Source organism: Bactrocera tryoni, chromosome 2 (assembly GCF_016617805.1).
Source record: "Bactrocera tryoni isolate S06 chromosome 2, CSIRO_BtryS06_freeze2, whole genome shotgun sequence".
Classification (NCBI taxonomy): Eukaryota; Metazoa; Arthropoda; class Insecta; order Diptera; family Tephritidae; genus Bactrocera; species Bactrocera tryoni.
This window is the reverse complement of record NC_052500.1, coordinates 52,786,753-52,930,931: the sequence shown is the minus strand read 5'-3', so window position 1 is coordinate 52,930,931 and position 144,179 is coordinate 52,786,753. Positions and strand designations below refer to the sequence as shown.

General features: G+C 34.0%; 11 protein-coding genes and 2 long non-coding RNA genes across 21 annotated transcripts in view; 6 read left to right on the top strand and 7 right to left on the bottom strand.

Annotated features, from left to right (window-relative positions):
* LOC120769127 (LIM/homeobox protein Lhx3) overlaps positions 1-37,341 on the bottom strand; it is a 97,044-nt gene extending 59,703 nt beyond the window's left edge. For 2 of the 4 annotated variants that reach the window (XM_040095988.1, XM_040095991.1), the window contains exon 1: positions 29,653-30,551. In XM_040095988.1, coding sequence (XP_039951922.1) covers positions 29,653-30,160 — 508 coding nt within the window. In that variant the 5' untranslated portion in view covers positions 30,161-30,551. Of the gene's footprint in view, positions 1-29,652; positions 30,552-31,106; positions 31,125-37,126 lie in introns of those variants that run through there. The other 2 variants (XM_040095990.1, XM_040095989.1) reach the window with 2 other exon arrangements.
* A 22,181-nt stretch (positions 37,342-59,522) lies between these two features.
* LOC120768754 (3,4-dihydroxyphenylacetaldehyde synthase 2) lies at positions 59,523-60,882 on the top strand. Its single transcript, XM_040095526.1, is given in 4 exon segments — positions 59,523-59,600; positions 59,664-60,105; positions 60,108-60,239; positions 60,242-60,882. Coding segments are annotated over 4 exon segments (1,293 nt in total).
* Positions 60,883-61,324: 442 nt separating this feature from the next.
* Positions 61,325-63,156, top strand: LOC120767971 (protein anon-37Cs). The gene is made up of 2 exons (XM_040094381.1): positions 61,325-61,547; positions 61,624-63,156. Exons 1-2 carry the CDS (start codon positions 61,540-61,542, stop codon positions 63,113-63,115), a joined length of 1,500 nt encoding a protein of 499 aa, XP_039950315.1. The 5' UTR covers positions 61,325-61,539; the 3' UTR covers positions 63,116-63,156.
* Positions 63,131-71,158, bottom strand: LOC120767970 (aromatic-L-amino-acid decarboxylase). 3 transcript variants are annotated; one of them, XM_040094378.1, is made up of 6 exons: positions 70,943-71,158; positions 68,302-68,415; positions 68,103-68,188; positions 65,142-65,376; positions 64,680-65,078; positions 63,131-64,178 (listed from the first exon to the last, which is right to left on the bottom strand). In XM_040094378.1, exons 2-6 carry the CDS (start codon positions 68,374-68,376, stop codon positions 63,465-63,467), a joined length of 1,509 nt encoding a protein of 502 aa, XP_039950312.1. In that variant the 5' UTR covers positions 68,377-68,415; positions 70,943-71,158; the 3' UTR covers positions 63,131-63,464. The 3 variants fall into 3 exon arrangements, with proteins under 3 accessions (XP_039950312.1, XP_039950313.1, XP_039950314.1); XM_040094379.1 differs by having other exon boundaries at positions 68,302-68,412; XM_040094380.1 differs by lacking the exon at positions 68,302-68,415.
* Positions 71,159-82,766: 11,608 nt separating this feature from the next.
* On the bottom strand, positions 82,767-84,129 carry LOC120769402 (protein l(2)37Cc). 2 transcript variants are annotated; one of them, XM_040096378.1, is made up of 3 exons: positions 84,034-84,129; positions 83,387-83,838; positions 82,767-83,323 (listed from the first exon to the last, which is right to left on the bottom strand). In XM_040096378.1, exons 2-3 carry the CDS (start codon positions 83,816-83,818, stop codon positions 82,925-82,927), a joined length of 831 nt encoding a protein of 276 aa, XP_039952312.1. In that variant the 5' UTR covers positions 83,819-83,838; positions 84,034-84,129; the 3' UTR covers positions 82,767-82,924. The 2 variants fall into 2 exon arrangements, with proteins under 2 accessions (XP_039952312.1, XP_039952313.1); XM_040096379.1 differs by having other exon boundaries at positions 83,387-83,855; positions 84,034-84,122.
* Positions 84,130-84,626: 497 nt separating this feature from the next.
* LOC120768624 (pre-mRNA-splicing factor ATP-dependent RNA helicase DHX16) lies at positions 84,627-88,046 on the bottom strand. Its single transcript, XM_040095391.1, has 7 exons — positions 87,555-88,046; positions 87,358-87,494; positions 86,982-87,298; positions 86,698-86,914; positions 86,351-86,619; positions 85,521-86,284; positions 84,627-85,458 (listed from the first exon to the last, which is right to left on the bottom strand). The coding sequence occupies exons 1-7, from the start codon at positions 87,893-87,895 to the stop codon at positions 84,834-84,836; spliced, it is 2,670 nt and encodes an 889-aa protein (XP_039951325.1). The 5' UTR covers positions 87,896-88,046; the 3' UTR covers positions 84,627-84,833.
* A 472-nt stretch (positions 88,047-88,518) lies between these two features.
* Positions 88,519-90,739, top strand: LOC120768082 (asparagine--tRNA ligase, cytoplasmic). Its single transcript, XM_040094611.1, has 5 exons — positions 88,519-88,628; positions 88,688-89,262; positions 89,318-89,610; positions 89,819-90,197; positions 90,269-90,739. Exons 1-5 carry the CDS (start codon positions 88,595-88,597, stop codon positions 90,662-90,664), a joined length of 1,677 nt encoding a protein of 558 aa, XP_039950545.1. The 5' UTR covers positions 88,519-88,594; the 3' UTR covers positions 90,665-90,739.
* LOC120768083 (general transcription factor 3C polypeptide 5) lies at positions 90,708-93,438 on the bottom strand. Its single transcript, XM_040094612.1, has 8 exons — positions 93,281-93,438; positions 92,969-93,170; positions 92,680-92,791; positions 92,358-92,616; positions 91,406-91,633; positions 91,201-91,332; positions 90,918-91,130; positions 90,708-90,857 (listed from the first exon to the last, which is right to left on the bottom strand). Exons 1-8 carry the CDS (start codon positions 93,401-93,403, stop codon positions 90,780-90,782), a joined length of 1,347 nt encoding a protein of 448 aa, XP_039950546.1. The 5' UTR covers positions 93,404-93,438; the 3' UTR covers positions 90,708-90,779.
* Positions 93,439-93,877: 439 nt separating this feature from the next.
* Positions 93,878-96,527, top strand: LOC120768432. Of its 3 annotated transcripts, none has more exons than XR_005704759.1 (4): positions 93,878-93,912; positions 93,981-94,188; positions 95,317-95,716; positions 95,770-96,527. It is a non-coding gene; the product is annotated as an uncharacterized LOC120768432 (long non-coding RNA). The 3 variants fall into 3 exon arrangements; XR_005704760.1 differs by having other exon boundaries at positions 93,885-93,912; positions 93,987-94,188; XR_005704761.1 differs by lacking the exons at positions 93,878-93,912; positions 93,981-94,188 and adding an exon at positions 95,122-95,260.
* A 99-nt stretch (positions 96,528-96,626) lies between these two features.
* LOC120768431 lies at positions 96,627-97,712 on the bottom strand. Its single transcript, XR_005704758.1, has 3 exons — positions 97,403-97,712; positions 97,216-97,346; positions 96,627-97,156 (listed from the first exon to the last, which is right to left on the bottom strand). It is a non-coding gene; the product is annotated as an uncharacterized LOC120768431 (long non-coding RNA).
* Positions 97,713-98,382: 670 nt separating this feature from the next.
* LOC120768430 (probable DNA-directed RNA polymerases I and III subunit RPAC2) lies at positions 98,383-99,007 on the top strand. Its single transcript, XM_040095114.1, has 2 exons — positions 98,383-98,642; positions 98,697-99,007. Exons 1-2 carry the CDS (start codon positions 98,625-98,627, stop codon positions 99,003-99,005), a joined length of 327 nt encoding a protein of 108 aa, XP_039951048.1. The 5' UTR covers positions 98,383-98,624; the 3' UTR covers positions 99,006-99,007.
* Positions 99,008-99,016: 9 nt separating this feature from the next.
* LOC120768429 (dynactin subunit 6) lies at positions 99,017-99,974 on the bottom strand. The gene is made up of 3 exons (XM_040095113.1): positions 99,862-99,974; positions 99,356-99,803; positions 99,017-99,171 (listed from the first exon to the last, which is right to left on the bottom strand). The coding sequence occupies exons 1-3, from the start codon at positions 99,882-99,884 to the stop codon at positions 99,070-99,072; spliced, it is 573 nt and encodes a 190-aa protein (XP_039951047.1). The 5' UTR covers positions 99,885-99,974; the 3' UTR covers positions 99,017-99,069.
* A 2,064-nt stretch (positions 99,975-102,038) lies between these two features.
* LOC120768481 (brain tumor protein) lies at positions 102,039-136,093 on the top strand. Its single transcript, XM_040095195.1, has 3 exons — positions 102,039-102,512; positions 132,388-132,573; positions 132,648-136,093. Exon 3 carries the CDS (start codon positions 132,681-132,683, stop codon positions 135,711-135,713), a length of 3,033 nt encoding a protein of 1,010 aa, XP_039951129.1. The 5' UTR covers positions 102,039-102,512; positions 132,388-132,573; positions 132,648-132,680; the 3' UTR covers positions 135,714-136,093.
* Positions 136,094-144,179: the final 8,086 nt, after the last annotated feature.

Here is a 144,179-nt window from a genome sequence, read left to right as displayed (position 1 = left end):
ATTTGGCACAAAGGATCGCATTGGGGAGGGGCATATTTGGACGTAATTTTTTTGGAAAAGTGGGCGTGGCCCCGCCCCCTACTAAGTTTTTTGTATACATCTCGGAAACTACCAAACTCTTTACAGTCGTTTCCTTCAGGCATTTCCATATACAGTCCAAAAATAGAAGAAATCGGATAATAACCACGCCCACCTCCCATACAAAGGTTATCTTGAAAATCACTAAAAGTGCGTTAACCGACTAACAAAAAACGTCAAAAACACTAAATTTTACGGAAGAAATTGCAGAAGGAAGCTGCACCCAGGCTTTTTTTTAAATTGAAAATGGGCGTGGCCTCGCCCACTTATGGAAGAAAACCAAAAACCATATCCCATTTCAATGAAATTCGGTATATAATATTTTTTCTTAACACCCTGATGACATGTACGAAATATGGGTGAAATCGGTTCACAAGCACGCCTTCTTCCAATATAAAGCTATTTTGAATTCCATCTGATGCCTTTTCTGTATAATACATACGAGTATATACATACATTAGGAACCAATGATGATAGCGGAATAAAACTTTACAAAAATACGGTATTTGAAAAATATGTAAATGACGTATAATGAAATCTCGATTATCACTTTATCATGCGAGAGTATAAAATGTTCGGTGACACCCGTACTTAGGCCTGCCTTACTTGGTTGACATTTGTGTAGTAAATACATGCGAAATACACGTAAATAAAAAATGGTACGCTACACTGCGTGCCAAAACCGATATGCTGACGAATGCATTTCCCGGGCGCCTAATCTCCCGTTTTGGCGATTTGCACTGGCCAGCAAGATCGCCTGATTTTACCGCTCCAGACTTCTTTTTGTGGGGCTTTTTGAAGTCGCAGGTTTATGTCAACAAGCCTCAGACTCTTGCAGCTCTTAAAGAGAATATCCGTCAAGAATGTGAGGACCTATCGTCGGAAGTTCTGGCCAAAGTGATTGAATAATGCCATAAAAAGGGCTCAAATGACAATCAACTGTGGCGGAGGCCATTTACAAGATGTCATATTCTCGACTTGATGTAAAAAAGTTTAAAAAACCAAATAAAAATAATCCAAAAGCAGACTCAAAGTTTTTCAGTTTTTAAAAAAGTTTTTCATTTTCCAAAAAACATCGGAAGGTAATTTTTGCGCCACCTGTTATATTTTAAAGGGTTTCCGACGTTTCCCTTTATGATATAAAACGCACCTGTGAATGATGTTATATATAGCGTTGGTGCAGGCGAAGCTAACCTTTTTTCTTATTTTCTTTATGATAGATAAGTAGAAAGGTCTCACGCCTTAGCATCATGCTACTAACGGAATAAGTTAGTTTATGTACATATCTCTTCAAGCTAAAAGTTTTCGATGCACCTCCCTTTATATGATTTTTCTTAATCCAAAATCCAATACATGAATGTTCGCTACTAACAGTAATAAAAATACCAACCAACTTGGAAAACTGTAAATTCAAACAAAATATGTACATATGTACATATGTATGTATTTACTATGTTCATAAAAGAAGTATGAAATGTGCACTCATTGCAAGAGATTTGTCATGCTCGTATTTGAAAATTTTCGCACGTACTTCTGCATATATCGTAAAAATTCTGACATTTTTTGCTGGAAATGCAACCGAATCTTCTTCTTTAGTTATTGGCTTTTATTAATAAAGATTGCAACATGTACAAGTCATAATCAGTACATATTTATATTACTTTCTCTCCTTATTACCAACATGCAGACGTTTGATGCACTCACGTACTAAATACCGTAATTTTTTGTCAAACAGATTTGATGTTATGATCCTTATTCGTTGTTCGAGTACGTACGAGTCACGTTTTTGAAATTTAAGGCAAATTGCGCTTTTGTGTGAAAGTATAAAAAAAATTTACAAATAATATATGGAGTAGAATGTTCTAGCTGATATTTTACACAAAAAAAATATCCAAAAATTGCAATAAGATAAAATAAAATGCAAAATTTTTAATATTCATCAATATTGCCAACGATTTTCCCTGTCCTCGAAACACTTTTCATAAGTACTTTTTGGGATGGCCTTTAGCTCCTTCAGATGGATTTTGTTTTATCTCTTCGACTGACCGCAAACGGGTTCCATGAAGCGGCAATTACAATTTGGGGAACCCTCAAAAATCACCCCGAGTCTGCTGAGTAGGGTGGTTGATCTGATATTCATTGCGTTTTTGGCTTTAAATTCGTAAAATCCATGAACTGTTTTTCCAGAATTCGGGCCAATTATAAATCCTTATTGACCGTCCGTCCCTTCGAAACAAATTCATGATGCACAAAACCGGGAATATCAAAAAAAGCAATGAGCGTCATCTTGATTTTTGAACGACTGTGGCGTGGTTTTTTGGTTTCGGCTTGTTTTTTTCCATTCCGATGGTTGTTGACTTGTTTGCATGTCAAACTCATAAACCTATCTACAACCGGCAGTTATGATGCTCTCCATGAATGTGAGATCAGAATTCGCACGACCAAGAGACTATTTACGGTACTCTCTTTGAAAAAAAAATCAGCTTTATCGGGAAGAGTTGAGCAAGAACGCATTTCATACCCAAAATCATTCGAACGGACGCGCGAGAGATGAGCTCGACATACTTAGTATCTCTAACACTTGCCTGACGATTTTAAAGCACCGTATACTATACTTCACTTTCTTAATATTTTCATCAGTTGAAGAGGTCGAAGGTCTTCTAGAATAAGTCATGCCTTTAACGATCTCTCGTCTGTCTATGAAGGCTTTTTACCACCTTTCGGCTTATGTTTTTGATAAAACTGAATCACTAAAAGCCTTTTCAAACATTCGCAACGATTCCGCTCGCGAAATTTGGTTATAAATAAAAAATTTTAGACAAACTCTGGCTAATGGCCACGCCAACTTGCCATCAATCGTTATATTCAAAACAACCAACAGTGCATAACTCTCGAACGAAAAAAGTCTAAAGCATTAAATTTAACAGTAAGGATATATTCCTTTTTGTTAAGCCTTTTTACTTTATACCCCTCACCTCATGTTCGTATTTTCAGCATAACATATTTGCTTTTTTCTGCGTTTGTTTTCACTTTTAACTTAGACCAATAATTTGTGCTTCCACTTGCCACCATTCATCCGTCTATCGTCCATCACTCATCGTATGTTTTATCTGCTTCGATCATTTTACGCTCGGCTGTGTCCATTGTTTAGATCGGATTTAAACAGGTGGTCTCAGCGTGCGTTTGTTCAAACCCTTCATTTGGTTGTGTTTCAGTAAAATCACACAAAAGTCAACATTGTACATATGTATGTATGTAAGTATGCTTTGTATGATTTACTGTTTGCATTGTGCAAGTTTTAGTTCAAAAAAGTGTTTTCAATCGGCAGTGTGTTTTTTGCACTCATTAAAAAAAGAACTGCTTTTTGTTGTACATATGTTTAATGTTTTTTGCGAAAGCGATGACTTCCAAACTAAACGGGAGCAACAAACTTTTTTATACATATGTATGTATGTATGTGTGTATATGTTTTTTTGTCGGAGAATTTGTCGACTTGTTTTTAGAAGCATTCAGAAATTTTACTGCACTCGTGATTGGCCTGGTGTGTGAAGTGTGGGAGGTTTATACCAGAAGTGTTCAGTGCTGGAGTCCTTAAAAAAGATCGCAAAGCTATATAGTTTTACATCTGATATACTTTTGGTCAACTCAGTATCAGTTTAAAGAAGCTCTCGCAATTTGAGTATTATTTTTTACCGCGAAACATGTTGCACAGAGTAGTTGGCTCGAAAACGGTTTCAGACCCAAAGTCTCTCAGAATAATCCGTAAAATCCGTAGAACATTTCTCGAATACGCGATTTTATAGAAAAAAATCGACTCGCACTAATATACATAAACATAAATTTGAGTATGACGAGAGGAAGACGTGAAGATGATAATACATATAATGCCTTTCCAAAAAAGTAAAAATCGGGCTATGTATTTTCTAGTCTACAGATAACGAATAGGGATAGTTCCTATACTGGCTGACATTAATCGAAAGCATTACGATGAATTTAAATAAATTTAAGTGAAAACCTGTTTTTTTATAATAAGGTGCCTTGGTGAGGTTACGTTAGATGGCTGATCTAGAGAGACCGCACGTGGACTGCTATATGTAGTCCTTTATGAAATTGTATATGTTTAATTTCCATTCCCGCTAATTCTGTGGGATGTCTGAAGGTATGCGGCCTCAAGTGCTTAAGCCTTGACCTTCCACACGCGGGACAGTCAAGAAGGAAGTGTTGAGTTGTTCTCAACTCATCTTCTTCCATACATCTTCGGCAGTTGGCGTTTGGTAAGATTCCCAGCCTTACAGCATAGACGTCAATAAGCCAATGGCCTGTTAAAAACCCACAACTAGGGATAGGCTAGCCTGACTAAAGCCAAATAAATCACTAGATCTCTTGATCGATCTTGGGCCAAAAGGATTTTGCGGCAGCACATTTATCGCTGGTGGCCCAGCGCTGCCCAAGATCCCGCGGAGCCCAACTATCCAATAGTGGAACACAATGGGATACGGGAGCACCGAGCCGCCCCCGCTTCGAATGATAGCGGTTCTACGATGCCTTTCCTTACTAGCTCATCAGCTTTGGATTTGCCTGCGATTCTGCTGTGGTCTGGCACCCATACCACTCTTATCACAAAGAGACTCGATGTTATTTATAACTAGGTTAGGCACTCCTTGACCACCTTGAACGCATTGTTAATGAGTTCAAGACTAGTATCGCCACTCTGAAATCTAAGGATGGTCGCTTCTCTATTAAATCAATTGCTACCTTAATGGCTGCAACCTCGGCTTAGAAAACACTGCAATAGTCAGGAAGTCTGAAGCTGGAGCTGATAGCGAACTACCAACAGTAAACACCTTCACTTACCTTCCCCCCAAGCTTTGACCTATCCGTAAGGAAGCTCACTATCATTCTTTCTCCAAATGGGCAGAGAAGGGCCGCTAGAGTTCGTTTTGATGACTTCATGATCCAAGTGATCCGCTATGAAGTCAAAGTGTGCTAGGATTTCCGAGTGTTCAGACATGTGTTCTTTTACGAATTCAAATTCTTTGAATCTGATAGCAACTTTCGCATCCATACACCTTCCGCGTGCAAAATAGCGTTAAGTGCCATGGTTGGAGTGAACATTAGTGCACCACACATGCTGATGAACGCCATCCGTTGAACGCTCTATAGTTTTTTTGCAATTGTGGTATTTTCTAAAGCCTCCACCACATAAAGATTCCATAGAACATAATGGGCTTGACTATGGTGTCAAAGACCTGGAGGACCACTTTCGATGAAAGACCCCACCTTTTGCCAATGGGTTCTCTACACCAGTATAGAGCAATCGTTGCCTCTTCAATATTCGGCTGCCATGAAAGACTCCTATCCAGGATGAGCCCTGGATACTTCTCTGTACCCGCCGGTTGCCGAGGTATGTCTTTCATTTGCGGCATCGGTGCCTTCGGGATCTTGTATCTTGCACCAATAAATAGTTAAAAAAATTTCGCGAAACCGAGACAAACGCTTTCGTGAAAGTATTTCAATTTATTTTTTGAATTAAAATTTGCAATTTAAATTGTCTACTGAAATTTTTAATTTTGTACCAAATAGCCTTACGCAAAATTTTAGATACTTAATATTTAAGATTTACTCATACATAAAAATGGTGTAAATGCATATATATTTTTTATGTATCTTACCATAACTGTTTACCCACGCTTCCTATTCGACGGCGTACTCGTTACCTTATCAGAAAGTAAATACGAGTACGAAATACATACGTATGTATGTAGGTATGTACATATTTAGAATAAGGCGGCAAATGGTAAGTGCTTTTAGATGTCCAACGTTTCTTTGCAAAGCAATAAAAACTGTCTTATTTTCGTAACACAGCATAACACTTGAATATTTTCAAAAAGCTAACTGAAATGTCGTTATCAGTTGAATATACGCTGATAATCACAAAAGTAAAGAGGAAACCCATGAAAAAGAGAGATTATAAACAGTTTTGGTTGAATTCAACTTGCCGAAGGTGAAGTAAAATTATACACATATCTACAAACTTAAAAATATTATACATACATATATATTATATCAAAACAAACAAATAATTAAAAAAAAACGAAAACAGAGAACTTGATTTTCTGACTGGGTTATATTCCATTAGGGCAAACTGTCATATCGTAACCGTGCGATAAGACAAATAATCACCTTTATTGCTATTAATATTGACATATCGAATACTCTATTGCTTTATAATGATGATCCCTTTATTGTTCGGTGGCACTGATTTTTTATTAGCTTTATTTAATATCAAGTTATAAAGTCATAAAGATATTTGTGTTTACCTTTGAAATCGTGAAATCTCGGTTTCTTAAATTTTCCATTAAATGGTAAGAAATTTTAGATATGTACTTATGTACGAATACCTATTCCAACTACTTTCATATATTTTTCTACGCTGTTTGGTTTTGAAATCGTAAAAATCGAACTTACAGCGCTGGAACGGGGTCGAAAAAATGTCTGACCAAAGGCTGTAACCTTAGCACTTGTCAAAACATATTGTTTATTGATGCTTAACAATACATTCTAGCATCATTATTATTCAGTAATTCCATTATTACTCTGTAATTCCTATATACATACTCGAATCAGAATATCTTGACACATTTCCCTGCATATGGTTTGTAGTCAGACCTAAACTTTGAGGGATACTTGTAGAAATTTCAAAGCTACATATCAGACAATTTTTTCATGAAATAAATAATTTTAATGACGCAAGCTTTAGTGCTTTTAATAAAAGGCTTTGCCCAGACAAAGCAACGATTGAATTGTTTTCCGAATTCCCTGCAGGCCATATGAGCGCTGATAATTATTGATCCAGTGGAAGCTCAATGAAGGCTGTTATGAACGAAAACCTTAAATATTTACAGAGTTAGCTATCAGAGTAAAGACATCAAGAGAATGGGTTGAACATATTTTTTATTAAATTTGGTTATCCGAAAGCCCGGTGCAAAGTAGACACCTCCCAAGCTCAAATTGGCTGAATAGCATTCGCCAAAACTGCGGGTTATTTTAAGGCAAAATACCAATTGTTCTACAAAAATAATATATACAAGTTGTAAGATCCCTATAAACGTATTTGTATTGTAGTTGTATTGTCATCGGGCTACCTTTGTAATGTAATCAAAAAAAGGAGTCTTAAGAACAGCTGAAATAATATTTTCCTAGCAAATATAAATGGGTCGAATAAGTAACTACCTAACGACCAAAATAAATAAACCCGAAAGTGAGTTTCTTCTATGCCAATCCCTATACAGAAAGTAGCTTCGATATTAATTAAAAAATTAATTGTAGAAAAACCTCAAGTTTTAGACAAATTAATACGGCGATCTATACAGAGAGAGAGTGTGACCTACACCATGATACTCGAAGAAAATAGTGGGGAAAACTTGATAATTGATTTAACTTAATGTGTTTATTCACTTCTAGTTTCTTATAGTACTTCTGAACTCTTTTATTACTTAGAATTAATCGTTGTGATCTTTTGTCTTTTTCAGGATGTGATTTAATCAATAACAAAATTAATTACTCGTGCCCAAGTTCTTCTGATCGAAACTAAATACTTTTGAATCGAATTCCATGGGCTCACTTTTTGTATTAAAAATTTTAAAACAAGAAAAATCATTAACTTTAGCTATAGCGAGACTAAAACATTCTTCACAGATGCATTTCTTATATAATATAATGGAAAAAAGTTAACTTTTGATTACAACTTACAAGAACTTGATTCCGATTTCTTAGGAAATTGCATTATTACCTTAGACTAACACCCTTGCCGAAGAGAGATCAGATCTCTGGTTAAATAAAATATTTTACCATACAAGCACTTGATTCCGATCCTTCAGTTTGTATGATAGATATGTATATGCTATGCTGGTCCGACATCGGCGGTTTCGACAAATGAGAAGGCTCTTGGGGAGGAAAGGTTATGTACAAAATATCAAATCGATGTACAAACAGACAGACGGGCATGGCCGCCATCGGGTATCCGATGCACCTTTCTGGGCGTTACAACGATTCTATTATAAACATTGTTTGAATTGATCTCTATCTTAATTTTGATAGGTTAGTTTGTATAGCAGTGTATTCTATAGTGGTCCAATGTAAAGAATATGTTCGGAGATTGTTCGGACTACAACTATGCCCACTTCCCATATAGCACAATTTTAAATTCAAGAGTTAATTAAAAAAAGCGGGATAAAACTTTATACGAATAATGTCTTTACAGTATGCCACCTTATGACCAAAAATTGTCCAAAACCAACCCAAAACTGTTCCAGCTCCTAGGTACCGAATATGTGGACCCCAGTATCTATAGTTGACTTTTGATCGAAATCATCGGTGAATGTATGGGATATACAATTAAAATTCAGAAAGAATCCTTTCCTAATAATAGTATGTGTATCAAAAATGGGTTCAATCGGGTTAATACTTCCTTGAGCCCCATATACCTGATATAAAGATCTTCTAACTTCCGGGTGACCTCATACCCCCTATATCAACCAATATTTGAGTTATCTCAATGAAAATTACATAGCGTGTTGTACTCAAAACAGTGTATTTCTGTTCCTAATGTGAATAAAATTGAGCGAAAACTTGATCTAACCCCTACATAACTAATATCAGGATTTTCGAACATCCGGGTGATTTTACTCCATATGATTAATGATTGTATGTGAGGTACTTTGAATATGAAATTCAGGGAACATTTTTTTAGTATATAGCATATTACTTGTATGTGGTATTGGCAAAATTAGAGAAAACTGGGTTAATACTAAATATAAAGTTTAGTCAGCACCTGGAGGAATTTTGTGGTCCTTTGAATTTTACAAGTTGCAAGTGTATAAAATGTTCGGTTACGCCCGAACTTAGCCCTTTCTTACTTGTTTTTACTTCTTATTAGTGGATCCGGCCACGCATTGCTGTGGTATACATTTTATACTATTATTCATATAATACACCATGAGATATGACTACTACTCAATACAGTGAAAATTTTATTTACGAATAAAGGCGAAAACGTTTTTGTCGGTATAAGAATCCAGGGGATTGTACTTGAGGTTCAATTTTGAATATGTTCATACAAATAAATTTCATTGGAAAAAAGACAAATTTAAGGCTACTTTCTCAATGTCTGATTACCAGCCTTTCTGTCCCGTTAATAGAGTTATCCTTTTAATAGATTGTACTTAATAAACATAAAAAAATTGTGAGACCGGCCAATGTGCATGGTAAATGGAGATGTCCACTACTTTAAAAATGATTCTACGTTTTCTCAATAACATTTCCTTCACTTCACTTCCTTTAAAGTGTTAAGCAGTTCTTGGCAGGGTGGTGTGTCGCCTCAATGAATTCTTCTCGGTCTTCTTGAAATAGTCAACATTTTAAGGGATTTTGTGTTTGCTACAAGCCATTCTGTCGCCAAATTTCAGAAGAATCATCTAACCGAGCTAACAAAAACCATCTGACGACTTTGACGTGTTCGATGTGAATACCCATAATGTTATGCATCGATAGTTGCTTGTTATGTTTAAAAATATGCCTCGGTCAGGAGACTTGTACATTGTTGCGGCGATGTAGATAGGAGTTTCAATGCTGCTGCGGGTGCTTCTTACGATAAAAAGTACAAGACTGCACTAATTGTTAAAAGATAACGGTGAATATTGTCAAATGTCAGAAGAGTTTTAGTAACTCACGCGCACAATGTTTTAAATACAAAATTTACACCTTCAGAAGATAGTAAAACATGGAATCGATATATATATGTACAATATATGGTATACGCAATGTGTTGCATAACGATGACTTTTGAAGAACAAGTTAAAAAAGTTGATGGTGCTTTCTGTAAGAGTTGTAGGTTTCAACAAAAAAAAAACTAATCGTAACAACAATGTTGAGATAATGTGAAACAATTTCTCCGACGTTTGTTTTACAGAAAAAGTGTTTCAATGCGAACATAGCAAAATTTTTGTGTTCATATCAGAAACATTCCAATCAAAATGTGTCAATAATAATGCAACTGCTTTTGCTACCGAATGAATTCGTTGGCAGATTTTTTTTTTATTTTTTCCGATTGCATTAGTCAAAAAGATGAGGGGAAAATTTTTTTAAGTTAATGAGTATACATATGCACCATATGATGATTATTTAAATATTTCATAACCTTATATAATTAATTTTTCGTGTCCACATCGACAGTCTGGAGAGACCGGAGTTGTTGTGATGATACTCTTTGGAAAACACTTTAAAGAAACTATGACATAGTTGGTTGTTTTTTGGAATTTGTTTTGAAATTATTACATGTAATCCGAACAAACGAAAAAGGGATTCCAATTCGATCAATCACACGAATAATTTTGTAAAGTTTTTGTGACAACGCAGCTAAATTGTCTTTATTAAAACTAATAGTACATTAAAGTGTGACATTCGAAGAAGGATTGACTGCATTAATTTGGACATTGCTCAGGTATACTCGCGAACATATTTTGTAGTAATTTTTTATATAAATAATACTCACTGACCGACAGATTCGGCAAAAAACTAGCTGGAAAATTGAAAATCATTATAAATAGTATACGGGAGTTTGGGTTGTATTAAATGTTCCCGGAAAGTATGCGTGATTGTAGTCCCATTTTGCTAATTTTTACTCGTCACGTACCAAATTTGGTTGAAATTGGTAGATCGCGTCTCACTAAAACCGGGCGGTGCCACGCCCCACGCCCCTCGTCCTCTGTTTCTTGTCAAGGAACACGTGTACCAATTTTCCTTACGATACCTCAATTTTCACTCAAGTTACAGCTTGCACAGTCAGACCGACGAACGAACAGAAAGACATACTGGTTTCAACTCGTCTCGTCATCCTAATCATTTATATACAAGATGTGTTCCAAAGTAAACGGACTTCTTGAAACACATTTTAACCATTAACTACTCCCCGTATTTACCTGATATGGCACCTTGCGACTTCTTCCTTTTCGGAAAAATGCGCTTGCCCATGAAAGCGTTATGCAGACGTAGAGGCCATTCAAAATGCTTGCACCGGCATACTGGCGGCCACACCGGCCAACGAGCTAAAACACTCGTTCGACATGCTTTTGGACCGTGCAAAAAGCAGTAGTGAAGCAGAAGGAGACTATTTTGAATAAAATGAATTGATTTTGCCGAAAAAAACATTTGTTCTGTTTTTTTTTTTTTTTAAGTCCTGTTTACTTTGGAATGCATCTTGTATTTATAACCTTATATCTACCTCGTTTAGTTTTAGGTGATACAAGCAACCGTTAAGTGAACAAAGCTATTATGCTCTGTAGCAACATGTTGCAGGAGTATCAAAATAAACAAAAGCAAATCTTACAAAATCAGTAAATTTTCATGATTTGTGTTTAAAAATATATCAAAAATCGATCTTATATCCAGCCCAACAAAACCACACTACCTATATACCAGTGTTATTATCCAAAGCAATACTACAATATCCGAATCATTTTTTTAAATCTGAACAATATAGCATATCGCTGCGATACAAACTGAACCATCAGAACTAAGTTTTTGTAAGGTTTGTTTTTTTACTTGACAAGATATTTTCATGAAATTTCACAAGGCTTATTGCCGAAGTCAACGGTACAATATCAGAGCAAAATTTTCGGGTCGGATGACTATAGCATATAGCTGCCATAAACATTAACAGATGAAAATCAAGTTCTTTTATGGAAACATTTTTGTGAAAGGGTATTCTAGCTTCGGTGCAACCGCAAGTTAACGTTTTCTTGTTTCTAGTTGTCTTTAACTTATGAAATTTAACCTGTGAATACTTAAAAAAAAGTTTAAATAAAATTCATTGAAATTTAACAAGGGATAATTCCAGCTTAGCGCATATTTTTCAGTGGCATTATAGTACAACAAGTATGCACATGCCTAAGTATGTATGTATGATTTTCGTTTGCACAATTCCCCAAAAGGATTTGTAACGATGCCAAACAATACTTCCAGCGCACAGCATTAACATTTGTTGAAATATTTCGGATTTATGTGTTTTCCTACGTTACTAAGCCTTTTTAGATCTTTGGCTGCAGGGGAGGCATGTAAGATAAACAGAATAATTTATAACAGTTACATATAATAAATAAATGGCGTACAAGAAAATGAACGTCAAAATAAAATAATTTAATAAAGTTCGCCGCGGGATGCTGCCTCTTCACCCTTATAACTGGTGCGGGTATCACACTCATGCTCGCATTTGTGGAACGTACTGTAAATATTCGGTTGGATATGCGCCGCCATACTTTCCAGCTAATCCATATGGCTGTGTAATACCATGTTGTTGCTAAAGGCCGCTGAAGTAGACTAAATTGTACAAAAAAAGTTACGGCACAAGTATTAAGTCGCATCAATGCTGAATTCTGCTACTGTGAATGGTGGTAATATGATTTAAATACGGAGAATATTCAGAAAAAATCATAGCTGTGAAATAAGACTTGCTTTGATGTCCTTATACATAAGTATGTAGGTATTTGAATAAGGATTTAATTTTCCGGTTTCGTGCTTTAAGAATATAATTATTTTATTAGAAGAAAAGCTAATTCGGCTGATAATTTTTCAATTGTAAGAACTCAGTGCTGCCACTTCTTTACTTGTTTGGGCGAACTCCTCTATTAAAATCGCATCTCGGGCATACAAGCCGACCTCTTTACCGAAAATTGAAGATACAAATCTGAAATTTGGCACAACCAATCACATCAAGGAGGGGCACTTTTGCTTTGTATATACATACTCCAAATATGCACAGGGCAAGTTGTTAAAAGCTACTAAGTATGATAAATCATTAAGCAAATACCTCAGAGACATTACATTTTACATCCATGATGACAATGAGGGCTTTAAAGGAGCCGATTTCAAAATTGCATAATGTGTGTGGAACTGCCGTGGACTTGCTGGACTGGTTTGAACCAAATTCGCTACATAACATTCATTATATTCTTATAGTACCGTTCGAAAATGGGGAAAATCGGATTACAACCTCCCCTACTTTTCATACAACCAATTCTAAATTCCACCTGTTCCTTTCACATTCCAATATAAAAATAAAGTTCCAATTAATTAGCGGGATACAAATTTTCACGAATAATGCCTGCTACCTTATGACCAAAATTTATCCAAATCGAACCGAAATTGTCCAATCCCAATGTACCGGATATGTGGACCTCAATGCCTATAGTTGACTTTTTACCAAAAAAATCGGTCAATGTGTGAAATATAAAATACAAATTTGAAGAGAATCTGAGTCTGAGTGTCAAAAATTACTTGAATCGGATCAATAATTCCCTTAGTTTCCACACACCTAATATACAATTTTCGGGTGACTTTATATCGCGTATATCGCCAAAAAGTGAGTTATCTCAATGAAAGGAGAGCGTGTCTTACTCATAACAGTGTATATGGCTGACTTTACTCCATACTCTGTTGAAGGTATGTGAGGTAGAGTAGAATTTTGGGGGGAGAACTTTATCATTTTGTAACTGATTTTAGAAATGTTTAACTTTAAACAATAAACTCGCTATTTTACTAAATCTTTCTATTCTGCTTCCACTGAAATTTCGTAGTTTATGTTGAGGAGTGCTAAGCCGTTCAATCTTTCCTGGAGCATCGTTGTTCTGAGCCAAGTCTTGATTCGGCGCAAAGAAGAAAAGGATCGTTCAGCGCTAGCGTTTATGGCTTGGCTGGCAAAGTGCTGAGGCTTTCTAAGGCAATGAAACTGGAGAAGCTTATGTGTTCAATAAAATCAAAATTATAGACTTTGGTAATTCTTATAACCTGAGGTTTGCTAGTGATAAGTTGCATTTTTTATGTTAATATGTTATGTTTCTCGTAGTCATTTTTATTTTCCATGGTTGTTGAATGAGCGATACTTCTGCTTTGAGCTTCGTTTTTTGCAGTCCTTTGTTTCCGGGCAAAATTTTCCCACAACGTCTAATTAGGCATTCAATGAGTACAGTTAAATCCTTTTTTTCATTTTGGTAACAGCTGACTCAAATTGAAACTTTCAAGAACTTCATCGGAAAACCGAGTTTTTAAAACTTGCATGCAGAAACCCTGTAAAAGTCTTCACAGTTTTGAGATGGGTGATTGTTTCGATGACTCTGACGACCACATGTTCCGGGTTTTTCCACTTCAACATTGAATTGAAAAAATTTCATTAAAGTGATGATCAGCATGCATTCTTCGCGTGTTCAGTGTTGCAACCAATGTTGTTATGACGTTTGATGCTTTTTTTTCTGTAAGTTGGTAGTACTGTTAGTGATATTTACATATGCTAAATTTCACGTCAAAATATTCATTAGTATTTGAGATATGCGTCGTTTCGAGAGGTTCGAAAAGTGAATTCTTCGATTTTTACTATGTCTGAATTTATTGAACAAAGAATCCATCTCATACTGCATAGGTTATTCGTGATCATTTCGCCATATTTTCAACTAAAATCGTGCCGCAACCACCGCATTCGTCTGATTTACCTTCGTGTAACTTTTCGCTATTCAGCAAATTCACATGGCCCCTCCAAGGACACCTTTTTTGCTAAATTGAGGATATAGTAAAAGCTGAATCGAAGAAGGCTCTGATGGCCATCACGACGGAGGATTTTTCCAAGTGCTATGATGACTGGAAAATTTATTGGCATAAGTGTATTGCAGTGGGAGGGGATTACTTTGAAGGAGATAAAATGGACAAAATTCACCTTTCAATTTGATCACAGTAGTATTTCTTTATAAATGTTTGTACATGCATATGTATGTACATATGTGGCTCGTATTTGCATTCGTAAACATACAGACAAATGTGCCAAAGAAAGAATATGTATGTGTACATACATATGTATGTTTGCTCTGTGTAAGCATTGGTTTATTTTGCATGTCGGTCTGTGCGCAAGTAATAAATTTAAAAAACTTGAAAATAAGATGAAAATGATTTGTATTTTTTTGTGACATTTGTGGCTCAGTGGAAATAATGTATAACTTTTTACTTTTGGGCGAGGAACTCTCCCTCAGTTCCCCCCCCGTGGATCCGCCACTGGGTACCTTGATGAAACCCAGAGAGCATTTACTTGGACTGTGGCATATTAATATTATATGGTAGAACTAAAGTAGAGAAAATCTATTAAGGATAGTATAATTTTTGCTTTGATTGTAAGCCATTCACGATTTCGTCGAACAATAATGGAACCTTTTCGTTACATTTTCCAATATTGTCAACACATGAAGAATATAAAATGTTTGTTTACACCACTTAGCACTTCCTTACTTGTTTTTTCAGTTTATCTCGTATGACTTTTTGTGCAGAATCTTTAATTTGAATGTGATTTAAGCAAAGCCTCGGCTGAAAATATGTGTACATACAATCGTACATTGTAAAATAACTCAGACAAATACAGAGAGCTGCTTGCGTGGCGGTTGCCAAAACCTTTAAAGTTAATCTTAAAAAAAATCGCTAGTCAAGTGTCATTATTCACTGAAGTATGGTGTTAAGCTCTCTGGCAGAATTACTCAAGATTTTCTTTATCTGGATAGTAACAGAAAAGCACTTGCGGTTGTTACGTTGGCCAGGACTGTAACGTCTCTGATATAACGGACCCGGAAATCGTAAAATGTCCGTTATATATAAAAGGAATACACTTGGTTATTTTCATAAAACTCAAAATATATAGGGAAATTTACAGCACCAAAGACACAGCAGAAAAGAAGATATGCTCATCGGCGGCTCCTTTCGTTTTACATTTACTCGGAATGCATAATCCTGATTATTAACTTTCAAATTCCATCACTATATGCCATTCATTGTGAGCTGGTGACCATACTGGATAACTCTATAAAAGAGTTCAGCTATGTTCTAAGTACCTGTCTAGATAATCCAAAATTTGATAGAACCCATCGAAAGATCAAATGGCTCCAGCACTAGTTATCCTGTAAGTCCTTACTTGGATGAGAAATGGTCGGAACTAGGAGGCCGTATATTCAATATCCTTAATGGTGGTAAGCTACCAATAGGTCAAACAAAAGTAAGTATTACATCAGCTCTGCAACATGAAAGGATACCAGAATTCTGCATCCCCGCATGATTTATTCTTTATCTTTAACTCACTCCGCTTTTTAGGTACAAAAACAAAATTTGCCAACATAAGCTTATATTTACCAATACAAGAAAAGTAAATATTTGCATTGATGAATTCATACAAAGTGAAATACATATGCTTATAGTACGTAGAAATTATTACATCTGTATTTACAATATTTCTTAAAACATACAGGCATACACATACACATACATATGTACATATTATGGTGTTTAGCAATTGAAGTGCATACGTAAGTCAGGGCACTTGGCGTTGTACTCGAAAGCACTCAGCGGAAATTGATCCTAATTTAATTTAATAACTTCTAATAATACTAATAATAAATAAAATCCTGTGCTCGAGTGCGTGTTGGCTTAACTCAAGTATCTAACCACTCGATACACATTCGAATGAGCAGGCGATGGAACGCGCGTAAATGCATCCGCTACTAATATAAACATTTATTCAAAGTGGGTAATGCGGTAACGTAGCTTTTCGTATAGAAGAAACCCTGCTGACTGGTCCAAATGAGTCGAGGAAAAAAAGCGGAAAAAGTCGAAATCGCATAAGGATACAATGCAATGTTGACATAAAACAAATTACGATCCACCCTTGGCAAAGTACACATGGTAGTGAATATACGAGTAGTACTTATGAATATATACATACCTATATGCATATAGTACTGGTTCATTTGTGAGTGCTCACGGCTTATTTACAGCAGGGTGGCTAAATACTAGGGTGATCATTTATTCAAAATAATGTTTTAAATTATTCGCAACTAGAGTTTCTAGATAAATGCGTTTGAGAACTGTATTCTGCAAAATTACTCCAAATTTAGTCAATTAGATAGTAGATAGGGGTTCGGAAACCGCGAAACTACTTCCAAAATAACTAGTTCCATCGGGACTCCAATAATATTCGGTATATTCGGAAGTGATGGTCGAAAGATTGAAGGGTGCCATCGCCCCAGGCGCAACGTCTTGGGGGCGGCAAAACGATCTTCGCTGTTTTTTAATATTCAGAAAAATACTTCAACAAATTTTTTTACAAAATTTATTATAAGAGATAAAGAGTTGTACACTCACAATGTAATAATCTGAATAACAATGAAAAATATTAATTTTTACTCGAATACTCTTCAGTCTTTTAATTTGTCTCATATCTTTTGGCTTATATCTTTCTTAAAAAAGTGAAGGAACTTAAGGATGCACTTTTCTAGCTTTGTCTAGCGACGTGTCACTCTCACAGTTACCCTATGCTTTGAATGTAACAAATACTTTTATTTCTCCAAATTTTCAAAAATGGCATTTAAAAACTCCAATTCGGGCAAAAATTCCAGCAAATTGTGTCAAAAGTGTACAATATATAGGGCGAAAATGGGTTTTTTCTATGGCTTTTAATAAGATGTCTTGTAAATTTACTATCAATTTCCTCAAAACCCGTATTGTGAGAATTTTGGAACTTCAGAATTTGTGCGGCTTCTAGTTCCTAAATTTTATATACTTAATATCGAGTATATTTCATAAAAATTCACTTTTGTTCGAACCACCTCATGAAACTTGTAGGTAGGTAGATAAAGGGGGGCGGCAGAACATCCTTGGCCCCGGGCGCCCGAAGTTGTAGCTACGCCACTGATTAGGAGTTTCTTTTAAATTCACCTCATAGTTGACAACTGACACCAAATAATTATTTCGATTATACAGGTATTCCATCCTTGTGGCAATTTATTTTGCTGATCAAAAATTCACCTGAAGAGAAGCTTGTGAAAATCGACTGAACCGGTTTTTTAGCCATAAGAACGACAGTATTATAATACAAAATATCAGAACAAAAATTTGCAGTATGCTATTACCTACGGTCTAACCTCGTCACAATAAGTTAAAACTACGAAAAATGTGGGGCATAGAAAAGCTTTGAGTAAAGAAACATCCACAGTTTATGGCTTCTCAAAATTGGAGAACTTTCCATGAAGAAAGATAGAGACAAGATTACGAGACAATACGTCATAAATAAACAAATCATCGTGTCATTCATAACGATACGAATTAAAGGATTTTTCAGGTAAACGCACTTCAAAAAAGTCACGTGAGGCAATTGTCATATGTTAATAATCATTCTTAATAATAGTCTCTAACAAAAAAGTATTCAATCGACGAATCTCATATAATTTAGTCGATATTATTGGGTCATAATATCCACAATATTTTATAAATCTCAATTTAAGCTAAGCATTTTGAGAATTTAGAGAAATATTTTTATAATACATATATGTGACCTGGTCTACGGAAAGGGGGCTTAGGTGTCAAAAAAAAGGAGAACAATTAATGAGATAACGAGAAACAGACGATTATTTTTAACAGCTTTTCTCAGAAAACTAGTTTTCGCACGTTAGCTCCCTTTTCGTAGACCAGGTCACATATAAAATATCGTGGTACTAAACTCTCGAAGGAAGCAAATCGATTAGCTGTGATAATTTCGACAGTAGAGCCTACATTTTCTACCTTTCATGATTCTGAAAGCTAAAATTAAGGGACGGATTAGAAAGTGTTCTTCGCACAAGAAAACTATGAATAATGAAAAAAAAAAATGATTGATAAAAATGATTCCACTATCGTACTTTATTATAATAGTTTTCGTTCAGAAAAAATAATGAAAGTGTTTGTAAGACCTCCACTTCTCTATTCTATCGATGAAGTGGATTCTTCTAAAGGCGAAGCTAAGACAATATTTTGTACAACCGACAACAATGGTTAAATTAAAGTAAATGTAAAGTATGACCAATTCATAACATATGCCCAATAAAGCAGTGATTTGTTTGACAAATTGTTGTATCTGTTTTTGACTACTTCCGGACGGGTAATGGATTCGCACAAGATTCCAAGTGGATCTGGTACTGAAGTTTCGAGTGCAATCTATGGATTCGATTTAAAGCCCCATGTCCAATTTTTTTATCACTCACTGAATGTTGCTGAATTTATAGTAAATGTCGAAGAACGAATTGTTGTCTCATCCGGTTAGCTAGCCGTTGTAAAACTTCATCCAACACATCCTTAAATCTGATTTCGAGTCCTGAACTTGTAGTTTTTTGTCTGCGTTCAAATTATTAAGGATCAAGGATTTGGGTGCCAGGGCACAAAGGAATAGCCGGTAACGAACTGGCAGACGAGCTCGCTCGCTCCGCAGCCTCCACCAAAATGGTAGGTCCTGAACCCTTTACAGGGGTGGGTCCCCATACCATAAAGGAGCTACTTCGCAAAGAAGAGGGAGTGGGCAGAAAGAAGTATTGGCAACGAACTCACGGCATGCGGCATGCCAGGTTGCTAATGGGAGGGTACAACATGAGCAGGTTCAAAGTTGTAATCAACCTCCCCAGGAATAAGCTTAGGCTCTTGGTCGCATTTTATACTGGCCACTGCAAGTTAAATAGGCATTTATATAACATGGGCCTATCTTCTTGCACTAACTGCCGGTTCTGCGACATGGAGCCTGAAACACCGGAACACCTGCTGATCGACTGCACAGCAGTCTGCAGACGCAGGATTAAGGCCCTCGGATCCATGTTTCCGGACAGGGATTGCATCGACTCATTAGCACCCAGTAGAATATTGGAATTCATCGATGTGCTGGGGCTAAGTGAGTCCATGTGATTTAGGAGAGGGCACAATAGACCAAAGGTCGCGGTGCATTCCTCATAAATAAATCTAAATCTAATCTACTAAGGATCAATGTGAACATTTCAAGCGGCCGGGAATTGTACCCACTGCATACATCTACGTCGCTCGAACTTATATTAATCGCAAGGTCAAAACTATGGCTGTTCAACCTAGTGCTACTTGAACATTTACATACATATATGGCTGAAATATTTGCGTGCATATACATATGTATGTATCGCACAGTTTGACGCGATAATTCTATTGTACATAACGGCACGCGGCCACATTGACGTATGCCCAAAAGCCAAGTTATGGATGCGCGACCGAGACGCGTGTATTTACAGGCAACTAGCGGTTTAAATTCGTTAAGTGCGTGCAGCAAGTGAAATGACAAACATATTTACTCAATTTTTGACAGTGGGCAAACAATTACTCTCAATCAGCAAACAACAACAAGGGTGTGGGTGTGGGATCCGGTTTGCGCTGCGAACGGCGGCAGGAAGCAACACCACCACAAATGCCAACAACTAGAGAGTACAACAACAACAAATTGGATTTTGTAAGCCAAGTCGTAGCTACACATACACACACATACGAGCAAATATATACAAGCACAATTGTAAAAGGAAGCAACCGTCACCATCGCCCGGGGGTTGTGTCGAGTTTTATTGAATACGGACAAACGGACACGAGGTACTTGTGTTAATAAAATATTTGTTTCTGGTTACAGGTTTTCGGTTACACAAAAGCCTCAAGCAAATAATTCAATTTTTTCTGCTCGCTTTGCGAAACGTACGAGTACACATAACGAGTCAAAACAACAGAGCAGGCGTCGCAACGTGCGTCATCTCCGCTGGGATTATGCATTTTGTAAGGATATACTGCTGGGAAACGCGCTCGGCACATAAATACACCCGTAGTATAGTACATACATACATAAGTCAAGCGAACATAAAGCGTACGGAAATATTAATGCCTCGTGCCTGTTGATCTTTTCGGGGTACGTAGTACACGAAGTGAGCAAAACAAAAATAAAAAGAAAACCTGCATACATACATTCAAACTTTATAGAAGCGTGACCGAACTTATGCACTGCACTGTGCGAACTGATTGTCGACTATTCAATGCACTGTGCAACCTGCAACACTTTGTACTTGCCACGTACTTACAAGCGCATGTACGAATTTGGACGCTCCCACATGTATCGTGTACGCCGCTGCGGCGAAGGCGTAAAAGTGATGGCGTGTGTCCTCAGCTGTTATTCGTGGGCTATGCGGCACGTGCACGTAGGGGCACAGCTTAACGTCGCAAGTTGCAATTGTCTTTCAACTTAAACTAAGCCTTTGAAGTGCGAGCGAGCGTTCACCACTTACCGCCCAATCACGTGGCACATGGCTTGCAGTTTAGCCGCATTAGCATTGAATTGCTAACTAGAAAATGTTTTAGTTTTCATTTGCTTGTAATCACAATCGTTACGCGGATATGACATTTCCCAACCGAAACAATATTTATACTCATAAATATCAATTTTCGGAGACCCTTTATGTGCGATGTCATAGCATTCCCTTGTGTAAAGACACGTGATTTGTCAATGCTACTTCAGCTAAGATGCTGAGCAGGAAATCTATATAATTATTGTTGAGCTTTTTTGAAAGTATCTAATGAAGCGAAAGCTGGTGGAAACCAAGATATCACAAATAACAAATTTTTTATTTCACAAAGTTATATATGCCAATAAAATGGCATCTGGCTCAGAGGGTCTTGAGTTTAAATCATCTCGGGAAGGATATCGGAAAATTAAAAAAAAAAATTCAAACTGCTAAAGCAGAGCATTTAAGTTCTGTCGAAGAATGGCTAGCGAACTGGCGTATAAATGTGAATGAACCGAAGTGTAAGCATGTTACATTTTCGCTTCGACCAAAAATGTGCCCGCCAGTAAAAATAAACAATATTTTAGTACCCCAAGCGAACGAAGTAACATATCTTGGTATTCACCTAGATAGAAGGCTCACGTGGAGAAAACACATCTCTAGTAAAATAACATGTATGAAGATTAGAGCTGCAAATTTAAATTGGCTATTAAATAAAAACTCTAAACTTAGCCTAGACAATAAAGTGCCTTTATATAATGCGGTCATAAAGCCGATTTGGATATATGGCATTCAACTGTGGGGTACGACCTGTGCAACTAATATTGATATAATACAAAGGTTCCAATCGAAAATGCTTCCAACAATTACGTGTTAATCATGGTTCATGCGTAACGAAAATATCCATAAAGACCTTGGTATTCCTATGGTAAAGAAAGAAGTAGAAGATAGCAGAATTAAATATATATCTAAACTCAGAGATCACCCAAGCCCTTTGGCTAATGCTTTGATACATTCCTGCAATCAAACACGCCTTAAAAGAAGAGATATGCCTGCGTATTAAAGAGCAACGTATCACCAAAACAGCTCAATGGGTAGGTAGGTAGGAGTGCAGCCCTATCGGGCTCAATTAGCACTTGATGTGCCATTTTGATACACTATTCGTAGAACCTCCTGTATCTGCTATTACGTTTCACCTTCTCTCTCAAACCATTTTGAGGTTTCGATGAAACTACTTATGTCCGATATGCTTTTGGTGGAAATCCATTCAAGGTTTGGTTCTTGGTGGATTCCGAATGTTTTGTGTCGGATCTGTGCTAGAGCTGGGCACAGAGAAAGTGGAAAGTGCTACTCCGCAGCCACGGCAGATGTCGTTGTAGGGCATACCCATTTTGGACGCATGTTCCCCAAATGGCCAGTGTCCTGTTGTGGTAGCTGTTATTCTGTAAATACTTTTTCTTGACCTATTTAATAAGTCGTTGGTTCTTTTCCTGTCATATGTTGGCCATAATTGTTTAGTTATGACGCATTTTGTAATGTTTTTCCACCTGTTGTTTGCAATTTGTTGAAATTGTCTATTGATCTCTCCTTTGATCGATCCTAGCGGGCTTAGTATTAGTTCCGCCTCGGATTCATTGAGGAAAGCTCTTGCCTTTGCCAACTCGTCTGTTTTTTCGTTACCGAAGATGTTTCTGTGGCCGGGAACCCAGATCAAGTTTAGTTGGAGGTTGTCTTTTATTGACCTTAGTGCTCTCTTGCAGTTGTGAACTATACTGGAATTTGTCATGGGTGAAGACAATGCCAGGAGGGCCGCCTGGCTATCCGTAAATATAGTTTTCTAATAGAACTTCGCAGGCTTTTTCTATGCCTAGTACTTCTGCTTGGAAGATGCTAGCCGAGTTCGGTAGACGTATAGAGAGAGATATGCCTAGATCAGCGGAGAATACCCCCGTGCCTACTCCGCAGTCCATTTTGGACCCGTCGGTATAGACTGAAGTGGTATCTTCCTCTACTATTGAACCTCTTCTCCATTCTCGTCTAGATGGTATCCTCACCTGGAAGTGTTTATTGAAATCCAACTTTGGGAGAATGTAGTCTGATTTATTAAGGGTGAGCTTGTTTAGAATTACACTATGTCCGTAGTTCTGCTGATTCCAACTTCCCAATTCTTTTATTCTTATCGCCGCACTAGCTGCTGTTTTGTGAATAAAAATGTCCATTGGTAGTTGATGCAGGATCACATTGAGCCCATCAGTCGGACATAATGTTGTATTGTTTGTTTAGCGCTGGCCACCATACCAGAGCTCCATATGTAAGTATAGGTCTTATGACAGCCGTATACATGATTATACTTATGTAGTTTAAGGCCCCAATTCTTGTTGACGATTTTCTTACAAGTATAGTAGGCCATGTATGCTTTGTTTATTCTTTTTTCTATATTTATTTTCCAGGACAGTTTGGTGTCAATCTCCACCCCCAAGTATTTAGCTGTGGGGGATATTACATTACAGCTCAATCACTAAATAAGATTTTATAACTTATTGTTAGGCTTAAAAAACGCAGATCCAATAAATAAAATAATATTGCCAAAAAACAAATATTGTAGAACCTTGTGGTCGAATTAAAATTACTTAATAAGGCAAAAATATCTCTTTATGAAAACCTTTATATTGAATTTGATCTGCCAGTTTAACTGAAAGTTCTATGCTATGGTGGACTCATCTGAACAATATCGACGGTCCTGACAAATAAGCAGATTCTTGGGTAGAATAAGAAGAGTGAAAAATTTCAGATCGATATCTCAAAAACTAGTTCGCGAATTATGGTTATTGCTAATTTGACTCAGCTCGCCTCACAAATCATTTGTATACTATATACTTTATAAGCTTTTTCAGCTAGATACATCATCGCTCCATACTTTTATGAAATACAATAAAAACAGACAATTTATCGTCTTGAATATATAAAACTTTTGGAGTTCGACCATTGCGTTATTTAAGTGAATTTAATAAGCGAAGGTATTTTATCACAATGATGAAGCATGTATTAATTCTATCGATCAGTTGAATATAATACGTGAATTACTTCAGCCAAAGTGATAAGTGGAAAAAGAACATTTGAAGCTAAAATTTTCCAACAGTAACCCAGTGACTCTTAATAAGTATTTGGGAGGAAGAATAGAACACGTTCCATCAGTCAAGACGTAATTAAAAACATACAAATAGAAAGATTTTTTTATCTATAAACATACTTCAAAACCCACAATTATTACTATATTTTGAAAGTATATTCGCTATTCGTGGAAAAATTTAACCATGGACTTCTACTTGTAATATCAAACATACAGCTAACAATGTTACTTTGAATCATAAGAATACAATATAACTGTTAGTAGAAAGCGTTTAAGAATGTATTTTAGACTAGAATTAAAAAAAAAAAAAACAATTTTTTTCGCATTTAAAATATGTATTCAGAAATGTTTTCCTACTTTTAGAAACTACTAATTTCAAAATATTTTCAAATTTGTAGTCGTTTTAGTATCGTAGTATCGACCTTAACTAAAAACTTTATGAGGTTTTTCTCGAAAATATATTTTTCGAAGAGATCGTCCCGATATCTTAAGTACTACTAATCAGTCGATTACGTTTTCTACTTTTCTTGAAATGGATATTTAATTATCTCTCTAACTAATGCTGTAACGAAAATTTGTAACAATTATAAAAACATCGCGAAAATTAATAAATTAGTGAAAAATCGTTCTTTATTTTTATGAAACTTTTTTGTTCGGTTTTGTTGGCTCTTACGATAAGGATATTTGTGGTAATCAAATCAAAAGAGAATCCATCACTGTTTTTTTTAACACAATCGTCGATATGCGGCCTTTTGACCAACCTGTACTTCAATGACGCATAACTTTATGAAAAATTATTTTGTTTACTCTTGAAATATAAATAAGCTAATGATGGTTAAAATATCAATTGCCCTAGACTACCTTACCTCCTGAAGTAACTTTGAGGTACGAAATTTCACCTAAAAAGGGACTGCTTTGCTGATATACCTAATAACTCAATTAAATACTTCATGCAAGGACATATAGACGATCGGACAGATACTCTTAAATCATTTTTATACTCTCGCAACAAAGTTGCCAAAGAGAGTATTATAGTTTTGTTCACATAACGGTTGTTTGTAAGTCCTAAAACTAAAAGAGTCAGATATGGGGTTATGTATACCAAAGTGATCAGGGTGACGAGTAGAGTTGAAATCCGGATGTCTGTCTGTCCGTCCGTCCGTCTGTCCGTCCGTCCGTGCAAGCTGTAACTTGAATAAAAATTGAGATATCATGATGAAACTTGGTACACGTATTTCTTGGCTCCATAAGAAGGTTAAGTTCGAAGATGCCACGCCCACAAAATGGCGAAACCCGAAAACCTATAAAGTGTCATAACTAAGCCATAAATAAAGATATTAAAGTGAAATTTGGCACAAAGGATCGCATTAGGGAGGGGCATATTTTAACGTAATTTTTTTGGAAAAGTGGGAGTGGCCCCGCCCCCTACTAAGTTTTTTATACATATCTCGGAATTTACTATAGCTACGAGAACCAAACTCTACAAAGTCGTTTGCTTCAGGCATTTCCATATACAGTTTAAAAATGGAAGAAATCGGATAATAACCACGCCCACCTCCCATACATTGGTTATGCTGAAAATCACTAAAAGTGCGTTAACCGACTAACAAAAAACGTCAGAAACACTAAATTTTACGGAAGAAATGGCAGAAGGAAGCTGCACCCAGGCTTTTTTTAAAAATTGAAAATGGGCGTGGCGTCGCCCACTTATGAACCAAAAACCATATCTCAGGAACTACTCGACCGATTTCAATGAAATTCGGTATATAATATTTGACATGTACGAAATATGGGTGAAATCGGTTCACAACTACGCCTTCTTCCAATATAACGCTATTTTGAATTCCATCTGATGCCTTCTCTGTATAATATATACATTAGGAACCAATGATGATAGCGGAATAAAACTTTACACAAATATGGTATTTGAGCTGAGGTAACCCTTGTGGAAAAATTGTCGTGATCGGACTATAACTTTTGCAGGTCCCTGATATCGAACACGAAGAACTCAGTGCCTAACCTAACATAACCTAATTTTTCACTGACAATATCGGTAAATCTCTCAGACATTTTCATGTAATTCAGAGGACATCATTTTTATACTCTTGCAAAAAAGTTGCTAATAACAGTATCTCGATTATCACTTTATCATGCGAGAGTATAAAATGTTCGGTGACACCCGAACTTAGCCCTTCCTTACTTGTTTTTTTTTATTTTATATGTACATATGTATATAACCCTAAATCTACCCTCGATTGAACCTTCAAATGTTTAAAACCACCGTCACGTGAACAAAACTATTATACACTGAGCCATATCTTGTGAGAGTATACAAATCTTGAATCCGTTCGAAGGAAAACATCACACTCGATTTGCATCTTTAGTAAAACCACTGTCAAATGTCTAACAAAGAGGAATTTGTAACTTTTGAAGGCCGGAAATTGTAGGATCTAGCGATTCGCAAGAAGTTTTTCAACTGCGAACGCAACATCAATAACCTAGTGTGAGTTTCTTCCCCATCCAGCGATTTCTGCAGATTTAACCCCCTTGCCTCTGTTACAAAATGAACCCAGAAATGAAATTTCATTTAGATAATATTTTCAAATAGATATAAGCCCCAATAAGATAAATATAAAAGCATAGAGAGTGCTCCAATTAACTCAAGCGGTTGTATAACTAAGAACTTGAAGTAGAGAGTTTTATTATACTCATATTACAAGCACGTGCAAGTAATTCACTAACGGACCACCCAGTACAACATATTGTGGTGGACGAGAAAAATGTAATGTCTTGCTAACAATTTCAGTTCATAGTTCCAATAAGTGTTAACAAAATTAGAATTAGTACTTGAGAGATTAATATATATATATATTTATATACATGTGTGTGTGTATATATATATGTATATATTAATAATATCACTATCTTAAGTTTACAACTTACAACTTTTGCTTTGCATTTCTGCTATTTCGCTATGTTCAACACATAATAATAAATTAAAGAAATGTACACATCAAGGTTTTCAGATTTTCTTATTCCCGGTCTTAGATACATACATATATAGCTACAGTTCAGTTCGTTAAAATAGCAATACGACAGTTGCATTGACGGGGAACTCACAATTTGTCCTGAACTTTTCATAAAAAACTTGATTTCGTTTCATACACATCATGCTGACAATGGGTAAACAATAACAACTCTAATCTCTCTCGTTGAATTCATATGGAAGGTTTTTTAGCTTTCTATCATGATGATGTTTAGCTCATCGAGTGCTAAGTCGAGAAGTAAAAATAGTATAGAAAGATAAAATTATATGAATATTTTTCTTTTGAATCGAGTGTTGAAAACTGTTAGAAAAACAAGTTAAAAACGTTAACTTTGGTTGCACCGAAGTTATAATCCCGTTCATAAATACAAAATGTTCGTTAAATAACTTGATTTTGACCAATCAGTTCACATGGAACTATATGCTATAGTGAACTGATCCGAACAATTTCTTCGGAGATTTTCACCGTTGTCTTGTCTTGGCTAAGTCGACTCAGCTCGTCATGCTGATCATGCTTAAATATGTACGAGATTTGTACAAAAAGTATTGCGAATTTTTAATTTTTGCGAATTTTTCGATTTTTAATTGTTTTGTTGCGTTATGTTGATCATCATATCCTTTACTTATGCTGACAAGGTCGGCCATTTTGAATGTATAGTTAATTCGGTAAAGCTTTTTTACTTGGACGCGCTTTGGTTCGTCTCCAATTTTTATGCCGAAATTGCTTACTTTCGACCAAAAATAGCGTCGCGTTGACATTGGTCAGGAGATGATGGACTCAGTCTGCGTCGACCCAGATCTGCTCCAGATAGCCATAATGGGTGATGAATAATGGGTTTATGGCTATGAAAGCTCAATAAAGTCAAAGCCCCGTCAAGACCGAAAAAAGCGCGCCAAGTTAGGTCGAATGTGAAGATTTTGTTTAGAGTTTTCTTCGTTTGCATGGACGTCATCTATCATGAGTGCTTGCCAAAGAATCGTACGATCAATAACGAATATCACCTGCAAGTTTTAGGCAATTTGCGCGAAACAATCCGCCAGATATAACAAATATTTGGCCAAAAACACACACTAATGATGCCGCAGCCACCGTATTCCTCAGACCTGGCCCACTGACTTTTTTGTTCCCAAAACCGAAGAACCGAAACACAAATATTACATTTTTAAGTGCTTTGAAGATTGGAAAACCGCGGCCTAGGACGGGAGGTGAACGCAAGAAAAAGAGAAAATTGAAACAATACGGAATTGCTGAATACCGAGATTTCACGCGGTATCCACAACACCGTTCCCTAGCGAAAGGTCAACATCTCACAGCGTAATGGAGTGAACTCAAAGAGAATATGCCACAAGTATGGCAAAATTGTAATGCTTACTATTTCTAGAACTGACACCCAGTGACTTTTTCTTGTTTTCAAAGCTAAAGAAAATGTTCACTGAAAAGAAATTGCTGAGACTGAGGCCTATTTTGAAGTACAAAACCAATTCTGCAAACATGGTAAGGAAAAGTTGGAATATCGCTATCATCATATAATGTATCATCCATGATTGTACTTTTTTCTGTTATGTTCTTGCTCTTTTCTTTAAAAAGATACGAACTTTTAATTGCCAAAGCTGAGCAAAGTTGTGGACGCCTAAAACATATGTATATGTGGCTGTCATACACTTTTCGATCATTGTATAGTAACTTTTTATTTCACAAAATATCTTTACGAAATTTGGCATGGATTATTGCCGATTGGTGCAATCTGTGAGGAACTCCTTAATTTGACGAGATTTCTTCGCCGAATTTGGCGTGAGTTATTGTCCAAGGCAAAACATATAGCTGCCACCATTAAAATCAAGTTATTGTAAGGAGTATTTTGTATTTTTAAAGGGTAGATAGCTTCGAGGCCACCGACCTTAACGTTATTTCTTGTTTTTCTTTTTAAGTTTTGATCCATCTTACTATTTCCTTAAAGACATGGATAAAAAATATTGTAATACGAATTCTTTATAAAAAAGTAATTATCTTCAATACATTTTTTATATCCTAAAATTTTTCTAAGAAAACTAAAACTCACTTGACAAGTCACTTGTTAGTCAAGCTTCATACACTACTATTTATGTGCGCACAGCTGTAACTACAACCTTACTATTTAATGGAATTACTTTTTGTTTTTTGTTTGTTGCTTTTCTACCCATTTGATGGACAGGTGGTCTAATTCATGCGATTTAGTTGCTCAAACTGAATGACTTACCCTCGAGCGCACGATTCCTTGAGATCAAAGCGAGCACCATTTCAGGACTTGGTTCATCGTCAAGATGGACACCGGCAACAGTCAGGTTATTGTTGTCTTGCCGCTGCTGTTGACTTGTGGAATTGTGATTATGCTGTAGAATACTCCTACTACCAATAGCTTTACCTATGCTGCTATTCATTATTGTGGGAGCCTGTGGCGTCAGTGTAGGCGGCAGCGGCGGCAATATAGGCAGCGTTGGCAGCGTAGGCAAAGGAGGTACTAGGTGACTGGGCTGCGGTTGTTGCATCATCGTTTGTGGATTCTGATGATTATGCAGCAGAGGATGTGGTTGTTGTTGTTGTTGTTGCTGCGGCTGATGGATATGATTATTCATAATAGAAATGTTGCTGCTACTAAACAATGACGAGGCCAATGACGAATGAGGCTGCGGCTGTGGCTGCGGCGGCGGCTGGTGTTGATGGTGGTGTTGTAATAGTGGTGGTGGCGGTTTCAAAGTTTGCATCATTGCTAATGCAACACGTTTACTATTGTAATGCTAATATAATGCAGACTACTCCACACAAACATCAACAAATTTTGTAATTATCTATTGACATACACGGACGCACACATACACGCGCACAACGCACGGAAATGAGCATCAGCAATAAAATTAACACTTATGTGTGTGGGTATGTGCGTAGGCAGGTGTGTATTCACTTTTCAGCCTTTGAGGCTGACTTGGCACCGTCTTTAATGACGTTTAAAGGATGCGCGCACATACAGAATACCGAACATGTACATAAGTATATACCGACGGTATTGTTTATGCTCGTATATGTGCACGAATTGCCGTCGGTATTTGGAGGAGGGTGCGATTAATTAATTTTTATTTTACTTATTAATATGTTTTTTGTTTTTTTTTTTTAATTTTTGAACGTTGGGTTTTTATTGGTTTTAATTTTAATTTTTTTTATATTATTTTTAGTAATAAATCAATTTTTAATTTTTTTCAGTTTTTTGCACGTGTTTTCGAGTTGCTATAATTTGGTTTTATATTAAAATTTTACTAACTTTGTATATACTTGTATTATATACAAATATTATTATATATTTGTCGTATTTACATAGAATTAGATTTAGCGATTTAAAGCAAAATAATTTGTCTAATTAAAAGCTGCGCGTTAATGCTTTGCACATACACACTCACACATATTTATGTAGTAACTTTCATGTAAGCATATATGCATATTTCTTTCTTATATATTTACACAATTTAACTCCGAGCCGTTTAATAGCACAACCGCACCGCTTTTACGGTAAAACCACAATGTTTACCGCCTTTCTGTCGACCCAAGTCCAGATGCGCTATCGAGGAGGTGGTGGCCGTAAGATTGTTTCATATTCAAAAGATATTAATGCATATACGTTTATATGTTTGTATATACATACATACATACATATATACTTACATATATGAAGATATGACGATTTAAAGTAGTCGCCTCTTATCACCTTGAATTGAAATTGGTATTCATGATATTGCTATTGGGTACTTACAAATATACACACCAACATGAATCACATATAAGCAAACACATTGGTACATATGTACATACATACAAGCGCGTTTACCTTGCAATTCTAAAACACCTTCTCCACTTCTTTCGAGTGCTACTATCTAAATATCTGTTTTGCTCCTCTTTGGGTTTGTTTGTTCTCTATATCAGTTGCCGCTCGAGTTGTTTAGAAGACCCTATCAGCTGCTTACGTCTGTGCAACAACGCGGCCCCTCAATAAATACCTTTTATTACCTACTCACATACACACTCATACACATATACCGACTTACGTACATTCTACCATTCTTATGCAAGTGCCGCTTCTACGTGTATATTTACTATTTATAAATATGATGACTACGCGTATCGAAATTAAAAGGTTGTTTTTTATAAAAAAAAAGAGCTTTCATGCGCCTTATGCTTACGCGTGTATGTTGGTTAACAGCGAGCTATTGATATTCGAAGATAGTGCGTAAAAGTATAGAAAAAAACGATTTGGAGTATTGTTTGAGAATTTTGATAAAAAAATTTTACGAGTTCAAAGTTAGAAAACATAAACGTTGCGTAAAGGAACTACGAAATTTGAATGAACAAGTAAAGAAGAAGTAATTATTGCTTCTTGAATTATATACTGGAAAATGAATGAATCAGATGGAATCTAAAATTGTGTTATATTGGAAGTAGGCTTGGTTTTAGTCCGTTATATCCCATTTTCACACTGTAACATAAGCGAGTTCCGAGATATGTGATCTCCTGTAAGGCCTTACAACCATCTCGGGGTAAAATTTAATGTCTCTGGCGTATTTGTCGCGCTTTTAGTAGTTTTTAACAGTACCGTTATATGTGGAGTGGGCGGCGTTATCAGCCGATTTCATCCATTTTTACAGTGCCGTTGGCAGTGCTTTTGAGGGCGGTTTCACAACTTTTTTTTTTCAAAATATGAAGCCCACAAGTGCTACTTGTACCTGCGATCCCCTGTGCCAAACCACAGTTCTATGGTGTATCTTAATAGTTATGGCATTTTATGTATATGTTTTAGTTTAATTTAAAATTATCAAAACCCTGAAACGACTTGATTTTAAGATATCCATCAGTCTGTGCACAAATGACAGTATAACCATGTTATATCACTAGATGAAATAAACATACGCCAACGATTTTTCGAAATCCTCGATACAGGGTTTTATATACCAAAGTGATCAGGGTGACGAGTAGAGTTGAAATCCGGATGTCTGTCTGTCCGTCCGTCTGTCCGTCCGTCCGTGCAAGCTGTAACTTGAGTAAAAATTGAGATATCATGATGAAACTCCATAAGAAGGTTAAGTTCGAAGATGGGCAAAATCGGCCAACTGCCACGCCCACAAAATGGCGAAAACCGAAAACCTATAAAGTGTCATAACTAAGCCATAAATAAAGATATTAAAGTGAAATTTGGCACAAAGGATCGCATTAGGGAGGGGCATATTTGAACGTAATTTTTTTGGAAAAGTGAGCGTGGCCCCGCCCCCTACTAAGTTTTTTGTACATATCTCGGAAAGTACTATAGCCATGTCAACCAAACTCTATAGATTCGTTTCCTTCAGGCATTTCCATATACAATTCAAAAATGGAAGAAATCGGATAATAACCACGCCCACCTCCCATACAAAGGTTATGTTGAAAATCACTAAAAGTGCGTTAACCGACTAACAAAAAACGTCAGAAACACTAAATTTTACGGAAGAAATTGCAGAAGGAAGCTGCACCCGGGTTTTTTTTTTAATTGAAAATGGGCGTGGCGTCGCCCACTTATGGACCAAAAACCATATCTCAGGAACTACTAATCTAATTAATTTTACAGCAAAATAAAAAAATATGTACATAAATGACGGATAATGAAATCTCGATTATCACTTTATCATGCGAGAGTATAAAATGTTCGTTGACACCCGAACTTAGCCCTTCCTTACTTGTTGGTCTTAAATTCGGTCACAATCGTACTATTTTTAGCTTTATCGTGACAAGTCGAGCAAGAACGAGTTGCATAGCCAAAATATCCACCAAATCATTCGAACGGATTCGCGAGAGATGTCGAGCCCTTCCTTCCTTCACTTTTTTTAATACTTTCATCAAAATATTTTGAAAAGGGTGAAGGTCGTCCAGAACGAGGCATGTCTTCAGCAATCGCTCGAATGTCTTTCAAGGCTTTATACTACTCGTAAGCTTGTGTTTTTGATGAAACTGAATCACCGTAAGCATTTTCTTAGATTAGCAATGATTCCGCACACGAAATTTTATTAGAAATACAAAATTTGAGACAAATTCTTTGTTCGATATTTTTATCTATTGTACAAATCGCAACGCACTACTGAGGTGCACCGACTTACGCAGCTGGTGTAAACAAACTGGTTGACTGTTCACCCTCATATTACGAACTTAGCAAAATACATTTATTAAAATATAATTTATCAAGGGAATTTAATTACAATTTCCTGGTGCTTTTTTTGTCCCAATATAAAATATAACACAATTTAAATTCCATATGATTCCTTCATTTAAGGTTACACAAATCAAGCCCCAATCAATATTCAAAGCTTCACACAAATAGTCCTTTGAGCTAAGCCAGATGGAGTCGAAAAATTGTCAAAATCGGACCATAACTATTCAAGCCCCGACGTACCCAATATGTGGACCCCAGTGCGTTCTTTTTACCAAAATAACGGTCTAGCTGTGAAATTTGTTATTGAAATTCGGGGAAAGTTTTCTTAGATGTTAATATACACTTTTTGTTAAAAATGTGCTGAATTGGGTCAACACTTCCATAGCTCCCATATACCGAATATGAAGATTTTCAAACTTCCAGTTGACTTTATGCTAAGTACATAACATATATCGGCAATTTGGGAGCAATTTTAAAGAAATTGAGTGAGCGTTTTTTTTCTAAAAACAGTATATCTTTGTACTTAAAATGGATAATTTGAAAACTTGCCCTAGACTCCATGTAACTAACAGACTAAATGCACCTGAGGATATAGCGGTTGTGATCCTGGCAAGTTGTAAGAGTATGAAATGTTCGATTACACCCGTACGTAGTCCTTCCTTACATCAATATTAGAGATGTTACTCCACAAATTTTTTCTGAGTTAGAATTGAAATTTTTTCGCGCTCTGATTTTTTGATAGAAGCAAAAATCAGTTTTTTATAATTTTTGTGTTTTACTTCCAAATTGCGATTTTGTCGAAGGGAAACCTGCAACATGGTTTACGTTCTATGACAAAGTGATCGAATGCTCGAAAGAAATTTTTCTCATCTAGGTTAAAATGTGGAAGCATCTAACTTCAGGCAAAAGTTTCCGAAACGGTCTCGATGGGTTAGATCTTTTCCAGATGATTTTAAAACTGTACGTATACTCCCGCTTTTATGCTCCAATTAGTGGCTGACGTTCCGACGTACTACCCGTATCAAACAAAATTTGTCATAACTTTTGCCCGTTGAGACAACGTTTGTTCACATTTGATCATTTTAGTGACCGACGTACCGGCGAAATAAAATTCGTCAAAATTTATCTCCGTAATGACAACTTAGAAATCTGTTGTTCTCTTTTGTTCACATTTGAGCAATGTTTCCTTTCCTGAATTTATATACATGGTTTTGCACACATCTAGCATTTCAATTATAGAAAGTTATGTACTAGAATCCAAATAAAATAAATAGTCTACCCATTTATAAATATAAAATAATAGTATTCGATTTTGATACCGTGTTAGTTTATGAATATTTCAAATGTAGTATTGAAGTTTATTTTTAATTACTACAATACAGCGAGACTGACAGCCCTTTGATGTAAGAGAGCAATCAGCTGACTGAACGGGAAAACTCCAATTTTTGCGGATATCCACGTACATGGACTGTGGAAACGGTCATTTACATTGAGCACTCATAAGATAGGTCATATCAGCTGATTCGGTCTACGGTTTTGCGTTGGTCACTAACTGAAACAATACCCGTGTCAATACCAACACCTGAACGAATTGATATTTAAGGCAGTCTAAATGAAGCTAATGATCCTACAAACAAAATGAGCACTCTTTAGTCTGATGCATTTTATCTTGTGTCTTCGCCGAGTTCCGTTATTATATGAAATAATATCGGTGGGGAAATATATGACTATTTGTTAAACTGATTTGTCTTATAAATTTCGGTATCTATGTATACATATAGAATATTATCTAATACTACTCCACTAAGCTTCCGTTTGATAATCATTGGAAATTGACCAATTCAAAAATTTTAGAAAACGAAATCATGATAAATTTAATATAACGAGCGGGTATTTCCACCAATTTTAACAGTATCCCTCAAAGAGTTCATGACGCCAAAACCTGCACATGATAACAGAAAAATATGCACTAACTGTGGTTGAATGAAGCGCAGTTAACCCATTACCTTGAATTTTAAGAGAGTAAGCTCTCTGGTACCACAATATCTCGTACTAGAGCATATATGCCTGCAAACGTTTTCTCAATTCAAGGCCGTGGACTTTTCAACATGAACATGCAGCAAGACAGGGTTCGGGCTATTTCATACTAAAAGATTATGGGAAAAATTTTGTAGAAAGCTTTTAACGCCGATCATATTGTAATTTTAAAAATTGAACAGAAAAATTTTACAACTTTTGCCACAGCGAAAAATTTAATATAATACTTTTCCTGAACTTTCATAACACAGTGACATACTACATATCATAAAGCTAGGAGAAGTCGAGTAAACACTATAATTTATAGCATATCTTCATTAAAGTAGCAGTTGTTCATTTCCTAAAAAATATTGAAAGTAAAACAAAAAATTAGTAATGCTAGAGGGAAACGTCTAGGAGAGAGTTTGGTTTCTAACGCATACAATGGGAGAGACTTTGAAAATATTTCGAAGGTTAATTATCAAATTTTCTATATCTTTCAACATAAAAAAATTACATTAGATGTACTAGAAACAGTCGCAAGAAATAGTCGCATACTTATTAACATCCTCATACGTTCGACATCCCTTCCTCCACTTTCATTTGATGGAACCGCCGATATCGATCGGAATCAAGTGCTTGTTTGGAAAATTTTTTTGTTCGACAAGATATCTTTACGAATTTTGGCATTATTTATAATATAAGACAATGATAAAATTTTCGAAGAAATTCTTCAGATCGAGTTACTGTAGCTGGCATGCATGCTGACCTATCAAAATTTAGATCGCGTAAGGAATTTTCTGTAATTGTGGTATTATAGCTTCGATACAACCGAAGTTAACGGTTTTCCTATTTTTTTTTTCAAAATTCTTCTAAGTTTCTAACTTTTCGATACTATTTTTGCAGTATTTTGCATGTATTTGCATATTTGTATTAAATTTAGCTTTGTCTGATGATAAGGTCTAACTGCAAAAAATATTCACTCAATTCTACTGGCGCACTCTCGTAGAACCACTACGAATTTTTAAACTTCCTTATAATTATCCGTTTGTAATAGTACGAGCTATCAATGTTGTTGGAGAGGTGAAGTAATTAAATAAAATTAGAGTCCAGTTGTTCAAAACATTAGTTGTTTTTTAAGTTTTTGCTTTGTATTCGATATTATTTTAATTTTTTAAAAATTTTGAAGCCGAGTTCTTATTGTACTTTCTGAATTATTTCAATTGTACTTCTTGCAAAATTAACAAAAAAATGCAAGTATTTTATAAATTTTTTGAGACATTCATGAATTCAAGTACTATTTGTATAATTTGCACCGGAATATGCTTCGCTTATGTATCAAAAGTTATGTTTATCCGCGTTATGTCACGTGCTTTAAAATTACCACAGCAATTGCTAGAAAATCACGCATTAAACCACTTCAATCGCAATGTATTAACATTTATTTGTTATATTTATTTCTTCCATTTTATTACATTTACTATTTGAAACGCACCTGCCGTGCCGTCGTAAACTGCACTAAGAATACTCGTATAATTCCGTAATTTTTTGAATTTTTCGGCTACTGCAAATATTTTGACAACGCAACAATGTGTTCACCGACGGCCGAACACATACTATGATTGCGAAAGAAATATCACGATTTTTGCGTCGGCTTCCGGTTGTACGGTTATTCGGTTACGGTTTGCGGCAGCGCTGTGAGTGGGTGAATATGCAACGCTTTTGCGGATGTGACGACAAGGCGCAATGCTTTTCACCGCACTTACGAAAGCGTACAATGTGTAAAGCGGTGTAAAATGTTGGTAATGTTGGCGGTGTGGTGGCGATGGTGGTGGACATGGAAATGGTGGCGGTGACGACAGACGGCAGAAAGTTGAAGAGGCGTCAAAAGTTGTTTTATTTATGTCTTACAGGATGGTCAGCAAGTTCATATTTGTATATTTTACAATTGATCTTAATGTGACACAAATGATATGCCACGGCAGAGCGTATGTATGTATGTATGTATGTATGTACATATGTATGTATGTAGCAACAGTACATACATTTTTGTGTGTGAGAGTGTGTGTGCGAGAGTGCAAATGTTTAAACGATAAATGGCGGATAGTAAATAGCGAAATGCAGAAATTGTCAGCAGCAGCCAGCAGAGATGAAGCAAATGAATGCTGTTGTTCACTTTTCGCCATATTGTTTTATGTACAATAGTTATACATACACATACGTAAAAAGTATATATGTACATATGTACAAGTATGTACATGCGTACAGAGTAACCAAAAATATTTTTCTGCTTATATATTCTCATACATAGAGACATAGATAGAGATTACCAGCAACAATGTACATACATATATAAGTTCAAGTACGCTTATAAGTACAAACACACACAAATATATTATAACATAAGTATGAAATATTAATATACATATATGTATATATATTTAATAAGCAGCGGTCCATATGCTTGCGCTTCTATGTATATACACATATTCATACATATTTACATTCATATAAGCCACTATAAGTACCTACAAGTATTTGCCGCACAATGTAGGATGCCACACAAGTAAGCTTTAAAGGCAAACGCAGTGAGATTATTTGCAGTTGGCGCCGACTTTGTTTTAACAGTTTATGTATTTTTCTTTCATCCTGCTATTGTCTATGCAATCAGCAACAAGGTAGTAATTATATATATATATGTCTCATATATAACTGTGAACATACGCACAAGTTTAGCACACTTAGCTAACAACAAATATGCTTATGTGCTCATATAAATAAATATTATATACATATATAGTATATAAATGCAGGGTTTCGCAAACTGGTCGGCAAATTTTAATACCCACAACTAAAATTTGTTAAATAAACTAATTTTTTGAATATAGTGCACTAAAAAAATAAAGAAAAGTTAAATATTCACTAAATCGTTTCTTAAATTCTTTTGTTTATAATATTTAACTGAATAAAGTTACATTGAAATAAGTAAGGAAGAGCTAAGTTCGGTTGTAAGCGAACATTTCGTACTCTTGCAACATGCCAGGATCACTGATTAAGAAATACTTTGCAGTGTTGGCAAAACAATATTTTAAGAAACATCCTTTGTTCGACGAAATCGATTTTAAAATATATGTGGTCTTGGACAAGTTTCCACCCGATGGTATTACTTCTAGGCACAAATGTTCACCATTTTTGAAAAACAATTTTCAATTTCCCATAGCATAAAAGAGTCTAGAATTATATTTATCTAGATTTTAACCGCTAAATGTTAACGCAAGTAGCTGTTTAGAAGTTAATAAACCATCCGAGGTCGAGATAAAGATTGTGACGCATATGAAATTTTGGATTTCTTTTTATCAACTTTTAGTGTCATAATGAAGTTTATAACATGATTGGAATTATTTATCACGTGACTATCCTAATACTTACGTTCAAGCAGAACGTAACGTTATTGCAATATAACTCTAACTAACTGTTTTTTTATCAAAGCTAAATCTGTCACCAACTCGTGTATACACTCAGGTATGTTCTGAATTTCGATTAATAGCCTACGGTAGTATAAGTATGTGACCTGGTCTACGGAAAGGGGGCTTAGGTGTCAAAAAAAAGGAGAACAATTAATGAGATAACGAGAAACTGACGATTATTTTTAACAGCTTTTCCCAGAAAACTAGTTTTTGCACGTTAGCTCCCTTTTCGTAGACCAGGTCACATATATTAAATGTAAGATATCGATGACTAAAGAATATTTAAACGATTTTTGTTGAAATTTTAAAATCTCAAACACATTCATGTATGTGCTGAGTTTCAATTTCATTAGAGTTCTCGGCAACTATTCTGTAACTTGTATCGAAACTAAATTTTTCAGTATAAAAATCACTTATGCATTAAGGTATGTTTGTATTTCATTATATTTTCGATTCTATCTTCTACTTTTTGAAATTATGTTAGAAAATATTTTAAACGAATCACGAACATTTTAAAAATTTAATATTAAATTGAAACTTTGATTTTAATATTGCTCATTGACTAATAATTGGCTTGCAAATAATGCATCAACAAAATAATAGAATTAACATTCAAATTATTTTTTTATTATTTTGTGATTCCAAATACGTGATTAAAAAAATTAATCCCACTAACTGGATTAAAAAAAGAAATAAGAAAAATTTAATCCCACAAACCAGATTAAAAAATAAAAAATAAATAAAAATTTAATTTTAAATCCACAATTTTTGAATTCAAAAATTCGCCACCCTTCTCATATGTAACATTTATAAAACTTTTCTGAATCCACGCATGGTCCCATGTTACACGATTTACTAAAAGACTTATACTCGTATGTCTGAATGGATGAGTTTAACAACCTTGAAACCCCTTATAAATACCATTTACATAAAATAGAGAGGAGACAATAATTTAAATACTTACTTCTTACATTGAAATATTAAATAAAATTAAATATAAAATATTTTAATTCAAAATATTTCATTCTTATATTTTTTAATATTAATATGTGGCTTATCTACCGAATGCAAAATCGACTAAAGAGAGAATTAATTACCATTAAGTGATAAGATTAACGTTTTTTAAATTTTTTCTACAAAAAAAACTATGGAACTTATCACACAGTTTTAAAACTAATTAATTTTGATTCCATTTCAAACTGGACACAAAGTTACCCAAATTGTTTTTAATATTGTCAATATCAGATTATAATCTAATAATGGAAAGTCTGTTGCAAAAGCTTCAAATATAACGGAAAAATAAGGTAAAGAAATAAAATTAAAGTAAAAACAAAAATTTTAAAACATTTTCTTATTGTTTTAAGTCAATGCTTGAAATTAATCTAAAAATTCTAGATTCTACCCAAAATTTGGTCAATATATTTCACGTATTTTGAACTATATATATTAAAACCAAAAACAGATATTTGGTAGTAAATTATTTTTAGTGGATACAGTATAAATTTCCGATCGCAACTGCAGTTTATTTGTATATAAAATGTGTTGACGCGACTGTGCTTCGCTGCTTCTATGTTTATATAAGTGCTCCCATTCGAAGTTGATCGGCGATAAGATTACAACAACTTGAGTTCATTAAATAATGGCGCAGATAATGTCAAATTAGAATTACTTTCGAAGTAATTTGCAGTTTTCTCTAAAAATATGAGTCTAATTGTCTCGTTGATATACGTACTATGTATGTATGTATCCGTATAACTGTATAACTTCAAATGAGTTAAAACCGTTGATCCACTAAAATTATAAACAACTGAATTTTTTTGTTGAGGTATTTTGAAGAAGAGTATTTTCACGACTATTTTTTCAATTTTTTTGAAAGTTTTAAGTATATTATATAGTATATATAAAATTTAAATATTTTGTTTATAACTAATATTGTTTATAATTTTAGAAAGGAATGCAAATTAAGTATTTATACATATCAACAACAAAAAGATTTGGTAACAAAAGTCTGGTGACTGCCAAAAACATTATGCGTAACTTCTAAAATTAAATTCTGATCTCAAGCCGTTCAAATTGAAGTGGACAATGCTGATGTGAAAACACGGCAAGCACGGCTGATAGACGGAAGTATTGCGTCAAATTCAAGATCTCGTGTTTGGTGACTATGCATAGTAACTACAATTATGAAATAAAGTAGACATACTTACACATACATAATATTTAACCCCAATAGTAAGAAACCCAATAAAATACATGTGCGTGTTATGAAAATTACCATAGCTTCTAAATGATTTAAAGAAGTTAATGATAATTCTGGAATCATTAAATTTAGTAATCGTCAAAACAAAATCTCACCTCATACATATAGTATAACTTATGGGGGTAAATTTAATATTTATTAAGTTTATTGAAAATCACAGGATGAAAGATATAAGCTTAATCAATAAAAATTATGTATTTTTTAACTTATTTACTTACAATCACATCACCGAAATAAAAAATAACTCCTTTTATTTAGGTAGGAAAAAATTGACTTCATTAAATTACTTGGAACTGAAAAAATTTGTGGTACCAAAACATATACTTTTCCCAACTTTAATGTACTTATGTACATATGTATAAGGTGCTACGAATTTTGAGAGAAGTCTAACTGAGCTTCCTTTCTACTGGTTCCGTAATATGATATGGGGTTTAAGAAGACTGTTTTATTTCATTTAGCACGACTCACAATTTTTTGGGATTATTTATTTCATTGGACAGACTTAAGCTTCGCGAAATATGTCCATACTTGTATCACAAATTTAGAAGAATTATCTGTTTGTATGGCAGATACAAGTAAGTTTACTGGTAATAATGATAATACACACAATGACCGCATATTGAACATAAACCCTGCTAGCATAACAAAAATCATTACATGTGACCTGGTCTACGGAAAGGTGGCTTAGGTGTCAAAAAATCAATTTTCACTTTTTAGTTGATTCGGATGGAAGAACAGCTGAACAGCTGTTTCCCAGAAAACTAGTTTTCGTACGTTAGCTCCCTTTTCGTAGACCAGGTCACATATGTGTTTGGTGGCTATATACCTAAGAGTGGAGTAGAGGGAAAAATTTCGCACATCTTCGTCATATGAAAAAATACACATGTACATATGTATGTATATGCGTTAGGTTGACATTTTATGTTAAAACTCGACCACACACAATACTATATGCCACTAAATAAAATCAAATTCTTTTGGAGAGGTAAGGTTTTTCAAAAACTTTTGTTTTCGGTTTTCGCCTGCTAAAACCAATTTTATGACTAAAGGTAGTTCTTAGTGAGCAATTAAAGATAAACTGATGGTGTTCAATGAATTAAAACGGCTACAATTTAGAATACGGTAACTCAAGAAGAACTTGAGAAGTGGAAGTTGAAGTTCACACAAATGCGAAAAGTTCTCTGAGATCCATTCAGTTAGGAGTAACCGCAAACGATTACTTTACATATGGCTCAGCTAGCTCACGACTTCCGGTCTTCTTCTGGGTAGGCAAAGAACATCCGTTTGAAGACGAGCTTAAGTGAGAAGTTGAAACATCCCTCCCTAAGATTGAGCGCTGAGTTTGGGACCTGCCCCGTAAAAAATACCACCATGAAAAGAAGAAAACAGCCTCGGATGAGAGACCCCCATTGGTAATAATTAGTAATATCAAATGACAGAGAACATTTTCACTCATAATAGTACTGAATATGAGCGTAATCTGTTCAATATGTCAAGAGAAAATAGGTATTTTCCTAGAGTATCAAAAAAAAAAATACAATAGTAAGTAACAACAATAGCTTAATACCATTTCGAAATACGAGGGCTGCTATATATATTCTGGCCTAGGGCAACACTAAGTGTTGCCAGATGCAATCTGATATTTCCATTGGAAATTTGACATTTTTTAGCATAACATCACTCAGAACGTTTTGTCATTTAATCGTGAATTGTTTTATTTACAGGGAATTAAAAAATGCATCTCGGCCAAAAAATGGTATTAACTTCAGAACATTTTCGTGCGATCATTTTCCACAACTTTCGACGTGGATTATCACGACAAGAGTGCATCGATGAACTAAAATCTTTGTATGGCTATGAAGCACCATTCTATAGCACTGTGAAAAACTAGTACAACGAATTCAATCGTGGCCGACGCTCGCTCAAAGACGAATTCCGTGAAGGTCTTCCAAAAACAGCCGTTGTGCCAGAAAACATCGATGCCGTACGTGAACTGATAATGCAAGACCGTCATGTAACATACCTTCAGATAGAGGCATGCCTATTTCTCCCACCAGCATACATTCGATATTGGCCGTAAAAAAGGTTTGTTCTCGTTGGATCCCGCTCAATTTGACAATCGCTCAAGAAAAGGCTCGTGTGGATTGGTGTAAAGAAATGCTGAAAAAATACGATCGCGGTGCTTCAAAAGACGTTTATAAGATCGTCACAGATGACGCATCATGGATCTATGCGTATGAGCCCGAAACAAGACAGCAATCGACAGAAAAAAAAAACATTTTCGTTGATAAATATGCCTATTTACATTATTAGGCCAGAAATATATATAGCAACCTACGTACCATCCAAATTGTATATTTTATTTATCCTTTATAGCCAAAAAATGTTTATTGTACGAGAAAAGGTCGATCATCGAAAAACAGCCGGAACACTTAAGAGGTTTTGATTCAGCTATAACCCATCAAAGTAAGAAAAAAAATATTTTTTTTTTAATTTTCCACTTGGTACTTTAAATTATGTAATCTCTTAATGACCAACCTACAGAACGGTTATATTTCGAAAATTATAATTTTTCTGCCGGTTAAATTTACACATTTGAACTTTCGTTAAAGCTCTTTAGCTTTGTATGAACTTACAGCACCTATGAGAAGAAAAAATCGCCTATAAGAAAATCGTTATTCTTAAAAATTTTCAGAGTAGCGAATCGAACAAGCAACTGCTACAAATAAAATAAAGATAGCCTAACAAAAATATTATAGCAAACTAATAAAGTAACCGTAAATTCTTTGTAATGAATTACAAATTAAATCTTTTGACAAGGCCACAGTGTTCATAAAAAACGTCGAATGAAGTGATAAGTAACCAGGGCTTGTTCTTGTGTGCCCCTTTAAATTTGACTCCTACCAATGATCTTTCTCATTTTATTGGGCCTTAATTGTCGGACAAGTGCGAATACGTCAAAGCGCCTTTATTTTATGCGAGGTAACAGTTACTGACTTTGCCAGCTTTGTGCATTTAAGCTTTTTCAGCGACTTAGTTTTTGTCGGCACATTATGTTAGCGTTTAAACATCTCACTATTTGTCGCATTTGCCATCTAATGCACAAATTATGTTTTTTTTTTTTTTGCTTTACATAAGGCAAGCGATGTTGTTGCTGCTGCTGTTGCTCCAGCATTAATGTTCGTCCGGCGGCACATACACATACATGTTCATATGTATGGAATTCACTGGAGAAAGGAAGAAACAAATGAGATACTCTATACGCAAACTATTTTCATATGAGCATATGCTTGTATATACATAGATATGTTTGTATGTATCAATGGATGTTATATTTGTATGTACATATATACTTTAAGTGCTTTTTTCGTGTGCACTGCAACTTGCTAATACAAAACACACACACACATATGTGAATATACATACATAAGTGTATATATATGTATACACTAACAACCGCTATCCGCCAAGTCTGCACGACACCTTATTCCCAAGTCATCGGAAGTTATAACCTTTCCGGTTTGCAATCGTACCGACCAACGCACCATAAGTGCAGTCTATGTAAATAATAAAGTGCAGAGAGAGAACAAGTAGAAATTGTGTCACAAAGGCGGGAAAAATGAGCGATGCACACACACACACTCGCCTTTATTACATGCATGTACCTGTATGTGTGGCTGTGTAGTTTGTAAATGCCTTCCATATTTTGACTCCACCCATTTTGTGGCAGTAGAGAAAATAAATGCCATATTGATATTTTGAGTAAAACAAATAATAATAACAGCAACAACAACAACACAAAATTATCTTATCATTGTCACTCTCCGATTCTCCAGGCTACTCCAGCGCAAAGCCAATGGAAAACGCACGCTTCCAGCGCCGTCGCAGTAGACGTTGCGTATACTTGCTCGCTTGCAAATTACAAAAACAAAAGCAAAACACAACAACATCACCATCACCACCGTAAAACGGCCATTATCAGCAGCACAAATTCATCGACGGCACGTCGACAGCTGAAAATTTTGCAAGCGCGTATTCAGCAATTTGAAAAGCAGCAGCTCACTGGAAGGCTTTCCCGAACGGGCAGCACTTGAGAACCGAAGGGGCTGCATGAAAACACTTCAAAATGAACTATTTTCTTTTCCCATATTTGACAACATCAAATACGCGTGTACCATATGTTTATGTATGTATGTATGTATGTAAATAAATATGCACACGCACAACTTCTTGAGTGCATAAATACAAATATTTACTAACTTTCGAAGGTAATGTATATGTGGGTGTGTGTGTGTTGACTTACGTAAAAGTAAAAAAATATTGTTTTATTGTTACTCTTACGCGCATGCATAATTACTGTTATTCGAAATCAATAATATACATATTTTCGGTTTTACTAAGCAGCTTAAGCTAGAAATTATATTTTAATTTGTATCACAGTTAATTACACGTTAACAGAATTTTATAAAACATTGTGGATGACAGATATATACTTTTTTCTTGCACATATGTATATGTATTTATGAAAGCATACCTTTTGTTTGCATTGCAAGTATTTAAGTGTTAGGCCGCTCTCTAATGGTACGTCGCAAGGCTCACTTCTTTCAGCCTTCCTTTTTATCATTGCTTTCGATGATATTAGTAGGATGATAAAAAAAATACATAGGAGTTGAGCACCAGATCTATGCTGACGATGTTCTAATCTACACAAAAGTCTCTAATTATAACTTTAATGCTCACTGTAAATATGTCAGAAACTCGTTAATGACACGATTAAATATTGTTAAATATCTCTCGTCTAAGCATTCATTTATTCATCCGAACACACTAATCAATGTTGTCAGAGCTCTGCTAACTTCAAAAATAGATTATGGGCTCCCCATCTATGGCAATTGCTCCAAAAGCAGTATCAACCTTTTAAATGCACCATACCATTGCGCAATACGGCGAAGACTCCGGGCCTTTCCAACTTCGCCAATAAAAACGATAATGGCTGAATCTGGTTTACCAACTAATCAAAATAAAATTATAGATTCTTCGCTCCAAATTCTTGCGAAAACGGCTGAGAACACCAACCCATTACTAAATACAACTATCACGCATGCCACGAAAAAATAGGAAGATTCCAAGAATACAATCGGCTATTTCGAGATGCTTAAGTTTCGCTGCAGAAAATAATATTTTACGTAACGCAACATGCAAATTCACCTCTCGACATCCTCCCTGTCTGATCAATGATAAAATCCTACAGAATAAGCTTATGTTTTTGTCCAAGAAAAACACACCAAACGAAGTCTTTCAACAAACCTTTGCTGAACTGGAATCTTATTATACAAATAATGGCTGGAAGTTATTGTTTACGGATGGTTCCAAGTCCATCGATTCCACTTCGTTAGCAGTTGTCACTGCCACAGGAGAAATTATTTGCAATTGGCTTCTCCCCTCAACGAGCTCTGTATTTATCGCTGAAGGAGCTGCTATTCTTCATGCAGTTAATCACGCAAAAAAGACGAAAGGAAAGTTCCTCATCTGTACCGACAGCAAATCGTGTATGTCTGCAATAACGTCTCCTTCCAATCGCAATCCCATAATAGAAGTTATCAGGGACGCGGTCATTGGTGCCTCTCAGAAAATCCAAGTAAAGTGGATCCCTGGCCATGCTGGTATTACAGGCAACCACTTTGCAGACCTCGCTGCGAAAAATGTAGCCAGAACTCCTGCCTTAACATACTACGTCTCAACCAAGCAAGACATTTCTAACCTTATTAAGCACAAAAGGCATCAAAAAAAACGCAAGCGAATGGAAAACATTTAAACATCACTACGCGGTTATAAATCCAGCCAGAAATCGAATAATCTACTCGTCAACAGTTCCAACTAGCGCAATGAAGACATATACCCGATTAAGGATTGGACATATTATCATAACACACGCCCACCTACTATCGGGTAAAAGCCCATCCATTTGCCCCCTTTGCGATGACGCCGCTTCTATCAAACACTTACTCACACTCTGCCCGATGCTTCACTCAACAGCCCACAACTCTGGCAACATTGATCTCATAAAACTACTAAGTGAACCTTCATAAAAACACGTTATGATTGTATATATGTAGATTCTTAAAAACCAACGATTTGTTAAATAATATTTAAGCAACTTACATCTTTACTAACCCTTAGCAAATAGAATTTTTCACCTAGTTATAATTACAAGGCGGCTGAAGGCTTCGTAGCCAGTGCTGCGTTTATGCATTTATATAATAAAACTCTTTTTTGTTATATGAATTATTATAAATAAATAAATAAATAAGTGTTAGCCTGATGTGAACTCGAAAATTGTAAAAAATCTAATTATAGTACTCAAAAAATATATTTTTCGAATTTTTTCTTTTCTTTATATAAAAATATATCTATTATTTTTGTATTAGATTGAAGGTTATATTTAGTACAGTTAGGTTAGGTTACATGGCTGATCAAAGATCGCACGTGGACTGGTAAATATACTAGTCCTTTGTGAAACCATGGAAAATAAGAACTCCTGTGTTCGGACTTACAGATTGGCAAAACGCTTAGTAGTCAATACAAATTTGCAAAGGCGCTTTACTTCAACGCCCGTCAGTTCGGTAAGATGTTTGAAGGTATGGCGGCAGTGTCTAAGTCTTGACCTTCCACACGCGGGACAGTCAAGAAGGAAGTGCTGGCTTGTTTCTTCCGCATCTTCTTTCAAAGAACTTCTGCAGACGACGTCCGGTAAGATTCCCAATCTTACAGCATGTTCGCCAATAGGGCAATGTCCTGTTGAAATCCACACAACTAGGGAGAGGCTAGCCTTTTAGCACAGTTAGTAGTTCATAGTAGATATATCATGGCAATTCCATGAAACTTTTCAGTAAAATGTTTCTGACCGTCCATCTGGGCTTGGCCACCATTATACTCGTACCGACTTACCGCGATTCGACTAAGCTCGTTTTCGCTTGACGTTTGCATATGTGACTCACTTTTCATTACTAATAACACTGGTAAATAAAAATTCACTTGCCTTTTGATGAACAGAACAAAGTGTTTATTATGTAAAAATTGCCACAAATGCAGAAAATAGCTACAGATTTCTTCTATCACCTATATTTTTTTTTGCTATGAGGATTTTTGTTAAAAAAAAAACAGCGATAGTTATATTATTGTTATGTTATTTTATTAACCAAAGAGTACCTTAAAATGTTACTGTCGATGTTTTTCGGCGATATTTTGTTTTTGGAGTATCCCTTAACAATGCCCAGCAGTAATCGGTAATCAAACTGGCACTCCACTTGCCTTGGTACAGTTTCTCCATAGCAGAAATGTCTTGGTGGAACCGTTCTCCATGTTCGTCACTTACGGCCCCTAAATTTTCTTTGAAAAAATCTAGATGGGAGTCCAGAAAGTGAATGTTAAGGGACATGTTACAGCAGTAAGTGGTTCAGTCACAAGATCTTTTTAATTGTCAGCTTTCACATTTCCAAGAAAATTTTTAACAACGCTTTTAAATACACTCCAGGCTCGTATTTCAATTTCATTGAGCATCTCCTTAATAAGAGGTTCACTGGTAACAATTTTTTGTCTCGGAGTTAGTATCTGACGTACTGGCCACTGCTTCTGTACATAACGGTTGCCCCATTCGCAATCCTAGTTGCATTCCAAGAAGAAGGGCTATTACGAGGTGTGTTCAAAAAGTATCGCGAATTTTGTGTTTTTTCAAAAATTATTTATTTATTCATGAATATCTATTTTGTCCCCTTTAAAGTAATCCTCATGAGATATTATACACTTGTGCCAACGGTTTTTCCAATCATCGAAGCACTTCAAAAAATCACTTTTTTTATCTTCTTTAGCTCCTCCTACGATGCCGTCTTTATCTCGTCAAGAGAAGCGTAACGCCGTCCTTTCATGGGCCTCTTCAGTTTCGGGAACAAGAAAAAGTCACAGGGGGCCAGATCTGGGGAATACGGTGGCTGCGGCATCAGTAGTGTGCTGTTTTTGGCCAAAAAGTCGCGCACAAGCAACGATGTGTGAGCAGGGGCGTTATCGTGGTACAAAAGCCAATTTTTGTTCTTCCACAAATCCGGGTGTTTCTGGCGGATTGCTTCGCGCAAATTGCGCTTGACTTGCCAATCGATATGTTTAGGTCCTCAGCAACTTCTCTAACTGTGATTCGACGATTGGCCAATACCATTTTCTCCACTTCATTAATTTTTTCGTCTGTTGTTGAAGTGCTCGGGCGTCCGGCGCGCTCTTCGTCGTTCACATTTTGTACCACCGATAAACGTTGCTTCGGTCCAAGGTAGCTTCTCCGTACGCCACAGTCAACATTCAGAATGCATCCGCGCACTTAATTTCGTTTTTCACACAAAATTTGATACAGGTTCTTTGTTCCATTTTTTTGAATAGGTAAAAATACGATCCAAAACACGTGCAAGCAAAGCAGCTGTCAACAATTAAATGAACATTCAAAATGGCCGAGCTTGTCGGCATAAGTGAGAGACATGAGTACCAACATAACGCCACAAAAAATTCGAAATTCGAATATACGTTACCCGCGAAAATTCAAAATTCGCGATACTTTTTGAACACACCTCGTACTTTTAGGTCTCCACATATTGCCCAACCATACTCATGAACCGCATGAGCTAAGGGCACAGATGGATATTTGTTACCGTTATGAACCAATACCGCCTTTAAACTAAGTTTAGAGGAATCAATGAATAGACGCCAATCACGTGGATCATGTTTCTGTCCTAGTGCGTTAAACAAAAGGTTAACTTCTGAACAGTATACCAGATCCCCTTCTTGAAGAAAGCAATTCGCGAGGTCTTTCTGTCTTTTTCTGTAAAAAGTAATATTTACAACACTTTGGAGAAAGTTCCAACCTTTTATACAAAAACAGTTTGTAAGCTTTTAGCACAAGCGTAGTAAAATTACGTTTCTGCGATTTAAAAGTTAGTTCTCCGCACACATAACATAAACTGTTGGCACTATTAACGCACTGCGTAGGCATTGACCTAAAAATCTTAAACACAGTAATTTCAAAAACGTAAAAGAATGTAAATTCAAAAACGTTTGGCTATCCAAACATAGAAGACATAACCGATTCGGACACCGTTAGTCTACTGACAAATTTTGTAAAATAAACGGACCGTAAAATACCCTGTGTACTTCAAACAAGCAGGCAGAACCGGTCTAAACCGGATTAATCCCTGAACGTATGAAAATATGAGATGATGCAATATAATGAAATTTTATGTATTGTAAAATCTAAAGCCGCAGGTTACAGAATATCAGTGGGTGATAGAAAAATTCTATTTTCAGATTTGAAAAATGGATCGTAGTACCTCGTTCATGTGCGATAATTCCATATCATTCACTACATATGGTAGGTGTACCTTAGAGCTCCCACTCCCGGGCTCCCGAAATCCCGGGATCCCGGACTTAAAACTCCTCCCGGGATTTAAAATTAATTTCCCGGGATATTCGGGACTTTTGTCCTTTTTTTTAAAACAAAGTTGTATTTACAATAGATGAACATTGCCAAAAAATAATTAGTAAGAATTTAGTACTTTACAACACTGTTTGATCAAAGTTACAGCACTGGTTTGATCAGCTGTTAATTGTCAAAAAGTACAATACTAATGATGTTGAGAATCGCGATATCGATTTAAAAATAATCGAAAATGAAAAGGAAAAAACGTTGAAGGAAAGGTTGCAAGAAACTGTCAAAGAATCTCGCGTTTTAAAAAGAGATGTCTCATTATCAGTAGAGGAAGCGGTACCAAAGGAAATAAATTTACTTCTTGGGGGTGGCGGGCTTGGCAGCAATCTGGAGGTTGCTTGTAATTTTTTAAAGACAATACCACCAACTAGTGTCGAATGCGAGCGTTGTTTTTCAGTGTCTGGAAGCATTTGCACTAAAATCAGATCTAGTTTAAACGATGAAACAATGGATGCGCTTGTATTTTTAAAATACTATTTAAAATTAGTTCCTACAGAAATCGATCTGTGATTTTTATTATTTGTTTTTTGACAAAATAATATATGTATATATAATACCAAATACATAGGTATATTTTTAATTTAATTCATGTAACTGATTCGAAATAAAAAGTGAATTATATACTTTTTTCAATTTATAAGAAATAATAATTATCATTAAATAATATTTTTTTTATTATAAAGAACCCAAGAACATGGGCATACTTAATTGAATCTATGTAACTGATTGGAAATAAAAAAAATAATTTAATTTTTTTAAATTTATAAGCAATAATTAGCAATTTTTATTTTCTCCCGTTTTTCCCGGGAATCCCGGGAAATGAAATTTCGATATCCCGAAATCCCGGGAATTCGAAAACATTCCGGGAGTGGGAGCTCTAGTGTACCTTCAATTGTCTAAATATTTCTACACATGTACATGCGTATATTCGATATACTATAAGAAGAGACTTTAGGTATAAATATTATTGATATCAAATAGTCATATGTTAAGTGTGATATGTGATATTTTATTATCTTTTTGCTATTTCATTTATTTTCATAATTGTTCATATGACTAATAGCTGGATCAGCGAATTCCGCTCCTCCCTTCCTCAGTTGCCGTCCGTAGCGAGCAAAATGTGTCAAAAGTTGAGTCCGTAGAAATCAGCCATCTTTGTTTGTTTTCATTTGAACAATGTTGCTATTGCTCAATACGCATATGTATATAGTTTTGTACACATCTAAGTTTTCAATTACAATTTTTCATAATATAAAATATCAAAACTGAAAACAAACTATTAAAAATAGTTTATCTATTTATAAATAATAGCATTCGACTCTGATTTTGAGTTAGTTTAAGACAATTTCAAACATATTGAAGACAATTTTATAATTACCACAGTATATCAAGTACAATTACTACAGTATAAGACTCATATTACAATGTTCCATAAAGCAAAAGTACCCTTGAGTTGTTTTTATAATAGTCTCCATATGTATTAATTCAGTTGATTTAGCAAATCTTACTTCCAATACATTGCCAAGTATAAACTAACTAACCAAGAAATAGGGATATCATCTATGAAATGCCATATTTCGTCTATCTATCATAAACGTTAAAAATCACGGTTTTATGAGAAGGCATTGTGTCGATATATTTTTTTAGCTAGACCTAACCTTCATCTATTAGGCAATTAGTTGGATAGATGTTTAAATTAAACATTATTTGATGAAGAAAAAGATATTACTAAACAGTGAACTTTATGTAAGTTATATGGAATAATAAAGCCAGTTGAAAAATGTATTACGTATGTATATATTTTGAGATGTGAATGGAATACTTTTAATCACCTATCTTGAATAGGAAAAACGATCTATAGATATTATAATATAAAGTTAACATGAAAAGTTGTGAAACATTAAAATTAACCATTAATCGCAACTTTTCGCTACTTTGCACACAAAGGTGCAATCAAGAAGGCTTATAGAACGATTCGAAAGCAACATTTCTGACATGAAATATACAAATACAAATTACTCTGATAATAGTACAAAAATACAAAAAACTGTGAGTTCCACAAAAATAGAAATACTCAAATATTTTTTAAATAATCAATCAATCAAAGTTCACGCAGGTGGGGAATGTTCTCTGCTCCCCCTTTCACTTGGCAGTGGCCAGAGATGATTCTTTTACATATGGATCAAGCAGCTTACGACTTCCGGTCTTAGACCAAGTATCCTCTGGATAGCCAAAAAACATCCGTTTGAAGGCGAGCTAAAGTGATAAAGGCGAACCCGCCACTTAAAAAAAAAACAATAAAAAGAACAAAAAAGCCTCGGATTAGAAACCCCCCTTTTGATGACCACCCCTGTAAACGTGTTAAGTATTACGATTTAAGTGCAGGCAGAATGACCGGCCCATTAATTGAGAAGGTGCCGCTGCGCAGCTGGTTGATGTCCTCGTAAAAAAAATACGTGCTAACATCACCGTCGTCCAAGAAGTAGATCCTGTCATCAAACAAACAGTCGTCGCACTCGCGACTTGACTCCCACGTCACTGTTGATAGTCATAACTTCAAAGTCGTAGATAATTTCGTCTATCTTGAAACCAGCACTAACAGCAACAATAATGTCAGCCTCGAAATCTAACGCAGAATAACTCTTGCCGATAGGTGCTACTTCAGACTGTGTAGGCAATTGAGAAGTAAAGTCCTCTCACGACGAACAAAGACCAAACTCTATAAGCCACTTGTTATTCCCGTCCTGCTATATGGTGCAGAGGCATGGACGATGAGAACATCTGCTGAGTCGACGTTACGAGTTTTCGAGGGAAGGTTCTGCTCTGCAGAAGAATGGATGAAAACGCTCCAGCTCTGAAACTATTCGATGCAGTACTCGCCGGGGGTAGCAGAGGAAGGAGAAGATCTCCACTCCGTTGGAGAGATCAAGTGGAGAAGGACCTGGCTGCACTTGGTATCTCGAATTGGCGCCAAATTGCAGAAAGAAGAAATGACTGGCGCTATTGTAAACTAGGGTACGCAGTTATAGCGGTGACTACGCCAATAAAGAAAGAGAGAAGAATATCTCAAGGATATTATATCTAAATTTCGTGTCGAAGTTATGAGTATGTACTTTTATACTTGTCTTTTGAACATTTTATTTCAGCGTTCAAAACTTTTTCCCCTTCAAAGCCGATGCCCCTCATTGCTACACCGAACTTTTGGAAATGTTGAATGTTATTTCTAAACAAAGCTTAAGGAATCGTCTCAGTGTGAAATTTTCGATTGTTTTGTTGCATTATGGGATAGTACATATCGTCACCTAAAATGCAAAATAACGTATCATCAAAAAATTCGAAATTGAGTATCTTATTGATTACGATTCACTACTTCAAATTGCATTCATAATATTACATTTGTCCAACATTTTCAGGTTCTGCGCTCATATATGAACCAGTTTTAACCAATATTAAATTTTTTTTCACTCTTGTTCCATTTTATTTCGTGTTTTATTCACGCAACTGTAAATTTTCGAAAATGTTGTTACGTTATTTTGCATTTTAGGTGACGATATATATTCTAATAAACATTATCTTAAATTTTGAAATCGAAGTTAGAATTGTTACGGTCACTAAAGCGTTTCTTGTAAAAACGAAACAGAGTGGGAAACATAGCGGCTCTAGCCTTTAAGCGTGTTTTTCTCGGAATGGTGCTTTTCAAAAGAGTTTCCACTTTCAAAAAAAAATGTCGAAAAAAAGTAAAAAAATTCGATACTTTTTTATCAAACTGCCGCCATTTTGTCAAATTCCAAAGAAAAAAACTTCGATAGCGCGATAGAGAATGACGTTAAAAATATTCTCTCCAAATTGGATGTAGATATCTTCAAAACTCTTCCATTGAGAGCGGAACGCAAATTAATAATCATTTTGAAATTTTTGTTTGAGATCAAAATTGCGGCCGCAATCGTGGACATCGTACAAGACATTTTTTTACGTGTCATTTCAACAATTTATTTAACTATTATACACTCAATAAATAAACATAAAAAAAGACATGTCATGAATGTGTTTATTTATAAAAAACCAGACCGATTAGTTAATTTCAACATTAAAAAAACAGCGGGTAAATCAGTGATTTCTCAAAGAGTCACATTTTGATATTTTTGATTTCAGCTGAATCAGCACCAAGTTATGAGGATAACCGCAATTCAACTTTATTCCGCACTTTCCGTATATGACTTTCTTTTCTGAATTTTGATTACATGAAGAACCAATGACGGTGAAGAATAAAACTCGACACAAATACTTCAGGTAAAAATTTACGAAATCGGACAATAAGTTTTCAAGCACCCATATACCGAAAATGTACACGTGTGCCAAAACGGTAAAATTCGAGTCAATACTTCCTCAAGGCGTTATATAACCAACCTAAAGATTTTCGGACTTTCGTTAGACGGTCTGTGTGTGAGTTATCCACATAAAATTGTGTGCAAACATGATCACAACTATACATACTTAATTAATCTCAAAAGATGGTGCAATCAGTCCAGACCTTCCCCTAGCTCCAATATACGCCATATCTTGATTTCCGTCTTTCCAACAGACTTTGAATCATTTCTGCAGTCGACAAGTGCTTCAAACAGGAAATATAAATATATAGAATATAGATTGCGACAGCTTCGTCCCGTTAATTTTTGGAATGCGCTGAACATGAAAACATATTGTATAAGTTCGTAATTTCAGTAAAATTCAGTCGTTGAGTACGAAAAAATGGATTGGTTAATAAATAGTAAGATTGGCTTATTCCCAATAGAATTTTTTATTGGGGCAATTTCAGAATTACATGTTTTCGATTCAGGTTGCTATGGTTTAAAAATAATCAGGAGAGTATGAAATTAAAAAAAGAAACATAACGTGGTGTTTCGTCACATTTTTCTTTTATTTTTAATCAACTGATTTTGATGAGAAGTAAAAACATTTTCGAATCCCCTTGTATATAATTTACTAAGAAATTCCCAACTGGGTGGTTGAATTTATACGAGTACAGAAATACACATATTACAATGATACGTATAAATATTTTTTTGTATAAAAAACATTACACAATACAATATTTCGTTCACGCATGCAAACTTATTTTTGTAACGTGTGCCTACTCGTATTTGTGCCGTTTAGTCGTCTAGTCTTCAACAGCGATTTTCAAGTATTTTAAATAATACTAAAGGAAATCAAAAACACCTAATATGGACTTTAATGAATTTCGTGACTTTGGAAGTAGTACAATAGAGCTGCTAATACGCTATTTAAGAGATATTCCAAAACGGTAAGATTGTAGAAATTATATAATATCTATATGTATGTATATACTTTTACCCGTAATATTTCATATTTGGAAATTAACGAAATACCATTTTGACAAAAAAACAAGAAAAGACGTCAACTTCGGTTGCACCGAAGCTAAATACCCTTCACAGGTGCATTTCTGTTAGTAACTATGTGTTCAGTTTGTATGGCAGCTATATGCTATAGTTAACCGATCTGAACAATTTCTTCGGAGATTACATTGTTGCCTTAGAAAATAATATATTCCAAATTTTGTTAATAGATCTTGTCAAATGTGAAAGTTTTCCATACAAGAACTTGATTCCGATCGTTCAGTTTGTATGGCAGCTATATGTTATAGTGGTCCGATATCGGCCGTTCCGACAAATGAGCAGCTTCTTGAAGAGAAAATGACGTTTGCAAAATTTCAAAACGATATCTTAAAAACTGAGGGACTAGTTCGTATATATACAGACAGACAGACGGACAGACAGACGGACATGGCTAAATCGACTCAGCTCAACATACTGATCATTTATATCTATATATACTTTATAGGGTCTCCGACGATTCCTTCTGGGTGTTACAAACTTCGTGACAAACTTAATATACCCTTTTCAGGGTATAAATATGTTAAATAAAAAAAACTTATTAACATTCAAATATAAAGCATAGCAATGCGCGTATTTTCTTAAAGCGAGACTTAACCTCTTTGTATTAGTATTAACCTATTAATCAGCACCGATAATTTTTTAAGGCTAAAAAATCACAGTAAGATGAAAGCCAGTGAAAACGGAAGACAAAATAACGAAAAAGTAAATGAATATAATTTACAGGCGATCTGAGATCGCGTAGAGGAAGTATTGGAGAACGGTTTAATATTTAAGGGTTAAAAACAATTCATGTCAAAACTACGAATCTTAAGGAAAAAAGATTAATGGCAAAGTTAGAAGTAATAACAAGCTCTACAACTTGTTTTTACATCTTTTTCAGATAAATCTAAAAATAAAATTAATTCATCGATTTTTGGGTTTTTATTTTCATTTCAAAAATTTATTTTAGGAAACTCGGTGTAAATTTACATTTTTATTCTCTCGCAACAAAGTTGCTAAGGAGAGTATTATAGTTTTGTTCACATAACGGTTGTTTGTAAATCCTAAAACTAAAAGAGTCAGATATAGGGTTATATATACCAAAGTGATCAGGGTGACGAGTAGAGTTGAAATCCGGATGTCTGTCTGTCCGTCCGTCCGTCTGTCCGTCCATCTGCCCGTCCGCCTGTCCGTCCGGCCGTCCGTCCGTGCAAGCTGTAACTTGAGTACACGTATTTCTTGGCTCCATAAGAAGGTTAAGTTCGAAGATGGGCAAAATCGGCCAACTGCCACGCCCACAAAATGGCGGAAACCGAAAACCTATAAAGTGTCATAATTAGGCCATAAATAAAGATATTAAAGTGAAATTTGGCACAAAGGATCGCATAAGGGAGGGGCATAATTGGACGTAATTTTTTTGGAAAAGTGGGCGTGGCCCTGCCCCTACTAAGTTGTTTGTACATATCTTGGAAACTACTATAGCTATGTCAACCAAACTCTATAGAATCGTTTCCTTCAGGCATTTCCATATACAGTTCAAAAATGGAAGAAATCGGATAATAACCACGCCCACCTCCCATACAAAGGTTATGTTGCAGATCACTAAAAGTGCGTTAACCGACTAATAAAAACGTCAGAAACACTAAATTTTACGGAAGAAATGGCAGAAGGAAGCTGCACCCAGGCTTTTTTCAAAAATTGAAAATGGGCGTGGCGTCGCCCACTTATGGAGCAAAAACCATATCTCAGGAACTACTAGACCGATTTCAATGAAATTCAGTATATAATATTTTCCTAACACCCTGATGACATGTACGAAATATGGGTGAAATCGGTTCACAACCACGCCTTCTTCCAATATAACGCTATTTTGAATTCCATCTGATGCCTTCTCTGTATAATATATACATTAGGAACCAATGATAATAGCGGAATAAAACTTTACACAAATACGGTATTTGAAAAATATGTAAATGACGGATAATGAAATCTCGATTATCACTTTATCATGCGAGAGTATAAAATGTTCGGTGACACCCGAACTTAGCCCTTCCTTACTTGTTTTTTATAACTTATCGCCGTTATGGAGATAATTTCATAATGCCACTCTCACAAGAACCCTTGTACTCATTGACACAAAACTGGGACATTCTATTTTTTCTGTGTTCTGGCGTTGTCCTATTTGAACACAATTACCATACTTTCCTATTGGATCACCAAAATAATCAGAAAAGAACATAAACAACTCTTCACAAATAATAAATTTTCAAAAAAAAATTTACAAAAGATATCATTTCAAAAAAGTTTTCAATTAAGCTTCTTGGGGAGAAAAGGACGTGTACAAAATTTCAAAGCGATATTTCAAAACTGAGGACTAGTTCGGGTATATAGAATCAGACGGCAAAATCAAATTAGCACATCACGCTGATCGTGATTTTATAGGGTCTCCGACGTATACTTCTGGGTGTTAGGAAACCGTGTTCAGGGTATAAAACCAGAAAAAAATTTTATGTGACATTAAAGGAACTTGTTGGACACATTTTTCATCAATATTTGTATGTGTGAAAGCTCTGGGGCCCTATTCTGGGGTCACTGTGTCACAAATCAATTAAAAAAATTTGCATAATGGAATTGATTGCGCCTCGAATTGTTACGGCATTGCACGTTTTCTCCGGTTCTGACGCCAGTGACTTCTTCTTTACTGTGGCTTTGAAAGTTACAGAGAGTTCAGAGAGAGAAACATGTGTAGTAGTACTGTAAAATATGCCGTATTTTCTCTTTATTTCGCTCCATGTTTGCGATGCTATAACTCACGAACGACTTAAAAGAAACGACAATCAATCAAACACGTGTTAGCGCGTGAAATGAGCTTTCCAAAAAGGTATAGCATGACCCGATGCGACGAATAAAACTAGAACTACGCGCTTTCAGCGCCAACTAGCGAAAATACCGCAAGACTTTTTTGACAACCTATTATTTACTCAATTTTTCAATTAATAACTTTACATTTTTGTAATTTTTTTTGCAATCGGGTAAAGATCATCTTCATTGCAAGGGCTAAGTAAACTATTTTGTGCTTCAAAATCTGCTTACGATGTAGTAAATTTTAAGAACTGTAATTCTCTTTCGCACTTTGAGTACTAATCCACATAGAGACTGTTTTAGCGAATCCGACTGCTAGAATGGTCTATTTATAATTATTGTACTGTCATCGGTCGAGCCGTTTTCGATAAATCACGCATTACCCGATGAAATGCCAGAGCAAGCTGAAAACTATTATCGGAGAGTTACTCATAGCTGGCCTTGGCGTACTGGGTTTAAATTGGGTGAGTCTATTATCTAATATGGTTGAATCAGCATAGTTGCTAATTCACAAATATTTTCCACAGGATCGCAGTCCAGTCTTCACTGAACTTGAAGTAGTTGTTTTGGATAGGCTTGCTAAATTTCTTAGATTACCTCTGCATTTTCTACACTCTGCGAAAGGTCCTGGCGGTGGTATAATTCAGAGTTCAGCAAGTGAAGCGATTTTACTTGCTGTGACAGCGCGTGAGCAAATGGTGCAACGAATGACAAAACGAATGGAAATAAGCGAAAGTATTATCAGAAGCAAATTAACTGCATTTTCCAGCGACCAGAGTAATAGTTGTATAGAAAAGTCAGACAAATTAGACTGTTTGCCGATCCAATTGCTCCCCACTGCAGATGATTTTGTACTGCGTGCACAACAGTTGGAAGCAGCGATAACAGAAGATTTATCTCGAGGACTAATATCCACAATGTGTATAGCTGCACTTGATACAACTGGCACCTGCGCTTATGATGACATCAAAGCACAACACAAATCTGTCAGCATTATCAAATTTGGCTGCATGTGGATGCAGCGTATGCAGGCGCTGCTTTGGCATTGGATGAATACGCAGATTTGCACGACGGATTGCATGATATTGATTCCCTCAATATAAATTTAATTACGATTGAGCAGTAATGTGGCTGAAAGTTGCTGGAAAACTTGTGGAAACTCTTCAAGTGAACCGCATCTACTTAGAAAACATTGAGAAAACTAATAAGCACGACTTGCCTGGCTTCCGCAATTGGCAAATATCCTTGGGTAGATGTTTTAGGACACTTAAAGTCTGGATAGCTTTCCGTACAGTGGGTGCTGAAGGTTTACGTAGGCATTTACAACACCATCTGAAACTATCGGCGCGTTTCGAAAAATATATTTTAGTTGATAATCGCTTTGAATTGGTGGCTAAACGCTCACTTGGCATCGGTTGGTTCAGAGTTAGAGGTAAATTGGCAACACGGTTATTGCGACGGCTATTGGACAGTAAAAGAATAAATATAGTGCAATCAATACATTGTGCAAAGATTTTCTTGCGTTTTGTTATATGTGGAACGGATACTAAAGAAGAAGACATTAATTTTGCCTGGACTGAAATTCAAAGTGAACTGAGTGAGATGCGTGTAATACAGGAAGAACTGAAAATACCGGATGGCATTGCCAAATGCAAAAGTACTATATGCGAAATTTGTTTGGAATCCTTAAGGAAACGGAAGTCTTTAAATTTAGGTGATATGTATTTATTCAATTCATCTGAGTAGTATAAGTAGGAGTTAATTGAAATAAATATTTAACAAATTTTATTTTACTAGAAATTACAAATATTTATGTATTTTCTTTAACCTTCATAATATGAGTTTCTGTTGATTATCATCTGATGAGTTAACTTATCATCATTCAATTTTACAACGAATTATATATCTGTAGATTATGAATTATTGAATAATAAAATAATTTATTATCAAGGTAGAGTTAAACATAAAAATATATTTATTTATGAAAGTAATGCAACAAATACTAAACACTAAATGTTATATGCGCTCCATTTTATAATAAATTTTAAATATGTGTTGTACTTTTTAATATACATATATTATTTATTTAACACTTTTCTTGGTGTAGCATACTTTTGAAGAAAATACAATTTATTTTTTAGACGTGACTGTTTCCGAACTCATATGTAGTCAAGGGTGGCAGCGCCATTTTGCCCAGCTGATATATTTGTTAAATACCCTAAAATGCTAAGAAAATGAAGATCTGGTAATAACAGCAAATAATAACAAAATATAAAAAATATTTCGGTCGCAATTTCAAGTCAAACATTTTAGTGAAAATAAATTACCATTTAAAACTAGAAAAAATAGTTGTCTTTAATAATCAGTTAAAAAATTTAATTTACGGCAAATAAAGGAAGTGCAATGAGATAGTAAGACCAGTTGACATTTAGTTTCTAGAGCCTACTATTAAGTTTTTCTAATGTTTATTGAACACAAATTTTACAGCATTCGTTGTGTTGGACGAAAACTACATGGCACAAACCTAGTTAATAATACGTTCAAAACCACATATCCAACAAACATTTTGAATAAACCCAGAAATGAGGTAGCCGTAGTCGTTATTGGCGCAGGACTTGCCGGTCTATCAGCTGCGAATCATTTAATTAAAAATGGTTTCAAACAAACAATAGTACTGGAGGCTACTGATCGTTATGGTGGACGTATAATTTCCAAGCAATTCGGTGATGCTTATTGCGAATTGGGCGCGAAATTTGTGCCCATAAACGCAAAAGATGATACGGTCTACAACATACTGCAAAGCATGAGAGGGCTACCGAAAAAAGTAATACCAAACAAAGACAAATTGTATATAAATGCATTTGGAGAAAAAGTTGATCGGAAACTACCCGAGCTAATAGATAGACTCTACAAGCGGCTTTGTTCACATATACAGTTGGATGAAAAATACAGAACTGGCGCAATGGATGACTTAAATAATTTACACACATATTTTCAAGCTGAAAAATCAAGATTAATAACATCGGTTTTTAATGGAGACGAACGGAAAACTGCAAATGAAATATTCAATTCACTAATCAAAGAGTTTGGCAGCCTTTTAGGTTGCTCGCTGGAATATGTTAATATTGAACATATAACAAAGTTGAAAAATGGTGTCAATTTTGGCAACTACATTTACATACCTACTGGCTTAGACAACATATTACATGTCTTAACGAAAAATCTCTGCAATACGCAGTTAAGGATTGGCAAGCCGGTTGGTGAAATCAATTGGTATATACCGCCAGAAATTGGTGGAAAACGTGTTGCTTGCTTAGATGGTGATGTATTTCGCGCTGATCACATAATTTGCACAGTGCCATTGGGTGTACTTAAAATCTTTTCTGAAAATATGTTCAGACCGTCATTACCAAGCAACAAAATAAATTCCATAAAAAAACTTGGGTTTGGAAGTCCAGTAAAAATTTATTTTGAATACGAGGGAAATATAGACAGCTGGCTGAAGAGTAGTTTGCGGCCATTATGGCAAGCTGATGGTACTAATTCAGATATGACATGGACGAAACAAGTTGTCGAGATATCGAAATTACCAAAAAGCAATAGAGTGGTAGAAGTAATTATTGGTGGTGAATTTTACGAAAAAATTGAGAAATTACCAGATATGGAAGTGCTAACCGAAATTACAAATCTATTGCGTACACTGTTGAAAAATCGAAATATTCCTTATCCTTCTACGATCTTGCGTTCTAATTGGAGTTCACTGGCATGCTATTTGGGTGGTCGTCCTTATTTTTCCACTGGTAGCACAATAAATGACGTTTTAACACTGGCCGAGCCGGTGGGACCCATGTCAAGTCTACTTTTTGCTGGCGATGCAACCATAGTAGAAGGCTTTGGTACTGTAGATGGTGCGCATAAGAGTGGCATTAGAGAGGCGCAACGCATAATCGATCACTACAAAAAACACGAGGCTGTTTAATTAAAACCATAGAAATGAAATGGCAAATGTGATATTTTTTTAATTACGTTTTAATAACATGAACTTTGATTTAAAGTTTATAAATAGCTTACTTATTAGCATATAACACACAACAACAATGCAAAACTGTTAAAAGCATTAAGTAAATAGTATTTGGCTATAATATCAACAACAATAATATATTTAAGCATTTATGTACTAATGGAATATATATAGTAGAGAGAATGTTAGCAGGCGTTCGTTGTCATAGAACCAATTGAAGTACAACTTCAGGTTCGTTCCCTAAATGAGTCATTTTCTTTCTTTATGTTTTAAGTCTTCATTTTTAATACAACTGGTTTTATTGTTTTTATTCCTTGCAGATGTCATTAGCAGCTTCACTAACTTCATGCCAAGAATACTCCATATCCTCTGGCTTGGTGAATCTGGAGCAAACAGCCATACGCAAAAAGTATACATCATTTATTTTACTCGGCACCATATGTATGTTACCGCGTCCGTTAATAAGTCTCAAAAGTTTTTCACTCTTTTCATTAGCACCCTTTAAACGGAAACAAACCAAACCCATATTTACATCACCAACGATTTCAAAACGATTATCGGCTCTGCAGAGATCAGCAAACTGTGTAGCGTAACCACAGTGACGTCTTATGTGTGCTTGTAGATTTTGCACGCCATACAAACGTAGTACAAACCACAATTTCAAAGCACGGAAACGACGACCTAATGGAATTTGCCAGTGTCTATAGTCAGGGGCTGAACCTTGCATGTCGTGCTTCAAATACAATGGGTCCACATTGAAAGCATTCACCACCCAACTGGGATCTTTGAGCCACATAGCGCTGCAATCGAAATTCACCAACATCCATTTGTGTGGATTAAAATTAAACGAGTCTGCTGTTTCGATGCCTTTCATCAGATGACGATATTCGGGGCAAATGAAAACGGCACCCGCATAAGCAGCATCCACATGTATCCAAACGCCGTACTTGTTGCCAACAGGGCCACATTCGTCTAAGTAATCGAAAGCACATGAATTAGTAGTGCCCAAAGTGACGACGGCCTACAAATAGACATTAAAAAATATATTAGAAATTTATTCGAAATTACTGAAGCGTAGATATTCTTATGAAAAATTGGCATAGACATATATGTATGTATGTATGTATGTACTTAAATTTGCTTAAAAAATTTAAAGTATAGACAATTGTCATAACAAACACAATTAGACGTTATATTAAAAACGCTGCTATATTAAAAAATTCAAAACCTTAATTATTTCAAACATTTTTAAAAGGCTTTATAGCTGTGAATTTTAAGCTACTCAATTTTAAATTTTTAATTAAAAAAAAAATAGCAAAATTAAACTTCTTGTATTCGAAAAAGTATTTTTGCTAGCGTTTTCTAATAGTTAAAAAAACAATATTCGAACACATAACAAATATACTCAAATAATGGAAAAGAAATTTAAAGTAACAAATATATATATGACAAACTTCACTAAATAAAAATATATTAATTTTATTTCTAAATTCCTTAACCAATGTATTTTACTTATACGTACATAGAATGGTATAAGTCCGTCCTCCAAATCCTTTTTAATTGCCGCTTCTAAAGCCTCACCACGAAGCCGGTTGTCTTTATCAGCTGGTACGCCACGCAATTTAACACCACCAAGTAAACCAGCACGCTCAACCGACGAATGCGCCTGTGAAGAGCTGTAGCCAACCAATTTTGAAATGATTGTATTTTCACTCCAGTCTGGATGCAGTTTTTTAACCTCTTCGATTTTCTTAGCTTTAGCACCCAAAAGGGCCACAAGAGTTGCTTCGCTGGCTGTTCCTTGTATCACACCACCGCCTTTACCACCCGAGCAGGCCAAGAATTCCTGGGGCAAGCCAATCATTTTACCCAACCAATCCAACATGACTACTTCCAACTCGGTACATGCGGGACTAGCAATCTTTTAAAATAAAAATGATTATTTCTCGAATTTAATAATTGAGAATAATGTCATACAACATACCCAAGAGAAACCGATGCATGCGATCGCACCACTTAACATATCTGCAACAATGGCTGGATATGAGTTGGCTGTTGGAAAGTATGCATGGAACTTTGGACTATGCCAGTGTGTGACGCCAGGCATTATAACGCGTTCAATATCCTTCATAACATCCTCCCAGCTTTCTGGTGTCTCCGGTGCAGCATCGGGAATGAGTGGTCGCAAGTAACCGGGTTTTACATCGGAAAGAACACGTCTGAAATTGTTTAAAAACGTTAAATATTTATTTTTTATTTACAAGATGTAGATTGTGTGCATATGTTAAAGAATTGTGAATCTATCAACCGAAAAAGGATGATCTTCAAAAAAAAATTACTGTACATTCCGAATTTTTCTCAGACATGAAGAATCAAAGAAAATTGAGAAAAACTATTTAAACAAAGTATCGTATAATTCCAGTCATCACAAGTATCAGGCCGGATATCCATCCGATCGAAATTGATATTCGTCACGACCACGGAAGATTTGAAAAGTACAGGTATTACAACGTTAGACATCCGGATAATTCACGAAGAAATTTTTCACAACCACGAAATATTTGATTCCTGTTTTTGAAGAATAGAAAAACTTCCGAAACGAAGTACTAATTTATGGTAATATATTAAAGCTGTCAAAACGGTAAATAGAGCTGAACCGCATATCCGTCCTATCAAAAATGACAGAGCAGAACCCTCTTGACAAAATCTGTCACTAACAGGGCAGTTTTGAAAATCAAGCTTTCAAAAATCATCTAATTTATTGAAAATAGTATCAGACAGATAACAATTTATTTGTTAAATATTGCCGTAATAGTAAAATTCAGCCGTAAAACAATAAATAACGTGACAATGCAATGAATGCAGCCTAATGCCGTTCCTATTATTATTTCACTTTTAATTAGTTATATAATTACAAGGTTAGCTAATTATTTGAAGCAAAGATTAACAGCACTCATACATAGACATACATCTAAATGCAGTTATGCTTATATATACTATGTATGCTCATTGGTTCGCAGTGAATATATAAATATGTAAGTACATTCACCGAGTTTCATTGAAGAACAAGCACACGTGTTTCTCATTGTGTTTGCTGAGAGTTTTACTCATTCATTTGGCTGGTCGTTTTTCTTAGATTTGTAACTGAAGGCTTAAATGCTAATTATATTGCAATAAGAAATGAAAGTGCGGAACCAGTCATTCAGTTTGACCTTAAGGCGTGACAGAAAATGTACCGAATGTTTTTTTTTGTGATTTTGTGCTTTTGCTTAGTATATTTTTATTTTTGTATTTCAATGTCGGTATTTGAAAGTGAGAATTATTGATGGAATGGAGCGCAACTGAATTAAAATTTGCATATATGTATATAGACATACATACATATGTATGTACATGTATAAGTACATATGTATAACAATTTTAACTAATACAGTACCTGTCCAATAAATTACGAACGAACAAAAAAATTATCCGGAGTTCTAACTTTAATAATTAATAAAAACATAAATATTTGGAGTATTTAAAAAAAAAAAATTTTTATATGCTATATATGTACATTAAACTTAAATTATTCATATTTTTGTATTGAATCATTGAATATTATTAAATTATATTCAAAATATAAAATTTTTGTTTTCGTTCGTAATTTATTGGACAAGTACTGTACATGACTTCTTTGGTAAATAACAAGTTTTTGTATATAAAAGTTGGATGTAAAATTTTTAAGCATTTTAATATTTGAATATTAGAGAAAAAATGTCATATGTACATATAAATAATAATTTTTTTTTTGTACAATTTTTGTAAAAAATATTTTTTTTATTAATTTCAATATTAGAAAAAACCCTCACTTGCATAATTATATGTTTTCTTTCGTTTTTTTTATTTTAATCATAAAAACTTATAACTGTCACTTCGGAAATAATCTCAATCTTCTTTATTATTACATCAATTAGAAAAATGGAAAACACACCAAATTGTAGATTTTTATGAAAATAATTTGACAATTGACCATTCGAAAACGGCAAAAAAGTTCAATCACTCAAAAATCGAAATCGAGCGCGAAAAGTGACCACACAAAGCAAGAAAGTAAACGATTTTGTGCTAAAGAAATTTGAGAAAGATGAAATTATCAATCAGCAACATAATCAGTTCAGATTTATGCAATTGCAATTGAAATAAAACATTTTTTGATAAATCTAAACTTTGACGCGATAAAATTTTAAATTTAACTATGCTCCGAAAAAATATTTTCTTTTGGTGCACATTGTCAAACATGTAGAATAAATTTTGAAAAATAAATCAGTTGATATGCTTTCTAACGCTATCTGATTTGCATTTGGTAGAGAATTTTAACGAGCGCACTTAATCTTAATAGGAAGTGTAACCTCCTATAGTAAGTTTTTTTATAAAGTTTTTTTATAAAGTTGCGATCGCATAAATATATCTCTTTGGAAACTTAGTATTTCGTATTTCTAGAAAAGTAAGCAAATTCTTACAAAAATTCTAACTTATCACATTAATACCTAAAAACCGAGATTATTATTTTTTAATAATTTCCCGTCTTTAACTTTGTAAAGTTAAACAAAAATTGTAATCTTAAGTACGCGTTCATTATTATAACACAGTTATGTAGAAATATGTTTGTATACTATTTAGAGACTTTACTCTCAATTGTAAGTGGCTTGACTTGTGTTAAATAGTGATAAGATTTCATGAGATAGCACGTTTCACTGATAGTGGCTCTCTCTTAAGTGCGTTTTCTACATTTTTTATTAGCTCTATCAATAATTAATTAATATTATTTATGTTAGTGACATCCCTTACATGTCTGTTTCTTTTCTTAAAGATAGAGCTACAAGTTCAATGCCACTGTATATTCATTTGGGCAGATTTTTGACACTGCTGAGTGATCAACTTTTTTTCTTTATTTTGCTTTGCTTACCTATCGCGTATATTCTCCAAATAATCGGCGATATAATCAACCATCGTTTTAGCAAAATCTTTGAACTCGGGTGCCTCCATGTCGATCTAAGGGTTAATAAAATAAAATTTTTATTTTTCATAAAAGCATATTTTATAGTAAAGATAGTTTCCTGTTAATTAAACAAATACCATTTTGAAAATCTATATACACAACTTACCGACACGTTAGGGTCAAGCTTATCCATATTTATATCAGAAATACCCTTCACCAAATTTTCCAAATTATTATTCATTTTATTGAAGAGTGTTTTATAAATTTTGACTTTTTGCTACTTTATAGAGAAATAGAATAGGAAAAAATATGTTAAGTAAAAGCAGTCACAGTAATGGATATGTATGTGTTTATTAATAATGCAGGTGTTCCATATCTAACAATGTACTTAAGTTTTTATTAATTTATACAAATACTGTACGTAGGTATTTATAAGTATATTCATAGGTTCTACTTTCCAACTAAGCCGATTGCTACTAATAATTCATTATTATTATTTATTTTTCCTTTAAGGCGAGAGAATTTTTCAACCGGTTCTAATTTCTAACACTTTAATACAGATTTTACACATGGTTACATTCATTGATCTTTGATCTTTGGAAAAGATTTTGGAAAAAATTGTGTTTCGTTAAGCCATAAACCTAACAATGTACTTAAGGGGGTATTCTATTCTAGAATTTTGAAAAAAATCGTTTTTTTTTCATATATTTAAAGTTTAGACCCTTAAGGACATATCCTCCAAAGGATTTTTAAAAATTAAAATTATTTTCAGAGCTTTAGTGACGCAGTACCTAGCCCGGTTCGGCTTGACTCACTTTTTTAAACGCGTTTTTCTCGAAACTACTTGTTCCACACGCCATTATCTCAAGTTTTATGCAACCGATTTACTTGAAATTTTGTGTGAGCCTTCTTTATATAATCCTTTATCGTTCCTACCAGCATCGTGTCAAAATTTTTGTTTTTAATATTTTAAAAAAATTCAGGAATTTCAAAAAAAGCGTAAAAAATGAATTTTATTAAAAAAAAAAAAATCGTGTTCCCTGATTTCTTTTGATTTTTTTTTCAGACCACCAGGAGAGTCAGGATCAATGTCACCAGGATGCGCCCCCTCTTATTATTTTAATTTTTAATATTTTTTTGTAACATTTTTTCTGTTTTTTTATCAATAAAAACATCATAAAAAAATGGATGGTAAAAATATTTTTTGGTTTTTTTTTTAAATAAAATTCAAAAAACTGCTCAAAATTTGATTTCTAGACTAGAATACCGCCTTAAGTGTTCTTGCTTATCGTATCTGGTAATCATAAGTTTCATTCATAACTATTTATATATAAATAAATGTAAAAAAATTTACATACATATGTTTATAATAGGCAATAAAATCAAGAAAAAATATTAATTTTTGTTGTAATATAATTGAATGATAAAGTTAGCCAAATAATTTCTTTAAACATAGTAATTTTTGACTCCAAGTAGTCTTCCATAACCAATTTTATAGAAATAAAAAATATATAAATATAAGTTTTAAAATTACAGTTAACGTATTAAATAGTTGTAAAACCTACATATTTAATCGTTAATCATAATTTTAATAAATAATAAGGAGTATTTAAAATTATGCTCACTATACTCGTATCAGAAGTGTATCGGCTTAAACGCCTAAAAATAGGCAATGATTAAAATAAGATGATTTTTGGCTCGCTAAAGTTATATTTCTAATACAATCGAAAAACTGGCTGGTCATCGTAAGAAGAAATATAACATATAATAAATAAGCGGAAAAAATCAAAGCGATCGGATGATTAGTTTTTGAGTGACAACTCAGCCAAAGTTGGAAAATGCAGTTTTGAGCAAAACCCGTTCAAAGATACGCTGATTGATATTAAAAAATTTAGTACTATGTTATTTTTAAATGTAATTAGACTACCCAAATACGCAAAAACAATATGCATTATAAATATATATTTTTAATTTTAACTGCAGGTATGTATATATGTTCTTTAAACTACTGATTTTATAAAGAAAACCTAAATTACTAATAACAAATGAACCTAATAGTACCGTGCATGTTTCTGTGTTTCTTTTTCTACGTGCTACGCCCCTGACTTATGCGCTCCGAAATCCATTGGCAAAGATTCAATGTAAATATTTAAGACATACATACATACATACATTTACCTATGTGCTTATGTATGTATGTACTATATATTATGCGTTTTATGCAAATATACTATAAAAGCTTATACGAAATATTGTTAGCCTTGTTATTTGTGTATCAAATCGACAGGTAATTAAAAGAATAAGCATTAATAAAGTAAATTTTTGCTGTTAATGCGTATATATGTATTTGTGTATGTAGGTATATTTTAGCTTGAATATGAACTAACAGTAATGTAGTTAGCATAACATAACATAGTAAAGCAAAAGAATTTGTGTTAATGCACTTGTGTATTAGCCAGTTCACAAATATGTACATACATACATATGTATATCTTTACAATGGGTATATGCACTTATAAATTTGTAAGTATACGGATTTGTAGCACACGATTATTGGAAAAGGCACAAAACTAGAATTTTTTTTAACTTATTTATACCAAAATTTTTAAGAATTATTCTCTTATTATATTATATAAAAAATATTATTTTAAAAGAATTATAAAAAAAATGCATAAAAAACATCTAACAATAAAATAAAACAATTACTAAAAAATATTTATTAAGAAATTTGGTAATAAAAAAAATTATTTTTTCAACTTGTTTTTTTTTTATTAAAGTTATGAAAATTTCCATTTCAGCACACTCACCACAATTTAACTTTGTATCTGTCTGCACTTATTTACACTTTGTAATTCTAAGTAAATTTTATGAGCAACAAATTCAATTAAAACTGCCGCACAACAATAAATGGCAATAAAACCTATTAGCACTATAATACTTGTATATAAATATATTTATACAGAACAAAACGAGTGAGCTCGCGGCAATGCTGTTCACTACTGTTCGAGTTAACTAAAGCACGAGCGTTTATCAACTGAAAAGACTTCAGTGATTGAAGCGAAATTTAAAGCAAAAAGCCCCGCAGGACCGGTTCAGCAAAAGCGGAGCAACGAAAATGCGCAGGTGCCTTCTAAATATATGTACATACATACAAATATATATAATATAGACCAATTGTAACAACAAGTGGTTGGTTGACACACACACACACACACACACACTTTTATATTTGTACATAAGTATGTTTATCTGCTGAAGCGCGTTTGCTTAATTCTGTGAATGCAGTTCATAGCGCTTTAATCAGCGTTAGATGCAAGCGAATCTTATCAGAAAAACCCAACTACAAATAAAGCTAAAACAGCACCTTAACGATCGAAGTGTGCGGAACTAACAGCAACGGTGGAAACGTGCAGCAGCTCGTGAGAAGTCTAAGCAAGATAACACTCTTATATGTATATACGAAAGATTTATAGTAAATATTTGTATATACATATATGTATGTATGTATGTATATGTATGTAACTATCGATAATCAATTATAAAAAAAGAAACATTAAGCCCGAACTGTCAAATGTTACGCATGTGTAGACTCTTCATACGTACATACATATGTATGGAGGTACATAGATACATCCCTTAAGGGTGATGCGTGCGGTTTTATGTTGGTGACAGTGAACCTTTCTCGGAAATGGATCATTAGTTTGAAGTGGCGGTAACTTAATGGTGCTGAAAGCTGGTAAAGCTCTATTTAAGTGACAGATGTCGTAATTGTGAGAGCTTGTGTAAAGCTTAGTGCATATAGTTTTAGGTTCGTAGCACACTTATAACATAAATGTACGTAATTTTCAGCTTTTTTGTTTTGAAAATGAAACTTTTTCTCATTTTATTGTATAGGTGAAGTAATCGCCATACAGAACATCAACGCTTTTTGCGAAGTTTAAGAGCGACTACGTTTGATACTCCCTCTTGTCCCTTGAACTCCGAAGCTCCTAGATACTTAAGACGAGTTGTAGATAGCTCAAAACACAGGCATATGTATATACTTAAGATATTCCATCCCGCCCTGATCCGCTTGACAGCTCTTTCGGAAACTTAGTTGTATAAGGTGTATTCCAAAGTAAACAGGACTTAAAAAAAAAACAGAACAAATGGTTTTTTCGGCAAAATCAATTTATTTTATTCAAAATAGTTTCCTTCTGCTTCAATACAGCTTTTTCCACGGTCCAAAAGCATGTCGAAGTTGTGTTTTAGCTCGTTGGCCGGTAAGGCCGCCAGTATGCCGGTGCAAGCCTTTTTAATGGCCTCTAAGTCTGCATAATGCTTTCCTTTCATGGGCAAATGCATTTTCCGAAAAGGAAGAAGTCGCGCGGTGCCATATCAGGTGAATACGGAGAGTGGTTAATGGTTAAAACGTGATTTTTGGTCAAATAATCGGTCACAAGATGTCCTTCAAATGTTGGATTCTGAGCAATTTTTGGTCCTCAGTCAATTTGTGCGGAACAAACCGAGCACATACCTTTCGAAAGCCCAAATGTTCGCTCAAAATGCGATAAATCGATGTTTTTGAGATGTTCAATTCCATTTCCATGAATTTCAATGATGATTTCGGCTGATTTTTGATGAATTCACACACAGTTTCAATGGAATTTCCGGTGATCACGGATTTTGATTGGCCCACATGTTGATCGTCATTTATGTCCTCACGGCCACTTTGAAAACGTTGAAACCACTCGTGCACTCTGCTTCGGGATGGGCAATCATCGCCATAAACTTGTTTCATCAATTGGAACGTTTCGGTAAAAGTTTTACCAATTTTAAAACAAAATTTAATGTTGGCTCTTTGTTCGAAGCTCATTTTGGCACCGATAACACAAACATACTGACACTTAAAACGCAATAACTTCACTTCCAATCAATGAAATGTCATGAAATTCTCACTAAACAATTGATAAAGATAGCAAATTCTAACGCACCAGTCGACATATACATGGCGCCACCAGGGGGCGCTAGACTTACTTTGGAACGCACCTTGTATATGTTTTTAGTGACTTTCGTATTTCCTGTACTTGTTCGGTATGAGTGAAAAAGAAGTAACAGAAGATATTTGTTACCACGACAAAATATTTTTTGATTCGCACTTTATATTATGTAACTCTCGGCCAGTATATGTATGGTTAATATTTTTTTTTATTTCTACTGTCGAAATTTAATGAAATATACTAGTAAACAGGTGGAATCGAATCGGACCTTCATAACTATAAAACTGTTGCATGGCAAAGGCTGTAGACCTTTTGGAGGTCATTCCTTTAGTTATTAAGACAATTTATCTGGTATTAAAGTTAGTTTATAAGATATCTCAATCAACTATAATGACTTAGTCTAGCATAACTTAGTAATATGCCTGTCATTGAAAGCAATTATCAAATATTTATTTTTGACAGTATTTAAATAGTTGTTACTAAGCTCCCATATCCACATAACATTTAACGGTTCTCATGTACATATATACATACGTGCAAGAATTAACAATTTTTATAAAGATTTTCTATTAAATTAATTTAAAAACATTTTTGGGCCCTTATTTTCAATTCTTCACACTAAAGCGGCCCTGTCAAATAACCCTGGAAGTATACATCTAGGAAAGCATGCGCTGACATGCATATGTATGTTTAAAAGTAAGTACCGTTGTTACGAACGTTTAACATTCACTTTTAACTACTATTGTGCTACAATAACAATTCATAAGTCAATACATACACATATGCATATTTACACAGTTTTGCAGATGCATAACTGTCGTGTGTCCATGAATAGATACATACATACATACGTAGTATGTATGTGGTTCTAGTCGACATCTTATTTGATTTTATAAAAGCGAAACCAACTTACATACATACATACATACAAACAAAAATATGTGCACAGGTACATGATCTTATCGAAAAATAAACGCTTTTAATGAATTAAATATTTTTTCTTCCGAACTGGTATCGATTCTGTTCGCTGTTGAATGAATCATAAGACGTTTGAAATCTCGATTTCGACCAGTATTATTTTTCGTAAAACTGTTATATATGTAGTTAATTAAGGCTTAAGTAAACTCATGAACAGTTAAAGCGCCGACTCTGTTACTGACGCGTGTTTATGGGTACGTATACATACATATGTATATTGTTGTATGTGTATATCGTCACCTGAAATGCAAAATAACGTAACAACATTTTCGGAAATTTACAGTGGCATGAATGAAACACGAAATAAAATGGAACATGAGTGAAACAAAATTTTAATATTGGTTAAAATTGGTTTATATCTGACCGCAGAACCAGGAAATGTTGAACATATGTAATATTATGTATGTAATTTGAAGTAGTGAAGCGTAATCAATAAGACTCTCAATTTCGAATTTTTTGATGATACGTTATTTTGCATTTCAGGTGACGATATGAACTTTTAAATTTTGTTTGGCGATATTTACAGTAATAGAATTTATTTTTAAAGTAAAATATATATACATATGTATGTTTGTATACAATAACTAGTAAATTTTACTCTAATTTACATACATACATTTAAACTTGATTTGCAGCTTATAAAAATGGACCACAGATAATAATAAGATTTTCTTGATTCCACAGCCGATTTGCAGGAGGACTTTTTTTGCTTAAAATTATCTTAAATCCAAAAACCAAAAACACGCTATTTTATCGATGAATACACGTAATTATCGAAGGGCTAGTCAAAACCTTGATGGTGAAATCAAAAAAAGAAAAAATGACTTCAAAAATCGAATTTATTATCAATAATTGTCTTCGTTCGGTCAAAAAATTCTGGATGGATCGACCTTTCGGTTTCCGTTTCCGTGAAATTTTCTTCACCGACTCTGAAAAAAGTTTAATGTTTTGGTATCCCATTATATACATTAAGCTAAAAAATTCTAACAAATCAAAACACATTATTATTTTAAAACGGTCTCAAAAACATGTACACAGTCAATTAATACAAAAAAAATTAAACAGAGTAATAATGAATGCGAGTATAATATGATGAGATGTCAAGATACTAGCGTCTATGATGCGACTCTCTCATATACAAGTGAAAGGCCTAAGTTCGTTTCCGACGTTCAATCGTTCTAATAAGGCATAACACTATTTGTTGATTAGTAGAATAACCATGTTCAAAGTAGTCGATTCCATGTCAATTCAAAAAAAAGTTCTCTATTAGCCTGTTGTGTTTTCGGGAGATTTGGATGACTTTCATGGTACAACAACCGACTGCCAGTTGGATTCACGTGTCATTATTTCATATACGAGTATTTCACGCAGAAAGTAATTTTTATTGCGTTTGATCAAGTATAGACCAATAGATAGATAGAGTTAAATGGGAATTCCATTTATTACATTCGTCCAGCGAAAATGATTGTGTTTTAATTGTAATTAAATAAATCATTTCAATAACTTTTAATTTCTTGAAAACTTTCTTCACAATAAATTTGAGCGAAAATAAACTCATCAACATTCTTAGAACATTTCAGAGTTAGCGAACCCAGCAAATAGTAATGTAAAAATCATATTTTGCAGATTAACGTAATATACATATACAACATATGTGTATATGTAAACTTGTAGGCATGTATTGAAAAATTTAAATATATAAAAATTATTACAAAAAGCTATGAATATAATTTTGATAATACATTTTAAATGTACATATGTATATATGTACAAGTATATTAAATCTATATTTTAAACTATATTTCATTCATTATTTATTTAGCTTGGCTTTTATTTTTTTTTCATTTAATTCAAACATTGCCCATTGTCTGACGTAATCTGAACTGAGTGACGATAACAGCTTCCAACATAATAATAGCAGCAACAACTGCCATCAAATCTGTACTTCACCCTGCTTCTAACCACTTTCATTAGCTTCGTTAGTTCCAGTGATTTTTCGACTTCTAAAGTGGTCACGGGCATACATATAACATACATAAGTATATAAAACAAGTAAGGAAGAGCTAAGTTCAGGTATAACCGAACATTTCACCCTCCTTCAACTTGCAGGGATTAAAGCTAAAAAGTACCTTCAGGTGCTTAAGGTCAAGGTTTGTTAATTATATGGGTCTAGTTCGATTCACCCGATTTTATACATTTTAAGTACAAATTATATACAAAACACGCTCTCTTAAATTTATTAAGATAACTAAGAATCCAGAATTCTCTCTGAGTTTCAACTATAAATCTGGCATATTGACCAATATTATCGGTAAAAAGTCAACTTAAGGTACTGGGATCCAAATAATGTATTCGGTACATAAGGACTTCAACAGTTTTCGTTCGATTTGGACAATTTTTGAGCATAAGGTGGACTCTAAAGGCATTATTTGTGCAAAGTTTTATTCCGTTTTATTATTTGCTTCTTGATTTGTACACTCGAAAGAATCAGATAGATCTTAAAACTGTGTTATATGGGTAGTAGGTGTGGCTGTAGTCCGATTTTGCCCATTTTCACACAGTAATATAAAAAGAAAAAGAAATTCGGAAGAATGCCACATACCAAATTTGGTTGAAATCAGTCGGGTGGGTCTCGAGATAAGTGTTTTCACCTAAAAGTAGGCGGTGCCAGGCCCATCGTCCAATTTTGACCCCGGCTTTACTAAAGCTCTGTCATATTGTCTCGAGGGTAAAATTGAATGTCTCTGGCGTATTTAGTTATTGATTTATCGCGCGAACGGACAGACAGACAGTCTCCCGGATTTCAACTCGTCTCGTCATCCTGATCATTTATCTATGTATAAATAACACTATATCTACCTCGCTTAGTTTTAGGTAATACGTACAACCGTTAGGTGAATAAAACTCTTATACTCTGTAGCAACATGTTGCAAGAGTATAAATATACATATACAAGTACATGTACATATATCAATATATTATATCGTTTGTACACACGCACTCGTACATAAAAATTATGAGTCTGCATTTGCAAGCAAATAAAGGGTGCTTCAATGTGAAATTTCCCTTTAATGAAAATTTGATTTCTAATAACAGAGAATTTAGTGTAATAACTGGAAATATTAAAATTAAAATATGATTAAAAATTTTTCAAATATGTAGATGTTATAGTGGTTCGATCTGAACAATTCGTTCGAAGATTGTCGCGTTGCCTTGGAAAAACTGCCAAATTGCGTGAAGATATCTTATAAAATAAAATTATCATCTATATGTTGACAGATGCGTTAGAATCTGCTATCTTTCTCGATTGTCCAGTGAGAGTTTCCTGACATTTCATTAATTGGAAGTGAAGTTATTGCGTTTTAAGTGTCAGTTTGTTTGTGTTATCAGAGCGAAAGTGAGCTTCGAACAAAGAGCCAACATTAAATTTTGTTTTAAAATTGGTAAAACTTTTACCGAAACGTTTCAATTTATGAAACAAGTTTATGGCGATGATTGCCCATCCCGTAGCAGAGTGCACGAGTGGTTTCAACGTTTTCAAAGTGGTCGTGAGGACATAAATGGGCCAATCAAAATCCCTGATCACCGGAAATTCCATCGAAACTGTGTGTGAATTCATCAAAAATCAGCCGAAATCATTATTGAAATTCATGGAAATGGAATTGAACATCTCCAAAACATCGATTTATCGCATTTTGAGCGAACATTTGGGCTTACGAAAGGTACATATGTGCACGGTTTGTTCCGCACAAATTGACTGACGACCAAAAATTGCTCAGGATCCAACATTCGATGGACATCTTGTGACCGATTATTTGACCAAAAATCACATTTTAACCATTAACCACTCCCCGTATTCACCTGATATGGCACCGCACGACTTCTTCCTTTTCGAAAAAATGTATTTGCCCATGAAAGGGAAGCGTTATGCAGACTTAGAGGCCATTAAAAAGGCTAGCACCGGCATACTGGCGGTCATACCGGCCAACGGGCTAAAACACTCCTTCGACATGCTTTTGGACCATGCAAAAAGCTGTATTGAAGCAGGAGGAGACTATTTTGAATAAAATAAATTGATTTTGCCGAAAAAATCATTTGTTCTGTTTTTTTTTAAGTCTAGTTTCCTTTGGAACGTAGCTTGTATAATAAATATTTTAGTTTTATAGAAAAAAAAAGTTATATAAACAATAAAATAACGCCTATCAGTACACCCTATCCATTGAGACCTCTTATCAAAAAGCACCAACGTCACTGCTTGGGTGACGACGTTGTACGCAGCATCAACTGCTACACACGCATACTCGCCTATACGCAAGTACTACATAAACGTGAGAATGTGAGTTATGCGTGGATAAATGGGGGTTTCCTCACTCTCGGCACACTTTTACGATACATACTCGTATTTGCACAACTACTCTTCATGCCAACAGGTTGGGAGTTACCATTGACTCATGGGCGCCAAATTTCTCTTCTCCCTCCCCATTTACGTCAATCAATACTATAATACGTTTGAGAGTCACTCGTTGCTGAAATCTGTAAAGAAACACGACAATGGCATTTCTCCAGCAGTTTGACTTTTATTTAATTTATTTATGCGTTTGAACTGAGTTAAAAGCCAACAGCTGCGAGCAAATAACTGGAAACTGGGAGAGAAGATATAAAAAATCAATGTTATTGTTGTAGTGCATTTTTTATAGACTTTTGTTTATAATTGGAAGCTTTTAGATTTTTTGATCGCCAAATAGGACTGTTTTGTTTGCAATTCAATGTTGAAGCGGATTGAGGGCCTTGTATTAGACAGCCAGCCGATCACTACATGGGAATCCCATCTAATCCGAGAAAATAGAGTCCATCACCTTTCCGCCCGATAGACAAACCTTCTTTAGAGCAAGTTCGACGGGTGAAATCCACTATTTTGACTGTTTCTTGGGTTTGTATCCATATTATCCTTCAGATTGCGTTAAAACTGTAGTCTCTTGGTTACGCACATTATCCATCGCACAGTCATTTTGGAGAATACGACCTACATAGTCTATAGAAATGCCTACAATCACAGCTATCCTAAAAACTTTATATCAGAGGGCGCCAGTACGGGATCGTGGTTTTTTGTAACGTTAACTTTCGCGGGATCTGGAAGTGATTAATTAAAATCAAATATTTTTAGACTGTTGCTACCGAAGGAAGAGAATATACGACAATATTGTCTTTTTATATTGAAAACAAAATTACGACTCCAATTCCACGGAAAATAGTCGTATATAATAATAGCACAATCCGTCGGTGAGGTCGTTTGCACAAACTTCCTTTCCTATATATGGTTCCTTCCTTGATTTTTTATCAGATATCTCAATTTAAGTCGACCCCGAATGGTTTAATGCTGATTGGAGACAGCTATAAAGTAATTTTTATGCTAGTCAGAACAAAAATTGATATAAGCCGGCGGTCGTCATATAGTGTTTTCGAAGGTTATTCTGATACTTGAAGTCCTCAACCAAAAAAATTTTAATTTTAAATTTTTTTTCATGGTGGATCTAATTTTTGGTACTCCATTGTCAAGTTGAACCCCTATCCTAACCTATAGCCTAGCCATATATTTATACAGGTATGCTCATATCCGCATAAAAATAATATAAACATGAGCTGAGTAGAGGTCCAAGGATAATAAATAATTCATGAATTTTAGGAACTCATGTGGTTTTGCCAACATTTTCTTAAAAATTACTGTAGTAGTAAAAAATAAAATAAAATAAAATTAAGCTTCTGATGGTGTGAGCTTTTCACATCATCCTAGCTAAGCGAAACCCTCTTAAAAAGCTCAAAGCGGAGTCCTATGGTATTGCTCTACCATATAATGTCATACACAACGAAATACTTGTATTCTAGCTGCAGTTGTAGGATAGGATGTAAAATATCGACTAAATAGCTCATACACCTATTCAAATGCAACGAAGGAATTATATCGTATTAGATTTCAGTAAGCTAACTATGCTTTGTTAGAATAAGTAGGCATTTTAAGGTAAACAAAGCTTGATCTATATCTAAAAGGAGATCAACCTGGCTTTAGCTAAAACTGTCGCTTGACGAGGAAATTCTGGCGGATTTTCGCCGTTTTGTCAATGAGAACGAAGCCAACAGCAATAGGCACTATCAGCTTGTAGAATCTGGGCACGCCAACGACCACGTTCGTAGCAATTGATGGGATGGAGAAGGTTTTGTCAGTAAATTCTATGAAGTCAAATTACTAAGGAAGGTGCGGTACAATGGAAAAGCATTGAGATTATGTTATAAATATAACTATCTGAGACCATTGCATTCAATTAAGAACTAAACAGTCCTACATTCCCACGACAGTTGGGTCTACGTAACTGTAATGAACTCGGATTAACCGGCCAAGGACTGTCAACTGAGCAGAATTTTATCGCTGCATCAAAAACAACTATATCGCTAGGTCTGAGTCCTAATAAGACGCAGCTGAAGAAGCTATAAACCTGCCGGACATTTCCAGAATTCGTTTCGGTGTCTTCTGAAGAACATCTGTAGAAAGAAACCTATCTCCTATATTAAACAAGAAAGTTTTCTTAGGCATCATTCTTGCTGTTGTCCGCTTAGAGTGGATCTCGGAATTTCGGAATTCTGCCGCTACAACAACAACAAGAGGCGTTTCCCACTCATCCAACACTCCTCTCCACTTGATCAGTCCCGTCGAAACAGCACGTTTCCGTCTATTGTTAGAAGACAACTTATCTGAATCTTACCATCCAAACGGAGATTAATCGTTACAAGTTTATCCTGTAATACTTTGAGAAAATCAAACATATAACCGACCGCAATTCGGACACAACCAACTTTTGAGAAACGCAGAAGCATTCTCGATAGAAAGTTATTTAGATTAGATTAGATTATTAACGAGGTAATGCACCGCGACCTAGGGTCTATTGTGCCCTCTCCTATATCACATAACTTCCCAAAGTTCCAACAGCCTGAAATGTTCCAGGAGTTTGCCGGGCGCTATTGAGGTGATGTGATCCCTGCTAATGTATATGGAACCCAGCTCCTTAGGCCTTCTTCTGCAGATAGCTGTACAATCCAGAATTAGGTGTCCTGGTGTTTCCAGTTCCAGGTCGCAGAACCGGCAGTTAGCACAGGAGACTATGCCCATGTTGGACAGGTGCTTCCTGAGCTTACAGTGCCCTGTGTACCTCGCGACGAGGAGACTGAATTTGTCTCGGGGGAGGTTGATTAGTGCTTTGAACCTTGAGAGGTTGTACCCCCCTAGAAGCAGCTTGGCATGGCGCATATTTGTTGCCTGCTGCCAGTGCCGGTTCTGGTCCCATCATCTTGGAAGCTGCCGCAGAGCGGGCCAGTTCATCGGCCCTCTCATTTCCTTCTTTCCTTTATGCCCTGGAACCCAAATTAAGTGCACCAGGTTGCACAAGGATAGGCGGTTTAGCCTTTCTATACATTCCTCTACTAAAAGCGATTTGGTCTCATATGCTGAGATCGCTTTTAGTGCCGCTTGACTATCGCTGAGAATGGCTATGCGCTGGTTGCGATAGTTGCGGCGGAGATTGATTTCTACGCACTGACATATGGCAAAAACTTCAGCCTGAAAGATACTTGGGAAGCATCCCATTGGTATGGACAGCTTAGTACGCGGTCCCGCAATACCTGCCCCAATACCTTCCGATGTTTTTGAGCCGTCAGTGTACCACTGGATGGTACTGTCTTCCAGCAGCATTTCCAGCGTGGAATCGCTCCACTACGTCTTGCTGCCCATAGTAACTCTGTAGTTCCTTTTGAAATTAATCCTCTTCGTGGTGCCGTCCTTTGGGAGGAAGGCCAGCGGTGTGTTTTCCGCTAGTGCCTCTATCTGTCGAGAGGACATTAGCTTTCCTCTTCCGTAGCTCTCTGCTGACATTAGCAGCTTGATATGTTTTGCTACTTGTTTTATCACCTGATGCAGCGGTGCGAGATCCAGAATGACCTCCAGTGCCCCCGTGGGGCATGTGCGCATTGCCCCCGAAGCACAGACACAGGCAACCCATTGCATCTTTGATAGTCTACGGACCACCGAAGACTACTCTGCCTTGGCAGCCCAGGCAACCACTCCATATGTGGCGATAGGCCTTACAATCATGGTATACAGCCATCTCATGATACCTGGCTTGCATCCCCAGAATCTGCCGGCCAGGCGTCTGCATACCATAAGTGCTTTAGTTGCTTTGGATAGCGTTAAGTCCAAATGCTTACTCCACCGTAGGGATGAGTCTAAGATGAGGCCAAGGAATTTGACCTCCTTCGACATCTCCACCTCCATGCCTCCAATTGTTAGGGGCCTCAAGCCCGGAAGTCATCTCCGCTTAGTGAAAGGGATAACGGTAGTTTTTGCTGGGTTGATGTTTAGCCCTACCGTGTTGCACCATCCCTACGCTAGGTTTAAGCCCCTTTGAACAATGTCGCAGACAATATTCTCAAATCTACCTCGCGTCATTATGACAATGTCGTCCGCGTACCCGTGACAGCGGATTCCATTGCTGGTGAGCAGCTCAAGGAGCTCATCTACTACTAGGCGCCATAGCAGAGGGGAAAGTACTGCACCCTGTGGGCAGCCCCTTGTGGTGCCAAGACGAATCTTGTTTTCCCCCACCGTTGTGAAAGCGAAACAACAAATTAATTAGTTGAATTTCCATATAACAAAACTTGGAAATCACTTTAGCTTATTATTATTGGTCGAAAGCACAGTTACCCTGCTCTGACTTATAGATAATGTAAAAAGAAACAAGTAACCATATTAATTAAATGCTAAGTATTTTCAAAAACATAAAGTTTCGTTTACTGCGCCAAAGACGCCGGTAAATTGAGTAGGGTATTTTGTCCACCTGGTAGGTATGCAACACCACGCGATCTCGATAGTTGATAAGCAATATCTTCAGCTGCTTCGATACGACGCAACTCTACTAAACCATCACCAGCTTCACCAAAGGCCTTAGCCAAAAGATCAGCAGCCGAAGCATCACCCTCAGCAGAAATAATGGAAGCCAATTTTTGTTGTTCAGCCTTTTCTACAACGAAACGTGCCTTTTCGGCCTCCTGCTGTGCAACTTGTTTCATTTCTACAGCCTGAGTGAATTCACGGCCAAAGGTCAAATGTGTGAGAGAGATATCATCAAGAATGAAACCGAACTGTTTGGCACGCTCAGTAAGTTCTTCTGATACACGCTGAGATACCATCTAAATCAGATATAAAGTAAACTAATGTTAAGAAATTAAGCAACATTATATCAGTACACTTACCTCACGTTGGGTAATCAATTCACCAGCGTCGAATTGAGCCACAACCGCCTTGAGCACCTCAGGGGCAATCGATGGCAGCACCCTTTCGTCGTAATCTTGACCAAGAATGGTGTAAATTTTAGGTAATTGGTCGGGAATTGGACGGTAGAGGATACGTAATGTGATGTTTACATTTTGTAAATCCTTACTGCCCGTGATGACGGGTACATTTCTTGGCTGTGAGCGAATATCATATATGATGGGTCTTTGTACCCATGGAATGAAGAAATGTGTGCCTTCACCTACAACATCTTGTTGTACACCGGTAAAACGATCAAATATGACAGCACGGTGACCACCATCTACATTATATAACGCCGAATTCACAACTCCGCCTAGGACAGCAACACCAAGGCCTAATTGACCAATACGATTGAAAAATTGTGCAGCCATTGTTTTCGGACTTATTTAACCTGTGGAAAATTAAACACTTCAAGAATTTTACTTCAAAGGAATATTTGTAGTATATTTCACAATTTTTTAGGTTAGAAAATAATGTTTGCTTGAAAACATTACCATATATATAAAATTTCACGGAAATATAATCATAAATGGAGAAATACTTGTTTTGCCAGTTTTTGACAATGAAAACAAGCGTATTAAATTACCTATTATCAGTATTATTATAAAATCAAAGCGGTCTTTGTACGAAAATATTCACACGCGATTGATGAAGATGGTCTAACTGAATAGTTTTACAATTAAAAAATCGATTTATTAATCGAACTGATGGGCAATGGGCAGCACTTGAAGTTGTTATGATAACAACTTGTCAATTATAACAGCTTAAAATATAATTTAAAAGATATAACATAAAATGTTTACATGTAAATCTGGAAGGATAAACATATAACAATAATAGCGGTTAAAAAAGAAGAAAAGATATAAATAGATACTATTTTTGTAGATGATAACCCCAAAAAACGCGATACACACGATAAAACCCAAAAAATATCGTTAATTAAATAGTCAGTTGATAGCCTAAACTAGAATTAAAAATAATTTAAATGTTTCAAAATATCGTATGTCCAATTTGCCTTTTTCGCGCTAAAACCAAATAAACAAAACAAATAGACTATTCCCAAATTTTATCGTTCTTACTTACATACATATTGTCCATGAGTAAAAAAACTCTCACAGACTCCGTTGTTTGGACAATTTAAAATACTGTATTAATGTATTAAATACATACTTATAGAAAACATCTTTTATTTATATACATATATATAGGGATTTTTGAGAACATCATCATATATATAAATCTACCTCGAATGGATCATGTATGTATAACATTATCGCCAAAGTCTTTAATTATGTTAAATTCTAAGTTGAAAGGCATTGCAAGCGAGGGCCTTCATTCTTTTACAACCATATTTCAGTAGCTAAAACTACATTGACACGCACTGATTCATGTCATAACAGCACGTCCGGTAACTTTGGGCATCTTTTTATTGGTCGAATCTTCAAGTTCCTTAGCTTTGTAGTAGTGTGGTGCCACTTCTAACAACCACTTGCTGTCAATTTCGATCACTTGCCGCATATACTCTTTCGTGGTAAATACGAGTTCATGGTATAGTACCCATCTGGGCAGCTCTTCAAAAAGCGAGGAATTCGGATGGATCAATACCGTTTGATTATGTTTAATAGTTTTATAATTGCCACTTTTTGATAATTTCGCAACATGGTAAAAATATCCAGCTGTAACGGCTTTTCTTACATTTACCGTCTCGGGCATGCATGAGACCATATCAATTTCTACGCGCTGCATTAAACCTACGAGTTGCTCACGTACGTCACGTGCTCTCTTCATAGATCTATACTGTATAAAGTTCTCGTAACACCACTGTGTGCTATAATCCGTATCAACCCACTGATTATAAACTTGCAACAAACTCAAATGATCACCATGCATGTGATTAAAATTCTTTCGAGCTGTATCCGCATGAATAATTTTATCTTTTGGTCGGTAGAAGATTGCACTATTCACAGAAAGCATCGCTGCAATAGATACCAATTCTTCCGAGCATTTGTACCTGTAATAAAAATTGATATCATTACGAATAAAAATATATGTATAAATTATTATTTTACTTACTTTTCACTTGCTAATAACATTTTTCCCATCATTGGGTCAACCGGAAACTCTGCCATGCGTCTACCCAACTTTGTCAATTCTCCATGATGATTTAACGCACCCAATGCATATAGCTGTTCCAAAGCTAGGACCAACGTCTCGTGCGGTGGCGGATCTAAGAAGTCAAAGTGTATGAGATCATTTATACCGAGGGCTTTCAGCATAAGCACGGCATTGCCAAGATTAATACGCTGAATCTCAGGTACAGTGTTATCCTCTAGTTCATGTTTGTAAGCCCAAGCGGTATAAAGCCGGAAACACTTTCCTGGAGCTGTACGTCCAGCGCGGCCGGCGCGTTGATTCGCTGACGCCTTTGAAATTGGCACAACCATTAAAGATTCCATGCCAGTGCGTGAATTGAAATTATTTTGCTTGGCGAATCCAGGATCTATCACGTAAATTATATTGTCAATTGTTAACGAAGTCTCCGCTATATTTGTTGCCAATACAACCTTTCTGGCATTGGGTGGTGTAGGTTCAAAAATTTTTGCCTGCATATCACTTGGCAAATTAGCATAAACTGGTATAATAACAAGCTCTCGTATCTTCGAACCTAGTCGTTTTACACGATCTTGTAAAACTTCCTGACAGGTTTCTATCTCATCTTGCCCCGTAAGAAATACCAAAATATCACCAAGTGGCTGTGTAGCATGTATTTGTAAGACTGAAACGCAACAGGCATCAATATAGTCAGCTTCTGGTGCTTTCGTATAAAATATATCCACCTTAAAATAGATATGTACAAAAAAAGAATTAAAAGTGAATTTTTGCAATAATAAGAGAAATATTACCGGATAACGACGTCCAGGAATGCGAAAAATTGGCGCATCATCGAAAAATTTAGAAAACTTATCAGCATCTAACGTTGCGCTGGATATAAGTAGCTTCAGTTCCGGTCGAAAACGTGCTATATCTTTGACAAGTCCGAATAATATATCTGTATGTAAGGTACGTTCGTGAGCTTCGTCAATGATCATAACACTGTAGGATGCCAGATCCGGCTCTGATAAGAACTCTCTGTGTAAAGTACCATCGGTCATGTACTTGAGTACAGTACGTTCTGAAAAAAGACAATTCAAAAAACTGATAACAGTAAACAAATAAAAAAAATAAATAAATATAAGCAAACTTTTTATACCTGAAGTGCAATCTTCGAACCGAATACTATAACCAACTTCATTTCCTAATTTAACTCCCATTTCTTCAGCAACACGTGCAGCAACAGACATAGCAGCTACACGTCTAGGCTGCGTACAACCAATTTTTTTATTATCTTTGGTGAAACCAGCCTCTACTAAGTACTGCGGAATTTGTGTTGTTTTGCCGGAACCAGTTTCACCCTCTATAATTAGAATCTGTAAAGGAAAACATGTTGTAAAATTTAATCAAAATAATAATTTTATATTGATAACATGGATATACCTGATGTTCTTTGACAGCTTCTATTAAATCATCTTTGAATGGATAAACTGGTAATGATTTTTGTGTTTCCTCTATCGTCATACGCTTTCTTTCTGCCTCAGAAATTTCAGACTTTTTTGAAGAGTCCTCTTTCGAACCATCCATTGTAAGAGCTTGTATGAACTCAATTTGATCTTCAAGTAGAAGTTCATATTCTTCTTTAATTTTTGCATCTTTCGAACCGAATTGGAAACGTGCAGATGCCAACTGTTCAGCTTCCCATTTTTTCTGTTCCGAATTAGGTTGTTTTTCCAGCTCATCAACTTCCACATATTCCTCTTAAAATGTTTAGAAATATTAAAATGTGCATACTAAAGTAGTACAAGCAATAGTTCACCTTTTTCGCCCTTTTTTAGGTTTTGTGGTATATGATATCTCTGGATTCGCTCCAATTCTCGCGCTTTTTCATGTTCCTTTGCAATCTGTAACAATTGCTTCTTGTATTCACGTTCCTCTCGTTCTCTTGCAGTCAAACTAAAATAAGTAAACAATTGATTCTAAACTTGCCTTAAAACTTATAATTTCGAGGCTTACATCTTTTCGTCAAACAAATACTCATCATCCAAAATATCTGCCTCAAGTTCGGCCACTTTATCATCCTTTCGTTTTTCAAGATACTTTCGACGAGATTGCACTCGTAACTGTGGTAGAATTTTATCCCGATCTTCGTGCTCAAGCTTCAGTCGCTTAGCAGCTTCTTCAATAGCTTTCCGACTAGCACTGGATTCCAATACCTTTCGCACCTTGCCCTCATCGCGTTTCTTAAGTCGCTCAGCAAATTCATCACGCTCTTTAAGATCTTTTAAGCGGTCCTCTTCCTCACTGTCCAATTCTTCGGAACTTGAGTTAGCAGCCCTTTTGCTGGCTTTTGACATGATGAATTTCTAGGAAATTACACTTCAGCCACGAATTATATGTAATGCAGCTCTAATATTATTAGTTTTTATTGATAGTAATGATTTTTAATAAATAATCCAATGTTGTGTTTATTTAAATTACATCTCAGAATAGTTGTTGGAGATGATACGATAAGCTTGCGTTAAATCGATTTCTTGTTTTCCGATGACGTGTGAGGATCAAGCTTTGGAGAGTAATATTTCCTCATGACATCAACGAATCATATGTTTTTAGGTGTAACTTTCAAAATTAAATAAACCTTTATATAGTCCCTCTATTGTCAATTTTAAGACAATAATTAAATTATATGTAAACAATTGTTTTTGTGGTAACGCTTTTGCAAAATATTGCGGTTGCTCAGTTCTATATCGTTCTTTGTCACTATCGTTTTTAATTTAATTTTTTGTTATTTTTTTTAGTTATCTGCAATGTCATATTTCTTTCCTTCATTTAATTAATCATGAACTATTTCCTTTTTATAAAATACAACATATCACTATTTCTTTAAATTCTTGACTCTTAACCAATTTTAACTATTCGGTTTTAAATTATGCCAAATTGATTGAGGTGTTTTTTTCTTAGTAGGTGGCAGCATTTAACGAAACGTGTCCAGTGGTTTACATTCATTTTTTTGGTGCATTCGTAATTGGCTGATTCAATCGTTTACATTTATTACAATGGCAACTGAAAGTTCCGAAATTCCTTCCATTGGTAAGATAAAATGATTAAAAAAGTACACATCAATTATTTTGTTGCATTTGTAACTATAGATGGAATTTATACATCTGAAAAAACTGGTAGTGATGAAAATGGTAAAGGTACACAAGACCACCCTTACAAAACAATTTTGCAGGCTATGCGTCATGCAAAGGTTGAACCATTTCCCACAATATACGTAGACAGCAAAGATCCAAAAGCTGAAAGCCCATATGAAGTTGCTGCCAAATCCCAGCTGAAGAAAATCCAGAAGATCTTTACACGAGAAGGTCATAAGAATGCCGACAAACAACAACGTGAAGCCGAAGATGCTGAAAAGCGAATGCAAAATTTGGAAGATGCACGCAAAATTAAAATCGAAGAGGATCCAAGCCTACCCGCTGCACGTAGAATACGCATAAGTCACGGTGAGGAATACCGTGGTGAACGTATTAAGATTTATGGATGGGTTCATCGTTTGCGTCGCCAGGGTAAGGGATTAATTTTCATAACTCTAAGAGATGGCACAGGATTTTTGCAGTGCATACTCACTAATCGGCTATGTCAAACTTATGAAGCACTTGTGTTAAGTACTGAGAGTTCAGTGCTCCTTTATGGTGTAATGAAGCCGGTACCTGATGGCAAAATGGTAAGAAAAATAAATACTACTAAGTTAAATAGTTAGTAGTTAAAAATATTTTTAGGCACCAGGTGGTCATGAATTGCATGTCGATTTTTGGGAATTAATTGGTTTGGCACCAGCAGGTGGGGCTGAAAATATTCTTAATGAGGAAGCACATCCTGACGTTCAACTGGACAATCGCCATATTATGATACGTGGTGAAAATACTTCAAAAATCTTGAAAATAAGATCAGTTGTTATGCAAGCTTTCCGTTCGCACTTCTTTGATCGGGGTTATAATGAAGTCAATCCACCAACTCTGGTGCAGACACAGGTCGAAGGAGGGTCAACACTTTTTAAATTGCAATATTTTGGGTGAGTTTTAACTAAGTTTTAAAATATTTTGAATTACGGAGGCTTTCGCTAAGGTTTGTAAATTATTTTAATTCGCATAGAAATTAATTAAGTTTTTCGGGAATAAAAAAGTTAACTGAATTATTTTTTAAAGCATTATTTTACCATGCCTTTAACATGACTTGACTTTTTAAATTAACCACGAATACCTATAAATTCATAATTTCAGCGAAGAGGCCTATCTAACTCAAAGTTCTCAATTGTATTTGGAAACTTGTCTGCCAGCACTTGGCGATGTATTCACTGTTGCCCAGAGTTATCGCGCAGAACAAAGTAGAACGCGTCGTCATTTGTCCGAATATACACACGTAGAAGCCGAATGTCCATTTATTACCTTTGATGATCTTTTAGATCGTTTGGAAGATTTAGTGTGCGATGTGGTTGATCGTATTTTAAAATCACCGTGGGGTTCCATCGTTCACGAACTTAACCCTGAATTTAAACCGCCCAAGAAACCTTTCCGTCGCATGAATTATGCAGATGCCATCAAATGGTTAAAGGAGAACAACGTAACTAAGGACGATGGCACATTCTACGAATATGGCGAGGTAATCTAACAGTATACAAAGTTATTGGGTTACAACATTTACTGATATTGAATTATTTTTATTCTACATAGGATATACCAGAGGCGCCCGAGCGTAAAATGACTGATACCATAAATGAACCAATTATGTTATGCCGCTTTCCACTTGCTATAAAATCTTTCTATATGGCAAGATGTCCCGAAGATAGCAACTTAACGGAAAGTGTTGATGTACTTTTACCGAATGTTGGTGAAATTGTTGGCGGTTCCATGAGGATTTATAACTATGAGGAGCTGCTTGAAGGTTATAAACGCGAGGGTATTGACCCAACTCCATATTACTGGTATACTGATCAACGTATATATGGCACACAACCGCATGGTGGATACGGTCTCGGCTTGGAACGTTTCCTTTGCTGGTTACTCAATCGCTATCATATTCGCGAAGTTTGCTTGTATCCACGTTTCCTTGATCGTTGCAAACCTTAAATGACGCGACGTTCTTAATACGAATAAAAACACATAGTAAAGCTTGCATTTGATTAAACAATATGCTTAAACGCATTCATTTATTTGCATTTAATAAAAATACGCAAAATAAGATTTACTCGTCGAAAATTTCTCTACAAAGATCGCTAGTGTCCTCATCAAATGTTACGTCGCCCTCTGCATCTGCATCCTCCTACAACACAAAACAAAAGTTGTAAAATTTAAAATAATTAACACAAAACATTTAATGCACCGCATTATCTACTGAGTCCAGTTCAGCATGTATCTGACCTTTGCGATAATGATTTCGTAATAAGTCTTTAATGCAATTACTCATTATCTGACGAACTTGCATGTCAAAGCCTGCTGGTAGCCAGCCCGTTTTCTCATTACATATTGCACCAGTGCGCGGTGAAGGTATCTTCTCGATCATCTCTTGAATTTTCGGCATATGTAAATCACAATACTAAAGATATAATTTTTTCAAAATGTTACGAACATGTATATGTATAAACAAATAAACTTATAATGCTTACTCTTAAAATACAATGCCGAGAGCGTGGTAACTTGTTTTCTTCGAAGTAGGGATAATTTATATCTTGCACCAATTCGCTAAGTTCGTATGGACTCTCATTTTGCTTTTTCAGTTGATCCTTCCTGTTTGCCACCTATTTGTTTTGAAATAATATTTTCAGTTTATTATTACATATGCTTGAATGCAAAAAAAAAAAAAATACTTACGAATTCGGACATACCAGAACGGAATCGTAGTCGATAGTCAAATGTTTGGTAATAACGACTCTTGAAATCTTTACGCGGATCATAACCATAACGCACGTATAGTGTACGCCATGGTCCAGTCGAAAAGTAATAAGACAAGGATGGTACTATGCATTTTAGTTTTTCAAGAGATACGCCAGATTCGTAGAGCAGTCCTATACGTGTCCAAATTGGGCATTCCTCAAATAACTACAGATATGTACATATGTATTGCATATAATAAATTGACAAAAATAAAATATAAAAAAATTTTACTTTGGTTGCACCGAAGTTATAAAACAAAGGATTTAATACAAGAAGTTGATTTTGATAGATCAGTTTGTTTGGCGGCTATATGATATAGTGCTCCGATCTGAAAATCTCTTCGGAGATTGTAACGTTCTCTTAGGGAACAATCTTTACCTAACTTCATGAAGATATCTTGTTGAATAAAAACTTTTCCATACAAGGACATGATTTTGATAGTTCGGATTGTAAGGCAACTATATGCCGATATCGTTGATTCCCGCAAACGAGCAGCTTCTAGGCCTGTTTAAATTTTCAGATCGATATCTCAAAAACCGAGAAAATAATTAGTTATATGTAAAAAGACGGACTCTGCTCGATAAGCTTATCGTTTACATACATATATATTTTAGAGGTTTTCCAACGTTTTCTTCTAAACTTTAGATATAGATCTTCTCATACCCTTTTATATATATTATTATATAAAAACTGCAGCTGTGTAGGGTATTTTAGCTTCGGTGCAGCCGAAGTTTAAAGTCTTTATATAAAATTGTTAAAAAATTATAGCTTGGTCTTCGACAACTCTTCAAATAGTAAGATATAGTTAGAAACAGATAAAAGAGTTTCTTATGTTTCATTGAGTTTTTGAAACTTTTGTATGAATACTCTTCTCTGCATGTCTACTTACACTTTTCACTTTCTGGAGTTGTTCATCAGATACATATTTTATACGCATTCGTTTAACAGTTTGTAAATCTGGACGTTCCGGAAAAACATCTGTCATACTGAATGGCACTATGTCGCAACTGTCATATGTAGATTTCTGTATCACACCCAGCACATCATTTTGACCGTCATCTTGTTGATCACCTCGAAATATTGTCGAATTGGTAGTGTTGACTCGTGCAAAAATTTGTGGCAAACTGACTAGAGGCAAATCTGTTTGTCTAAGGAAATTGAATGATTTTTTATTATAAATTAAACACACTACGTGTATTATTTGAACTTACGCAAAATAGTCTGTATCTGTGATGGATTGAGGAAGCAAGCTTGATAAATTAAACTTTAAGTTTGATTCATTTGGCTGTTTGTACAAAGGCAGGAACTGAAAGTCACATAAGTCTAAAAATATAAATTAGAATTATTTTAATATGAGTAAATCTGAACCGTAAGTAATGTAATAAATTAAGTTATTCTAAACACTAACAATTCCTGAACTTAATATAAAAAGTATACATTAAAATTAAATGTACAATCAAATAAAATAAATTGCAAAATTTATAAGTATGTAACACTTACTGTTAAAATTAAAAGTTCGTTTGCAGTGTCCAAGAATGCACAAGCGATATTCGGCAGGTGAACTACGGTTCTTCTTGGAGCGTCGTACTTTCACAGAAATTAGCAAACCCGCGCTTTGAACAGCATCGCCGCCTGTAGCTTTGTTGTACGGATTTTTCGGGTGAAAACGAAGCTCTAAACGTTTCTGTTCATACCCCAAAGACTTCGGAGAATGAACAACATTAAAAAATTTTATATCGCTTACTAAATTAATAATGGTATTATGACGATGCGAACTCTACAAATTAGTATCCCCATTCACATAACACCTACCTGGGAGATGTTAATTATCCCGCCTAGCGTCTGCACCATTTTGTTCACATCAACCACTTTCGCTGGGTACTCAATTACCTCCAATTCTTTGTTCGAAGAAAAATTTAGTTGCTTTGTGGTCATTGTGAAAATACTTTGTTTACATGTCTTTATACGGATGGGATGTGAAACTGTTTACAAATTTTCGATACATTTTGTAGGTATCGAGTATACAATCTTCTCATATCGATATGGGAGGCTGTTACACAAAGCCAGTTCACACGAACTATTTTGTCTCCAAAATCGACTTTTTGCGGGCGAAGGGACGAAGAAGAAAAACGAAAGAACCGTGTTTTCGTGTTTGAAACTTAAATATTTTCGAAATAAGTCTGTTATGGTATGTATATTTGCTTACTACATAAAATAATAATAACATTTAAATTTCCGAACATAAAGTATACAACCATGAAACAAATTGAATTGTATATCAGCGAACTGTTATACTATGTTCGGACCGACATTGAAAACACTTTGAAAACACATTTGTATGTTGTGGAATGTAAGTCGTTCGGACCGACAATTCGTGTTTTCGATGAGTTTTCACTGACAACTCACAAATTTATTTGTTTGTTTACATTTGAGCAACGAGAATGGTAAGTTTTGAAATCCTTAATATTTGCTTATAATTATTACTAAAAATCGTATTTTTTAAAATTTTGAGAAAAAGATATTAATTGCGAAAGCATTGACTTTGAGAAGCCAAATAAATACCCTGCTCAACGACAATTCTTCAAGAGAAATATTAGAAAAGTCTTACTACTCATCACCATGCCTTGGCAAAAAAGATAGCTGAGTTAAAGAAATAACATTTAATCGTATTAGATTTAATAAAGGACCTTGGGATGCCGATTAATTCATGATGAACAAAAGTGGGGGAATGTTTAGTTTAGTATCTCATTTTGAAGAGGTTTTGCGCAAAGGGGGAGGGGGCTGGGGGCTTGGTACCCCCCTCATTTGAAAGGTAATGAATGGAGCTTTTGAATAATAGCACCCTTCCCCCCCTAGGACCACGGGGGGCTCCAGGGCAGCCTCCTGAAAATGGTGTAAAATCGCAGTTTTTCCATACAATTTTCACTAATTATTATAAAATGTATGTATTTTTACGCATAGAGTGACTCTATGTTTATTATTTTTATTATTTCAATGAATTAAAGTGGAAATCCACTTTATTTAAATAATAAAAACACTGAAAATTAAAAACCGATACATATACAGGTAATACCAAGATAACCCAACCAACCATTTATACAAGACCCTGAAAAGTGGGCAATATATTACGTCCATATAACGAAAATTTTGAATAAAAAATCGCGCGATTTTCAGTATAATATATTACATTGAAACAAGCGCCGCAGGCGAAAATTTGGAATAAAAAATCGCGCGATATATGGACGTATTTTGTTAATACTTTCAACCTTCGATCCGAAACGAGTCCTATGTAAAGTAACCCAAATGTATATAAGACCTACCATTTTGATTCGTTGGGTTATTACTGTCTTCCTTTTGTGCTTATTTTCTTCGTCGTTTGACAGTTCAAATTCAGTAATTTTGCTTACATTTAAAGGAACAGTATAACACGTAATTTAAAGCTGTTTTATTTATTAAATTGTACATAAAATTGCAAATTAAAATTCATAATTTATCATTAATTCAATTAAATATATTTCAAAGAATGTATGTGTGTTAAACTGGTTAAATTTTTTGCAAGCAGTGCAACAAAAACTTCAAAAGAAGAGAGCCATTGTTTGAGCAAATGTGAAAATGTGCGTTTTTTGCTTACTTATATCTAAAAAACAAATTAACATTTAACAATAAATTTACATTTAAACCAAAGTTTAATTCATTGGCTATCCGTGCTATATAAATTTAAAAAAATCCGTGCACGCATTTAAGAGGAATAAGCAATGAAAATGAGATACTAAAGTAAACCCAACCCCAAAAGTGTGTATATTTTCCTACTGATGCAAAAGTTTTCAATTATATATTATTAATTCCAGCAACGTAAGAATCAGTTTTGGGAACACGATTGCCAACGAAATGGATCTGCTTTTTTTAAAGAGAACTTTCGTATGGACCGAAATTCCTTTGATAAATTATGTGACATCCTTCGCCCGCTACAAAAAATAGAGACGAATTACCGAAAAGCTATTCCTATCGAGAAAAGGGTGGCTATAACATTATTTGCTTTAGGGTCATCTGCAGAGTATCGGAGTATTGCCAACATGTTCGGTGTAGGAAAATCTACGGTTTGCGAAATTTTACTGGAATTTTGCACCGAAATCTGGAGATTACTGCAACCATCCTGTTTTAAAATGTTGTCTCTAAACAGAGAAAATATAACCGAATTGGTGACTGGTTTCGAGGTAATTGGATTCCCACAATGTTTAGGAGCAATTGGTAAATATTGGTTATAAAATCTTAAATTTGCGCTAATGGTCTAATAATTGTAGACGGATGCCACATTAAAATTCACCCATCATCTGACGAAGCTGTGGAATATTATAAATATAAAGGAGGGTATTCCACCGTTTTATTGGCATTGTTTGCAATGCATTTTCAGATACCGTTTTACTTACATAAACGTAGGAAGTCCCGGGCGATGTAATGACTCTCAAATTTATGAGAAAGAAATAGATAGTTGTCGTTTACTAACCGAAATGTCTCGAGACATTTCAGGCATAAATGTGCCAATATTTATTATTGGGGATTCGGCTTTTCGTTTTAGCAAACAAATGATGAAACCGTATCCATTTAGCGTAAATCAAAATCATCGTGAGAAGGTATTCAAGTACACTCTTTCGAAAACCCGTAGAGCGGTCGAAAATGCTTTTGGACACCTCAAGGCCCGCTTTCGACGCATCGGAAAAGGAATTAACAACTCTGTACGGAATGCCAACTCAATAATAAAAACATGTTGCGTCCTTCACAATTTTTTAAATGATAACAACGACACGCTAAACACTAAATGGTTACGCGCTTTGGAAGAGTTGGAGACTAGACGCCAAAATCCGTCTGATGTTTCATATCCATCTGACGACCCAATTAATGGAGAAACGATAAGGACACCACTTTGTTCATATTTTGGTAAGTACATGTGTATATTGCATCACAATGGCTACATTTTACTCTCAACCCGTCGTAAAGCATCGGAAAATTATAAATTTTTACACTTGTTTAAAAAAATTGTTGTTGACTTTCGTACAAAAATGAGTTTACACATTTACAATTCTCAATGCTATGTTTTCGAATCGTTATAATTTATAACTTTATGAGACTTGTGAAAACCCTAATTAAATCAAAGATAAAGTTGTACACACAAAATAAAATTCAATTTTATTTTCCATATAAAAATAATTTTAATTATAACTAAATAGGCTGAACTAATTCATGTCAACGTTAAACATCTTCCAAAAAGAAAATATATTAATTTATTTTTTTATTTATTTAGAAACACAAGCAATCGTTTATTTGTTTCTTTAGAGTCTTTCAGATATTCTTCCATCAGTTGGGTTTTTTTATTGTCATTTTCAACCAATTTTTCTGTCATGTCCATAATTTGTTTGCTGGTTTCATTGAATTCCTGATTTGCTTTCTCGAGCTGTTTTTCAATTCTTTCACATTTTTTTAATATCAGGCTCTGAAAATTATTCCTATTTTTATTTCCATAATCACCCGGCTCGGGAGACGATATTGTTAATGAAGAACTAACGGTTGGCGACATCGGCATCGCTGAGGGCGAATGTAGGGAAACCGGTGATGGCAATGGAGATGCAGCAACAAATGTATAAGGCGCAACCGTTTCCACCGAAATTTGAAGTGGTTCGGAGTCAGTAAAACCTTTTTAAAAATGTATAGAAGTATGTAAATATAAATATTACAAAACAAATGCTTCTTACTTTATAAGCTTTCCTCCACTAAGCTCTCGGCGTTGTAGCTGACGTACGGCAACAGTACGGCTCTCATTTTTTCATACAGTGGCCCCTGCGAGGGAGAACCGCCAGTTGACCCGACTGCTGTCTTCTCCTTCCTGTAAAATATTATATTTATTTAATAACTTCATTTTCCTTAATTTTATTTAATTACCTATAAAGCTGTGAAAGATTGTGCATTTTTGATTTGATTTCACTCGCCGTGAAATACACGCCTTGTTGTAGCAACTCCATTGCCATTTCATCCACTATGTGGTTATTTTTCCTTGGCCCGCAAAAAGCACTCATTTTATTTCTGCCCTATCACTTCACAAATTTCTTTTTTTGTATTTTTGTTTTTCCATTCTTTAATATTATAGTAATATATTCAACTGGCAACTGATTTGTATATGCAATGTAAACAAATATCAAGTGACAATTTAGGGCCGGCAAAATATGTCTTCCAAAAAAATCGATTAAACTAGAGCAGGTACCGATTATAATGAGTGGAATGTAAGTTTTCAAGTAGTTTTCAGCGAAAACTGTGTTTTCGTTTGACAGATTTTACATAGACGAAAACACAAGTTTTCGTGCGAAAACCAGTTTTTCCCACGAAAACATGTTTTCGTTGTCGGAAAGAATTTGTGTTCTTGTTCGTTATACTATGTTAATATAAAAATATATATTAGGGGTATTCGCTTGCTCTTGCAAGATTGCAGATTGCAAAAATACTATACCGAAATATACAAGGGCACGAGAGCACCCGTTGCAGAATCTAGTAATATATGAAAGGCTGATTCGGTCAATTTATGAATGTGAATGACTTTTATGCAAGGCTATTGTGAATTGACGCACCTTCTGCATACATTTTTAACAAAATAAACTGTAACAAATCTTTTTAATTTAAATAGAAATTATAAAATCTATTTAAACCTTACCTTCCTCAACAATTTAAAGACGTAATATGTCTTTATGTAAAATGACAGCAAAAACCGAGTTGCAATTGTATTTTTGCGTGACATTCCACGCAAATATACGTGGGTTTTGGTCTGACATATTTTACAGCCATTGCAAATAATTTTCTGCGTATGTTTGTTGTTGTGCCGGTGCACCAAGAGGAAATATATGCAATTCTTGCACCGTGCAAGGGTTTGCAAGGGCAAGAGAATACCCCTATTATGAAATTTCAATCTAATAATAATTAATGACAAATAAATATATTAAACTATAACCGCCCTAATATTTCGATTGTATAAGCTGCTTTGTGAACATATGGTCACCGTCGTTAAAAGTATCGATAAAAGAAAATCCATTCATCGAAATATTAACAATTCTATTATTTTTGGTTTACTTTCCTCGTGTTGTTCAACGACTCAATAAGGAAATCAAAATAAAAAATGGGCGCGTTAGCAGAAGTACGTGTTATTTTTAAATCTACGTATAAAATAAAATTAATTACTTTTTAACAGGTTGCTGGTGATGAAAATAGCGGCGAAGGCTCACGCACATTTGTGTTTCAAAACGAGGGACATACTTTAGGCAATGCTCTAAAAACGATCATTAGCAGATATCCGGATGTTGAATTTTGCGGTTACACTATTCCTCATCCAACTGAAAGCAAAATGCATTTTCGGATACAATCTAATCAAAACAGAGCTATCGACATTTTAAAACGAGGCTTAGATGATTTAGAATCTCTTTGTGATCATACTATCAGCACGTTCGAGTCAGAAGTTAAAACGTATATTGAAACAAATAATAAGCCTGCGGTAATATAATACATATTTGGTTTTTATTTATGTGTATAAGCTTGTTTATAATAAATTTAAATAAATAATTTAATTAAGTAGCAATGCGCATTTTTTTCGGATCATAATTTGGTTTCCGAAGATGATGATAGTTAGGTAGTACTTTTCTTAGAAAATCAATCTGGAGGGTTTGTGACTAAATTAGAATATATAAAATAAATATTATTTTTTATTATTTGTAATTTTTATTTTATGAAAGTGTTAATATGTATGTTTATCGTTATAATTTTGAACGAAATCATCGTTAACGGAAAACAAAATTTGTTTGGAAAAGTTTACACACATTAACACTTTCAAAAATAAAGTATATGCATTTTTACCCCATGTTTATCGATTGCCTCTCTCTGTAAGCAATTTCGGCCGTAAATCACAGTATTTTCAGGAAGTTTCTGCTCCGAAACTAATCTCACACCAGCACCAATAATGCAGCCGCTGGAAACGAAGACGCAAGGCCCCACGTAGCACTTGCTCTCAAACACATTCTTTTCTCCAATGTGACATGCTTCCACTCTGCTACCCACTTCAAAAACATTATTTGCTCCAATGTTTAAAGTTCGCACTTCAACTGCTGGGTCAATTTTGTTATCTGTCGGCAGATGGAATGCAATTGTGGAGTACTCTTCCACTATACAGTTTTCACCTAACACAATAGGTCCAGCTTCAGCAATTATAGTAGCACTGGGGTGTATTACACATCCAGGTGAAATGGTGATGTCACCAATCAAGCTACAGTCCTCACAAACAATAGCTTTCGCCATTATTTTAATCCTACAATGAAAATAAATATCAATGTTTCCTGTTTTCTCAATTTAATCACAATATATACTCATTGTGTTCCGTGTGGGACATGTTGTAAAACTATATATTCTGGATATTTGTATTATTTAATTCAGATTATTTACACTTTTTATTTTGACATTACAGCCGACTATCGATAATCGATTATATTAACTGGAACAGTGGAATTATTTATAACGTGTCTGCACGCCTAAAATTTTTTAATTAACAATTTTTCAACACACACATATATATATATATATATATATATAGAAGAGTACAAGTATAAATGATTGTCTGAATCTCTTCATTGATTTTGAAGTAATTATAAATCCGAAGAAATAGCGATTTGGTTTACATCATCATCCAGTTTCGGGCACAATTCCGATTTCTTTGGCGCCGCGATTTATACCGTTGGAAAGAGGAAGTCCTCCTGGTTAAAAAATATATAGGTTATAGGTACCGCAAACGCTTAGTTTACGAGATATTCGACCTTAAAGTTCAAAAATTACCAAAATTCGAACATTTCAACAAGCTATTTTACCGCATTAAACACACCTTACTCACATTTTTCACTTCAAATTAAATAAATTAAACTATAAACTTTTAAATAAATCCACATTTTACACTTTTAACAGCTTTCTTTTACCGAAGAAATCTTTATTTTAAAAATTACATTTTACACTCGTAGTGAACATCATGTGTGTGTTAAAAATTACGACGAAATGGACAAATATTGTCACCTGATATACAAAACAACGTATTATCAAAAATAAATGGAAAGCGCTGACAGATATAATAACCAAAATTTAACCATTTTATAACGAAAACTCAAATTTTGTTTCACGCAGAAAGGAGTACTACGCGAAAGTACTTCAGTCACCCCGGGTATTCGCTCGACGAGGGTTATTTTTTAAAGCGCGTCCGAAGGCCGCCAACGCAGAAAGGAGTACTTCGCGAAAGTACTTCAGTAACATAAATCACATATTACACATATACATATGTAGAAAGTATTTTTTTTATAGTTAATATAGAAAAAAGAATCACGCGATAAACCAAACAAAGAAAAAATGTTAAAAATCCTACATATTTGCTGTTTAAGATGTGGCAAGGCTCGTTTTCCTCGTAAATGTAAACAATCTAACCTATTCAACGATGAGTGTGCCAAGTGATTTTTAAATTAATACATTTAGGTAAAATAAAAGTGAAATGTGAACTTATTTCATTGTTTAGAGTGTATATTTAAATATACAGAGTGAAAAACTTTAAAAAATTTAGTGAAACCTAGAGAAATACCATGTGTTATTAGTGCAAATTCTTGAACTTTTAATCGTGAATATTTTAAAAAATAAAAGTTATTTTTATATTATTTTTGAATATTTCTTCTCTGGAGAAGCTCCCCTATCCGCACATACCCCATTTATACGGAAATTCGGTTCCTCCGCCAAAGTGATCGGAATCGTGTCTAGTTTCGTTTTTTGTAATATTTTTTGACTATATTTTTTTGAATACATTTAAATTTCGATGAAGCATTTTGCTTTCAGTGCGATCAATATTACCACTAGCAAAAGAAAGTATTTCTCGAAATTAACCCGTATTTATTCCTCCAAGGGCTCTTATTTCGATGAACTAACATTATTTGAAACGATATGAAATATAAAGTTTTTTCTAATCATTTCAATATTTTTATGAATATATTTTATATTTTCCTTAACCAGAAAAGTGTTCAATGTCGCATGAGCATTTCCTAATAATTTTGATTGTTGTAACCTCGCATTCCTTTTGTCACAGAAATATTCAAATTCTTTTTACAGGGTACTAATTTTATTCACCACAACTAAGAACAAAAAAATTACCAAATTCACACATAGCTTTAGCATTAAAAATAGATTCGACTATTGCTTCCTACAAAATACTAAAATCTATTAGATAAGATTGATAACTTACTTCTATAAAATTTTATTGAAATCTCGAAATTTGTAGTATTTCCTGAATTAGATTTAAATAACCATCTTGAATTAATAAAATGATACAAGCAAAAATTTCTATATACCGTTATTATATGTTAAGAATTATTGTCCTGAGCACATGTGCCAATTAGGTCTGCAGATGAGGTAACTCTAATTTGACAAAATACAGCCCTGAATATTTCCGTATTAATGGCGCTGCTTGAATGTTTCGGTTCTATTCCTCTTTCAGTTTTTGTTTAGTAGCTGTTGCAGTTAAATCTATGATTACAACGTAGTTTGTTCGCGCGTGGGCACTGTTTTAAAGTAATATTTGTAAATTAAATTTAAGGAAAAGTGTAGAATTTATAAATTCAAACAATGCATTTTACAAATTGAGACTTTTTACATCGAATTAAGAGAAATAAACGACAAAACTTTGATATAAAAAAAAAAACGAATTCAAAGTGCTGAGTATAAAGTTTTTGTTCTAACATTCGTCTTTGCGTCATACAGCCATAGTAGACGAGAGAATTCGCTAAAAAGCGACGCGAGTAAAAATCGCCCTGCCTTGTGTGCTACTTCGTCTGTTCCAACTCAAACAACTGCAAAACAACGGATCGTAGGCATTGATTACTGGCGCAACACACGTTTAAAAACTTTGCATTTCTAATTGTAGCCTAAGGTGGCTGCCCTATAGTAATATTCCCTAGAAGTCATATATATATTGACATGGTCATAGCGAAGTTCTCAGGTTTGTCAAATTTTATATCATTTCTGTTCCTAATAAATTTATACAATTATCCATAAAAGTGTATAGTTTTAACATATGAAAAATGTACCAAACTAAGGCGGAAGTGAATTACTGTGTGATATACATATATACATATGCTTTGGGAGGTGAAGATAAGTTTTTGTTTTCATTACTTTGTTAGTAAAAAATCGTGTATCTATAATACTTGCACAAATACATATACACGCAGAAATTCTGTTTAATATAACATTAAAACTGTCGAAACAAACCTAAACTTCGGTTAGCTCGTGTTTATCAAATAATGAAAGAATATTAATAACCCAGGAAGTTACTAAATTTTATGCTTAAAGCCAGTTTGTTTAAGTACTATATATATGTATATATATATATTTGATTTCGCATTCTAAACTATACCGACGCTGTTTGCGGCATTATCAATGCACCCCGGTTTTTGCTGTAATACTAGTGTTTATTATATTATAACAATTGTGCGAGTGTACATATTCTCTTAATAGCATAGATGGCCCCTGCCACAGACGAAACATTATATATGTATATATACATATCCATAAATATATGCATTTATAAGTATATATTAAAAAAACAGCAACTAGACAGCAACGAAAACGCGCCATAGAAATGCTTTTTCTCGTTCTTGGAGAGAGAGAAGCATAGATATTGTGGATGAATGAGTCCGTCCACCCGGGCAAACAAGAATACGTGTTTTCTTGTATATGAGATGTGGATGGTGACTAATTCGCGTCGTCGTGCGTTCCATTGCCAATTCGTTTCCCCTTTGTGCAATGGAGTTCACATCAGAACCAACAGCTTTGCCCTGCAGAAACTGCACTGTCTGATGGCTTCAGTTCCACTTCCTCCTACATTCTCATTATTTTTTTTTGTTGTTTATGGTCCCTTGCATGATTTCTGCCCTTTTTATTTTGTTTGTTTACAGAGTTACCATTTTGTGATTTGCTGTATACACGAAGTTGAAAAATTGTGAAATTATTTGAAAATAATTCCAGAAAGCGCGAATATTTCTAAGCAAAGCACTTTTTGGAACGATATTCAGTAACCAACATATATTAGATTTTTATATCCAATAATATTTTAATATGGAAATTAAGATTTCAAAATAATTTTTAAATTTCTTATATGTATGTTTTGGAAATTGGTTGCTAAAAATTGTGCATTCCCATGGCATCCCTGTATATGATGAGTTTTATTTAGACAATGCAACATCGTGAATTTGTGTGTGTATTGCGTTATTGTCGGTTGAAAGCGTAGGTAACTGCGGGATTTATGGCCGTAACATCGGTGGGTTTTTACGTTTAAAGGAGTAGCAAATGGCGGTTCTCTTCTGCCATGCCCTATACTCCCTTTTTGAAGAGCAATACAAAACAACATTTTTGTTTAGTCCGACAACCTTTGCTTCTTCCCCTTTTTCCTGCTTTCGTTAAATTGTCACCCTTCCGTTCAATGTTGGTTTTGATTGTTTGTATACAGTCGGCATAATTCATGTGTGTGTGTGTTATGCGTATCCACGATATGGTTTGCCCAACTTTTGGTAAAGAAAGAACAAGGTAAATACATACATACATACATATGTATGCATATACATACCTAAGTGCATATCGAATCATATGCATATTAAAAGTAAGTTCATAATATTATATTTTCATTACATATTATTGTAATACAAACACACACATAGCGTTATAATTTTCACCTTAATAATGTAGTTTTCGTGAGAATACAAATAGATGAGTGACCGTTCTGTTTTTGTATACCCATTAATATTCTAAGCGTTTTTTTTGACATATCCATATACACATATGTAAATCTGTAGGGTTTGAATTTGTCATTATTTTAAACATACGTACATACATACATACTTATGTGGACCTTATATTCGAAAATCCTCGTGCGTCTGCGCTGATCAGACTTTCTGCTTCCATGGTGAGGCACGATTCCGATTACTTTGGCGGAGGGGTAAAAAAACCGAATTTCCGTATAAATGGGGTATGTGCGGATAGGGGAGCTTCTCCAGAGAAGAAATATCTAAAAATAATATAAAAATAACTTTTATTTTTTAAAATATTCACGATTAAAAGTTCAAAAATTTACACTAATAACACATGGTATTTCTCTATGTTTCACTAATTTTTTTCACGTTTTTCACTCTGTATATTTAAATATACACTCTAAACATTGAAATAAGTTCACATTTCACTTTTATTTTGGTATATTTTACCTAAATTTCTTAATTTAAAAATCACTTCGCACACTCATCGTTGAAAAGGTTAGATTGCTTACAATTATGAGGAAAACGAGCCTTGCCACATCTTAAACAGCAAATATGTAGGATTTTAAACAATTTTTCTTTGTTTGCTTTTTCGCGTGATTCTTTTTTCTATATTAAATATAAAAAAATTCTTTCTTTCTACATACATATGTACATTAGGGTGTGTGAGGCAACCTTTTTTTTTCAACTGAAAAACAGGCTCAAAACTTTCGAAATGTGTCGAAATGTAAAGTCACTCAAAAAATGAGCTCTTAATATTAATATTAAGAGGTGCCTCTTTCAAATTTTCTGCTTTCCTTATAAATTACATGGAAAAAAAAATCATTTTTTTTTGTGGTGGTTATTGTACGGAGGTTATTATATGTATGTGCACGCGATGGCTGCCAGTCGGGATGGTAAACTCGATTCCGATTCTACTCGAAAATCGAGTTTTCTCCTAAAATAATAGATTTTTCGGAATCGATCTTCAGTAGTCGAAGTCGATTAAGAATCGATATACATACATACATATATATGACCTGGTCTACGAAAAGGGAGCTAACGTGCGAAAACTAGTTTTCTGGGAAAAGCTGTTAAAAATAAATTTCGTCAGTTTCTCGTTATCGTTATCAGTCTCTCGTTTTTTGACACCTGAGCCCCCTTCCCGTAGACCAGGTCACATATGTGTAATATGTGATTTATGTGACTGTAGTACTTTCGCGTAGTACTCCTTTCTGCGTTGGCGGCCTTCGGCCGCGCTTTAAAAAAATAACCCTGGTCGAGCGAATACCCGGGGTTTCTGAAGTACTTTCGCATAGTACTTCTTTCTGCGTTAAAATAAAAAAAAAACATATTGAGTTTCGTTATATAGTGGTTTGGTTATCTTGCACTGATATTGAAACAAAATTTGAGTTTTCGTTATAAAATGGTTACATTTTGTTTATTATATCTGTCAGCGCTTTCCATTTATTTTTGATAATACGTTTTTTTTGTATATTAGGTGACAATATATATAATATTATTATACATATAATATTACTATATAATATTACTTATTTCTTTATTAAATTAAATAAAGAATATATCCACATGAATGGATAGAGGAATTTTTGGGAAAAAAGGCATTTCAGCGAATTTCCTTTTTATCACATGGCAGCGCTTTATTTCTTGGTAATTTTTAGCACACACATGATGTTCACTTCGAGTGTAAAATGTAATTTTAAAATAAAGATTTCTTCAGTAAAAAGACTGTTAAAAGTGTAAAATGTGGATTTATTTATAAGTTTATAGTTTAATTTAATTAATTTGAAATGAAAGATGTGAGTAAAGTGTGTTTAATGTGGTAAAATAGCTTCTTGAAATGTTCGAATTTTGGGAATTTTTGAACTTTAAGGTCTAATATCCCGTAAACTAAGCGTTTGCGTTACCTATATTTTTTAACCAGGAGGACTTCCTCTTTCCAACGGTACCTTCAAATCGCGGCGCCAAAGAAATCGGAACTGTGCCCATGGTGAAATCACATACATACATATGTACATACATATATTGACTAAATTTAGTACGTGACATTCTTCTCATATTCCCATATCACAGTGCGAAAATGGGCGAACTCGGACTACAACCACGCCTATTTTTCATATAACATAATTTTAAATTTCGTTTAATTCATTCACTATGACCAAAAATCGCCCAAATCAATCCAAAACTGTTCAAGCTCCCTAGGTACCGAATAAGTGGACCCCAGTATTTATAGTTGACTTTTTACCGTAAATATCGGTCAATGTGTGGGATACAAAATTCATCAAAATCAAAAATGGGTTGAATGAAGTCAATACTTCCCTGAGCCCCATACATATGTACATAATATAAAGATTTTCGAACTTCCGGGTGACTTTTTTTTATACCATATACTACGTATGTATGTATGTATAATGATTTTCATTTTGTTAACAAACCTTATGCCGAATATGTATGTATGTCGGTAAGAGTATGAGTTATATAGGATATGTATACATACAGTGGACCAATAAAGTTTACATACACCTAGTTCTATTAAATTACGACACGTTTATTTGTTATAAAATGAATAAATTTTGTGGTTTTTCTATCCATTTCAAAACATGTATATTAAAAATTAAATTTAGCATATCAAAAAAAATTTTTTTTTGCACAAATAAAAAAAATTAATGTTAAAGCTTAAAATGAGCATAATTTAAATCAAAAAAGTTTACGTACACTAATTATTATTTATAGAAATCAAAAGTAATTACAATAGTTTTGGCGGTTTTTGGACAAATTTAAATTTTAAGTGTGCTTAAATCTGCTGTTAATAGCAGCCACTTCTATTTACAACAGGATAACGACCCAAAACACCCATCTTATCTTGTATGTGCAGAGTTGTTATGGAATTAAAAATAACTCCATAGGTCCCGCAATCATCATACATTAATCCTATTCAAAATGTCTGGAAATTTTTGGAAAATCGTATTCGAAAACATCGAATTTCATCAAAATAAGGCAAAAAAGCTGGATCATGGACTTAGTGGGTCAAAATATCCGGAAATAATACTATAAATAGAGTGGAGAGCATACGTCGACGTCTAGGGACAATAATAGCAACAAAATGTAGGCCAAACTCCGCTAAACCTATTGTAATTACTTTTAATTTATATAAATAATCATTGGTGTACGTAAACTTTTTTGATATGAATTAGGCACATTTTTAGCTTTAGCAATAATTTTTTTTTTGTGTAAAAAACAAAAATATTTTGATATGCTATATTTAGTGTTAAATATGCATGTCTTGAAATGGATAGAAAAAAACCACAAAATTTATTAATTTTATATGAAATAAACGTGTCGTAATTTAATAGAACTAGGTGTATGTAAACTTTATTGGTCCACTGTATATAAAATTCCTTGGATTCCGATTCTCTGGTTGACGTTTTACACCTTAAGGCATTTCTCTGGCTTTGATTCCTGCAAGTTGCAAGAGTATAAAATGTTCGGTTGCACCCGAGCTCAGGCTTTGCTTAAACTCAACAAATTTTAGTTACTGTGAAAAAACCACTTAGACTTATTAGAGAAACTAGCCCTTAGAATAAAACAAAAAAATTTGATTTTTGAGTTATCTTATGTTGGTATTCATATCCCTTACTCAGTGGCGTAGCTACAACTTCGGGCGCCCCGGGCCAAGGATGTTCTGCCGCCCCCCTTTATCTACCTACCTACAAGTTTCAGGAGGTGGTTCGATCAAAAGTGAATTTTTACAAAATTTCTTCGATATTAAGGATATAAAATTTAGGAACTAGAAGCCACGCAAATTTTGAAGTTCCAAAATTCTGAAAATACGGTTTTTGAGGAAATTTATAGTAAATTTACAAGACATCTTATTAAAAAAGCCATAGAAAAAACCATTTTCGCCCTATATCTTGTAGACTTTTGACACAATTTGCAGGAATTTTTGCCCGAATTGGAGTTTTTAAAAACCATTTTTGAAAATTTGGGAAAATAAAAGTATTTGTTACATTCAAATTTGGGGAAATAAAAGTATTTGTTACATTCAAAGCATAGGGTAACTGTGAGAGTGACACATCGCTAGACAAAGCTAGAAAAGTGCATCTTTAAGTTCTATTACTATTTTTAAGAAATATATAAGCCAAAAGATATAAGACAAATTCAAAGACTGAAGAGTATTCGAGGAAAAATTAATATTTTTCATTGTTATTCAGATTATTACATTGTGAGTGTATAACTCTTTATTTTTATAATAAATTTTGTAAAAAAATTGTTGAAGTATTTTTCTGAATATTAAAAAACAGCGATAGATAAACTTGCGGTGACAACCATAAGTCCTTGGAGATTCATCTAAAATCAATCGGACAAAAAAAATTAGTTTTATAAATAGATAAACTCGGGCCTGATCGAAGGATTTTCTTTTCTTTCAAAAATTAACAAAATGGCGGCCTCAGGAAATTTTCTTCTAAATTTTTGCGAAAAAAACAACAGTTAATTGGTCCTAAGAAATCGAAATTTTCAAAAAAATTAAAATCCTTCGTTCAGGCCGGAGATTATTATGTATTCTAAAAGCTCTATAAATTGCATTAAAATCTATTGAGCGGTTTTCGAGTTACCGTTGTCACCTATTCAAAAAACATAGTTTTGCGAAAAACGCGTTTAAAGTTTCACACTAGCGCTTTGAAGTGCCCGAGCTCGCTTTGTTATTTGTCGAATAACTCAAAAACTAATTATCGGATCAACGTGAAATTTTCAGCGAATATTTTAAAGATATTACACTTAACGAAAATGCAAAAAAAAAAATAATTTTTTGAAAATTCTAACTACCCCTAACCCCTTAAGGGCAAACAACCCTTCAGCATTTCCTAAATACTAGTATTTGGAGAATGGTTTATAACCCAACAGCAACAACACTAACAATTGGTATAATGTACGAAGTTTAAAATAATATCTGATATAATTGAATACAATTTAGACTAGAACTTTTTGCCTAAACTTCCTGGAACGTTTTTAACAATAATAGTATAATTACAACTTCAAAAAAGTTCATTCGCTTATTATGGTTTTCTTGAGCGATTTTTGCATCGGTTGGTTGAAAGTTTTGTTCATATTTTATGTTTAAGTTTTTGAACTGGGAAGAATATTCGGCAGTTTGTGATGTTGTTTTATAATCTAAGTAAATGGAAACATACATTTTTCATTGATTTCAACCTTGCGACCTGTCACAATGGCACCAGATTTTTACTTCCTCTCGAATTGAATAATTATTTTGCCCTCAACCAAAAACATCGAAACTTATTTGCCGTGCAGCGGGTAATAATTTTTGGTCTTACATCTAAATACCTTTGTATTAAATACAGCTACAAAATAGGGCATAAGTAGGTTTATAATAATTCAATTAAGTTGAAATGCCTCATACATAAATTTTAGATAAATTGGAGGCGTCGAACTGTTCTGTTGTTGTTGTAAGAGCAGTTCAACGCTCTAAATTTTTATTTAGTGTCAATGCTCTCGAAAACAGAGGCCACATAATATACCTAAACAAACACATGTATGCTTGTACGTATAGTGATGTATAAAAGTCATTTAGTGTCTTTTTGTGTACTTCTGTGTATACGATTCGCAACTCATTAAAATATTCAATAAAATGTCTTGTGGATTAAAATAATAGGTTATATAAGTGGATATATGTATATGTGTGTTAGCGTGCATAAAATGTTTATAAACTTGTGTGTGTAATTAGTATTTTGCATTTAAAACTTCTACGCTTAAGAAGATAGTAGAAGTCAATGGAACATACCTACATACATACATACATACATACATATGTGCATTCACAACGGTTTATTTAATTGTCACAGCAAGGTGGACGCGGTAAAAGGCAATATACGATCAAGTACGCACAAAACTACTTTATTTACCTACATATATTTGTACTTTATTTATATTTATGGTACATGTTTTATAGAAAATCAATTGTTTTGTGTTTTTGCAATTAAATTTTTTTACGCTTGGTATATAATTGGTATTAGAAAAGCTTGTCGAAAATAACCATGACTTTCAAATTGCAACTGAACTACAAATTGGTTCCATACGCTTGTGTGCGTTCTATATATTTTAACAGCTTCTGTATTTCTAAGGAAATTGTTAACAGCACTCTGTTATTAAAATGTATGTATATTAACATGAATACGTAAAAACAATTCCTTGGACTGTGAACCAAAACTCAAAACTGTTTTTTTTTTTTGAAGTAAGCAGCGAAGCTAATAAGAAAGTTTGTATGGTAGCTACATACATATGTATATGCTATAGATCGCACAGAACTATCTTCAATACTCTAAAAGCAGTGATCGGTAAATTTAAATATTCAAATTATTAATATTTTGTACATTTCTACACTCTTGCAATATGTTGCTATAGAGTATAATTGTTTTGTTCGCCTAGCGGTTGTATGTATCACTAACAAATCGCGATATACATATGTATATATATAGGGTTATATACAGTATTGGACAGAACTAAAGCACCCCTTACTGTGTTTTTTATGTCTCAATTTTTGAAAAATATAACAGGACTAGTTGGACAATTATTATAGGTTACAACATACATATATACATACATATATTAATTAAAAAAAAATGTTAAATTAGTTACATATAGGTATATTCTTTCGAGATACAAAGTTTAAAAAAAAAAACTTTTCAAAAGTATAAATCTGAGTGGACAAAACTAAAGCACCCCCTAATATTTGTTAGGAATAATAGTACCACGCTACTTTAAAAATACGTTACTCGTTGCAGACGTTAGCAACAAACCGTTACAAATATGATTGAGATATTTTGGAAAGAGATTTTTGCCGTCGTCACTTTACAAATAAAATAATAAGAGATTGGCAAGCAGTTGATCTCAACATAAAATTAGTTAAAAATATTCGGTGAATAGATCAGTGGTGCCCCCGATTAATAAATAAATTTCAGCAAACTGGCAATGTACTTTCTCGGCACATCTGAGGAAGGCAGCAAAAAACTACATAAAGAAACGATTCATTGAACAAAAAGGTTACACAAATTTACTTTTACACAAAAACACTTTTGTTTACTAATTAATGTTCGAACAATCAGAAGACGAGCTGTTGAGGTCGGGTTGTTCTGTTGGCGTCCCGCTAGAAAGTCCTTTACTTCAGCAAAAAATTGACAGGTCATTTTTGCGACAGTTTATCTCGATTGGAGCATTCAGAAATTGAATACCATTTTATTCTCAGACGAATCGAAAAAATATAATATTAAAAAGTCGAATGGCATAAATTTACTGTACGTATACATATGTATATGATCAGGATGACGAGACGAATGCACATCAGTGGGACTCTCTGTCCATCCGTCCGTGGAAGCTTGTATCTTGCCAGCCCACATAACGCCACAAAACGAAAACATATAAAGTGCAATTTGGTAAAGAGGATCCGAGGCCGCTAATAGGTATAATGTACATACATACATATCTCTCAAACTATTCAAACTAAAATAATCAAATTCGCTCAGGATAAAACCTACAAGAACCTTTACCGACTGTGTAAAAACGAATGAAATCATAACCCCGCTCACTCCCCATATAACGGAACTGTTTTTTAGGTGAAATTACATACATATCTCAGGAGCTATTCGACGGATTTCAACCAAATTCATGGCCGAACATTTTAAGATTTTTATATCACAGTGTGAAAATGGGCGACATCGGACTACAACCACGCCCATATAAAAAATTTTAAATCTATTTTAATTCTTTCACTTTCCGATACACGAATCAAGAAGCTATTTATAGAAAACTATAGTGGCTTCGAAGTATGGCACTCCATATGATTGGAGATTGTATGTGAGGAACCTTGATGAAATCCTGGAAGCATTTTATTAGTCCGTGCATGTTAATTGTACATATGTAGTCTTGGTTAAAATAGATAAATAGGTACTTATATGATATTCGTTGGTAATTTTTCAGCTAATGTCAAAATTTAACTTAATATATTTTTTACTTTTCTTTAGTGTTGGAATTAGCTCAGTCTATGTTGATTAGTTTATGTGTATGTAAATATACATACAGCCATGGACACATAAATAGCACACATCTGAATCCCATATTAATTCTAATTTTTTTTTAATCCTAAAGTAGCTGAACCATAAAAATTTGGTATGTATCTACTTGTCACTATTATGAGGCTCATTTCCCTGCATAAAAATATTGTTTATTTTCTATTAAATTTTGTACGCGACAATTTTATTGCGTATAGTGTTGATTTGAGGTGGACACATAAATAGCACATTTTTAAGTTCGTACTTTTTTTTTAATTTTGTGTGAGGTTCTCGCATATTTTTAATTTAATTCTGCGAATATATAATTATTTCATCGATATTTCGTTAAAATGAGAAGGAAAAAAACATTCCACGCCGGAAAAGGGAGTCCTTATATCCAATATGAGCAAAAAAGGAAAAGATCCTGTCAAAATTGCTAAAATAATATATTGCTCTCCAAAAATGTTATAAAATGCTCTTTATGCAACAAAACAGACCCACCTTGTGTCAATAAAAAGATACCAAGAAAACCAGGACCACGTAAATCCGATATTTGTGTTGACAAATACATAGTACGGAAGAGCAAAGCGGATCCTTTTAAGCCAACCAGAGAAATTATGATCGAAATTAATGACGAATATGGTGTGGACGTGTCCAGAAAGCTTGTTGGAAGACGACTCAACTTATCTCAACTTTTTGGACAAATTACCAGCAAGAAACCACTCGTGTGAAAACGCCACATCAAAATTAAACTGGCATTTGGAAAGGCCCACGGAGACAAACCAGCATAATTTTGGAAGAACGTGTTTTTGAGCGACAAAACCAAGATAAATAGGAAGGTTCCAGTTGGAAAATCATTTTTACGTCGTCCACAAGGTCAATCCCTTAAACCTAGGTATACCAAAAAAAACCATTAAGTATGGCTGTGGAAGTATCATGGTTCGGGGCGTGTTTTCAAGGCAAGGCATCGTGCCAATTGTTCGAATAAGTGGTAAAATGAACCAGTTTTAGTATTTGGAAATACTGAAAAATAAAATGTATTTCAATCCATGTCCATAAACTGGACATTTATGCACGACAATGATCCGAAACACACCGCAAAGATAGTAAAGTATGATCTCGGCAATAAAAAATTTAAAATTTATGAGTGGCTTGCGCAAAACCCAAACCAGAAACCAATAGAACATTTATGAATTGATATAAAGTTTAAAATAGCAAGCAAAAAATTCAAAAATTTTGATGATTTATGGGCTGGAATTGAGGAGCCTTGGTATTCAATCCCAAAGGAACGATATCAAGAACTGGTGGACAGCATGCAGAAAAGATGTGAGCGGATGCTTAAAAATGATGGATATTGTACAAAATACTAACGAAATGAACAATCTTTTGCAAATTTTTAATAATTTTTATAAATTTTTGTACCTTTTTTTAAGCCCCTTTTCAGATTGTGCTATTTATGTGTCCAAGCTGTCATATAGGATATTGATGTTTTCGTCTTTTTTTGGCAATAATAAAATATTTATTGTTTCAGTGTTATAGTTATATTATAGTGAATAATTTTTAAAATAAAACGCATTCCTCTTTAAATCCGTAAGTGATAAACCTAAGGAATAAATAACTGTTTTCTTATTTGATGACCAAGTGTGCTATTTATGTGTCCATGGCTGTATATATGTATGGAGAAACGACTGGCGCGCTGTTGTTAACTCGCCTATAATCGCGTAAGCGGTGTCTACGCCAATTAAGAAGAAGAAGAAATATATATTTAGCTGATCATCTTTTAAAACTAAACTAGGGTTCAACTTCCTAAGGTTGCTACTATAGTAATTTTTTACCTTTGTGCTTCAAAAGTACACTCATGCGCACAAAAATACATATTTTTGAGTACATACAGCTGCGAGAAATGAAATAGTAGTAGCATTCGTTAAATACATTTTGATATATATTTCGCACTATTTAAGATATTGATACCAATTACTTCAAAATAACATTCTGCAATATGTAACGCACTTATTTCACTCAAAAAAAAAAAGTGAATACCGTTATTGAATGAAATAGCAAAAAACTGTGTATTGACGTCTTAAATTTGCACAGAAATGAATAATGTAAAAATGTACTTTGGACTAAAGAGTGGAAAATTATTCTTTATGTGAATATGAATCTATGAAGAGTAGTTGTAGAGATGTGACTAAAAATAAAGGTCGTATTACCATAAAATATCTTTAAACGATTGGAATTAAGTTTTACTTAATATTATAAACGTCACTGCCTATGAGAACATCTTTCTATTTACAAATCTAGTTCCGAAAGGGACTTTCACAATCAGACCAGAAACAATTTAAAATTGCTAAGCTTAAGAGTGTTGGTGTACCCACTACTATTTCATTTCTCGCAGCTGTATATAAATATATGTTCATATTTCGTATTTGGACATGTTGAGATGACTTCATATGTGTTTGTATGTATGAGCATGTCATCTCTCCTAATGGCTTTTGGCAAAAAGTTACAACTTATAGTTTTTATTCTTGTATTTTACCTTACATATTTAATGAGTCAGAAACAACAGAATGTAGTCAGAACATTTTGTAGAATGGCAGTGTGTGTGGATGTATGTACGCAAATTTATGTATAAAAATACATATTTACAAATGTACATAAATACTATATGTACATTTATGCATATGATTGTATATATGTACATACATACATATATTAATGATGAAGTTATAAAAAGTTAATGTTATAAACCTTCTGTGAAGAGATGTGAATGTACTCGGTCTTAGACAATAGCAGCATTGAAATTGAACATACATACATATGTTCATACATATTCTCAATCCTACACTTGTGTTATCAAAGTAACAACCCTGTTGGAAAAAACTTAATATAGTACACTTATAGTTTGTGAACTTATGCCTGATTTCGGTTATAGTTTTGAAAAGTATGAATGCCTATCCATCTAACTACGAAATACTTATACAATATAAAGTTGTTTTAACATTTGATACATACTCTTTTTAAACTAATCTGTGCCATCAAAGGTCAGACATACCTTGCTGTCAAAAGAATATATCGACATTAAACCAATGCTCATACTTGAAATATGCAGATACAATTGAAAGCTGATAAGCAACTTTTAAAAGACATAAAATCATTTTGCTAGACAAGGCAAGTCTGACAACTTCGAAAAATTTGCACTAAGATGTAGTGAAATTTCTCGTTACGGATAGTCCTTAAAACCGGACACTTTCCATAACCGGACAATTTTCATACAGTGTTTTCATTATTATTTTCATAGAAAATCAATTCCTATAACTGGACATGAATACTTTCCAACTTTTGGTAATATTTCGTTCAAATTATCCAAGAATTCATAAAAGTTATTATATGTATGTACATACATATGTACATATGTATATCATAAAATATTTGTGGGTATAATTCCCGTTTTTTTAATCTTATTAGTTTGTGCTATTTTATTAATTTTTGTTGATGTTGTTGTCGTGTGGTTACGGGCCTAAAATTTTTAGTCACCTCCATTGAGAAGAGTTCAGTTATTTTAATGTTTTTCCTAAATACAAATAGTTTTGTGATATATACAAAATTTAAACACAAAGTTTTTGCCACCCCTCTATATGTGAACCAGCTCTCTCAGCCTGACAAAAACACTACAACGGCGAGTGTCTAGTTATGAGGACTTTCACTGTATTAATAATTTTCATTTGTTAAAAAAGAACAAGAAAAATTAACATTTTATTATAGTCGTTTACGCTTATTTTTAATTACTTAGTATTTTAAATTTTTTTATTTAAATTTTTTATATGTATGTATGTATACATATGTAAATAATTTAAATATTTTTTGTAATATATGTTAAATATTCTTTTTTAGTTGTATTATTAATTTTTAATTTATTTTATTTATATTTAAATTTCTTTATTGAATTTTTTTTCTAATTGATTGCGTTTTTATTTTTGTTATATAGTGATATTGTGCTGGGTTTTCCGATTTATTTTTATTTTTTTTTTTTATTTTGTGGTTTTGTGACAAGTTGGTAAAAATTCTGAATAAATAAATCAAAAGAACTTTTGTCCAAGTCTACCAGGGCATTCACGCACTCATTCGCACGTGTATAGTCGTAATTACACACAAATACGATCTGGCAGTTACCACGGCGCATTTAGCCATCAACAAAAAAAAAAAAAACAGAACGCCAATTCGTTTGCGTTGGCATTAAATCATAAGTACATAACAAACGTGCATACCTAAGCATATACAAATCGTTTACATACATACATACATGCGTATTTATAGTATATGCATACCTACATAAAAGTGTAGAAGGAAATACGAGTCCAATCACCGAATTTTGAAATCTACAGATTTCTCATGTGTTGGTTAGTTCTGAGCCATTTTGCCGCTCTTTTTGCCATTGTCCAACTTAAAAGTTCACTGTGAACAAAGTCACGGCTTAACGCGAAGTGTATTCGCCTTTGATACATACATACATACATACAGATACATGCTTGTTTGCCGATCTATATGCTGAGCGTAGCTTTGGCTTGAGCGTATCTACGTACGAACATTTATATGCATGCGCATGTGGTTTTCATTTACAGTGAAACATATTTAATCCGAATATCACCTCATGGGAACTATAAACAATATTTGTTTTGCAATAAAATTCATTTTGTTAGTGCGGAGAGTATGCAGTGTTTGTTTATTATTGTTCTATGTGTAGGTATGTATGTACATGTTAAAGTTGATTTTTACAAAAATCTATGTATATATTTTAATAAACATTTTTGTTGTGTTAATTGCTTTAGTGTGAGTATGGCAACAAAAGTGGAAAATATGTTGAATAAAACAGATTTTCGTTTTGGGCAATATACTTTGTTTCTATAAATTTCACATTACAAAAGCTGTACTGTATTGTTTTTTAGAATTAATAATTGTTTTTTTTTTATTCTTTCGTACAAATCAGTTTTTTATGATACATATGTATAAAGAAAGAGCCAAAGCAACGGCCAAAAACAGCAGTGCTTTTCTGTTTTGCATTATACCCTGAACATTAACACACAGACAAAACACTTAAGAGACCCTATAAAATATATACATATCAATGCTCAGCGTGACGAGCTAAGTCGATTTAGTTATGTTAGTTATTATACATACACTAGCCCCTCAGTTTTTGAGATATCGCTTCGAAATTTTGCACCCCTCTCCAAGGTGCTCATTTGACAGAACCGCCGAGATTGGATAGCTGTCATAGAAACTAATCGATCAAACTTTATTCTTATATTGCAAACTTATTTATTTGACAATATACATACATATATTTAAACAAATTGTTCAGATTGGACCACTATAGCATACATATGTACGTATATCTCGCTGTCGATTTAGTTATGTTAGTTATTATACATACACTAGCCCCTCAGTTTTTGAGATATCGCTTCGAAATTTTGCACCCCTCTCCAAGGTGCTCATTTGACAGAACCGCCGAGATTGGATAGCTGTCATAGAAACTAATCGATCAAACTTTATTCTTATATTGCAAACTTATTTATTTGACAATATACATACATATATTTAAACAAATTGTTCAGATTGGACCACTATAGCATACATATGTACGTATATCTCGCTGTCGATTTAGTTATGTTAGTTATTATACATACACTAGCCCCTCAGTTTTTGAGATATCGCTTCGAAATTTTGCACCCCTCTCCAAGGTGCTCATTTGACAGAACCGCCGAGATTGGATAGCTGTCATAGAAACTAATCGATCAAACTTTATTCTTATATTGCAAACTTATTTATTTGACAATATACATACATATATTTAAACAAATTGTTCAGATTGGACCACTATAGCATACATATGTACGTATATCTCGCTGTCATACAAACTGGCAGATCAAAAAAAAAAAAATTTTTATTTGTGAAGGGTATAATGGTTTCGGTGTAGATGAAGTTAACGTTTTTTCTTGTTATTTCTCTGTGTTATTTTTTCATTTCTATCTTTTAGTTTTTTTTTTTAATTTTGGTTTAATGAAGGTCAATGTTCGTTCTGAAGTTGACGGTTGTTAATTTTATTGTTAATTTTTTTTTCTCGTTGTTAGATAGAGTGTAGTGCGGTGTAGTGTAGTGGTGGCTGGTATACATAGTTCACACTCAAATGCGTAAATAGCTTCACTAGAAACTGACAAGTTTTCAGAACCAAGTTTACGTCTAATTTTTGCCTGTTTTGTGTCTTCTTTGCGCTTGCGACTGGTTTGAATTTTCTACTCAATTAATTTACCATTAAAAAGCAGGAAATATTGCTTAGTTCTTTATGGCTAACGAAATGATGGCATTGTGGTGAGTTTATTGCATAGTTTTTTTGTTTGTTAGTCATTTAGTGGCAGATTTTTGAGAAAGGCTTAGATGTTAATAAGCGTATGTTTTGGTCCAAAGCATTTTTGAAGAAAGTTATATGCTTACGTATGTTTATTAGCATAAACTTTGATCTGAAAGTAGCAAATTTGAGCAGTACCGTTACTATTTTGTCCATCATAAATATAGCTACTATAATAATTATTAAATTTGTTTCTTTTTTTCGTTTTATTTGCATAAAGATGAGGGTGAATGCGCATGGTGCGATTATTGCGAGTTCAACTTGTTTGTTCTGTCATTTTATTGCTTTGGCTTAACTGTTTTTTTCGTGGCCATTTTTGTGGCTACCACTATCGAAACTTGTGCATACCAATACATGTAAATATGTATTATTTTGCGGTTATTAACACCGCGCATACTTCTCTACATACATATGTACATATATACTGATGTACATATGTCAATATATACATATTATATATTGAAATGTATGAATAAAAAGCCGTTTCAATCACAATGATGCCATTTGCAAAAACCCATGACATTTCCCACTTGTTTATTTTTGCAAATTGATAATTTTGAAAATTACTTGAATTTTTAAATTAAATTAATAAATGAATCAGTTGTATGTCATAGACTATTAAATTAATTGAAATATTGAAAATCCATCGAATATTGTTTCGTCGCTTTTCATAATTTGTAAAGGAATATCTTCCGAAGTGATTAACATTCGGTTATATATTGTTGGATTAAGGAATTTAACATACGGATATTGGATAATATCCACTTGTATTGAAAATGTTTTAAGCAACATTCTAAAAATAACTTTCTGAAGTTATGTTGTGATGACGGCACTTTCGAGGATCAAATTATGCTGAGTAGATGTCAAGGAATCTGTGTTAGATAGATCTATTAGTCATATCGGTGTTGTTGTTTTTATAGTAGCTAAAAATATTCATCAAATAATTTTGAGGAATGTTGCTGAGTACGAGTTTTGGCTTGGTTGGATGGTCCCTACTGTCGCGTGTACTGGTCTGCAAGGCTTTGTACTGTAATGTGGGCGCCTGAATGCATGCTCTACATTGTTTAACACCAGTACTGTTAATTTACTGCTGTTAAAATAACATAGCCAGTGAGATTATTTGAAAATATTTGTAAGGGAACAGTAACATGTTTGTTTAACTAGATATGTCTGTGTAATTGCTTATATCTGCTAATATACAGTTACGGACAATAAAATAGAATCAAAGGTTTTGCTTTGAAACAAAGGTATAATTTTTTTGATATTTTTCATTTATGTAGTAACTTTTCTGCATAATAACAAAGGCAATAATATGTACTTTTAAAAAGGAGGAAAAGATAGCATTGTCGAGTTTTACGGTTAACTGTGATTTAAAAACTTTATATAATTGTATAAATTCGGAATTTATTTAAAAAAATGGGTCGAGCAAAATATTGTTCAGAGGAGGAAAGATTGTGCGTCCAAAATTTGCAACTAATGGGTCACGCGTAAAGGCAAATTGCAAACATATAGAATACGTCCCAAACATTTGTGTTAGATGCCTTAAAATTTCCGAAAAAAGTTGTCCTTCAAACCACGACTAGGTCCTTCAAACCACGTGGCGACAATATAATGCTTTAGCATTGTTTCTCATATTGTGTTTCGGGACTTATTTTTAGGATACAAGAAAACATAGACCGCCATTTATACGTTAAAGTTTTAGATAAGGTCATACTCCCAAATGCTGAATGGAATTCGCTTTGCATTTTAGCAATTCTACCTCGGGTTTTGCCAAAAATGGTTTTCAGATCATGGTGTTGGCGTTATGGCTTGGCCAGTGCAATCAGCAGATCTGAATCCATTCAAAAACTTACGGAAAATTGTTAAGAAAAATATTGCACCCGTTTAACCGAAAAATAAGACAGAATTCTGAGAGAAGGTACAAAGGTCAGGCATTCTGTTGCACAGAACACTTTCGGTAGCTAAATTAGGTATATGCTAGAAGGTGTGCATCTGTATTAGACGATAAAGAATACACTACAATGTACTAACAATTTTCTCTATTAGTTCCCTTAAAACAATTATTATTTTAAATATGTATAAAAAATTTTGATTCTATATTTTGTCCTTCGAATTTTACTATATTTTTAACCTTTGTTTTTGTAATATTTATCAATTGTTTTTTTCCAATATTTTTACTGCTATCAATAGCACTTGATATGAAGTAAATAATAAAAATATAACTTAGTTGAAGTTAAATCAAATTCATATTTTTTTTTTAGATCGGGAAATTAGTACCATGGATGATTTTATTTTATTATCCGTAACTGTATGTATGTACAGTGTCCGACAAAACAATAAGAACAGTCCGCGTTATAAACCAAAACCCTTAAAAAGTCTATCCCAACCAGTGAAAATTTCAAATAATGTGTAATTGATCATTCATGCCATACTTAAGTTGTGCCCAAATAAAATCTTAGCTAAGCATTGTTGCAGACTGAGTAGTCGTTTGCGTTTCACAGTCAATGCTTAATTTCTATAAAATTTTATTATGATATATGGCAACGTTATGGGCAACAATATAATTTACAAATATATTTTACAAATGTCATCCATAAAAATATGCTTGAATTATTTAAATTATAACAGGCCATACATAAATTTGCGAGTAAAGTTATATCGAAAATGGATGAAAACAACGAAAAAGAACCCTGAATTTCACCGCTAGCGAGTCGAAGAACCTATTGGAACTGTTGAAAATCCCAATCCGATTCCATATTTTTTCACAAAAAATTGTTTCTTATTATTCTTCTTTTGACAAATAACTGAATTTTCAAAACTATTCAAAACAAAAATCAATTTCTTAAGTTTTCCATTTTCAGCACTTAAGGGGTTAGGGGCAGTCAGAATTTTCAAAAAAATATTTTTTTGTTTTGAATTTTCGTTAAGTGTAATATCTTAAAAATATTCTCTGAAAATTTCACGTTGATCCGATAATTAGTTTTTGAGTTATTCGATAAATAACAAAGAGAGCTCGGGCACTCGGGCAAAGCGCTAGTGTGAAACTTTAAACGTGTTTTTCTCAAAACTATGTTTTATGAACTGAGATTTTAATGAAATTTATACAGCTTTTAGAATACATAATAAACTCGGGCCTGATCGAAGGATTTTTTGCCAAAAATTTAGAAAAAAAATTCCTGAGGTCGCCATTTTGTTAATTTTTGAAAAAATAAAAAATACTTCGATCAGGCCCAGGATTATATATTTTTAAAACCATTTTTTTTTTGTTTGTCCGATTGATTTTAGATGAATCTCCAAGGACTTATGGTTGTCACCGCAAGTACCTTTTTTTGGAACTAGGTCAACACAAACAACTATAACTTTGGAAATTAATAATTTTTTTTTTTGAAATTTTCGTGACTTCAAGTCAACACATTCTATAATAATGTCATATTACTACTTTTGAAAAATAACATGATTTAATAGAAAAAAAATACTGAAAATTCTAATTTTTTCGTGCCTCTGACTACCCCTAACCCCTTAAGCATAACTTAAGTATGAACTTTTAAACCCTGTTTTACTGTTTTATCTTAAGCACAACTTAAGTATGGACTGTGAAACCGGCCACTTCAAATAATTAATAAATATGATTAAAACAGGAAGTATAATCACATATTCAATATTTTGTTGAAGACTCATTGTTTTTTAACACAACTTAATACTTTTTTGACATTGAGTCAACTAGCGCCGAACAAATAGTCTAGGGTATGGAATACCAATTTTCTTGGATGTTTCTCCGCAATTCTTCCCTGTTTTTCGACCTAATACCACACCAGTAGAAGCATCCCCACAGCATGATGTTTCCTCCCCCATGCTTAAAAGATTTTGCAGTATGTTTGGGGTGAAATTCTGCATTTTTCGGATGTCTTTCCCAACGTTTATGATCACATCCATAGTACGTTGCACCATTTTTTTTACATTATATTGGGCCTTTCAATTTGACATGAAGCGAACTCGATGCGACAGCTTCGATGTCTCTGTGTCCATAATGGCGCTTTGCAAGATGTTCTTCCATAAATTTGATTTTGAACCAGACGTCTCCTAACTGACCGCGCACAAATTTGAACTCCTCCATTCATTACCGGCTCCACCCTTATGATCAGGCACCCAAATGAGGTGCACTTGGTTGCGAGCTGAAATGCTGTTTAGCCGTTTTATGTATATGCTTTTACATCAATAACAGTTCAGTCTTGTGTGCGGAGGTCGCTGAGTATGGCGATACTTTCATTGAGATAGTTGCATTAGAAGTTTGAAAAATACTCGGAAAACAAAGTACGCGGTCTTGCGAAGCCTGCACCGTTTTCGAGGCATCAGTGTACTACTTAATAGTGCTGTGCCTTTTCATTCCAGTGATTCGTAGAAGGAATTAGTAGTAGGAAATGTGTGAATTTACTCCATTCAATCTTACTGCTGAGGGTAATTTTAAACTTTTTTGTGAAGTTTACACTTTTGGTAATACTATCCCTCGGGAAAAGAGCCATTGGTGTTTCATCTCATAAGGCCTTCATTTGAAGTATATTATGTGTAGCTGTTTGTTCGATTACAAGCTGAAGCGGTGTGAGTTTCAGCATGACCTCTATTGCTGTCGTCCGGCACGCACAAGCCTTTGCAGTTTCTATAGTTAATGCCTGCGATATTCCGTATGGAACGATAGGTCTCACGATTAAGATGGACATCCACCTGATGGTCTTTGGCTTACAGACTTAGTATTTACCAGCCAGGCGAGTGCACACCTTAAGGACCTTTGTGGGTTTGGGTATTGTCAGATTCACATGCTCAATACTATCTTATCACAAAATAAATTAAACTAAATATTCTAAGTGTCACTGTTTTATAACAAACTAGCTGACCCCGCAGCCGTTGTCCTGCGTGAAATTATGTGTTTTGAAATGAAAAGAAAGTTAAATTTATCATTTAATTTTTGTTTTTTTTTTTTCAATGTAACGCAGCTTGATACATTTTTGGTTTCTGTTCCGGTGTACAGAAAAGATGGTTTTCCAACTCGTGAGCACGCCACGGCGTGTGAAAAACATAACATTTCCAAATGTTGACTAATGCGACTATCTTTAGATGATTGTCATCTCACATGCAATTTTCACTGGAAACGAAATACGTTTGAACTGAAATGGGAAATCGTTAGAACTCAAAGGAATTCGTAGAATCAAGCATTCTGCCCCATGTATTCGATAGGTGCGTCACAATCAGTCGGGTTCCATTACGCAGTTTCGTGGCATGATTGCGAAACATTATAACGACCGATCCTACTTTGAGACGCAAATGATGCGGTGGCATACCAAGCCTGTCCAAAGAATTTAGAAATACCACTGGATAATTCACGGCGCCGTCTTCATTACCAAGACGATCGATCGATTTGTATGAGCGCAAGTCTCCCGGAATTTGACTTTGAATCTTCCAGTCAACAACATCGGCATTTTTGGCAGCTAACATTGCGCGTGCACTTAAGGAATCGTAGTTACGATAAGTTGGCCAATGTCCGAACATTTGTGATGAGTTCATCTTTGGTGAATTGGTAAAGGGAAAATGGAATTGATATCAAACCACCGGAAGTATCAACCGGAATTTACCCATTTCCAATTCTTAGCAAACACGATGTAAAATGTCTTTGGCAATGTCTTTTTTGTTCGTATCCCATAATTGACGCGGATTTGAAGGCTGATATGTCGAAATGATTATCGCGAAAAGTGTGCGAACTTCATTTTCATTCCAGTGATTAACGTGTTCCAGCAATTGTAATTGCTGGCTTACTTCTCCAAAACTTGCACACACCGTACCATTCACAGTAAGCAATTACTCAAATAAAGTTGAACCGCGTACATTAATCAATAGCAACCGAAGGTAGAAGCAGTCGTCGGTTTTTGGGTGGAATGTGTAAATTCGTCCTAATGCATTAGTTGAGAACACCTCTGGATTTCAATCTACTGGTTGGCCTTGCTTTCTGCGCAACTATTTCTTCGACGATGCATTCCATGTATAATATCAGGGTATTTTCGAATAGAGCAACGTTCTCGTAAACGGATCACTGACGAAAGTTGAGAAAAAACTCGTCAATGTTAATTTTGTTGCTGGCGGTGTTTCCACTGGCTGTACTGTATTCTTTGAGTTAAAATACACATTAATATAAACACATAAATAGCATGGTTTGAATTTGGTTAGCATTTTCATTAATGTTTAAAATGAAATAAGTTGTTGTAGTGACATAACTACAATAGTTGAACATATGCTACCGCGGAGTTTTTTGTAGACATTACGATGTTTTTCAATATTGTTGTACATTATTTTGTTCTATCGCTAATAGTTTCGGCACCGCATTCGACGAAAGACATTTTAAGACTCATTTTTCTACACCTTCGGTTACATTGTTCAAACTTTACCAAGGATCCCTAGTTTTTTTTTTCAAAATGAAATGTAGCCTATGTCAAATTGGAAGAATGTAGCAATCTATTGGTGAAAGAATTTTTTAAATCGGCCCAGTACTTTTTGAGCCTATTCATTACAAACATACAAACATAGGTACACATCTTTCCTCTTTATAATATTAGTGTAGATAAGAAGTATCCACTTGTCTCTTAATCGGGAACTATAGATGGCTTCAAAGAGGCGATAAGCTCGACTACCACTCACTTCTATCAGGCAAAACCTGGTTTTTAGTTGGATGCATACCCACGCCAATAGTTAGAAAATTAATAAGCTCAATAATCTAAAGAATAGCCTCAATAATTGTAATTTGAATATTTTATCCAGTATCCATTCCTTGGAAATGTAAATTATAATATCTAAATATGTGTGCCACTTGATTTTAACTAGTGTTCACGCCTCCTTCACTGAATAAAAAATAAAAAAAATCATTTGTCTTGATTTTGATCGGTCAGTTTGTGTAGCAACTTTATGGTATGGTTGTCCGATCTAAACAAAATGTTTTGGAAGTTGTTGTGTTGTATTGGACAAAAATCCATGCCAAATTACGTGAAGATATCTTTTCAAAAGAAAAGTTTCCAACACAAGAACATTATTTTGATTGATCAGTTTGTATGGTAGCTATATGACCAGGGGAACCGCTGATTACTACTCAAAATACTGTGGTACTAGCTCGCGTAAATATGTATAGACGGATAAACGAAGATCCTTTCTAGGCGTTACTAACTTCTTGGCATACTCAATATACCCTGCTCAGGATAAAAAAATGTCAACAGGTGTATTTAGTACTGCTGGCTAAGAATACCGTTTGACTTAAGTTACGAATGTGATTAAAGCCTACTACTGTGTCTCCACTACGGCTCTAAATGGCCACTTAGGGATTAAATATTATGACTTTCAGCGTGACTTAGAAAAAATTATACAGTGAGCCTTGAACTCGAGTATCTACAAACCGGACGTCTTCTAAAAATTCGACAATGCTAAGCGGTAGTTACTGATAAAACCGTATTTTTTTAATAAAATATTTTTTTTTTGTATTCAAGTTGATAGCTGAATGGGCAGATAAGTAATAAATAATGACACATATTGATATTTAATTACACAACCAACGAGCATTTAATCAAATAATTGTGGTATATAATTATTGTCTATGACCAAATCATGATCATAGAATTTTAACCGATTTGTATTTATATTATATGTATGTCTGTATTTATGAATGTACGAACCAGTGTGTAAGATGGAGACGAGGTCAATTTGCAGAAGTCAAACCGTATAATAAAGTGAAGCGAATTAAAGAATCACTGACCTTGACTTTTCCAAAGTTTAAAGCCCTTACAAAAGAGAAACATAAAGGAATCTTCGAATAATCATTCGTCTCACCACGCACACACACACTTATATTTACTTACAAATTGTATGTGCATTAAGAACCATTATAGTAATTTTTCTTTGGTACCACACACACTTAAATATGTACATACATAAGTATATAAATGTGTATGTACTCTTTGCCCTTCTTTTGTATAATACTGGTTTTATTGGATGCTTCATCATCGTTGTGCCGTTTCGCTGTCGTTGACTCCGTCGGAGTTAAACAAGATCTATTTCACCAGTGTAGACAATTCTTATATATGCTTTCAGGATCAATTCTGTTTTTTATTCAATACACATGTTGATACATGTATTTATATATGTATTTTATTTATTTATTTATTTAAGCGACAAAAAGTGTCATGTACTTACTTGCTGCAAGGTAAAGCTGTTGACAATGGCTTTTTGTATGTTCTTAATGTGTTAAATGCTAAAAGAACCAGCATTGTTTTTTGCTATCAACTTAATTGTGTAAAACCTGCAGACATTTGACTAACCTTCTACAATTCTTGTTGAAGTGGTTCCGACAATTAGTTTTTTTATGAAGAATATGCTAAATTTGTAAATTTTTTGTCAATTACCTGTATGTTTTTAGTTGTCAATAACAAAATTTATTAAAAAAAAAACAAGAAAAACTTCTCACCGAAGTTATAATACCCTTCACAGGTACATTTAGCGTAAAAAGATCGTTATCTTGATATTCTTCGGGCAGTTTGTATTGCAGCTATATGCCATAGTAGTCCGATCTGAAAAACATGTTTGATGATTTTAGCATTATCTTGGAAAATATATGTTGCATTTGCTATTGTGGAAAAAGATGCGTACCAAGTTTCAGATCGATATATCAAGACATGAGAGAAAAGTTCGCGTCTATAGAGGCAGGCGGACATGGTTAAATCGACTCAGTAGATGATGCTCAATATTGCATGTTTATACTTTATAAGGTATCTTTATACCTTGTCCATTGTATAATAAATGTAATTACCATATATGTATTGTAATTTGTTCGTAAAAATCCGTTCATTGATACTTATTTAAGGGTAAATTTGCTTAACTCTGTCAATTTATCCCGCAAGTAAGGAAAAAGTAATCGAATACCCGCCCGACCGATTTTAACCAATTTTGATATGTTACATTCTTATTCTCTTTTTATGTTACAGTGTGAAAATGAGCGAAATCGGACTACAGCAACGGCTACTTCCCATATACCATAGTTTTAAATTCTATCTGATTCTTTCTTTTCGAGTGTATAAATCAAGAGGAGAAGAATAAACGGGATAAAACTTTGCACGAATAATGCCCTTCGAGTATGCCACTTTATGGCCAACAATTTTTCTCATATAGCACAATTTTAAATTACTTTTGATTCTTTCCATCTTATGAAAAAAATTGCCCAAATCCAACAAAAACTGTTCAAGCCGCTATGAACCGAATATTTATACCCTAGTACCTACAGTTGACTTTTTACTGAAAATATTGGTCAATGTGTGAGATTTATAATTGAAATTCAGAGAGAATTCTTTCCTGAAAGCAGTATATCTGTGTGCTACAAATGGGTTGAAAGGTTGCAATACTTCATTTAATATAAAGATTTTCGAACTTTCGGGTGACTTTATACCGCATATGTATATCGGCGAATATATGAGTTATCTTAATATAATTTAAAGAACGTATTTGTTTTACTACGGTGCATTATAATGAACAAAATCGGCTGCAAACTCACCCTAGACCCCATATAACTATCAAGTCTTATAACCTTGAAGGTACTTCCCTGGCTTTAATTCTTGCAAGTTACAAGAGTATGAAATGTTCGGTTATACCCGAATTATTTTTTTAGAGGCTCTACGCATAGGTTTTGAGTTCCATTAAGTGTGCATTTTATATTCTGACAGCTGTCCGGGGCTCACGAGAACAAAAAAGAAGTCGGAAGTTATAGAGAACCACAATGAATGTGCCGATAAACTCCAATAGAGCTCCATTTACCAGTTATTAAATACAATTTGTGACATTGTGAAATTCTATATCCGCAGGAGAGTGAAGTACTAAAAATCGTTATTGAACAAATTATTTTTTATTTTTCACTCAAATGAATTATAAATCCATAAATATATATGGTTATTTGTCAAGTAGGATTAAAAAATAGACGTACATACTTTATATGTGTATATGTGATGCTTTGTTTTTAGTTAAACTATCGATAAAAATGCAAATTAGTGACAATTATTAATGTGAGATAACTACTGTAATTATTTTGCAAAAGTCAGACTATTCAATTTTATTAATTTTTTATTATAAATAAAGCGTGGAGTCGGAAAAAACGGATGTTTATGCAAATTGAGTTGCAATTATTAATTTTCAAATATAATATAGATACAAATGTATGTATGCTCAAAAGATTGGTTATAAATATCCCATTAAAACTTTTTACTTGTTTCGGTGAAGAGCAAACAAATTTCAAATTAACAAAATGTTGTTTTAATGTTTATAAATCAGAAAACGTGTATTTCCTCCAAATAATAGTAGGTATAAAAATTATTAAAGGTTTTGAAAGCTATATACACATTAATGTGTAAATAGCCATGAACAAAATCCGTTAAGGGAATAAACCTCAAATTCCAAACACCAATTTTTTTTTGAATTTTCGAGGTAGCACTTAAGGGGTTTTGTGGTTAAAAGATCCAAGAATTTTTTGTTTTGCTGTTTTCGTTGTTTTATATCGTGTATTATATATTTGACAATTAGAGACATGAGACAATCGTGACAAGCAGAATACCGATATAAGTGGTAACATATAATACTTAATAAAAAAAATTGTCATACAATTTTATCATGTTCAAATTTTTTTTCTCCTGGTTGTCACATATTTAATGCTTTATCATTAAAGATGCTATTATAGCCCTACGGTCTGGTAAAAATATCAATTAACTGGCAGTTTCTAACCAAACTATTTTTTTGTTTACTTATATTATTATTATTGTTTGTATTATTTATCATTGTTATTAATACTAAAAAATAAATACATTTAAATTACATAGGACTCTAACTTTAAGGAATCTACCTACTTCATAAAAACTTCGGAAAAGTCAAAACAAAAAGCAAAAATAGGTGAAAACTCCAACATTAATAGAATGTCAGTGAAAATTATAAAGTAATAACGTGATTCATAGAACCAAAATTTAGTAATTTATTTTAATTTCCTAACAATTCCTGGCGGTGAAAAACTAGTTCCAGGCTTGCATTTTCAAATAAACACCACTAACATTATTATTTAATGGTGCTGTCTGTATACTGTATTTATACACATATTCAAATGTATGCAAGTGTAAATACTTACCACTATATGTGAATATGTATTGGTGCACTTTTCTGCATACGTATACATACATACATCTATTTCGTTTATAGGGATGTTATACTTACATATCTACATACATATCAACCCTTATCCTTGCTGCAAACATCCAGGTAAACGTAACGGTTGTCAAAAAGTTGCAACGGTCATTGGTCTGGAAACAAGGGGTACACACGTATCTAAATTTTGTACGTACATATGTATGTATGAAGGGATATAAATATAATATGTATCTGGTGTTTGCAAAAAATATGATTTACAAATTTAGTTTCAATACAATTTTCAATAAGAAATTGAATACTACTTTTGGTTACAAATTGTCATACTAGAAATTCGTTAGTATTGTTGAGAAAATGTTACTTTATGTATATTATAAGTGTATGTAAGGTTGGGAAAATTCTGCAATTAAGTCACTATATTTAAATATTAATGCAAATCATTTACATATATACAGGTACATATACACAAAAGCGTGCTTTATTATTTATGTAGATATGTACATTTTATATGGAAAGGGAGTTCAGTTTATTTTTGGCCTCGCTTTACATGCATAGGAAAGTATCTGAGCATACCTACAAATGCATTAATACAATTATTTCTATCGATGCTTGTGTGCGTGTAGAAATACAAGTCCTTTTTCTTTATGTATATGTACATATGTATGATTGCGAATTTCAAATAGCCGAATGGATGTTAACGCACCCGCAGCCACAACGAAAATCAACATCAACAATTCGCTACTATTTTGTTCTGGGTTGGGGCTCGAAAGTTCATGAAACTGCGCCGCTTCACAACCTGTAGAGCTCCAAAGCTGGTATAAATATATCTAAACTCACATACACGCGTACACATACTACTTGGTAACTATGCGAATGGGGAAAATAATTTTTTTTTGTGCCGTCTAACATTCAACAGTTCGGCTTTTTGCTGAAATATGAGTTTGGGGCGACATTATTCCCCACTATGGGTGTGGAAGCGTCTGTCTACTCGTATATACATAAATATAGGATGTATACACACATGTGTTTGTTGTAACTCCCTTGCAAGATACATTTTTGCATTATGCTTGCTTTCTGTTTGTTGGTAGTGACTGGCGGCAGCTGAAAATGCGGCTGTCCTCTGTCGGCTGTGTTAGTGTTGAAATTGAGAATATATATTGATTTTTAACAAAAAAAGAACGAAAACAAAAACAACCATCAGAGTCTCATACAATGCGGAGGCGGAATGAAGCGAATCGACACAGTCGTTAAGGGTGCGCGTACTCGCTCGTTTGCACCCGGAACAAATATACATATGCAATGCAATTGAGCGAGTAGGTACGCTGAAATTGCGCTAAGGGTAGAATACCGTGATTGCCAACTTTTATTTGAAAAAAAAAAAATCCATTATAATGGCGCAAGAAAGAAAAGTATATATTTAAAACATTTTTAAACTTTAAATGGCACAGGTTTTTTTTTTGTAAATTTTAAGCATATTTAAATATGTGGAGAATATTTTTTTCTTAAAGAGTCATACCAAATATTTTTGCACACGCTCTTTTATTAATTTTATGAGGGAAAATTAATAACAAGAAAATTTTTTTAACTAATATTTATAAATGAAACTCAGAAATTTAAAATATTAGAAGATGTGAGTGTCGCAACTGGATAATAATAATGGCAATTTATAATATGTTACGAGTCAGTAGAGTAGTCAAAAATAACTAAAAAGTTCTACTAATCAAAAATTCTGAATCTGTTATATTTGCAGTTATTTTTGAATGTCCTTATTACAGTATGCGTGACGATTTATGTCACTTTTATAAAACCCTTGTATACTTTGTTGGCAACTCTTAAAGGTACGATACTCTGGAGGTTGAGTGAGCTAAGCCGACAAACTTTATACCCGCCGCAGCTGTCGTCATTAAAATATATTTGCTTGTATTGGTGAGTCTGTTTGGTGATCGTCCTGCGTCGCTAAGCATTTTTTCTAGGAAGGCAAATAATCCTGTTTATTCTATTGTTGCATTTACTGAAATGCCATCCTGTTTGAAAATTTCGGAAAGGTTATAAAAATTAATAGCTAGAAATTTGTCTATATATATTAGTACATAACATCTGTTCGGTTGTCTGTCTGCTGGCGCAGTGTATACCTACATATAGTATTTTGGAATATTTGTGAGTATGTCTATATATATATGTATGTATGCACTCTTTGCTACAGCACAGTCAGTTCAACTCGTTCACGACTAGCTTTGTCCGGGCCGTTGGCGGTGCTATTACAACAAATTATTGTCTACAGACTTTTAAGCATGTAATTTCCCTAAATTTATGTTATATTAATATAATTAAAAAAAAGCGCATCATTAAGTGTAGTTTGTAAGGTTTTATTATAAAATATTGTTAGTAAAAGTTTTGTTTTTATTTTTGCAGTTTTTAAAAATGATCACTACATTTTTTCTAAAGTGGAAAATGAATTGAACCTTTGAATAAAAAGGCAGCAACTGTGTAAATATCTACGTTAAAGCTAAACCAACACATTTTTTACATACAAGCACTGCAAATTAGAAATTACTCGGTCGAACGTAAGCAGATAAAATTCATTTACAAGGATTAAAGGTAATGAACTAACTTTGCTTCTTTAAATATTTAATAAGTATTCTTTTCTAAATAAATTTTATTTATATTTCTAGAAGCAATATTGGTCATTTGGCTCACCTGCTAAAATGGCCTCTTCTCCTACCCCATCATTGGACTCCATACGTGGTACTAATTCCATAGAATCTTACGGCGAACACACAGGATATTTATCTGACTCCCCACTTACACTGAGCGGCTCATCACCACCAGTTAGTGACTCAGCCATTTGTGACGAATTTACCAGCTCCTCAGGATCCGTTAGTAATCAGCATCATCCCATTTCGGCCTCAGTATCATCTTCTTCGTCGTCGTCGTCTAGTAGCGGTCTAAGTGGTTGCGGCAGCACAAGTAGTGCTAATAGTAATAATAGTTGCAGCAACATAAATAACGGTAGTAGTGGTAGTGGTGTACTTGGCGGTATCACTTGTAACAGTAGTAACGGTCCTGGCGTCATTGGCAGCAATTTGAACGGTAAAGGTAGTCCGTCGAGCAGCAATCTACTTACCAATAATAGCATTGTAAGCGTATCCACAGCTAATGGTGGTGCCGTACCGCGTTGCACCGCTTGTAAGAGTAAACAATCAGATGCTGTGGCGAGATGTTTTGAGTGTATTAGCTATTTATGCGCCAATTGCGTTACAGCTCATCAATTTATGCACTGTTTTAACGGGCATAATGTCTCATTAATAAAAGGTTTTGATACGACCACAAATAACGTGACCACAGCACCATCAACGACATCAACGTCCTCAGTCACCGCCACAAACTTAGCAGGCCCTACGTCCAGTAATCTGACTACAAACGATTTAAAGTTATCTAGTTCGCTAACTATGATGTTACAACAACAACAGCAGCAGCAACAACAACAGCAACAAATCACCAAATTTACGCAACTCTCCAAAATGGTAATGAATTCGCATCTTGTTGGTAGTAATAATGCCGCTATATTGGGCGATAATGGTGAACAATTGGAGAATAGCAGTAACGCTGATGATTTATTTGGCAATATAGTGCCACAATTACGTTCAACATCGTATTGTCGTCGCCACAAAAATGAAGCTTTGAAATTCAATTGTCGCACATGCTGCAAGATTGCTTGCAATGAATGTGTCCTGCAAGAGCATTCTGCCGGCTTACATGAAGTTGAACATATACAAGAACATCAATTATCGACAGTTTTCCCACCGAATAATACGTCGACAACAGCAACGTTCAGCAGCCAACAACAATCGTCGTCCGAAACGGTGTTGCAAACTGTATTGACTGAATTACGTGGAAAAATTGCCGAAATTGTATCGCTGGTCAGTAGTAATTCTGATAATAATTCCAGCAAAATAAAAATGCAATATCAAAAAGCACACAATGAGGTCAATGAGACTTATCAATTCTTCTGTTCGATGATTGACGAGCGTAAGCAAGAGGTTTTGAAGGAACTGGAGAGTTTATATAATGCCAAAGTGGCATCGAGCAGTGTCTGGTTACAGCGCTCCAAGGAACTCATTGAGAAAGCCGTGCATACATGCGATAGTTTGGAACGTTCACCGAAAACACACAGTGTCACCGATGTTTTAATGTTGCGCAAAATGCTTGAACAACAGCTACAAACCGCTTTAATGGATATGCAATTGCCATTTGAATTGGAATTTGTTTCAAATTACCAGTCCATACAGGCGGGTGTACGCAACACGTTCGGTTATGTTAGACCAGGCAATGTTGAAACAACTAGTGGTGGTCAATTAGTTAAACAGCCACCCATTGCCAGACCAACACAGAGCTCATCCAATAGTAGCAGCAGCAATAGTAGTCTCAGCGGTGTGGGTTCAGCACATTTGCCACTCGGTTTGGGCTTGTCGAGTAGCCTCCTTGACACCTACAATAATGCTGTGGTTGGTAGTGGTGTAAACGGTGTTGGCGGTATACTTGGACGTAGCGGCAATCATAATTTGATTGGCAACGGTGGCGCAAATAGTAACGCAAATTTCGAAGAGTTGATGGCTAAACGTTATCATAACCATGCAACGGCCGTCAATGGTGTTATTGCACCATATGTCAGTGTTAATCCTTATGAGAAATGGAGTAATGGCGGTAGTGATAATATTTTCTCTACTACAGATCCATTTTCAAGCGCACAATTACTTAACTCACTGACAAGCAGTGTGGGCGCCAATAGCAGCGCACTCAGTGCACTAACTGTACAAGGTAGTAATGCATCTACCGATTCGCTAATGGATCTAACTTCGAAACTGCTCTCTACCTCCACTTATCCACCTAAGTCACAAATTAAGCGCCAGAAAATGATTTACCATTGTAAATTTGGTGAATTCGGTGTGCTGGAGGGACAATTCACCGAACCCAGTGGTGTTGCAGTAAACGCACAAAATGATATAATTGTCGCCGATACGAATAATCATCGCATACAGATTTTCGATAAAGAAGGTCGTTTCAAATTTCAATTTGGTGAATGTGGTAAACGTGATTCGCAACTCTTGTATCCAAATCGTGTAGCTGTCGTGCGTAATTCCGGTGATATAATTGTTACCGAACGTTCACCAACGCATCAAATACAGATCTACAATCAGTATGGACAATTTGTGCGTAAATTCGGTGCCAACATATTGCAACATCCACGCGGTGTCACCGTGGACAACAAAGGACGCATCATTGTTGTGGAGTGCAAAGTGATGCGCGTCATCATTTTCGATCAGAATGGCAATGTGATTCACAAGTTTGGCTGCAGCAAGCACTTGGAGTTTCCCAATGGTGTTGTGGTCAATGACAAACAGGAGATTTTCATCAGTGACAATCGTGCACATTGCGTTAAAGTCTTCAATTATGAGGGTCAGTATTTGCGACAGATTGGTGGCGAAGGCGTCACCAACTATCCAATCGGTGTTGGCATAAATGCGAATGGTGAAATTTTAATTGCTGACAATCATAATAACTTCAATTTGACGATTTTCACGCAAGAAGGACAACTAGTGAGCGCACTGGAATCAAAGGTTAAACATGCACAATGCTTTGATGTAGCACTCATGGACGATGGCAGCGTCGTACTGGCTAGCAAAGATTACCGTCTATACATTTACAGGTATGTTCAGGTCCCACCAATTGTTATGTAAATGTGGAGAATAGTAAAGCAAACAAAACAAAAAACTTACGCATAATTACCTAAATGTTAAGTCGGTGTAATATGTAAAGGATAAGCAAGCTTGCAAGTCGTGTGGCAGTTACCGAAACGTGAAGCTGCACCGATGCCGGTAAACGTTTTTATTTACAATAATCTAATCTTTATATTAAATGTTATGTGTGTATACGGTCGTTCATTGGTAAGGCCACTTGCATAAGATAATTATTATTATTACGATTATTATTATTATTACTTTTTGCACAGATAAGATTGACACGCAATTATGCATTGTATGTACCTATTATAAAGTGTACATATGTTTGTTGTACCCAGTTGTCCTGCTATTTTTGATACTTCGAAAGCAAAAGAGCAGCAAACTACCACAGTAAATTAGTTTGCTCCGATATCTACTGCTTTAATGACCACATATATATGCTATATAAATGTAGAAGTCGTAAGGTTTTGACACAACTAAATGCTGCTAAAAATGATTGAGTTTAGTATGAAAAACAAAATATTGAAGAAAAAACAAAACACAATAACAACAAATCTTAGTGTTAATTAAATTAGTGAAACTTAATTATAAACACGGAGACATTTAATGGTTTTCTTATTATCTACTTATAAATTATTTGTTATTTTTTATACCTTTTGCTTGTTTATTTTTAATTTTATTTTATTTGTAATTTATATATGCGCACAACACTGGTTTGTTTTTTATTTTTATTGAAATTATTACTCATGATGATGATGGTATATGTATTTTAGATAAATTTTATTTCGAGCAAAGCATTAAGCATTGTTAGTTGTTTAAAAAATTAGATTTTTTTTATTTTTATATATACATAGTTTTGGTTTTATAGACTGAACTGAACTATTTTGTGTATAACTAAGCAAAAATAAATAAAAAATGTTAAATATAAAACTAAAAAAAAAAACATATTCTGCACAATAAAATGTTTTTTGGTAAGCTGTTGATGAAATGAACTTGTGTGAAAAATAAATAATTTTGAATAAATAAACATTTAGTTAAACGAAAATGAAGCTAAAAATTAAATAATATTAATATAAACGAAAAGTAAAACATAAATTTTGGCAATCAAATAAGACTTGAAAACAACCTAGCAAATAGTTTGTAAATTTGCATTTGAAAGTAGACGTTATACTTAGTTAAAGAAAAAAAAAAACAAAATTAAACATTAATGTAAAAAAGAGTTATATTCATAAAATGAATTTAGCTGTTGCATTTGTTTAATTTTCCAAATGTTTAATAGTGATGTCGGTCTCGCATATATTTATACATACATACACTTCTTGTAGTTATGTGTATGCAATCCATGCTTCTATCCAAGTTTTTTACGAAACATTATTAGCTGTATGTAGTGCACAGGTTGCGGCATTATTAAAACAATTATGTAACTATGATATACTTACATATATACAGACGTACATATATACATATATATATATATACAAGTTTAATAATGCTTATGTACAAAATATTTGCTGTTGTTAAATATTTGTAGTGCAGTAGTTTCATTTACACACACGCAGGCGCAGCAGTTCTCCCCCCAAACAACACAAACCAATACAATATCCATGCAGTTACATAAATATGTTTATACGTAAACTATTTGCCCAAAAACATACATATATAAATATGTTTTTGTACAAGTGTACTAAGTTAACCATATACAAAATATTACTTGCAGAATTAATATTAGCTTTTATGGCTTAATTATGGAAAAAGGCTTGATAAACAAAATTATGCGAATTTAATGCATACATTAATGTATGTATACATATGTATTTTTCAGCTCATTTGTATGTATATAGCGGTTTTTTAAAGTAAAAAAAAATGTATAAGTGGCCAAATTTTCTTGTACGCAAAAATGTTTGCAGTGTGTTAATATTATTATGTGTATGCTGTCATCAAATGTACATACATTTAATAAGTAAAATCTAAACGCACACGCGCACACATTCAAATATACATATATTCAATTCCAATAATTTGTTCCTTTTTTGCTGTTAACGGTAAATGCGTTTATCACTGCTTGCCAACAGGCTGTTTTACTCTGTAAAATTTTAATTTTATTGTTTTTTCTCGAAACACTTTTCTAACGATCAGAATATTGCTTTCGTTGCAGCAGGTTCTAAAAAACACTTAATAGTTTTTGACAAAACTGGACAAATTTATCATTTCTATTAATCACATGGTCTAATATTTTTTATTTTACACGCTCATGTTTAACACGTTTGTAACAATTTTGCATATAAAAATTCTTTAAATTAATCATTACAGCTTAAATTTCAATAAGAGAAAAGCATAAATACAAAAATAATTGCATTGATTAAAAAAAGAATCAAATGAAATTGTTGGTTATGTTAATTATTTGCTTGCAAACGTTAAATTATTTAAATACTATGAAACTGTAAAGGCTATGTTGAAGATAGAACTTTTGAATTTTGTTTTCGTAAAAAATGAATTATCTCTAGTATTGTTTTTGTATTGAACAAAATTTTCGCATAACCCATGCATATGTATTTAGTACACATTTTTGATATGACGCTCGCGTTTTGATTTGACTATTATTTTTGATTATTTTGACCGTGTCGTTACTTGAAATTATGCAATCCAAAGTTTTGCAAGTAATTTAAAATTATATAATAAATATTTGTTTATTAATATTTTTGTGCAAACTTGATTCCCAATTTAGTATTCAAAAACTTCATATACTTTATGTTGCGCTTTGTTTATTTTCATAAATTAACAGCAATTTACTTTTTTCATTGCATTCACATAACAATTTTGTTTTACAAGCGTTGAAAGTTAAAAAAATCTTTATTAACATTAATTGGTACTAAAAATATTAAAAGAACTTTAACATTTGCAAATAGTATTTTTTCCTTCAAGCAAAAGCCAAAAACGCAATTTATGCGTGAGTGTAGCGAAAATGCAACAACAGAAATATTAAAATATTTTATATTAGAAAATACTTCTAAACACATATGTACATACATATATACATACATACACTGAAGGCTTTTAAGAATCTCAAAGCGTAAAGAATTTCGAAAGATTAATACAACAACATACAGGCGTGGCGTGTCTAACGAACAAACAAACCCATACGCAATAATGACTTCAATTAAAAAAATATTAAATATTATATAATGTGCTATATTTATAAACACTTGTTTATAACCTAAAATAAACGGCGATACAAAACTTATTGACTACTGTTAGAAATCGAAAAAATGAAAGAAATCAATAATTAATAATAAATAGTATAGCATTTAAAGTAACTGCATCAACCCACTAAGCGATAGTTTTTATATGCTCACACAAACACATTTTTGCATGCAGCCATGAAAAATAATTGTATTGTTACCGTTATTGGTACTAAGCCAATTAGTAGTGAGGTGTGTTTTGTATAACTACAACAACTACTGTGCGAAAGGCATGTGTATGACAGAAATTTTTTATTAACAAACGTTTTTTGAAATTTGACTAAGCACAGTATACTAAAAGTTGTGTGTATGCTTATTAGCAGTAAAAAAGCAAAAATTGATAGAATACAAATCTGTTTGAAAAGTAAGAGGGATTTTTGAAAAAAAACCAATATCTCCTTTAATGTTTGAAATCAATCAACACTGCTGCAAATCGACTTATTATTACTACATACATACATACATAATCTAACTCGAATTAAACTTATTGAACTGTTGTTTATTAAATTATACGAAATATAGAAAGGTTTTTTAAAGTGATGGAAAGTTTAAGAAAAAGAAAAAAATGAAATAGTACGGACAAAAGGCACAAATTATTATTAACACTCAAAGCAAATGCGGCAAAGAACATAAGATTGATAATTTAATAAAACAAAAACCAACAAAAAAAAAACAAAAAAAGCAAAAACAATTCGAAATTCTGTAAGTAGTGTTTATATTTTTGATAAATGTTATTAAAACTCCAAAATGAAACACAAATTCAAACTACATAAATATTGTAGCAGTTACGAAAAACTTTGATACATAAATGCAAAAGCAAAGGCGAAGAAATAAAAACCTAAAATAATGCAAAGACGTGAATAAGCAACGTTGGTTGTTGAAATGAAACTAAAATAATATTTATGAAACGAAAGAAGAAGCATGAAAATATTGCACCCGAATGCGGACACATATTAATATTGTTGGAAGCGTACAATTGCAACAATTGCATGGGGACTAGTACCAAAAAGTGTGCAAAACAAAAGTAAACGCAACTAAATTAATTTAATACTGCTTTATTTTGCAATAAATTTTTGTTTGTTTGTTGAAAAGTTATTTAATTTTTAGTTTCAGCGATAAAAGCAGAAAAAAAACTAAAAGTAGTTTAGCCAGCGCTGCATTTTAACTAGTTTTCCAAGTTTTCCCTCCACCAACCAAACGTTTTAGCATATTATTATAGAAATGTAAAAGTTGAATGAAAGATATTGATCTCATTTGTTGTGCGTTGCGGCCTACTAAAGCCAATTTAATATCAATGTTGTAGAATGAAACAAAAACATAAAAAAAACTTCAAAAAGAATATAAATTATGAATTATGTAGTCAGCGACTGGTGTTAAAGTTTATGCAGTTTTATTACAAAGCAAAGCAAGTTAATCTATTATAAAACTATGAGTTATTATTTGCAAATACTTTACATAACGGTTTTATGCAATTTGCAACGGCTTATATGGTTATGTATTCAGCATACATATACTAAAATACGTGAATACAAACATCACTGTGGACTTTTTGTACATTGTAAAGCTGCGTTTTCAAATTTCGAAACAAAAGTTTTGGCAAAGAAAACCAAATACGCGGCTGTTTTGAAATTTCGTTTTTACTTAGATTTGTAAATTGACACGGAAATGTTAAGTTGTGTGCTTCCAAAAGCACTTCGTTCAACACTTATTGAAATGCTCAATAATTCATTGCTATTGCTAAAAATCTGATTTGATAAAATAAGAATTTAATATAAAAAATATTGCAACTTCATGAGATTTTGAACATCTTTCAAAGTTTTTTTTTTTAATAAAATTAATTCAACAACAGGAAATACAAAAAAATTTACAAACTTAAATTATATAATAAAAATTACAAAATATGTTTCGCAAAAAATTAATTAAATAATGAAATATGAAATTGATTTTATACTTTTTCGAGATTTTGACGAATTTTCAAACTTTTTTTTAATTAATTAAACAATAGGAAATACAAAAAGTGATTTAAGAAAATAATATAGTTTTTTGACAAGAAATTAATTAAATAATAAAATGCAAATTAAACATTTATGTCACAATCTCATGAGATTTTGACGAGTTTTCACATGGTTGTTTTTTCCCAAAAAATTATTAAACCATAGGGAATAAAAACAAAATTTAACGAACTTATAAAAATACGAAATTGGTTTCAATTAAATAGGAAATAAATTGGTGATAAAATTTAATTAAAGAGTAAAAAATAAATTATTATGTTAAATTTATGTTGAACATTAAAATTCAAAATTTCAAAAGTCCACATATTTGTTTGTAAGTTAATGTGTTATATGTGCAAATATTTGCTAAATAAAATACAGTTATTTAGTATGTTAATCATTGTTATGCGCAATTCATAAGAAGTCAAAAACCATACGGTACACACAACATACATATGTATGTATATGTAATTTATCTATCGAACGTCTAGCGAATTGCATAAAGACTAGTTAGTAATAGTATAGTAATTGCATTCGTGGGTGGTTATAGTTTTTTTTTAAATTTATTTCATAATATATTTCTTTATTAAACAACAATTTGAGGTCAATTTAAGCTAAGAAAGGGGTTGAGAGGCATGGAAATTAATTTGAAATGTATCGTGTATATATAGCTTGTAGTTGTTTCAGCAAATAGACTTTATTTCTACTTAAGCTGTGTGCGCACACACCCACACATGCTACTGCATTGACATGTCTAATGTATGAAATGCTGAAAATAGTTTCCGTTTTGCTGCATTCAACAGCTTAATAAACAACAACCATACATATTTGAATGTGCATATGCTGTAGCAATGCAAAATTTTTTTACAGCATATGTATGTTGGCAATTATGCACAACACCCTAAACTAGCATATATCAACTGTCACATGTTGTACAGTTAGTTTTTGAAATATGCAATGCGCATGCTAAAATGTTAGATTGTAATTTTTAAGGGTTTTTTAGCTGCGTTAAATATAACTATATACCATACATATACCTTCTGAAACTATTTCTACTATATAAATCTACCGTAATGTACTAAGTAGATCCATAGAATATATACACATATATATATATGCATACATATACATATGTATATATGTAAATGTTCGTTGGATAAAAAAATATTTAACTATATGACTGATTTTTATAAACATTCGTATACATATATACATACATACATACAATACATTCAAGCGTTTAAGTCGTATGTGAGTTTAAATGTTATTTGTAATATCTAAATATATATATACATACATACAAACGTATAAAGTTGTACTAAATGCATTAATTATTAGATAATATATATATATACATTTATATATATATATATATATATACATACACACACACACACTTTATTACCAGAAAAGAAAATAGATAACCGTGTGATGCTGGATGCTGCTTCTAAAAAATGTAGTGATTACATACATAAGTTTATGCATAAATATAAATACAGTGTTATACATGTATATTGCAAACTTTTGCATCAACGTTTTGAACACTCTCTTGAAAGTTCGGTAACGTTTGAGACTAAACTAAGTGAAAAAGCTACTTTTATACGTTAAGTTAATGTTAAACGAATTTAAAGCGAATTTGTGTTGTCTGCAACTAATTTATTTCAATTGCTTGTTTAGTTCTTGTTTGTGGTTTTTTTTTTTGCATTTTCATAATGCTTAATCTAAGCAGTTTTGACATACATATGCAAAAAGTAATTCACTATTTTGGTACTAGTTTTTAGTTATTGTAATTTAAAATACGACTGCGATAGCGTAAGCTAACCAAAAATAAATGTTTTACCTATTGTAAAGTCTGCATTTGCATATTTACATATAAATAAGTACATATGTATGTAGTACATACATCAATTTATGTACTGAGCTACTTTAATGAAAAAGTTAATTGTTACTTAACACATGCAAATAATAATACTCCGTAGTAGTTTTTTTTATATAAATATTTATATTTAACTGTTTTTTTCATTATTATTAACTAATATTTGCTTATTATTATTTTGAATTTTTGTTTTTAGTTCTTACAGTTGTAACGTTTAGACTGTTCTACCTAATGTAATAATAAATGCAAAACATGTATATGTATACATACGTACATATACATATATACAATGCAAAAACATAACGAAAAGTAATATACATAAAAAGTGTTGGAAGTGTGAAAGTGTATGAAAATTTAAATTGATAAAGGCGCGAAAAAAATAAAATAACACAAAAAAACAGTTTATGCGAAACAAGTTTTTAGAACTTATGAAGAGTGACTCATTTAGGGAATTTTTAAAACCAAAATCTTGAAATTTAAAATTACGCACACACGCCGCATTTTATACAACACAGTGTTGTTAAGTGCCGTTGTGCAACTCCAATGTTTCGCGATGTTTTCTAAACAAAACAAAAACAAATGAAAAAATAAATAAATCAAACCGATTTAGTAATGAATTGTTTTTTTGTTTTTTTTTTTTAACTATTAAAATGTTTATAACTACCAATTTTATAAGGTCGCGCAATTATTTTATGCTCTCTAGCATAAGTTGGCTTTTTATATATTTACAAATATATATACATATATATATATATTTCTCCTGCCGAAACGAATTAAAGAGTTTATAATATTAATAAAAAAAGTAAAAAAAAATAAAAACAATCAAACAAAAAAAATATATTAATATTTTTGTATGCATTTGTAAGATTGATGTTTACTCTTGTAGCTTGTAAGTAATATTGACAAAAACAAAACTAAAACATACATACATAGAATGAACGTGTAAAACCTAAAAATGTTTAAATGTAATTGTTGGCTTTTATATATACATACAAAACGTACATACATACATACAATTATATATCATTACTTAATAAGTATGAAACGTGTGTGGAACATGCAGCAAATATGGAAATACCGACCAATAGACTCATAAATGCCTATGTTTCTACTAATAGTTTTAGGTGATTACCGTTAAACTACCTAAAATCTAGTTTATATACTTGCATACGTACATACATATATATTTCAATTTGCAAAATCAAAAAAAAAAAAAATAAATGAATTAAAGAAAATAATAATTACCGTAGCATGCAAACAAAAATGTGTGACGAATTGATTCTGCTGACGACTGCCCTACTGTTGGCGCTTTATTTAATAACTATAATTAAAATATTATAAATATAAAGAAAATAAT

Coding starts and splice junctions, on each gene's coding strand:
- LOC120767970 (XM_040094378.1), bottom strand. CDS start 68,376: ATGAATAATAATTTGGAAAATTTGGTGAAGGGTATTTCTGATATAAAT. Junction 68,189..68,301: donor AGCTTGACCCTAACGTGTCG/GTAAGTTGTGTA, acceptor ATTAACCCTTAG/ATCGACATGGAGGCACCCGA. Junction 65,377..68,102: donor TTGGAGAATATACGCGATAG/GTAAGCAAAGCA, acceptor AAACAATTTCAG/ACGTGTTCTTTCCGATGTAA.
- LOC120769402 (XM_040096378.1), bottom strand. CDS start 83,818: ATGGCTGCACAATTTTTCAATCGTATTGGTCAATTAGGCCTTGGTGTT. Junction 83,324..83,386: donor AATTGATTACCCAACGTGAG/GTAAGTGTACTG, acceptor TATCTGATTTAG/ATGGTATCTCAGCGTGTATC.
- LOC120768624 (XM_040095391.1), bottom strand. CDS start 87,895: ATGTCAAAAGCCAGCAAAAGGGCTGCTAACTCAAGTTCCGAAGAATTG. Junction 87,299..87,357: donor CCTAAAAAAGGGCGAAAAAG/GTGAACTATTGC, acceptor AAACATTTTAAG/AGGAATATGTGGAAGTTGAT. Junction 85,459..85,520: donor ATGTTATTAGCAAGTGAAAA/GTAAGTAAAATA, acceptor TTTTTATTACAG/GTACAAATGCTCGGAAGAAT.
- LOC120768082 (XM_040094611.1), top strand. CDS start 88,595: ATGGCAACTGAAAGTTCCGAAATTCCTTCCATTG. Junction 88,629..88,687: donor TTCCGAAATTCCTTCCATTG/GTAAGATAAAAT, acceptor TTGTAACTATAG/ATGGAATTTATACATCTGAA. Junction 89,263..89,317: donor CGGTACCTGATGGCAAAATG/GTAAGAAAAATA, acceptor AAATATTTTTAG/GCACCAGGTGGTCATGAATT.
- LOC120768083 (XM_040094612.1), bottom strand. CDS start 93,403: ATGACCACAAAGCAACTAAATTTTTCTTCGAACAAAGAATTGGAGGTA. Junction 92,792..92,968: donor ACGAACTTTTAATTTTAACA/GTAAGTGTTACA, acceptor TTATATTTTTAG/ACTTATGTGACTTTCAGTTC. Junction 90,858..90,917: donor TGGACTCAGTAGATAATGCG/GTGCATTAAATG, acceptor TTTGTGTTGTAG/GAGGATGCAGATGCAGAGGG.
- LOC120768429 (XM_040095113.1), bottom strand. CDS start 99,884: ATGTCCCACACGGAACACAATGA. Junction 99,804..99,861: donor TCCCACACGGAACACAATGA/GTATATATTGTG, acceptor TTTTCATTGTAG/GATTAAAATAATGGCGAAAG. Junction 99,172..99,355: donor AGGCAATCGATAAACATGGG/GTAAAAATGCAT, acceptor ATTCTAATTTAG/TCACAAACCCTCCAGATTGA.
- LOC120768481 (XM_040095195.1), top strand. CDS start 132,681: ATGGCCTCTTCTCCTACCCCATCATTGGACTCCATACGTGGTACTAAT.